The sequence below is a fragment of the Phyllobates terribilis genome, unplaced genomic scaffold (assembly GCF_046119375.1).
Source record: "Phyllobates terribilis strain yellow unplaced genomic scaffold, ASM4611937v1 Scaffold_2__4_contigs__length_985480577, whole genome shotgun sequence".
NCBI classification, from domain to species: Eukaryota; Metazoa; Chordata; class Amphibia; order Anura; family Dendrobatidae; genus Phyllobates; species Phyllobates terribilis.
This window is the reverse complement of record NW_027362762.1, coordinates 688,070,804-688,214,982: the sequence shown is the minus strand read 5'-3', so window position 1 is coordinate 688,214,982 and position 144,179 is coordinate 688,070,804. Positions and strand designations below refer to the sequence as shown.

At 44.6% G+C, this 144,179-nt stretch overlaps 1 protein-coding gene across 4 annotated transcripts; it reads right to left on the bottom strand.

Moving 5' to 3' along the window:
- Positions 1–22,753: 22,753 nt before the first annotated feature.
- On the bottom strand, positions 22,754–82,146 carry ELK4 (ETS transcription factor ELK4). Of its 4 annotated transcripts, XR_012292015.1 has the most exons (6): positions 80,979–81,133; positions 69,801–70,016; positions 60,069–60,893; positions 36,031–36,144; positions 28,003–34,438; positions 22,754–27,797 (listed from the first exon to the last, which is right to left on the bottom strand). XR_012292015.1 is itself a non-coding variant. In XM_073666962.1 (5 exons), the coding sequence occupies exons 2-5, from the start codon at positions 70,005–70,007 to the stop codon at positions 34,340–34,342; spliced, it is 1,245 nt and encodes a 414-aa protein (XP_073523063.1). In that variant the 5' UTR covers positions 70,008–70,016; positions 81,622–82,146; the 3' UTR covers positions 22,754–34,339. The 4 variants fall into 4 exon arrangements, 3 of the variants coding, with proteins under 3 accessions (XP_073523063.1, XP_073523062.1, XP_073523061.1); XM_073666962.1 differs by lacking the exon at positions 80,979–81,133 and adding an exon at positions 81,622–82,146 and having other exon boundaries at positions 22,754–34,438; XM_073666961.1 differs by lacking the exon at positions 80,979–81,133 and adding an exon at positions 81,714–82,146 and having other exon boundaries at positions 22,754–34,438.
- Between the last annotated feature and the right edge of the window lie 62,033 nt (positions 82,147–144,179).

Below are 144,179 nucleotides of genomic sequence, written 5' to 3'. Positions count from 1 at the left end.
AAGACTGTTCAAACTTACCTGTGGTGAAGATTCCCGCCATCCGGCGCCATCTTCCGCTTCCTTCCCGCCATCGGTGGAGTTTTCCCGCCATCCGGCGCCATCTTCGGCCTTCTTCCCGCCATACGTGGAGTTTTCCCGCCATTGGACGCCATCTTGAGGACACCGCGCGGGAAGAAGAGGGGCGTGGACTCCGAAAGCGCTCGAGAACTGAAGCCCCGCCTCACGTCCGGACGTTGCGTAAGGTCCTGGAAGGAGCCCAGCAGACGCCGACGTCACAGGAGCGCGATGGAAGGTCCTCAACCCTGACGATCCACTGCGGAGCCGCGGCCTACGGAAGAGGATCATCGCAAGGTAGGCCACGGTCCACTAGGGGGGAGAAGGATGTCGGATACGGAGGAGAGCTTCACCGCTTCAACCCCCGCCAGCCCCACCGCTGTTGCGGTCATGCCTTTCACCATGCCCTATATCCCGGGGGCAGCCTGGCTACCCCAGTACTCAGGGGAGTCACATACCCTGCATGACTTTAGAGAAAAGCTGGATAGCCTCTTCCAGGTGTACCCCCTCACAGAGGAGCAAAAAGTGAGCATCCTGGTGGCCCAATTAACCGGGGCAGCCCAAAGGGAGGTAAAGTCCTGGCCACCTGGGGGGAGGACTGTCGCAGGGATACTAACCCGGCTGAGGGACACCTTTGATACCCGCACCTCAGCCGAGATCAAGCTTAGATTCTACGGGTGCAAACAGCGGGCACATGAGAGTATAAGGGACTATGCCCTGAACCTACAAGAGGCCCTGAGAGCCATTAAGCAGACCGACCCTGACGGCGTGGGAGACGAGGACAGGCTGTTGACTGAACAGTTTATAGAGGGTTTATATTGCAATGCCCACCGAACCCAGTTGCGGGCAATGGCCTTACAGGACCCTCATCTGGGATTTGCACAGTTCAAGGACAGAGCCATCCGGGTGCTTCGAGAACCGGCACCAGGTGGCGTTGTGACCCCCAGACGCCCCACTACCACTTACCACCAGGAGGCGGCGCCCTTGTCGGCAGGGCCTGTGGGAGCTGGTGCGCAGGCTTTGAACAATGACCCGGCTCCAGACCTGCACCATCAGGTCCAAGAGCTAGCTAAAAGCGTTGCTGCGCTAACCCGAACTGTGCAGTCTTTACAGGTTTCCACTCCAGGAAAGATCCAGCTGGCATCCGGACCGGAGGACATCCCGTGGCGTCGACCAAGGAGGACCCCACCGGCCAGAGGAAGACCCAGCGACCGATACAACGAGGACGGACGACCCATCTGCCGCCGCTGCAATCAACCCGGACATATGGCAAGGTACTGTCCTTTAAACTGGCACAACCTGGGGTAGAGGGCCAACCCCCAGGAAAAAGATCACCAGGCCCATCGAACTGGCGCGACAAATATGTGGGAGGACGTCCAGTCTTACCCGTGGTACTGGATGGCATTCCTATGAGTGCCCTACTGGACACCGGGTCACAGGTCACCACCATCCCGTACGTGCTCTTCAAGCAGTACTGGAATGACTCGGATATCACCCGCTACCCTGACGACGACTTGAGTATCATCGCCAGCAATGGTCAGCCCGTGCCACAGATTGGATTTAAAGAGGTGACCATTAAAATCGGTAGAGTCGAACTGGCAGCACAGGGACTGATCATTGTAGACATTGACAAACACGAGAGTCACCCAAAGATAACTCTAGGAACTAATGTAATTGAAAATTGTCTTGCAGAGGTGATTTTCCTTTTACAGCAGGTTGCCAAGAACGCCAGCTCCGGCCAGCAGCGAGTGCTCCAGAAAGAGATCCGGGCACTGATGCGACGGCAACAGCTAGAACTCTCCGGTGGTGAGATTGGTAGCGTGCGAATGTGTGACCCTTTCCCTATTGCCATGCCCCCGAAAAGTGAAATGATGATTTGGTGCCGGGCAGCTATTGGTCTGAGAGGTAGAGATTACCAGGCAATGGTAGAACCAGTTTACTCAGACAGTAGGCCCACCATTTTGACAGCACGGGGGGTGGTCAATGTACGCCATGGGAGGGTGCCCGTTCGCATAATAAATATCGGGAAGAGGGAAGTGTACCTGCCCCGGTATGCCACGCTAGCCAAATTGTATACCATCAATCAAGATTCCATACAGTCCGTAGAACCCTTGCCTCCATCTTCCCCGGAGGAAGGTAACGGCTCTCAGAAAACAATGGAGGACTGGTGTCAGCAACTACATTTGGGTACTGACTCCACTCCCTCACACCAGAAACAGGGAGTCTATCGGGTGGTGCAAGAGTACGAGAGAGTGTTTAGTAAACACCCGTTAGACTTCGGGCGAGTCAAGGGGGTAGAACACCACATCCCCACGGGAGACCATCCTCCCATAAAAGAGAGGTATCGACCCGTACCCCCTGCACACTACCAACACGCCAAGGGGATGCTTAGAGACATGAAGGAGGCTGGGGTGATCAGGGATAGCTGTAGCCCCTGGGCAGCTCCACTAGTCTTAGTCAAAAAGAAAGACAACACCATGAGGATGTGTGTAGATTACCGGAAAATCAACCGTATCACACACAAGGATGCGTACCCCTTACCAAGGATAGAGGAGTCTTTGGCTGCTTTAAGATCTGCTAACTTCTTCTCTACCTTGGATCTCACTAGTGGGTACTGGCAGGTTCCTGTAGCAGAGGCGGACCGGGAGAAGACCGCATTCACCACCCCGATGGGACTTAGCGAGTTTACCTGCATGCCGTTCGGACTCTGCAACGCACCAGGAACCTTCCAACGATTAATGGAGTGCTGTCTGGGCCACAGAAACTTCGAGACGGTCCTGCTGTACCTGGACGATGTCATCGTATATTCCAAGACGTATGAGGACCACCTGAAACACCTGGCGGAAGTGTTCGAAGCTCTGGCAAGCTACGGCCTAAAGGTGAAACCCTCCAAGTGTCACCTCCTGAAACCAAAGGTGCAGTACCTGGGACACGTGGTGAGCGCTGATGGAGTGGCTCCCGACCCTGATAAGATCACCGCAATTAAGGAATGGCCAAGTCCCTCCAGTGTAAAGGAAGTGCGGCAGTTCCTCGGGTTGGTAGGCTATTACCGCAGATTCATCCCCGGTTTCGCCAAAAAGGCAGCTCCTATGCAGGACCTCCTGATAGGCCAGTCCCGGAAGGCCAAGAACCAGAAGCCACCCTTCAGATGGGAGAAGTTAGAAGAAGAGTCCTTCCGCCAGCTGAAGATGGCCCTCACGGGGGATGAAATCCTGGCGTACCCTGATTACAGCCAGCCCTTTATCCTCTACACCGACGCAAGTCACATCGGGCTAGGAGCCGTGCTGTCCCAGATCCAGCAGGGGAAAGAACGAGTAATCGCTTACGCCAGCCGAAAACTGCGACCCACCGAGAGAAACCCTGAGAATTACAGCTCATTTAAGCTAGAGTTCCTGGCAGTGGTGTGGGCAGTCACCGAACGCTTTAAGCACTACCTCGCTTCCTCCCGGTTCACCGTGTACACGGATAACAACCCGTTGACACACCTGGACACAGCAAGACTCGGTGCCCTAGAGCAGAGATGGATGGCCCGTCTGTCCAACTACGAGTTCACAATCAAATACCGGGCAGGACGCTCCAATACCAACGCGGACGCCCTGTCCAGGATGCCAAACCTACCGGACGTAGGAGAAGATCCAGAGGGACTGGAAGAAGTCGAACTCCCCGCGTTCCACCGTCATGGGACTATCCAGTATTCCCACCGGGTAAGGAGTAAGCAAGCTGCTACGTTTAATCCCTTGCCTCACTACAACTGGGCGGAAACGCAAGACAGTGACCCTGCCGTCCGACTGGTGAAGGAGATGCTGACTCGGCCAGAGGCTCGCCTTGACCCAGACGCTCCGGAGGAAGCCAAGCAACTGTGGGCTGAGAAGAGTCGACTGTTCCTTTATAAGGGGAAGCTGTGCCGCCGAATGGTTAACTCCCGGACGCATGAACTAATCTGGCAAGTAGTGGTGCCACGAAGAGACGCAGCCGTGGTGATGGAGGCATACCACGACGGGGCTGGACACTTCGGATGGAAGAAGCTGGAGTTCCTGCTGCGCGGGCGGTTCCACTGGGTAGGCATGAGGGGAACCATCGAGAGGTGGTGCAGAGACTGTGGCCCGTGCAACCTAAGAAGGAAGGACCGTGCCAGCCAGAAGACTCCCCTGCAGTCCATCGTCACCCGGCAGCCGTTGGAACTGGTAGCCTTGGATCATGTAAAACTGACCCCAAGCAGAAGTGGCTACGTCTACGCGTTAACCATTGTGGATCATTACTTCCGGTTCTTGGTTGTCGTCCCCGTTAAGGACTTAACAGCTCAAACAGCAGCTAGAGCCTTCCAGCAGCACTTCTGCCGTCCACACGGGTACCAGGACCAAGTGCTGACGGACCAGGGACCTGCCTTTGAAGCGGAGGTCTTCCAGGAATTCTGCAATCTGTATGGCTGCCGGAAGATAAGGACGACACCCTATCATCCGCAAACTAATGGACTTTGTGAGAAAATGAACCAGGTGGTAATGGATCTTCTGAAAACGTTGCCCCTGGAAGAACGCAGTCTGTGGCCTGAGAAGCTGCCCGACCTGGTGGACCTATACAACTACATCCCTGTAGGTTCCACCAACTGTACCCCGGCTTACCGAATGAGGGCAAGGCCTGGTAAGCTACCTGTTGACCTGGAGATGGGAGTCAGACTGGGACACAGAGAGGCAGCAGCAGTACCGGAAAGTACAGGAGAGCGTGGAGCGAAGTCTCTGTCAAGCTAGGGAAAGACAAGAGAAAACTTACAACCAGTGTGCTCCCGCTGTTCCCCTGGTACCCGGAGAGCAGGTCTTGAAGAGGAAAAGGCGGCTCCACAAGTTGGACGACCAGTGGGAGAAGGACCCGTACATCGTACTGCCCTCAAGCCACGACAACCCAAAGGTCTGTACCATCAGTAAAGACGGAGGGGAAACCACAACCATTGTATCCCGGGATCACCTGAAGAAGTGTCCCGAACAGCTACGGAACCCTGAAGAGGAACAAGAAGACCCTCGACCCGTAGAGGAAAGGGAAGATATGGTTAGTACTGTGCTCGGAGACTTCCCTCGGTCTTGGACTCAAGTCAATGGCGCAGTTGTGGTACCCGTACTCACCTTCCTCCAACCAGCATCCCAAGCACCTACAGAGCAACAGGTAGAGCTGGAAGAACAGCCGATCCAGGAGGCAGAAGACCCCACACCAGCAGACCAGGAGGATCAACCCTCTGCTTATAGTGAACCTGCCATGCCTCTAGTGAGCCAAAGGGCCCGTGGACAGCTGCCCAGTTTACCCTTGACAGTTCCTACACCCTGTAGTTCGGAGCTAGACAGTCAGCTCCGTAGGTTCACTAGGGCCACTAGAGGCCAGTTACCCGCACGATGGAGGATTTGAAGTGTAGAAGTTGTTTTATTTATGGTTACCTGTTTTTCTTGTTGCTTGTGTATAATTATGTGTTTCTAGTTATTTTTAGGAGTCCTTGGTGGATTTACCGGGAATCCTTGTACAATTGGTTGGAGCGTAACCTAGGAATGGACTAAAGACTGTTAAGGACTCGGGGCAGGACAGACCCCTACCTGGTTACGTCTCCCTGTTTTGGTGAAATGGACACCTTGCTTTTTTTCAAAAACTGCACCCGGTTGCGGACACGCCGTGACCATCCTTATGTGTTTTTCTTATTGTATTATTATTGTTATACCTTGTTATGTTTTTCTAAAAATATGTTTAGTCCCGGAGTACTAAATTTCACTAGGGGGGAATGTGGCACCCCAGGGGTCTGGTTTCCACAGTAACAGCAATGTTATGTCTGAGAGCAGGTGGGAGGTCTCTTGGTCAGGGATCCTATGCATGCCACACCTCCTGCCCAGTCCTGGGAGGGGAAGAACTTCCCCTATATAAACCTAGGGCTGAGGCAGGGTTAGGGTAGAGAAGAAGTAGAGACAGAGAAGCAGATATAGGAAAAGAACATCAGGAGCTCTGTGGGAGCAGTGCTACAAGGAGTCAGGGGCTGGCAGCTGCAGAGCTCGCCCTGACTGAGAAGTTATCACCGGACCCGGAGTCCGAGGCTGTGGGGACTAACTCCTATCCAGCAGCAGAAACCGACCGGCAGGGGATTGCAGGTCCTCTGGCCCAGAAACCCGAAGGCACGGTCACACGCGTGGGACCAGCACCGCCGTCGTGGAGCGGAAGCTACTAGAAGGCCCCGAGTCACCGGCCATACGGGTGAGCACCACACGGTACACTCAGGGACGTGGGCTACTTATACCCGCCTCTAGCAAGGTAGCCGGAAGAGTATCGTTAGTTTGGGAGGCCTACAACTCCGCCTGGCCAGGGGAGATCCCATCTGCTCAAGGACTGACCAGGCCCCAATCGCTAGCCAGTACTCCGGGAGGGTCTATCTTTGTCACCAGTAAAGACCCTGAACTACACCGTACCGTCTCCGAGTGGTTCCTGCTACCCCCATCATCCACGTCGGCTGCCCTGAGGCCATACCCCTCCCGTTGGGGGTTATACTATCACGCTGCACAATCCTACCACCGGCCTCAGCGGTCTGCCCTGCAGCAGCAGCTCCTCAGCTGTACTCAACGGGTGGCGTAGTCGCCCAACATCTACCGCTAATACAGCGCCACTTAGTCTGACTCCCTGGGCACGGACCGGATCACCGCCACGAGACTACAACCCTCAAGAGATCCGGCTCCGGGTAAGCTCCCGCGTGCGCAACGCAGCGCGACACAGGCCCAGGGGCGCGTCACATGTACAATGAATTGCAGCAAGAGTTTGAAGTTTTAGCTAAGTAGGAACTTTTATATTTCCATGTACTGGATTTCACAGTATTTATCCCATTCAGGTAAGTTTTGCAATGTAAAGTGAGCCCCTACTAGCTTCTCTCTCTTGCTCAGCCTTGAGAAAAGCACCATCATTCCATTTTCCCTATAAAGGGAACCCTATGTGACTGCAGACTTGTGAATCCTTACATTGAACGCTGTAAGGATTCCTCGGTGTCAGCGGTGCGATCTGTCATGTGATGGCTAGTATGCGTTATGCCGATTCTTGGCCACATTCCAACTAGACATGCGCGGCCTCGCTTAATACAAGTGAGTTGAGGGAGTCAGCATACGTCTAGTTTGAATGTGGTTGGGAGTATGCACAGCGCCGGACTGGAGTACCTGGGGCCCACCAGGAAAAAATCAATCTTGGGGCCCACCAGCACCATGCAGTTACTGTATATAGGAATAACATAAATCCACAAACTCTTTCAAAATGAATCAACTTTATTAACCAATAAATAACCAATATAATGAATAAATAACAAACTTTAGAAACACTCCTGGCGAAAGAGGAACACTGTTATCTTATTCACATCAGTGTGTGATAAAGTGCCATAACAGAACAATAACAATAAATACTTTCAAGGTACATTCTCTTAAAATATGAGTGCCACAAATTGAACCTGCATCTATCTAGCATCCCAGCAGCCAGCATCATTGTAGCAGCACCAAACTTGGCCAACTGGGAAAACTTAAAGAATTCTGTAAGCATTTTGGAAGTTTTTCTTGCCCGTTTTCCTCTCCTCTATAATACAATACCATTCAATTGTTAGTGAAAGGCCCAAAACAACAAATAAACACACACTAACAGTCATTCAGCAGCAAAATTACAAAAGTTTTTTTTTTTCCAGAACAGAAGATGACATTGCATACGTACTAATAATGTCATCATAGTCTAAGGTCCTTGAAATGTCATACTCAATGTTCAACAGAAGGAGTGACTCTAAAAGCTTCTGTCCATCGAAGACCTCAGATGATTTTTTACAATTTTCAGCTTTGAGAACACTCTTTCACATGAAACATGGGTGCAAGCAAGTGTAAGAAGTGTCTTGTAAACTGCAAAAATGTTTGTGTAAGCAGCAGAATGTAAATTGTAGTCATATAAAAGTCTGTAGCAGCAGGAAAGACAGTTTTTTTGCGGGACGAGTTTTACTTTCAGATGCAATCATTTATTTTACCATATAGTGTACAGGGAAATGACAACAAAAATTCCAACTGCAGTAAAATTGCAAAAAAAGTGCAATTTCACGTTTGTTTATTGGGTTTTTTAGTCACCATGTTCACTATATGGTAAAACCGACGTGACAGTGTGATGGGTCAGTACGAGTTCGTAGATACCAAACATGTATACCTTTACTGGTATCTAAGTGGTGAAAACAAATTCACAAGTTTGAAAAAAAAATCACTCTTTTCGCGCCATGTTCTGCGCACCGTAGTGTTCTCATTTTTTTGGGATCTGGGGCTGTGTGACGGCTTATTTTTAGCGTCTTGAGCTGACGTGCATCTCTGCTGCTGTGTAGTAGTCACAACACAGGGAGAGGTTAAACATCCAACTATTTAATATGTATTGCAAATAAAGAATGTTCCCATTCTTAATATCCGAAAAAACAAATGACTGACAACAATCCACTATACCTAGACTAATAATACCATATAGAAGAGAGAAATACCGCCACACCATGACCAGAACACATACCACCACATAGTGATCAAATACTACCAAGTACAAGGTATATACAGTGGTGGCCAAAAGTATTGGCATCCCTGCAATTCTGTCAGATAATACTCAGTTTCTTCCTGAAAATGATTGCAATCACTAATTCTTTGGTCTTATTATCTTCATTTAATTTGCTTGCAAGCAAAAACACAAAAGAGAATGAAGCAAAAATCAAATCATTGATCATTTCACACAAAACTCCAAAAATGGGCCGGACAAAAGTATTGGCACCCTCAGCCTAATACTTGGTTGCGCAACCTTTAGCCAAAATAACTGCGAACAACCGCTTCCGGTAACCATCAATGAGTTTCTTACAATGCTCTGCTGGAATTGTAGACCATTCTTCTTTGGCAAACTGTTCCAGGTCCCTGATATTTGAAGGGTGCCTTCTCCAAACTACCATTTTGAGATCTCTCCACAGGTGTTCTATGGGATTCAGGTCTGGACTCATTGCTGGCCACCTTAGAAGTCTCCAGTGCTTTCTCTCAAACCATTTTATAGTGCTTTTGGAAGTGTATTTTGGGTCATTGTCCTGCTGGAAGACCCATGACCTCTGAGGGAGACCCAGCTTTCTCACACTGGGCCCTACATTATGCTGCAAAATTTGTTGGTAGTCTTCAGACTTCATAATGCCATGCACACGGTCAAGCAGTCCAGTGCCAGAGGCAGCAAAGCAACCCCAAAACATCAGGGAACCTCCGCCATGTTTGACTGTAGGGACCGTGTTCTTTTCTTTGAATGCCTCTTTTTTTTTCCTGTACACTCTATGTTGATGCTTTTTCCCAAAAAGCTCTACTTTTGTCTCATCTGACCAGAGAACATTCTTCCAAAACGTTTTAGGCTTTCTCAGGTAAGTTTTGGCAAACTCCAGCCTGGCTTTTTTATGTCTCGGGGTAAGAAGTGGGGTCTTCCTTGGTATCCTACCATACAATCCCTTTTCATTCAGACGCCAACGGATAGTACGGGTTGACACTGCTGTACCCTCGGACTGCAGGGCAGCTTGAACTTGTTTGGATGTTAGTCGAGGTTCTTTATCCACCATCCGCACAATCTTGCTTTGAAATCTCTCAATTTTTCCTTTCCGTCCACATCTAGGGAGGTTAGCCACAGTGCCATGGGCTTTAAACTTCTTGATGACACTGCGCTCGGAAGACACAGGCACATTCAGGTCTTTGGAGATGGACTTGTAGCCTTGAGATTGCTCATGCTTCCTCACAATTTGGTTTCTCCAGTCCTCAGACAGTTCTTTGGTCTTCTTTCTTTTCTCCATGCTCAATGTGGTACACACAAGGACACAGGACAGAGGTTGAGTCAACTTTAATCCATGTTAACTGGCTGCAAGTGTGATTTAGTTATTGCCAACACCTGTTAGGTGCCACAGGTAAGTTACAGGTGCTGTTAATTACACGTATTAGAGAAGCATCACATGATTTTTCAAACAGTGCCAATACTTTTGTCCACCCCCTTTTTTAGGTTTGGTGTGGAATTATATCCAATTTGGCTTTAGGACAATTCTTTTTGTGTTTTTTCATTGAAGACAAATTAAATGAAGATAATAATAGCAAAGAATTTGTGATTGCAATCATTTTCAGGAAGAAACTGAGTATTATCTGACAGAATTGCAGGGATGCAATACTTTTGGCCACCACTGTATACTGCCACACCATGAGAAGACCACATATTACCACCAAATAGTGACTGTCCGAATAATATCACATATGAGGGACAAATACCGCCACGCCATGACCATGGCACATAATGGCACAAGATAGTGACTGATAATGAAAATGCAAAAAAGCTCTGTATATAGAGTCAGTGTACAGATAATGTAGAGATTATCAGTGACATTATGCACAGGAGCTCTGTGTATAGTGTCAGTGTAGAAGTAATACAGTGATCACCAGTGACATTATGCTCAGGAGCTCTGTATACACTCCCTGACAGAAGTTATGTCGCTTATCCATGTTATGTAAATAAAAGCTTATAACCTGACGTTAAATTCATCCATTGGTTTTATAAATTACTCTTTTGAAAGATGAAACCCTTCCAAATTTGGTTTAGGTAAAGAAAATAAATTGGCATCAATGCTGAAATATTGATCATTTAATGAACACAGAATGGTCAGATTTTGGCAAGACAGAAGCTTTGTCGCCTGGTTATATAATGCACCCAGTCCTAGTTTACATCCTCATCAGTGCTCAGTAAATGATCGGTTAATTAGTGGGTGTGTATAAAAAGAAACCCAGCACCCCAGACCTTCACTTGAATTGCAACTTGAGCTCTGACAACATGCCAAAAATCCACCCTGCGACCAAAGCCTTGATTATCAAGAGGCTGAAGACCAGATCCACTGCAGAGGTGGCTGGCACCTTTAATGTGTCTCAGCGTCAAGTACAAAGAATTAAAAAAAGATTTGAAGAGACTGGAGATGTGTTTGACAAGCCCAGGTCCAGCAGACCCTGCAAGACAACTGCTCAGGAGGAATGTTTGTTGGTTAGAAAATCTAAAGCAAGCCCCTCTTCCACTGCAGCAGAGCTCCAACAGGCTTGGTCACCTCAAGTCCCTGTGTCAACTAGAACAGTTTGTAGGATTTTGTCTCAAAATGGCCTCCATGGTCGAATCAGTGCCCAGAAGCCAGCACTAAACAAAAGGCAAATAAAAAACCGTATGGCATTTGCAAAGTCCCACAGCCTGCTGAACAGAAGGACGCTGGAAAAGTGGCAGAAGGTGGATTTCTCTGATGAATATTCAGTAGAATTACACCACAGCCGCCGCAAATGCTGCAGGAGACCTACTGAAGCCCGTATGGATCCAGAATACACCCAGAAAACAGTTAAATTTGGTGGTGGAAAGATCATGGTCTGGGGTTACATTCAGTATGGGGGTGTGCGAAACATTTGCAAGGTGGAAGGCAATATCAATAGCCTAAAATATCAAGAAGTATTAGCTACCTCTTACATTCCAAATCATGAAAGGAGTCAAATTCTGCAGCAGGATGGTGCTCCATCTCATACATCCATCTCTACGACAAAGTTCCTCCAGGCAAAAAAGATCAAGGTGCTCAAGGACTGGCCAGCCCAGTCACCAGAAGTGAACATCATTGAGCATGTTTGGGGCAGGATGAAAGAGGAAGCTTGGAAGACAAAACCAAAGAATCTAGATGAACTCTGGGAGGCATGTAAGACTGCATTCTTTGCTATTCCTGATGACTTCATTAATAAATTGTATGAATCATTGTTGAACCGCATGGATGCAGTCCTTCAAGCTCATGGAAGTCACACAAAATATTAAATATGACTCTAATAGCACCACAACTTCATTCACCAATGTTATGCAACATATAATTGTATTTTAAGATAATTATTTGTTTGAAGATCACATTACTTTCTGTGGGCGACAAAACTTTTGTCTTGCCAAAATATGACCTTTCTGTGTTCAGTAAATGATCAATATTTCAGCATTGATGCCAATTTATTTTCTTAACCGAAACCAAATTTGGGAGGGTTTCAGCTTTCAAAAGAGTAATTTATAAAACCAATGGATGAATTTAACGTCAGGTTATACTAAGTTTGTATTTACATACAGTAACATGGATAAGCGACATAACTTCTGCCAGGGAGTGTATAGTGTCAGTGTGTGTGTATAGGTAATACACTTACTGACCAGTGATGTCTCTAGGTGAAGTTCTTTATCTGCCGCAGACCGATATATCCCATCTTCTATGCAGGACTTATCTCTGCAGAAAATAACATAGTTAGCTATAACTGGTCACTTCCAGAGCACAATCCATACTTTTCCCAAGATTTCTACACTGCATGAAATGACAAAAAAAGAAACATAGTGCCGCACTACACAGTAACAGTGCTCCAGTGTCATTCTGTGCCGGCTCATCTCTGTCAGCAGACATATTTGTCTGATGGCAAAGATGTAGCAGAGCTGAAGACAGAAGACCTATGGATTACGTTGGAGTGAGGATTTTTCTTTATTAAAGATGGAGTCCCTAAATGTGTTTTATTTTTAATAAAAAAAAAAAATTGTCTTTTTTTTTTCTGTTTACTAGAAATTCATGGTGGCTATGACTAATTTGGCGTGACACCATGAATTTCAGGCTTAGTACCAGCTGATAATACAAAGCTGGCCTGGTACTAACCCTATTATTACCCAGGGTGCCTCTCACCACCAGGGCCGCTGGAAGAGCCGGGTAAAGCACCTGGAAATGGTGCTATGATGAATGCGCCATTTTCAGGGGTGGCTGCGGGCTGCGATTTTCAGCGTGGGGGGCCAAGAATGTTTGGACCTTACCATGCTGCAAATCCCAGCCCCCAGCTGCCTTGTTTTATCTGGCTGGCGATCAACATATGGTGGGAGCTGGGCAATGGGCATGATTATTAAATAATATATATCTGACAGGAGCCAATACATTCTGCTGCCTCCAATAATATATACCTGACAGGAGCCCATAGATTCTGCTGCCTCCAATAATATATACCTGACAGGAGCCCATGGATTCTGCTGCCTCCAATAATATATACCTGACAGGAGCCCATACATTCTCCAGCCTCCAATAATATATACCTGACAGGAGCCCATACATTCTGCTGCCTCCAATAATATATACCTGATAGGAGCCCATACATTCTGCTGCCTCCAATAATATATACCTGACAGGAGCCCATAGATTCTGCTGCCTCCAATAATATATACCTGACAGGAGCCCATACATTCTCCTGCCTGCAATAATATATACCTGACAGGAGCCCATAGATTCTGCTGCCTCCAATAATATATAAATGACAGGAGCCCATGGATTCTGCTGCCTCCAATAATATATACCTGACAGGAGCCCATATATTCTCCTGCCTCCAATAATATATACATGATAGGAGCCCATACATTCTCCTGCCTCCAATAATATATACCTGACAGGAGCCCATACATTCTCCTGCCTGCAATAATATATACCTGACAGGAGCCCATAAATTCTGCTGGCTCCAATAATATATACATGACAGGAGCCCATTGATTCTGCTGCCTCCAATAATATATACCTGACAGGAGCCCATAGATTCAGCTGCCTCCAATAATATATACCTGACAGGAGCCCATACATTCTCCTGACTCCGATAATATATACCTGACAGGAGCCCATAGATTCTGCTGCCTCCAATAATATATACCTGACAGGAGCCCATACATTCTGCTGCCTCCAATAATATATACCTGACAGGAGCCCATACATTCTGCTGCCTCCAATAATATATACCTGACAGGAGCCCATACATTCTGCTGCCTCCAATAATATATACCTGACAGGAGCCCATACATTCTCCTGCCTCCAATAATATATACCTGACAGGAGCCCATAGATTCTGCTGCCTCCAATAATATATACCTGACAGGAGCCCGTAGATTCTGCTGGCTCCAATAATATATACCTGACAGGAGCCCATGGATTCTGCTGCCTCCAATAATATATACCTGACAGGAGCCCATGCATTCTGCTGCCTCCAATAATATGTACCTGGTCGGAGCCCATACATTCTCCAGCCTCCAATAATATATACCTGACAGGAGCCCATAGATTCTGCTGCCTACAATAATATATACCTGACAGGAGCCCATAGATTCTGCTGCCTACAATAATATATACCTGACAGGAGCCCATAGATTCTGCTGCCTCCAATAATATATACCTGGTCGGATCCCATACATTCTCCAGCCTCCAATAATATATACCTGACAGGAGCGCATAAATTCTGCTGGCTCCAATAATATATACCTGACAGGAGCCCATAGATTCTGCTGCCTCGAATAATATATACCTGACAGGAGCCCGTAGATTCTGCTGCCTCCAATAATATATACCCGGTAGGAGCACATAAATTCTCCTGCCTCCAATAATATATACCTGAGAGGAGCCCATACATTCTCCTGCCTCCAATAATATATACCTGACAGGAGCCCATACATTCTGCTGCCTCCAAAAATATATACCTGACAGGAGCCCATACATTCTCCTGCCTCCAATAATATATACCTGACAGGAGCCCATACATTCTCCTGCCTCCAATAATATATACCTGACAGGAGCCCATACATTCTGCTGCCTCCAATAATATATACCTGACAGGAGCCCATAGATTCTGCTGCCTCCAATAATATATACCTGACAGGAGCCCATACATTCTGCTGCCTCCAATAATATATACCTGACAGGAGCCCATACATTCTCCTGCCTCCAATAATATATACCTGACTGGAGCCGATACATTTTCCTGCCTCCAATAATATATACCTGACAGGAGCCCATAGATTCTACTGCCTCCAATAATATATACCTGACAGGAGCCCATAGATTCTGCAGTGCTGCCGCTGCCTGGGGCGATGCCGGGTCCGTCCTCCACAGTGCGCACAGGAAGCAGTCCCAGGGCGATGACGTCATCGCCCTGAGACTGACCTCCTGCGAACGCACCGGCAGAGTCACGCTGCGCAGAGGGGCACTGCGGCAGCAGGGAGATCGCTCTCCCTGCTTTGCCGCTGCAGAGGGCCCATCACTAATCATATCGGCAGCGCTGCCGATATGATCAGCGAACCAGGGGGCCCTCTGTTCTCTGTACAGGGCCTGGGGGGGGGGTGAGTAGGGGGGGTGAGGCTTGGGGGCGTGGCCACCGGGACCCAGGGCCCACCGGGGGTTTCCCCGATCCTCCGGTGGGCCAGTCAGCCCCTGAGTATGCATATTGCATACTTGTGGTCACATGATGGCTTAGCCTCGCTGTCATTACCAGAGACTACTCACAGCATGCACTGCGAGGATTCACAAGTCTGCAGTCATATTGAGTGACTCCAGACTTTTGTGAAATGCCTGGACAACCCCTTTAACACGATCCCTTCCTATCCCGTAAATCCAGATTAGTGCATGCTTCTCAAACTAGAGACTGGCCTCACTAGTGAGGCGTTAGCTAGTTATTCTATAGCTGCAGAAAGTTCTAGTTTAGAAACATAATTAACTTATTTTGAACTTATTGCAATGTTTTATTGAGTTCAGGAAAAAAAAAAAGAAAAATTTAAATTTATACATATATATATACATACATACATACACAGTACAGACCAAAAGTTTGGACACACCTCATTTTAAGATTTTTCTGTATTTTCATGACTTTGAAAATTGTACATTCACACTGAAGGCATCAAAACTATGAATTAACACATGTGGAATTATATACTTAACAAAAAAGTGTGAAACAACTGAAAATATGTCTTATATTCTAGGTTCTTCAAAGTAGCCACCTTTTGCTTTGATGACTGCTTTGCACACTCTTGGCATTCTCTTGATGAGCTTCAAAAGGTAGTCACCGGAAATGGTTTTCACTTCACAGGCGTGCCCTGTCAAGTTTAATAAGTGGGATTTCTTGCCTTATAAATGGGGTTGGGACCATCAGTTGTGTTGTGCAGAAGTCAGGTGGATACACAGCTGATAGTCCTACTGAATAGACTGTTAGAATTTGTATTATGGCAAGAAAAAAGCAGCTAAGTAAAGAAAAACGAGTGGCCACCATTACTTTAAGAAATGAAGGTCAGTCAGTGCGAAAAATTGGGCAAACTTTGAAAGTGTCCCCAAGTGCAGTTGCAAAAACCATCAAGCGCTACAAAGAAACTGGCGCACATGAGGACCGCCCCAGGAAAGGAAGACCAAGAGTCACCTCTGCTTCAGAGGATAAATTTATCCGAGTCACCAGCCTCAGAAATTGCAGGTTAACAGCAGCTCAGATTAGAGACCAGGTCAATGCCACACAGAGTTCTAGCAGCAGACACATCTCTACAACAACTGTTAAGAGGAGACTTTGTGCAGCAGGCCTTCATGGTAAAATAGCTGCTAGGAAACCACTGTTAAGGACAGGCAACAAGCAGAAGAGACTTGTTTGGGCTAAAGAACACAAGGAATGGACATTAGACCAGTGGAAATCTGTGCTTTGGTCTGATGAGTCCAAATTTGAGATCTTTGGTTCCAACCACTGTGTCTTTGTGCGACGCAGAAAAGGAGAACGGATGGACTCTACATGCCTGGTTCCCACCGTGAAGCATGGCGGAGGAGGTGTGATGGTTTGGGGGTGCTTTGTTGGTGACACTGTTGGGGATTTATTCAAAATTGAAGGCATACTGAACCAGCATGGCTACCACAGCATCTTGAGCGGCATGCTATTCCATCCGGTTTGCGTTTAGTTGGACCATCATTTATTCTTCAACAGGACAATGACCCCAAACACACCCCCAGGCTGTGTAAGGGCTATTTGACCAAGACGGAGAGTGATGGGGTGCTACGCCAGATGACCTGGCCTCCACAGTCACCAGACCTGAACCCAATCGAGATGGTTTGGGGTGAGCTGGAAAGCAGAGTGAAGGCAAAAGGGCCAACAAGTGCTAAGCTTCTCTGGGAACTCCTTCAAGATTGTTGGAAGACCATTTCCGGTGACTACCTCTTGAAGCTCATCAAGAGAATGCCAAGAGTGTGCAAAGCAGTCATCAAAGCAAAAGGTGGCTACTTTGAAGAACCTAGAATATAAGACATATTTTCAGTTGTTTCACACTTTTTTGTAAAGTATATAATTCCACATGTGTTAAGTCATAGTTTTGATGCCTTCAGTGTGAATGTACAATTTTCATAGTCATGAAAATACAGAAAAATCTTTAAATGAGAAGACGTGTCCAAACTTTTGGTCTGTACTGATTATATATACACTACCGTTCAAAAGTTTGGGGTCATTTAGAAATTTCATTATTTTTGAAAGAAAAGCACCTTTTTTTTTCAATGAAGCTAACATTAAATGAATCAGAAATACACTCTATACATTGTTAATGTGGTAAATGACTATTCTAGCTGCAAACGTCTTGTTTTTATTGCAATATCTACATAGGTGTATAGAGGCCCATTTCCAACAACCACCACTCCAGTGTTTTAACCCCTTTACCCCCGAGGGTGGTTTGCACGTTAATGACCGGGCCAATTTTTACAATTCTGACCACTGTCACTTTATGAGGTAATTACTCTGGAACGCTTCAACGGATCCCCCTGATTCTGAGAATGTTTTTTTGTGACATATTGTACTTCATGATAGTGGTAAAATTTCTTCGATATCACTTGCGTTTATTTGTTTAAAAAATGGAAATTTGGCAAAAAGTTTGAAAATTTTGCAATTTTCAAAATTTGAATTTTTATGCCCTTAAATCAGAGAGATATGGCACACAAAAAAAGTTAATAAATAACATTTCCCACATGTTTACTTTACATCAGCACAATTTTGGAACCAAAATTTGTTTTTGCTAGGAAGCTATAAGGGTTAAAAGTTGATCAGCGATTTCTCATTTTGCCAACAAAATTTACAAAACCATTTTTTTAGTGACCACATCACATTTGAAGTAACTTTGAGGGGTCTTTATGACAGAAAATACCCAAAAGTGAAACCATTCTAAAAACTGCACCCCTCAAGGTGCTCAAAACCACATTCAAGAACTTTATTAACCCTTCAGGTGCTTCACAGGAATTTTTGGAATGTGGAAGAAAAAAATGAACATTTAACTTTTTTCACAAAAATGGTACTTTAGACCCAATTTTTTTTATTTTCTCAGGGGTAACAAGAAAAAAATAGACCCTAACATTTGTTGTGCAATTTCCCCTGGGCACGCAGATAACCCATATGTGGGGAAAAAACACTGTTTGGGCGCACAGCAGGGCTCGGAAGGGAAGGAGCACCATTTGACTTTTTGATTGTAAAATTGGCTTGAATAATTAGCGGACGCCATGTTGTGTTTGGAGAGCCCCTGATATGCCTAAACAGTGGAAACCCCCCACAAGTGACCCCATTTTGGAAACTAGACCCCCCTGGGAACTTATCTAGATGGGTGGTGAGCATTTTGAACCCCCAGGTGCTTCACAAATTAATCCGTAAAAATTAAAAGTATTTTTTTTTCACTTTTTCATTTTTACGAATCAATTTGTGACGCACCTGGGGGTTCCAAGTGCTCACTATGCATCTAGATAAGTGCCTTGGGGGGTCTAGTTTCCAAAATGGGGTCACTTGTGGGGGAGCTCCAATGTTTAGACACACAGGGGCTCTCCAAACGCAACATGGTGTCCGCTAACAAGTTGAAAGGAAAATCCGCTCAAATTGTTAGCGGACACCATGTTGCGTTTGGAGAGCCCCTGTGTGCCTAAACATTGGAGCTCCCCCACAAGTGACCCCATTTTGGAAACTAGACCCCTCAAGGATTTTATCAAGGGGTATAGTGAACATTTTAAACCCAGAGGTACGACACAGAATTTGATAACATTAGGTCATCATATTGAATAAGTTGTCATTAGTCTTGAGCGCAAGTACTCGCTACTTGAGTTTGCATCGGGTACTTGGGTATGCACCATGTACTGCGTGTGCTCGAGTGACATGCTCGAGTCCCTGCCCCGCATGTTTCACGGTTATTAGACACCCAAAAAAAACCATGCGGGGATCGCTCGTGCATGGCAGGCAATCCCCGCAAAGTTTTTTGGGCCGCAAAGCATATGGGGCGGAGACTCGAGCATGTCACTCAAATACCCACGATACTCAATGCATACCAGAGCACCCGATGCAAACTCAAGTAGCGAGCACTTGCGCTCAACACTAGTCGCCATATCGCCATCTTTTTTTCTTACTTTTGAAAAAAATCCCAACCCCATGACAACCCTAACCCCAACCCAACCCTAACCCCAGCCCAACCCTAACCCTAACCAGAGAGTTTATTTTTTACGCCGTTCCCTGTGCAGTATAAGTGATTAGATGACTTTATTCTTCGGGTCGGTGCAATTACAGCGATACCAGAATCATATGGGGTTTTTATGATTGACAGCTGTCACACACTAAAAGACGCATTTTTTTGTAAAATCTAGTTTTTGCATCGCCATATTTTGAGAGCTATAATTTTTCCAGATTTTGGCAGACAGTCATGTAATGGCTTGTTTTTTGCGCGATGAGTTGATGTTTTTATTGGTGCCATTTTCAGGCACGTGACATTTTTTGATCGCTTTTTATTCCGATTTTTGGGAGGCAGAATAAACAAAAACCAACAATTCAAGAACTGTTTTTTTTTAATTTTTTTATTCTGTTCCGCGTGTGGTAAAATTGATAAGGCTGCTTTATTCTTTGGGTCAGTACGTTTACAGCGGTACCACATTTATATAGTTTTTCTATGTTTTGGCGCTTTTACACAATAAAAGCTTTTTTATAAAAAAAATTATTTTTTAGCATCGCTTTATTCTGAGAGCTATAACTTTTATTTTTCGGCTGATGGAGCTGTATGGCGGCTTGTTTTTTGCGGGACGAGATGACGTTTTCAGCGGTAGTATTTTTATTTATATTCGTCTTTTTGATCGCGTGTTATTCCATTTTTTGCTTGGCAGTATGGTGATAAAGCATTGCTTTTTGCTTCGTTTTTTATTTATTTTTTTTACCGTGTTCACTGAAGGGGTTAACTAGTGGGACAGTTTTATAGGTCAGGTCGTTCCGGACCTGGCGATACCAAATATGTGTACTTTTTTTTTTTTCTTCATAATATTTATTGATGGGTACATTATATTATTTTGGTGGATTATTTTTTTATTTTTTTTTTTTAAATATTTTTACAATTTTTTTTTTCACTCTGACAGTTTTTTTACTTGTTTACTTTGTCCCACTCTGGGACTTTAACTTTTTTTTCTCTGATCGCCTGCATGGCACAGGAATGAAGCACCATCCCTGTGCCGTGCCGGCTGTCAGCGCTGGACAGGGATAAGATAATTTGGAAATGCACTGTGCATGTCCAAAAAATCTTCCTGCTGTCTGGTGACCCGGATGTTGTCATGACGACATCGGGTCGTCATGGCAACATCTTGGAAGCCGCGGCAGACAGCGCTGGAGGCCGGAAGAGGAGGTGAGTATAGGATCACCTCCCCTTAGCCACCGCAATGCTGCGATCGACTTCAATCGCAGCATTGCGGGAGTTAATGTGCTGGGAGCGGTGCGGGACCACTCCCTGCACATAGCACTGGGTGTCAGCTGTGACAATCAGCTGACACCCGGCGGCGATCGCGCCCGCACAGCCTGTGTGCGGGCGCGATCGCGATGACGTACTAATATGGCACAGGCTTTTAAAGCCCAGTGCACAACGCGTATTAGTACGTCATAGGTTGTAAAGGGGTTAATGGTACATTGTGTTTGCTAACTGTGTAAGAAGGCTAATGGATTTTTAGAAAACCGTAGAAAACCCTTGCACAAGTATGTTAGCCCAGCTGAAAACGGTTTGGCTGATTTGAGAAGCTATAAAATTGACCTTCCTTTGAGCTAGTTAAGATTCTGGAGCATTACATTTGTTTGTTCTATGAAACTCTCAAAATGGCCAGAAAAAGAGAACTTTAATGTGAAACTCGACAGTCTTGTCTTTTTCTTAGAAATGAAGGCTATTCCATGCGTGAAATTGCCAAGAAACTGAAGATTTCCTACAACGGTGTGTACTACTCCCTTCAGAGGAGAACACAAACAGGCTCTAACCAGAGTAGAAAGAGAAGTGGGAGGCCCCGATGCACAACTGAGCAACAAGACAAGTACATTAGAGTCTCTAGTTTGAGAAATCAATGCCTCACAGCTCCTCAACTGGCAGCTTCATTAAATAGTACACGCAAAACGCCAGTGTAAATGTCTACAGTGAAGAGGCGACTCCGGGATGCTGGCCATCAGGGCAAAGTGGCAAAGAAAAAGCCATATCTGAGACTGGCTAATAAAAGGAAAAGATTAATATGGGCAAAAGAACACAGACATTGGACAGAGGAAGATTGGAAAAAAGTTTTATGGACAGACGAATCAAAGTTTGAGGTGTTTGGATAACACAGAAGAACATTTGTGAGACGCAGAACAATTGAAAAGATGTTGGAAGAGTGCCTGACGCCATCTGTCAAGCATGGTGGAGGTAATGTGATGCTCTGGGGTTGCTTTGGTGCTGGTAAAGTGGGAGATTTGTACAAGGTAAATGGGATTTTGAATAAGGAAGGCTATCACTCCATTTTGCAACGCCATGCCATACCCTGTGGACAGCGCTTTATTGGAGCCAATTTCATCCTACAACAGGACAATGACCCAAAGTACACATTATGCATGAACTATTCAGGGAAGAAGCAGGCAGCTGGTATTCTATCTGTAATGGAGCGGCCAGTGCAGTCACCAGATCTCAACCCCATTGAGCTGTTGTGGCAGCAGCTTGACCGTATGGTACGAAAAAAGTGCCCATCAAGCCAATCCAACTTGTGGGAGGGGCTTCAGGAAGCATGGGGTGAAATTTCTCAAGATTACCTCAGCAAATTAACAGCTAGAATGCCAAAGGTCTGCAATTCTGCAATGCTGTAACTGCTGCAAAGGGAGCATTCTTTGACGAAAGCAAAGTTTGAAGGAGAAAATTATTCTTTCTAATAAAAATCATTATTTCTAACCTTGTCAATGTCTGGACTATATTTTCTAATCAACTTGCAACTCATTTGATAAATAAAAGTATGAGTTTTCATGGAAAACCAAAAGTTTGGGGTCACCCAGACAATTTTGTAACGGAATATTATAATATATATATATATATATACATACATACATACATACATACATCACATATAGTGTATGGACTTCTACTATAGATGGGGAGGCCCAGACATTATCTTGGTCGGTCTTTTGAGGCCCCAGCAGAAATAGTTTGAGAAGGTCTGATCTAAATCAATGCCTTTCTCCCTGACCCACAAACAGGTGACTTATCTAAGGATAGCTGATCTTATCCTACAGCTTTCCTGTGATCTTGTGTAATCCACAGCTTACCCACAAGCACTGACTCTACTTGGTAGACTACATTTCCAGATGGCGGATAGCAAGTATCTGACTGATACTAATAGCCATTCTCACCTATGTACAAACTGCTTGTTGTCATTTTCAAGCCCCAATTGTTTTCCTAGAGATAAGGTGATTTTAACTCCCAGGAGACTACTCCTGTAAATCATCAGTTATAAGTGAACAGTGCATGACAAAAAAAGATAATAAAAGTAACAACTGTGTTGAAAGATTGGTACAGAAAAAGCTACAAGCATTCCAGGCTCCTGGGAAAATAAACACACCAGATGTAATATTTGCGTAAAAATGTTTATTTAGAAAAAATGCAAAAACATTTGCAATTCTGGATGCACATTTACCAACAAAGCAGATAAACACAATGTGTTTGGGTTTTGAGCCGATTATCACAGATCCATATATAACACTCATGCCCCTTTATAATGAAAAAAAAATTAAAAACAGAACACCTACATGAATGGTATTACACGAAAGAGAAGGACAGAAGGAGCAAATTACTACGATATTATATAATTGTTCAACGCAAAAACAAGATCTAAGCTTTAATGTGACTGTCCAACCTGGTTAATCTGAATATAGATGAAAAAATCATTCTACTGAAAATTAAATAACTGTTGGACTGTGGGTTTTATCATACAGAGCTTCAACTCCCATAACCTCCACTAGAGGGAGCTCAGGAGCCAAGTGCATACTCCTATGAATTGAATGCATATAATATTACAGTTTGCAGTAAGCTCCTGTGCTCCATCCAATGGTGGCTGCAGGTAGCCGGCATGCTACATTTTAAAGAGGTTACCTAGCTACAAAACATCTATATTTAAATATACCTGAATTGACAAAGATGTAGTGATCTACAGATATCAGTGCAGGATCCAAGAGCACCTCATCCGACTTTGGTTCAGCACGTGAGAGTGTTTCCTGCGTCAGCACATGACCAGCACGGTATGTGAAGGAGGCTTAATTACTAGCTCATTTCAATAGCTAGGCCAGCCTCCTCCTCTGTCCTTGCCTTAGCTGTAATAGAAAAGGGGAGTGATTTAGCAACCAGCCTCCTTTATAGACATCAGTGGTCACATGCCAACACAAGGAAATTGCTCCCCAAGGATATTAGTAAGTTGTATACATGTTTGATAGCTTTTTTGTGTAGGGCACACATTAAATCTATGAATATCTAGGATGATTATAGTGTCAGAAAAACAACGCTCTTACAGCTAGAAAGACTGATTATGATGGAACTTAAAAATTCAATAAGAAAAAGGTAAAGAATCACCTTAAATGGGCGATGTACGAATTTGGACCTAGGTGGAAAATATGTGCATTAGCTTTATTACATAGTTATACGGTTGAAAAAAGACAAATCATCAAGTTGCTCTTCTGAATGTTCTTTGGTATCATTGTTGCTACAATTAGTACATTACCTTATAAAATATAATGTTGTAGGTCGAATGAAATATATAATAAGAATATTACACTAATAAGAACCTTCACCTTATTTCATAAGACTATAGCAAGATCGTAACATAAAAGTTAAAAAATCAAAGCTCTTTATATACCGTCCCTCAGTTATTCCTATTAGAAATGATTAACTAAACAGACAACCGGGTGTTACCATTTGGAGGTGTGCCTGACACTGTCCAATCACAGTGCCAGACTGCAGGGACAAGCCCCCTTAAAACAAGGAGAACAGTAACACCCACTTGTCAATTTCTTTCTAAGTTTGGAGAAATAACAGAGGAATGACACAAAGGAAAGTTAGGAGAATAGAGAATTTAAAGCTATTTAATGGAAAATACAAGTATTTACTAAAAACGGGCAAGTTTGGAGAGCTGAAAGGTTCCCTCTCTAAACTCATACTTAAGATAGAACTTTTAGTAACAAAAATTTCAGGAAATAACATGTTATTTTTTTTTATTAATCTTTTTATCCTGCAATTCCCAAGCTAAAATCAAGACCAGTTTTACAAAAAAAAAAAAAAAAAAAAAAAAGGACTTTGGAAAAAGTATAAAAATACATTTATAAAAAGGTACATAATAAGCGCCAATAAGTGCTGGATACTCTGTGCAGAATGCCATTAACTCTGTCTGCCAGAGGCTAATGAAATATATGACCCTATAGCCAAAAAGTTGAAACAAAAACAAGATTAATAGTTGAAACAAAGAAATTAAAGAAAGCATTGTAAGAATAGTTCCTTATTTATCTTAACACACAATGTATTATATACATAAGACAAGACACGGTCACTGGACGGGACGCTTGGCTCCAATGATATAAACAGCCACCCATGAGCTGGGTGCAGCTGCAGCCTGGGAAAAGTTTTACCTTTGAGATGTAATGAATGACAACGTGAGAACCAATATATGCAGGACAACCAGAGGCACAAACACAACTGACAGGGCTTTTAGTCATAAGAAGATGCTTCTGGTTTTGTACACCAGTCTTAATGAAGAGACCAGTGGAGTAGGATGCACACATCTCTTAATGAATGAGGCGCATCATACAATTGGTGTGAATCTCCACCATAAGAGTTACTCCAGGGACTGGAGTACATTTCTGAAGTAATACACAGCCACTAAGGTGCCATAAATCTTGATGAATTTGCCAGGGGGGCTTTGCCATGATTCATCCAGGCTCTGCCTACTTTGGCGCAGTTGGCCAGAACTGAGATAAAAACACCAAAAGTGTCTACATTTTTGCACAAATTTGAGATACGTAATTTCAAGGTGCTTTGTCAGAAAAGTAGTGAAAACACCTTGATGAATCGGACCCACAGCATTTATTATGTTGCTAATCTGATACATCAAAAACATCTAAGGTATATGTACGCTCAGTAGATGCATTGCCAAAATGTCTGCGACTACAAATCTCATCTGTAGATGGATTGGGATTGTTTCTACAGTATGTGGAAATTCCAATATTATTTTGGAAACAAATCTACGTTTTCTATTTGATCTGCCCCTGTATGCCAATAACTTGTGCTGCTGCGGTGGAGCTGGAGAACAACCCAACCAGCTGGTACTAAGGTGAAAACTTTTTTAACCAACCAGAAAATATCTGTATTGTTAATAAGGGTTTGTGCAGCAGCTCGCTCCAGTGCCTGATCTGACTTCAACTCCTTTAAATTGTCTTTAATAACATTCTTGCAATCTCTAAATAAGAGCTCAGTTGCCCCACATATCTAAGTAGATGCCTTTTATAATTATTTTACTTGTATTTTTGGTCATTTAAATAGCACCATTAATTTCCACAGTGCTTTATAGACAGTAACATCGCTGTCCCATAGGGAATTTAGATTGTGAGCCCCTATCAGTATGTCTTTGGAGTGTGGGAGGAACCGGAGAACCCGGAGGAAACCCACGCAACCAAGGTGAGAACCTACAAACTCCTTGCACATGATGTCCTTGGTGGGATTTGAACCCAGAACCCCAGCGCTGCAAGGCTGCAGTGCTAACCACTGAGCCACCCTGATTGTTACCCTACTGTTCCATTCCATATGCTAATTTGCGTGATGGGAGTCTCCTCTGTCTCCACAATCGGCGTCTCTCCAGCCTTGACGTGGCCGTCGTCTCCTAAATAATCCACAGGGTCTGCTCAACTCCCATGCCAGCACAGTAGGGAACAGGAGCAGCACAGGTACAACAGACTGTGTGGATGATGTCAGCCATGGCAATAAAGCCTGGAGAGACAGCGATTGTGGGGACAGAAAATGCCCATTGAACCAATTGGTACAGGAGAGAAACAATTAAAAAAGGCATTTTCTTAGGTATGCCAGGGAGCTGTGATCTCATCATGGGGTTGCCCGAGTGCCTTTAAAACACAGCACAAGGATGGCTGATATATTTTATAAAGGGAAAACCTGGTGGGAGGTTCCCTTTAACACTGTGTATGCAAGATAGGCAATATTGTGGGAGTAAAGGATCGGGTAGTTTGGTTTCAAAACAGGATGTTTTTGGAGAGAAAAGTCGCCTTCGAGTCTGACGGCTGCCTACTGTCCACTCTTTCTGCCGAGAAGACAAGCAAGCTCGCCTCAGCATGCATGTATATGAGGGAATTGCAGTTGGCCAAACGAGTGTTCATCTGACAGATATCTAATGTATATTGCCAGCCATAAACCTTACTGATGTATTTTTTCACATTTCATTCGAATATGACTCAGCCACGGCACAATCCCGCCAGAAACCCAAGTAACATATACAGAAAACATGTTGTGGACATAGCAGCCATAATCCCATATCTGATGAAGGTTAATAGATTTCTACACAATGCTGTAAAATGCTAGCAAACAAAACTAGGTTAAGAAGCGTCATTACACTAAAATATATTAAACATTTACACAGTTGAGGAGATCGGAATCATCTTACTATGGATCTAAACCAAAATTGGAAAGCCCTCCACTGATATGATGTTGGAAGTATGTACAAAGCTGAAGATATATCCATCGGAATCAAACTTACCTGACTAGACTAAGAAATCTACATTAAAAACTGTATAAAAGTGCTGCAGGGTTCCCATTTGTAAACTTTCTAGGGAGTAAAGAATAGACGGATGTTTCACTTTGTATAAAGTTCAACATTAAAAAGAAAATGACAAACATTTGTGCATAGCTCAATCATTTTAGGCCTCGTCTCCAGCAACTAATACATTACTATCCATGGATGCAAACTACAGTTATATTGCACAGCGTGCCAAACACACTCATTGTATGTTCCCACAAGGTCTTGTCGTATGGCATGGTTTATAGTACATGTGCTAAGTTCTGCAATGAGCCAGAGGTTGTAGTAATTTACAGAGAGAAGCAATCTGATAATAGGGAACATATTAAACCGGGCTATTCTCATGTCCTACTCTGATCTGTTCAAGTGAACTTTTTAATTCTTTCACATGAAAAAGGAATGTTACACGGATGACAAAAACGGACACAAAAAAGGAAAAAAGGACCATTGCCAGGATGCTCCTAGAGGAGCTAGAGTGATGAAAGATTGCTTCAGTGGAACTACCAGGTAATTGAGTGTTACTGCGATGTAAAACCAGCTTAAAATGTAATGTCATAGGTAGCAGCCAAAATCAGGTTGTAACTTCTACATGTACCCTAAAAGTATCTTGAGACACCTGAGCCACTTATATTTAGATATGCTGGCCAGGCACATATTACACATACAAGAATTAGATTAATAAAATCTAGGCTTGCATTAAGCCACCACTAGAGGGAGCTTGGGGGCGCTCTGAAGTTTTACTACTGAGTTTAAAGAGAATCTGTCCTCCCCCCTGGGATGCTTTGAAGCTATTACTGTGGGCATACAGGTGTTAAAATAGTCCTACCTGTATGCCTCCGAGCTGCTGTCTTGTTGCTGAGAAATAGCCTTTTAATCTTTCATGTTAATTAGCTCTTCCAGGCTCCGAGGTGTGGGGTACCTGGAAGAAAACTCTGCCTCCGGTAGAGTTAAAAAAAGATAAAGGCTATTTCTCAGCAACAAGACAGCAGCTAGGAGGCATACAGGTAGGACTATGTTAATAATTCTATCACCTGTATGCCCATAGTAATATCTTCGAAGTGTCCAAGGGGGTGACAGATTCCCTTTAACCCCCCTGGTCTGGTTGCCATGGAATACAAACGTGGACATGAGTAGAAGGTAGTGTGAATATTTTTGCTCAACTTTAATTCCAACATATAGTGCAAGTCCCCTATAGAGGCTAAAAACAAGGTGGGAAAAATAAAGCAAAAGTTCAAATCAACCTCCTTTTTCCCAGATCTGAAAATAAAAAAAATAAATATATTTGGCATTGTCAGTAAAAGTCTGATTTATTAAAATATAAAGTTATATTTGTATAACAATATATTATATATATTTATATATGGTAGACACTGTAAAAGGAAAAAAATAGAAATGCCAAAAGGCAGTTTTTGAGCCACCTCGCTTCTCCAAAAAAGATATATCTGATAGCATGTTGCTTCTGGTGATATCATATCTATGCCGACCTTGCAGTCCATTGGAGATACCAGAAGGAGAGAGAAGGGGTTATATAACCCAGATCAGATTGTAAAGAAAAAGGAAAGCAAGGTTTCAGAGAGGGGGTGGATGGAAAGAAGGATAATACACAAATGGCAGTGCTCATGAAGTTGGAAGGGTGTTGCACAGGCTGGGTATCTGTGAAAAAAGATGGGAGAGAACACAAGGTAGACATTGTAGGGAGGGGAAATCATCTTCCTCAGGATCAACGTCTGTTAGCACAAAGAAGAGACCCCATAAGGGTTACTTTAGGGAAAATTAAGTTGTATTGATGAGCTAGTAACGGCAACAACAACCTGGACGAAGTGCTCACATCCAGTATGTACTACTGGAAAAAAAATGCAGACTAAATGAAGGGACAGTACAGAGATCTTTCTCTGAGCCAGGGAACTAGTCCGATTGTTGTATGTGGAGTCGGCAAGGAATTTCCCCCCTAATATGGGGCAATTAGCATCTGCCTCATGGTGTTTTTGCTTCCCTCTGGATCAACTTGTTAGGTTATCGGTTGAATCCGATGGCCTTGTGTCTAACTTCAAATTTAATAGTTATATATTTTTTTTCATAGCTTCATAGTTTTAACATGTGTAAGGTTTTCGCCAAGCCAAAAGAGAATATGCCATTTCCATAGCCTTTAATTGAAACTGAGCCATCATTCAAGAAATATTTATCATTAGTAAAGATTTTTGCATCGGTTTAGATTAAAACAGATGGTGATCAAGGGTGCATATTGATTTCTAGTTTATAGAGAATGCGGGTTATCCGTGCCCCGTCAGATCAGACTACAACCTTACTGCTCTGAGTACAATTCATTCTGGTTAGAAGACTACAAGCCCCAAACACTAAAAAAACCCACAATTATGATTAGTAAACAATACAATTTCTCCCTCTGAAAGAGCTTAAAGCCATAGAGCAAAGACACAGATAACACTAATTGGCAGGAGATCCCAGTTAAACCACAGACACAGCGATCTTCAATTTAAAGAGGTTCTGCAGAGGAAAATGATTGAATATGAGCCCTAGTATGACCCACAAGATACAGATATACAGCAGAAATTTCAGAACAAAGCCAAACTCTGGATGGTTCATCTGAAATTACATATACACCACATAGCTTTATGGAAGCATTGACTCCTGACCATTATATCCTTTAAGCTGCACTGCCTCAAAGCATAAAAACTTTCCCCACTGAGTTAGTCTGCTTCCACACAGACTTCCCATGCTCCCCCTTAATTTCCAGGCCCAGCCCCCCTGAAATGCTCTACCTGATTATAAAGAGAACTGTGCAGCCATACATTAGCTGCACAGTACTCACCAGCAGTTCTGCTTCCTGCTACAGACTGTGAAGTCAATGAAAGTAAGTGGAGAGGGTACGTAGTAGGAGTATTAAAGGGATCCGGTCAGGTCCCCAGCAGCTCCTAAACGGCCCCCATAACTTTACATATGCCGGTCCTTTATGTGCCACAGGTGACATCATCATGACGGTTCTGCATCTCTCGTTCTGCCTTTCTGATCATGTGCAATGAAACAGGGTGTACAAGGAAGACAGAACGCTGCATTCTTGCATGGGCGTTGAGCAGTGTACCAATGAAGCCGCCGGTTTATCCCCCTCCCCCCAGCAACAAGGAAGTGAAGAGACTGGAAAGCGGTGTGCTGCTCTAGACTTAAGTTCAGAATAACCTGTTAAGAAGACGTCTGCATGAGATAGACCTGAAATCATTGGGAACTTTGTGTAAAAAAGTGGCATAAGGAACAGTTTGTATGGAGAAGGGAAAGCAGTCAGGGGAGTGGACTTTGAGAGCACTGAGAAAGGGACATGGGGAGCAGTCTGTAACTGAGAAAGGCATGGGGAGCAGTCTGTAACTGAGAAAGGCATGGGGAGCAGTCTGTAACTGAGAAAGGCATGGGGAGCAGTCTGCATTAGAACTCCTCTCCAGATGACTATTACATTTTTTTTTTTTTTACTGTAGAGCCTTTTTTAAAGGAAATAAAAACAAACAAACAATTATTAGTGGATAGTCAATGGTTCTCCGTTACAAATAACTCCTTTTATTGCACTTAAAGGGCAGTCACACAAAGTCTGCAGCCTTAACAAATAAACCTCATAAAAAGAGGTTTGAGTTTGCTTTCCTTTAAAACGCTGTCCTGCTTCAAAGATTATTGCTCAAAAGGCTCAAGGAGGCAAAAAAAAACCACAACCTTTTCCTAAGGTTCCTGGGACCCATCGTTGTCTCACGTCAATGCTTAGGTCTTTATTGATTGACTACAATGGTGACGTCACATCGATAGCACAGTCAATCATTGAGCTAAGAGGCTTGAGCTATCCACATCGACAAGGCTGCTGAGTTCAGTGATTGGCTGCAGTGTTGATGACGTGAAGTCACTGCTCTAGGCAATCAACAAAGGCTGGAGCACTAGTGAGAGGCAGTGCTGGGAAGGGGAGTAAAAGCTTGATTTGTTCTTTTTTTTCCCCTCCCTGAGCCTTTGGAGAAATAATCTTTGAAATGGGAAAACACCTTTGAAGCAAAGTTGAAGGGATGTTCTCAAGTTTGGAGATTGGTTTAATTAGTTAGACAGCATGAGAATAAGCTAGTTTGCAATTGACTTGTTTTTCTACCAGCTGTCAATCTCCTGCAATGAAAGACTTTGTCTTTTATAGTGTGCAGCTTGTTTCCATAGAGCCCAGCCTCAGGAGCCAGGACAAGTGTGCCAGTAGCTACATTCTATGAGAGTAGCTACATACAAGTCAGCTCTCTCCAGCTAATTGATTTCCTTACAACAGTTATCTACCCACCTCACTTCCCCTCCCTCTCTTGCAACATCACCAAAACCACAGCTTTCAGAGCAGGTCTAATCACTCTCCCCCCCTCTGGCTGTCAGGAGTTGTGTCTTTGTTCAAATGCCCTGTTATCTCAATGTGTAAACATAGTGATAGCAGTGTAGACTTAAAAGGAAATCTATCAGAAAGTTTTTGCTATGTGTTCTAAGGCTGTGTGCCCACAATGCGTTTTTTAAGCGTTTCCGCAACAGCAATTCCGCTGCAGAAACGCTTAAAAAATGCTTGGTAGAAGGCCTGCCATGTTCCCCAATGATAATCCTCATGTGCTGTGCACATGCTGCGGAAATTTCCGCTGCGGATTATCATTGCGGAAAAAAAAGCAGCACTACCAATTATTTTGCGGAAGCGCAGCGTTTTCGCCGCCATTGACTTGCATTGGAACGCTTGGATTCCACATCACTGCATCTGTACATGCGGAATACATGCGTTCAATGTGCGGATGGTACCCGGGTCTAGAGGAGAGGAGACTCTCTTCCGGACCCGTGTACCATAGAACCTGTTAAAAAAAAAAAAAAAGAATAAAATAGAAAATAAATATTTTACTTACCTTCTGATGGCCGGCGGTGTGCTTATCTTCGCTTGCCGGCAGATCGCTGTGCTGACATCATTTAGTCATGTGACGGCAGGTCCTTCAGTGTACCTACCGCGAGCTGCCGGCAAGCCGAGACACATCGAATCAAGACTCCGGGGGCCATCAGAAGGTAAGTATAGATTTATTTTTTACCATTCTTTTGGTCACACTATATAAATCCATGCCGTTTGCTTCACATCCGCTTGTCCCTGGCAGGAAAAGTGCATGTACAATCTGCATGTGTTTTTTCTGCCAGGGAGATGCAGAAACGCTCGGGAAAAAATCTGGAGCATTTCTGCATCATGGGCACATAGCCTAAGAGCAGCATGGTGTAGGAGCTGAGACCCTCATTCCACAGATGTGCTTTTCTGTTTTAATATATTCAGTGGAAAATCAGCAGGAGATTCACTATCTGACTAGCTGCCTCGTGCTTGCTGGTCCAGCCATGCCCACACCACTGCGTAGAAGCTCTCTGTCAATATATATATGTATACAGAGAGCTGACACTCACTGGGCAGGGCTCAACATTTCAAGCCCTGCTAAATTGGCAGCAGAGAAAACTCTGATTCTGTCACAATGGCTGCACCCAGTAGACTAATTGATACATCTTTGGAACCAGGGTCTCACCTCCTACATCATGCTGATGTCAGATTACATCGCAAAAACCAGCTGACAGGTTCCTTTTAAAACAAACCATTGGTAGCTGAATTTGTTACAGCAGAAATTGTGCTGTGCTTTATAGTTCTAATATACTATAGTTTTACTCTTCACCATATCTGTCACTCAAGGAGGAGAGCCAGTCCTGCTAGAAACCAGGAAGTAAGGAAACTGCACTGCTCAAGAGACAACTAGAGAATACCCCTTTAAAAGGAAAGTATCTTGATCTTTATCCTGTGATGCAGAGATGGCAATTTGTTAAATTGAGGCACTGCCAATAGCAGGCTTGCTCTGGAAACAGAAGTACAGATGGGTCAGACCCACTTCCTGCCATGCTAATACCAGTCGATAATACTATAATAAGGCTATGTGCCCACGTTGCATTTATGAAGCAGAAAATTTCTGCTTCATTTCTGCAAGTCCTCTCCCGGAAAAACGCATGCGGAATTCCGCACGCGTTTATCGCGCATTTTTCGCGCGTTTATCACGCGTTTTCCACATGCGGAATTGCCTTGCGTTTTTTATGCATTGGACAAAGGCAATTCTGCTTGCGGAAACGCAAAATTAAATGACATGCTGCGGATTTTTGAACGCAGCATAAACGCTGCGGAAAAATCCGCAGCATGTGCATAGAACTTGCGGAATCCCATTGGGGACCATGGGGTGCGGGTTACCAAGCGTTTTACAAGCATTTCCGCTGCGGAAATTCCGCATCAAAAACGCTTGAAAAACGCTACGTGGGCACACAGCCTAAGACATTCTGAAAAATGTTTCCCTTTAAAAAATATACTGTGACAATTTGCCTGTTAGTGGCTACAAAACATTTGCTAATCTTTAAGATCTACTTCACCATCTGTGCTTAAGCAATGTACAAGTTAATGTAATAAAATATACAATTTCTCTTAGACAAATATTGCATAGGTAGAGCAGTAAAAAAAAGCCCCAATTCTGGAGCAGGCGTTAAAGACGCTTGTAGCAGGCACACTTGTAGATCCTATAGTATGGTGTCACTCCCTTTGGTGCTAGTCATCGCATACACCAGCAGCACACTTATTATTAACATGTTAGATGCCAAACAAGGTGTTTTTCTTTCCGTTTTAATCCCTGGGAGCCTTCAGTATTCTACGTTAGTGCAGTTTGAAGAGCGCACGTTAGCTTGTGTGCGATCAGTTATAGCAAATGATCCTGGTTGCTTTGCATTGTTCGTGTTTTTCAGACGTCTGCTCCTTCCCTTTGGATTCGGCCCAATTTAAGTGCTTTGTGTTTCCTACCAGCAATTTAGAAGTACTTTCTGAAAGGAAACTAAAAATGGTGTCTTCCTTTCCACTTGATTTCTTTTTTTTCTTCTAATTTGGTAGGCAGGCCATATTATAAAATATTCCCATAAAAATATAGCTTTGCCTGGGGTTCTATAAAATAGGTCGTTCACTGCAAAAGAGTTTGGTAAAATGACTGGAACACAATTACGGCATATGCCTGAAAAGTCATTCCTGCATACAATACAAAAATATTCCTGGCTCTCCTCATTTAAATAAAACTCTGCTGAAAAAATAGATATGGTATATTAGGAGTCCTGGATTTTTGTTGCAGTTTTTGCTCACCAGTGATTCAAGTGCAAAGGACAATGGCCACTTTTCATCATTTCCTTAGAGGACATTCAATTCGCCAAAGTCATGGTGGTTTAGTCACAAGGTATTTGTAAGGGTAATTCAACAAGGAAAGGAAATCTGTATGTAGCCCCAGGGAACCTGACAATCTTCTCCTTGTGTCCTGGTTTTCAGTGTGGCTGCTATGACTTCTGCAAATCGGGAGAGAATGGTCCAGGAGTAGATGGGCTGTCAAAGCCAGATAACGCAAGCGGCATGTGACTGTTGTAGACTGACGGAAACTAAAGTAAAGTAAAACAACAATGCATTAAAATGTAGTCAAAAATCAGTGTAAAGATCTACAATCTAGTAGATAAGATGTCAGGAAAACAGCAATAAGACAACAGTCACTTCAACTCAATAGTGGTAAACCGGTATCCTGATATCTCTATATTTACACAGGGGATTTAGGCCTCTGAATCAGAAAAATGGAGTCGGAACAGCTATAAAGACATACTAAGTCCTTAGACCTTAAAGGGGTTGACCACTACTCGGACAACCGCTTCTCAATCCCTGTTTCCTCCTTGTAAAATAACACTTATACTCACCTCCAGTGCCGACACCGTATCAGCGGTGTTGGCACTGGCTCTCCCGAGGATTGCGTGACATTGTTATGTGAGGAAGTGAAGGAACAGATTCATTTTTAGTTTCTGACATTCCAGAAGCCATAACTCCTGCAGCGAGCCTGACCCACACCCGGCAGGTGATAGCTGTGTATTAAGCCCCAGTCACACTAAGCGAGATCGCTAGCGAGATCGCTGCTGAGTCACAAGTTTTGTGACGCAACAGCGACCTCAGCAGAGATCTCGCTACGTTTGACACTTAGCAGCGACCAGGCCCCTTCTGTGAGATCGCTGGTCGTGCCGGAATGGTCTGGACATTTCTTTGATCGTTGAGGCCCCGCTGGGTAGCATGCATCAGTGTGTTTGACACCTTACCAACGACCTTGTTGGCGACTCCGACACAGAAACACATAGGCGTGCATCGTTATACAGATCGTTACGGGTCGCCGTATCGTTGCTGCGTCGTTGGGAAGATCTGACTGTTTGACATCTCACCAGCGACCACATAGCGACGCAGCAACGATCCCTGACAGGTCGTATCGTTGTCGGGATCGCTGTAGCATCGCTTAGTGTGACGGGGCCTTTACAGCCAGGACTTGATGCTAACAACTGCGGATGGAGCAGTGCTCCACCTGTGATTGTTAACTTGTTTAATGCAGCTGTCAATCTCTGAATGCGGCATTTAACACACGCAGACATATGAATGAGTCATTTTCTCTGCCCATCAGCTCGCCCGTGATGTGATCGCGGGTCACCTATGGATTGTCATGTTAGCTGTCATCACGGAGCTCATTTCAAACCCTGCTTGTGGCCGGGCTTCAAAGGAGACTGATTTCTGCAATATGCAGGGATGCTGTCGCATTGCTGTATATCGCACAAGCGATATACAGGGGCTAACAATAAAAGTAAAAAAAATGTTTTAAAAAATTTGAAAAAAAAACCCCACAAAACTTAAAGTTCAAACCACCCCCTTTTCCCCACATTGAAAATAATCCGCAGCGGAAATTTCCGCAGCATGTGCACAGCACATGTGGATTATCATTGGGGACCATGGGGCACGTATTACCAAGCGTTTTCGCTGCGGAAATTGCGCGGCAGAAACGCTTGAAAAACACATAGTGGGCACGCAGCCTTATAAATGTTGATAAAAGAGCACTGGTCGACTAGCTATTGACAGACAAGTAATGCAAGAAGTAAAATGAAATACATCTGTGTCTTGCATAAAAGTCTCCAATAAACACGGTGACAAAACAATTGTGTAAGTAACTTACCTGGAAAAGGGAGCTACCATGTAGCCTGGCTGGACTGAGAGGAGCCACAGGACTCAGGGTACTCCAGAAGTGAATGCTAGAGAGCATGGCATTTGGAGTTAGCAATATAGGTGTCTGCAAAAGAAAAAAACTCAGGAAGTCATTATTTTATTGTAAAAGACAGAATATCACAGAATGAGCAATGTGATATGATTCACTTGTACAAACACCAGACCGGCCTCTTGCTGCCCTTTATAACTATCTTATTACATATACATATATATACATATATATATATATATATATATATATATATATATATATATATATATATATATATATATATATATATATATATATATATATATATATATATATATATATATATACACACACACACACACACACACACAGTGCTGGCCAAAAGTATTGGCACCCTGCAATTCTGTCAGATAATACTCAGTTTCTTCCTGAAAATGATTGCAATCACAAATTCTTTGGCATTATTCTCTTCATTTAATTTGTCTTCAATGAAAAAAAAAACACAAAGAATTGTCCTAAAGCCAAATTGGATATAATTCCACACCAAACCTAAAAAAGGAAGTGGACAAAAGTATTGGCACCCTTTGAAAAATCATGTGATGCTGCTCTAATTCGTGTAATTAACAGCACCTGTAACTTACCTGTGGCACCTAACAGGTGTTGGCAATAACTAAATCACACTTGCAGCCAGTTAACATGGATTAAAGTTGACTCAACCTCGGTCCTGTGTCCTTGTGTGTACCACATTAAGCATGGAGAAAAGAAAGAAGACCAAAGAACTGTCTGAGGACTTGAGAAACCAAATTGTGAGGAAGCATGTGCAATCTCAAGGCTACAAGTCCATCTCCAAAGACCTGAATGTTCCTGTGTCGTCCGTGCGCAGTGTCATCAAGAAGTTTAAAGCCCATGGCACTGTGACTAACCTCCCTAGATGTGGACGGAAAAGAAAAATTGACGAGAGATTTCAACGCAAGATTGTGCGGATGGTGGATAAAGAACCTCGACTAACTTCCAAACAAGTTCAAGCTGCCCTGCAGTCCGAGGGTACAACAGTGTCAACCCGTACTATCCGTCAGCGTCTGAATGAAAAGGGACTGTATGGTAGGATACCCAGGAAGACCCCACTTCTTACCCCGAGACATAAAAAAGCCAGGCTGGAGTTTGCCAAAACTTACCCGAGAATGCCTAAAATGTTTTGGAAGAATGTTGTCTGGCCAGATGAGACAAAAGTAGAGCTTTTTGGGAAAAAGCATCAACATAGAGTGTACAGGAAAAAAAAAGAGGCATTCAAAGAAAAGAACACGGTCCCTACAGTCAAACATGGCGGAGGTTCCCTGATGTTTTGGGGTTGCTTTGCTGCCTCTGGCACTGGACTGCTTGACCGTGTGCATGGCATTATGAAGTCTGAAGACTACCAACAAATTTTGCAGCATAATGTAGGGCCCAGTGTGAGAAAGCTGGGTCTCCCGCAGAGGTCATGGGTCTTCCAGCAGAACAATGACCCAAAACACACTTCCAAAAGCACTATAAAATGGTTTTAGAGAAAGCACTGGAGACTTCTAAGGTGGCCAGCAATGAGTCCAGACCTAAATCCCATAGAACACCTGTGGAAAGATCTCAAAATGGCAGTTTGGAGAAGGCACCCTTCAAATATCAGGGACCTGGAGCAGTTTGCCAAAGAAGAATGGTCTACAATTCCAGCAGAGCATTGTAAGAAACTCACTGATGGTTACCGGAAGCGGTTGTTCGCAGTTATTTTGGCTAAAGGTTGTGCAACCAAGTATTAGGCTGAGGGTGCCAATACTTTTGTCTGGCCCATTTTTGGAGTTGTGTGAAATGATCAATGATTTGATTTTTGCTTCATTCTCTTTTGTGATTTTTCCTTGCAAGCAAATTAAATGAAGATAATAATACCAAAGAATTTGTGATTGCAATCATTTTCAGGAAGAAACTGAGTATTATCTAACAGAATTGCAGGGGTGACAATACTTTTGGCCAGCACTGTATATTATATATATATATTATATATATATATATATATATATATATATATATATATATATATATATATATATATATATATATATATATACACACACACACACACACACACACACACACACATACACATACATATATTACTACCCACTGTGTGCAGAATTATTAGGCAAGTTGTATTTCAGAGGATTATTTTTATTATTGATCAACAACTATGTTCTCAATCAACCCAAAAGACTCATAAATATTCAAGCTTAATATTTTTGGAAGTTGGAGTGTTTTTTTTTTAGATTTGGCTATCTTAGGAGGATATCTGTTTGTGCAGGTAACTATTACTGTGCAGAATTATTAGGCAATTTAATAAAAACCAAATATAATCCCATCTCACTTGTTTATTTTCACCAGGTAAACCAATATCGGTGCACAAAATTTAGAAATAAACATTTCTGACATGCAAAAACAAAAACCCAAAAAATTAGTGATGAATATAGCCACCTTTCTTTATGATGACACTCAACAGCCTTCCATCCATAGATTCTGTCAGTTGCTTGATCTGTTTTCGATCAACATTGCGTGCAGCAGCCACCACAGCCTCCCAGACACTGTTCCGAGAGGTGTACTGTTTTCCCTCCCTGTAGATCTCACATTTTATGATGGACCACAGGTTCTCTATGGGGTTCAGATCAGGCGAACAAGGGGGCCATGTCATTATTTTTTCTTCTTTTAGACCTTTACTGGCCAGCCACGCTGTGGAGTAGTTGGATGCATGTGATGGAGCATTGTCCTGCATGAAAATCATGTTTTTCTTGAACGATACAGACTTCTTCCTGTACCACTGCTTGAAGAAGTTGTCTTCCAGAAACTGGCAGTAGGTCTGGGAGTTGAGCTTCACTCCATCCTCAACCCGAAAAGGTCCCACAAGTTCATCTTTGATGATACCAGCCCATACCAGTACCCCACCTCCACCTTGCTGGCGTCTGAGTCTGAGTGGAGCTCTCTGCCCTTTACTGATCCAGCCTCTGGCCCATCCATCTGGCCCATCAAGAGTCACCCTCATTTCATCAGTCCATAAAATCTTTGAAAAATCAGTCTTAAGATATTTCTTGGCCCATTCTTGACGTTTTATCTTATGTTTCTTGTTCAAAGGTGGTCGTTTTTCAGCCTTCCTTACCTTGGCCATGTCCCTGAGTATTGCACACCTTGTGCTTTTTGATACTCCAGTAACGTTGCAGCTCTGAAATATGGCAAAACTGGTGGCGAATGGCATCTTGGCAGCTTCACACTTGATTTTCCTCAATTCATGGGCAGTTATTTTGCGCCTTTTTTGGCCAACACGCTTCTTGCGACCCTGTTGGCTATTTGCCATGAAACGCTTGATTGTTCGGTAATCCCGCTTCAAAAGTTTGGAAATTTCAAGACTGCTGCATCCCTCTGCAAAACATCTCACAATTTTGGACTTTTCAGAGCCCGTCAAATCTCTCTTCTGACCCATTTTGCCAAAGGAAAGGAAGTTGCCGAATAATTAAGCACACCTTATATAGGGTGTTGATGTCATTAGTCAACACCCCTCCTCATTACACAGATGCACATCACCAGATTTACTTAATTGGTAGTTGGCTCTCAAGCCTATGCAGCTTGGAGTAGGACAACATGTAGAAAAAGTATCAAAGTGATCAAAATACGCATTTGCCTAATAATTCTGCATGCGGTGTATGAATTAACACATGTGGAACTATATACTTAACAAAAAAGTGTGAAACAACTGAAAATATGTCTTATATTCTAGGTTCTTCAAAGTAGCCACCTTTTGCTTTGATGACTGCTTTGCACACTCTTGGCATTCTCTTGATGAGCTTCAAGAGGTAGTAACCGGAAATGGTCTTCCAACAATCTTGAAGGAGTTCCCAGAGATGCTTAGCAGATGCTTAGCAGGCCGCCTGCTGCAGCCTACGCTGTGCCCGCTACTAAAGAAAATTAATATTCCCTGCTCCCCACGCCCATGGGCATAGAGAGCAATGAATATTCATTTTCCTTAATAGCCGGCACACTGTAGCAGCAGCACGGCTCCTGCTGCCACTCTGCAGTCTGTGTGCCCGCTATTAAAGCTCATGAATATTCGCTACAACCCACTCCCATGGGTTGTAGTGAATATTCATGGTCTTTAATAGCGGGCACACAGACGGCCGAGCTCAGCAGGAGCCGCGCTGCAGGTACAGTGTTCCGGCTATTGAACAGACTGAATGGTCACTGCTCCCCACGCACACAGTCCCGGCGCGGGGAGCAGTGACTATTTCGGCACAGCATCTCACACGGTTTGAAGGCGTATGGCAGGGACGCCATGCGCGCACTGCCATGCGCGGCTCACACAGTGAGAGTCTCAGCAGCAGAGCGGGACAGCGCTGGAGGAGAGAGGAGGGGAGTATGATTGTTGATTTTTTTTGTGGGCAGCGTGATGGGGGCTCAAGGGGTGCCATGCATACCAGGATGAGGGCTCAAGGAGTGCCATGCATACCAGGATGGGGGCTCAAGGGGAGCAATTCATACCAGGATGGGGGCTCAAGGGGAGCAATTCATACCAGGATGGGGGATCAAGGGGTGTCATGCATACCAGGAAGGGGGATCAAGGGGTGCCATGCATACCAGGATGGGGGATGAGGGCCACGTATACCAAGAAGGAGGGGCCATACATACCAGGATGGAGGATATTAACAGAATTGGGGGACATTACCCCAATACCAGTGTCAGCAGCAGACCCCCTCCCCCATCACAGGGCATCATGACCACATTTTTTGCTTAATTTTTTTTTCCCCTATTTTCCTCCTCTAAACCTAGGTGGGTCTTATGGTCGGGTGTGTCTTATAGTCCGAAAAATATGGTACATTTTTTTTTTTTAACTACAATTTTGCTTTAGCCCCAAGTTTCTAATTTTCACAAGAGTGACAAGTGAGAATGCAGGGTCCATTTTCTCCTGAATATGTTAATACCGCTACTTGTGGTTGAAAACTACTGTTTGGGTACATTTCAGTACTGAGAAGGGACTTTTGGAGCACAATCTTTTAAAGAATGTAGATTATGGTCACATTTAGAGACCCCCTGAAAAACAGAAACCCCCACAAGTGATCCTATTTTGGAAACTACACCTCTGAAGAACTTTATCTAGGGATGCAGTGAGCATTTTGAACCACAGGTGATTCACAGAATTTTACAACCTTGGGCTGTGAAACTGAAGTATGTTTGTTTTTATGTAAAGGTTTTAGACAAGATTTCTCATGTTTACAAGGGTAACAAGAGAAAATGGACCACACTATTTGTTAAGCAATCCCCCCCCCCCCCCAGTACATTGATATCCCATAAGTGGACAAAAACTACTTTTCGGCACAGTGCAAAGTGCAGTTTTTGCTGGAATGATTTGAAGCTGCCATATTACATTGGAAAAACCCCTGAGGTGCCAGAACAGCAGAACCCCCCACACTACACCCCTCAATGAATTAATTTAGTGTTGCAGTGAGCATGTTGACATCACAGGTGTTTCATATAATTTAATCCCACTCGACAGTGATGAAAAAAAATATACAATTTTTACCACTAAAATGTTGATTTACCACGGATTTTACATTTTCACCAGGTAAAATAGGCACAAATGGCCCAATAAATTGTTACATCATTTCTGCTGAAAGTGGCAAAACTCTATAAGTGGACACACGTGGGGCTCGGGAGGAACGGATCACTATTTCACTTGGAGCGCAGATCTTTCTAGAATTGTTTGCAGACTCCATTTTCAGAGTCCAAAAATGCCATAACAGGAGAAACCTCCCACAAGTGACCCCATTTTGGAAATTATACCCCTCTTGGAATTTATAGGTTTAGTGACGATTCTGCAGCAGTGGATGTTGCAAAGAGAAAACTGCAAATACTGTGGTGAGCAAAAGGGTAACAATGTTTTGAACTTTTGACTTTCAGGCTCCATATCTCACCATCCACTACTGCTTTGAACTTGAGACCACCATCATTTTATAGACAATCTTCTTGGCTATCTCATACATAAATTTGACTTGCAACTATTTAGCATATGATTAGTTATACAGATTCTCGTCATGTCACTGCATTGTTACTGTTTGGTGGAAAAATATTTTTCTTCCTGAATACTATAAAACACAACCTAATAGCTCAGTGGGTTATTACGCTGATTCCCAAGTGAAAGGTCACTTGTTCGAATCGGCCAAGAAAATTGCCAAACTGCATCATGTGCGTGCCATGACAGTTTGAAGAATGCTGGCACCAGCCCTGGCAGTTACAGCAGGAGCTCCCAGCAGTAACTGCACCAAGCACAGCTACTGTGCCAGAACAATAACCTGGCAAACTGTTACGTCCACTTGCGGGAACTTCCTGCAAAATAGGATGAACCAATATGTCAGGAAAGGGGTCAAAGTAGTCTTTTCACAATATTTTTTTTATTTTAAACTGTATACACCAGTAAGAAGGGGCAGATCTTTGTTTCCTGCATATTCAACTGTAATGTAATCTGTGGCCATAATCAGCTCAGAAAAAGACAGATAAAGGAGTTACAAACTTCCCTGTTAGACTGTCAAAAAAAGAGGTCGGCCACTTTCTCTTGTTGGTGCAGCTTTCCTCACAGACTGCACAGCTCTCTGAAGGATGACAAGCTGGATGGTAGCGCTCTGCTGCGATCCAGCCTGTCATCTCAATGCCATCCCAGCATGGGAGAATTCTCCTGCTCAAGCGGTCACGTCATTTGCCGGCACCGCATGCGCAGGAGAATTCTCCCACGCTGTCAGTGACGTGCATGAGGTGAGCTGAGTTCATTGGACATGAACTCGGCTCATCTGGATGCCGTCACAGCCAGACACTGAGGAGCTTCTCAGTGTCTGCGGCATGGCAAGCTGGATGGCAGAGTTCTACTGCGCTCCAGCCTGTCATGTCAATGTAGCAGAGCTGAAGCTGTCCAGGGAACCATGGAAAGGGAAGGATGAGGTTGGTTTATTATTTTACTTTTATTGCAGGAGATCGTTGGCTTCAGCTGGAATGAGCGATACGGTAAGTAGGGTTTAATTTAGAACAATAAAGAATTGTGTCTTTATTTCAATTAAAGGACTTTATTCTGGGTGTTTGTGTTTTTTTAACTTTGACTATGGGGTTAGTAATGGGGATGTCTTATAGACGCCTCTCCATTACTAACCTGGGCTTGATGTCAGCTGGCATTATAAGCTGACATCAACCCCAGCCCTATTACCCCACTGCCACCGCTACAGGGCAGTGGGAAGAGCGAGGCTAAGTGCCAGAATTGGCACATCCTATGGAAGCGCCATTTCTGGGGCGGCAGACGGCTGATGTTTCTAGCCTGGGAGGGAGCCAATATTCATGGCACCCTTCCTGGGCTATTAATATCAGACCCCAGCTGCCTGCCTAGCCTTAGCTAGCTATTAAAATATCTGGGACCCCACGTCATTTTTTTTGGGTCCCCCATTTTAATAGCTAGTAAAGGCCAGGTATTCAGCTGGGAGCTGATATTAGTAGCCTGGAAAGCTCAGTGGGTATTACCCCCTTCCCAGGCTTCAAACATCTACCCCAGCCGACTGCTTAACCTCCGTTAGAGACTAAAATTACGGGGAACCCGACGCCAATTTTTTTTTTTTAAATAAATGCTTTATTTTAACACTAAATGACAAGTACAGTAACCAACACTGTCACTGTACTTCTTATATATGTGACTGACATGTTTCTATCTATCTAATCTATGTGTGATGCTCTATTCTTTCTGTTCTAAATTGTCGGGTACCAGTGTATGCCGCTGCTGAATTGCCAGCTTTTCATGTTTCACTGTGAGCACTGTTCCCATCGATTTGGGCAACCACTGTAATGCCACAACCACCATGGCTGTGGCATTACAGTGAGTGGCAGACAATCCCTCCATGATTGGTGCTCTAAATAGCGCCAGACATGCAGGACGGGGACACGAGCTCCCGCCCGAGCATCTGGAAAGTACTCGGTGAACTCCGAGCATCTCGAGTACGGAGATGCTCGGGCGAGCTCCGAGCAGTGGCGAGCATGCTCGCTCATCACTAATTAACAGTATTACTGTGAAAAAAATCCAGTTACGCTTTTGGTGCACGAACAGTTATCGAACATAACCTCGAACAGCCGAATTTTTTGCAAATCGTTCGTGTTCGTCGAACGACTCAAACACCGCCCAAAACAGCTCGAATTTGAGATTGGCGAACAGTTCGAGTCGAACACCACTCATCTCTAGTAGTAAGTAACCGGAAAGCCCCCTCAATGTCTGTTTTGGCCGTTAGGGTGCCCCTTCCCAACTTCTTGACCCGCCTTGTCAAAGGAGGTACAGTATATACTACTGTACTTTGTTCCGCGTCATTTACTGACCTGCCCCTTGGATATGACAAATGGTGGATTAGTTCGAATGTATAGGGTTCCGTTTTTGGCACGACTCCCAAAGCGGATACCACTACGTCTTGTAAGGAAAGTGTTCTGAATGGAACCGCCATTCTACCTAAAGATATTTCTTTTTTTAATTTTCTTGTCACGACGTCTGGGTATTGGTAGGCCGATTTTAGATTTTTACTCCAGCCTTTCTTGATTTTAGAAGGGCATGACATGCCTATATCTGTGTCTCCTCCTCCTTTTACTCCTCCACCTCTTTTCTTTTCACATGACTATATGTACTTGTCACTTTTCCATGTGTTAGTTGTGTCTTCTGAGCAGTTTGTCCGCTTTTGGACACCTTTGAAGGTGTTTTCTATGTGTTTTTGTTTGCCTGCCATTGGTTTTAAAGGTGTTCGACGAACCGTTCGGCGAACATGCCGGTGTTCGATGAACCGAACCCGAACACTACGGGGGTGGCTCAACACTAGTCGCTGCTCCTCCGCCAGCCGCCATTGTATGGACAGAAGTGCTGCACTAAGGCTATGTGCCCACGATGCAGAAATGAAGCAGAAAATTTCTGCAGCATTTCTGCATCTCCCTGGCAGAAAAAACGCATGCAGATTGTGCATGCGTTTTTCCTGCCAAATACATGCGGATTTGAAGCGTTATTCACATGTGTTCCCGCATGCGGATTGACAAGCGCTTTCCAGGCGATTTTAGCATCACTTGGAAAGTGCTTGACAACTAGGTCACACTATATAAATCCATGCAAACAGCATGGATTTATATAGTGTGACCGAGAGAATGTCAAAAAAAAAAAAAAATTAATAATATATATAAATATATATATATATATATCTTCCGATGGCCCGTTGTGTGTAGCTGCGCTCGTTCCTGCCTGCCGGGATATAGCGGGACACTGCACTGAAGGGCCTGCGGTCACATGACTGTGACATCACCGAAGGTCCTTCAGTCCTGCCCGCAAGCAAAGGGAAGGAGACCGGGGGCCGTCGGAAGGCGAATATAATTTTTTTTTTTTTTTTTAATTCTTTTTTTTTTTTTTTACAGGTACAATGGTACACAGGTCTGGATGAGAGTCTCCTCTCCTCCAGAACTGGGTACCATGCGCACATTGAAACACATATAATCCGTGAGTACAAATGTACTGACACGGATTATATGCGTCTCAATGCAAGTCAATGGCGGCGATTACGCCGCGCTTCCGCACAATTAATGGATATGCTGCGGATTTTTGAGCGCAGCATAAACGCTGCGGAAAAATCCGCAGCATGGGCATTGACAGTGCGGCTTGTCATTGGGGACCATGGGGGGCGGATTACCAAGCGTTTTTGAAGCGTTTACGCTGCGGAAATTCCGCAGCGTAAACGCTTGAAAAACGCATCGTGGGCACACAGCCTAACAGGAGAACGTGGCCGACATCTTTACCTAAGAATCCGTCAGTGAGCTCGTTCTGACAGTCTATCAGGAAACCTTCCCTTGAAAAAGCCTGAGACGCTCCACGCGAAACGGGAAGCGGCACTGGCCCTTTTAACTACCTACGGGGCGCTAGTTCAGTTCACAGGTAAACCACTGGGCATTTTTTGGTATTTACCTTTGGGTTACATAGTGTTCCAGTTTGTTGCAGTGAAAGTGCGTGTTCTGTTGCCCTGAGCACTTGCCTCACCACTAGGTTATGGGGCATTACACCGCTTCTTAGCACTCTCTGGACCCTCATGTTTCCCCATAACCGTTTAATAATCTCTAATAACCGCCAACAGGTTTAAATAGCCTAATTTTGGTATACCTGCCCCCTATTTGCTATTTATATCCTCGTCTTCCTACACGTCATGTCGTCATTTTTGTATAATTTTAATGAATTTTATACTAATAAAGTTGATATATCTTTGCATATTGCCTCTTCAGATAAAAAGAGGACTTGAATTCTATAGTGCCACCTATTGGCACTATAGAGTTAAAGGGTTGATTGTGACTTGTAGGATTGCTGCTTCCAATAGGTGGAACTATAGAGTTAAAGTCCTCTTTTTCTCTGAAGAGGCAATTTGCATATAAAATTTCCCAGAGGAGCATTGCACGGCGAATAAGCCTCCTTACCTCGACATGCCAGAGCCGGTATGTCACTCTCCACAAGGAGAAACGCTACTCCTTAGACCTACACTACAGACCAAAGGTTGGACACACCTTCTCATTTAAAGATTTTTCTGTATTTTCATGACTATGAAAATTGTACATTCACACTGAAGGCATCAAAACTATGAATTAACACATGTGGAATTATATACTTAACAAAAAAGTGTGAAACAACTGAAAATATGTCTTATATTCTAGGTTCTTCAAAGTAGCCACCTTTTGCTTTGATGACTGCTTTGCACACTCTTGGCATTCTCTTGATGAGCTTCAAGAGGTAGTCACCGGAAATGGTCTTCCAACAATCTTGAAGGAGTTCCCAGAGATGCTTAGCACTTGTTGGCCCTTTTGCCTTCACTCTGCGGTCCAGCTCACCCAAAACCATCTCGATTGGGTTCAGGTCTGGTGACTGTGGAGGCCAGGTCATCTGGCGTAGCACCCCATCACTCTCCTTCTTGGTCAAATAGCCCTTACACCGCCTGGAGGTGTGTTTGGGGTGATTGTCCTGTTGAAAAATAAATGATGGTCCAACTAAATGCAAACCGGATGGAACAGCATGCCGCTGCAAGATGCTGTGGTAGCCATGCTGGTTCAGTATGCCTTCAATTTTGAATAAATCCCCAACAATGTCACCAGCAAAGCACCCCCAAACCATCACACCTCCTCCGCCATGCTTCACGGTGGGAACCAGGCATGTAGAGTCCATCCGTTCACCTTTTCTGCGTCGCACAAAGACACAGTGGTTGGAACCAAAGATCTCACATTTGGACTCATCAGACCAAAGCACAGATTTCCACTGGTCTAATGTCCATTCCTTGTGTTCTTTAGCCCAAACAAGTCTCTTCTGCTTGTTGCCTGTCCTTAGCAGTGGTTTCCTAGCAGCTATTTTACCATGAAGGCCTGCTTCAGAAAGTCTCCTCTTAACAGTTGTTGTAGAGATGTGTCTGCTGCTAGAACTCTGTGTGGCATTGACCTGGTCTCTAAACTGAGCTACTGTTAACCTGCGATTTCTGAGGCAGGTGACTCGGATAAACTTATCCTCAGAAGCAGAGGTGACTCTTGGTCTTCTTTTCCTGGGGCGGTCCTCATGTGCGCCAGTTTCTTTGTAGCGCTTGATGGTTTTTGCAACTGCACTTGGGGACACATTCAAAGTTTCCCCAATTTTTCAGACTCAATGACCTTCATTTCTTAAAGTAATGATGGCCACTCGTTTTTCTTTACTTAGCTGCTTTTTTCTTGCCATAATGCAAATTCTAACAGTCTATTCAGTAGGACTATCAGCTGTGTATCCACCAGACTTCTGCACAACACAAATGATGGTCCCAAACCCATTTATAAGGCAAGAAATCCCACTTATTAAACCTGACAGGGCACACCTGTGAAGTAAAAACCATTTCCGGTGACTACCTCTTGAAGCTCATCAAGAGAATGCCAAGAGTGTGCAAAGCAGTCAGTCATCAAAGCAAAAGGTGGCTACTTTGAAGAACCTAGAATATAAAAGACATATTTCCAGTTGTTTCACACTTTTTTGTCAAGTATATAATTCCACATGTGTTAATTCATAGTTTTGATGCCTTCAGTGTGAATGTACAATTTTCATAGTCATGAAAATACAGAAATATCTTTAAATGAGAAGGTGTGTCAAACATTTGGTCTGTACTGTATATTGCTTATATTTAAGAGAAAAATTTATTGCAGTACAATGTGAACATCAGACATTTAATCATTTTTATGATACAATAATCAAGATATTTAGATAGAATATAATGGGTCATTCCACATCAAGTGGACCAGTTTTAAAAATCGTCCCCACTCGACCTTCTCCGATTTTGTTGAAAATTTAATAAGTGGGATTTCTTGCCTTATAAACAGGGCTGTGGAGTCGGAGTAGGTGCTCATTTTGGTGGAGTCTGTATAAAATGGACCGACTCCGACTCCTAAAATATATAATAAATTGGGTGCAGTAGATCAATGCAGTTTGTGGGGAATATTTTTTCATAGGAATTTGGGAAAGTTATGAAATGTCCTATAAATGGCTGTTCTATTCCTGATCTAAGGCTACATTCACACACAGCGTTTTTGCTGCGTTTTTTGAGGATACGTTTTTCAGCTGCAAAAGCAGATCAGCTTTTTAAAAAACCGCATCACCTGAAAGGTTTTTGAGCTCATAGATAATGTTTTCAATAGCAAAAGCAGATTAAAAAAACGCCGAACAAACTGACATGCTCATTCTTTGTGAGGATCCGTTTTTGAGCCCAAAAAACAGATCCTCACAAAACGATGTGTCTGAATGTCATATCTTGAAACCCATTGACTTTGCTGGGATGCCCAGAGACACTGCATTTTGCTGCAAAAAACGAATCCGCAAAAACGCTGTGTGTGAATTATGGCCGTAGCCAGCAAGGGGCAGGGAGGGGGGGGGGAAGCTGCCCCACCCCCCACAAGCAGGGGCACGCACCTATCAAAACTCACTTGTATGCTGCAGTGCTCCCGTCCTTCACTGGCTCCAGACTGCAGGGGGCAATCTCCCCTCTCTGTCCTGTCTTCTGCCGTCTTCACCAGAGAGGAGGGGGAGGGGTGCCTGCCCTGCTCAGGATCCGATTCCTGGGCCCCGAGCTGGAGAAAGTGAAAGTACTACTGCTCATCTCTGTCACAGGAAGGTAACTAATGCTAATATTGTAGGTGATTATTATGTGCTCTCTGTACAATGTGTGTGAACTATATGTGCGATATGTGCAATGTACTATTTGCTGTCTGTAGCTGTCATCTGTCTATCCCTCCATCTATTCATCATTAGAGTCATTCCATGTCAAGTGGACCAGTGGTCCCCACTCGACCTTCTCCGATTTTGCTGAAAATTTATAAGGATGTACATGTATGTTTGAAAAGAGGTTCTGTAAATTTTTAGGGCCAGTTCTCAAATACATTGTGCACTGTAGACCTTTCACTGGAGGTTCCACCAAGCCTGCGGCTTCAGCTAAGAGGATTTTGCAAACTTTGTCACATAGCCATTAGCGTTCTATACTGGCTATGATGCTGAAATTTGGCATACTAGCTCAACTTTTGCTGCTGAACACGATAAAATTATTACCGGCTATGACAAAACAATATTTCGGCCACAATTTTGTGTCAAAGTAGCTTGTAAAACGCGTTGCATAAAATTTATGCCAAACTTTGCCATATATAACTCAAGACCAAAAACCAATAGTAACTGGTGCTTTGCCCTATACACCAAACATCTACATGACTTTGCATTGCTGCAATATCACAGTGAAACCATATGTATTTGTGGAAATATTCACACCCACATTTGATGAAAAACTTAAAAAAAAAAAATGAATTTTACCTATTTTTAGATCAAATTTCTCAAAAAGGGTACCCCTAAAATATATTAATTCTGATATCATTAGAAAGAGCACATTTTTCTCTACAAGGATCATTGGTTTTTTTTTTTGGAGTCTCTCAGTTTAAGAAAAGAAAAATGCCACTGAACATGGTGTTATTTATGCGCGTAATGCATTGATTTTGTGTTTGATTTTCAGATTCTTATCACGTTACAGAGTTGTATTGTTGCTAGCAATGTCTATTATAATCAAAAATCTATAAACCTTTTTGTTTATGAAAAGTTATCGACTATTGTTACATTTTATTGCATATATTATTTATTTTTTAGCGATGGAGAATGAAATTGATGAAGAATCGGCCCAGTGCTCTATCGGCCTTGCGAACAATTCGAAGTGCCACCTTAAGACATTCACCCATAGCAAGGATGAGTTGAAATTGTTTACAAGCTTTGGATTGGATGAACAGAAATTGATGCGTCGACGAGTGGGACTAAATTTTGATGAACATTCACAAATCTGTTTACACCATGAAGCTTCATTCTTGACCAAATATGAGCATTTGCAAAAATCATGTTGCAATCCTTTTGGGAAGAAAGGTCATAACACCAAAAAGAATTTGAGAGCTATCAATTTGTTAGCAGCTGACCAGTTGAACGAATTTACAAAGAATGATGTGCAGCCTGGCCAGAAGATGTGTGCATCATGTCAAAAAGAATTTGCTAACAGGAAAAAATCAGCTGATCCAGTTTCCTCTGAATCAGATCCAGATGGAATGGAATGTTCTCCTGAAAGTCTAAATTCAAGCTTAACATCCATTGGCATCTCTCCTCTGAAATATCCACGGGTAAGCCAGCTGGATTCACTTGGATATGCAAGGAGAAAGATAAGCCAGGTACAAAATGCATTTTCTAGCAAGATTGCTTCAATTGGAGGGCTTGAGCCGAAAGACATTGAGCAAACAAAAACAGCACAGTGCAAAATGTGTCTGGATTACAATCACCTTTTGACAGATTTGAAGCAAAAGCTGCAGGTGTCCAGTCGGGCAGAAAAGGTCCAAATCTTGACATTGGCACCTAAAAGTTGGTCCATTAAGGCTATATCAGATGAATTCGGTGTCTCTGAACGAATGGTCAAACAAGCTCGAAAGCTTAAATGTGAACATGGGATCTTAACCTTACCTAGAATCAAGTGTGGCAAGAAAGTTTCTGAGGAAGTGAAGTAAAAGGTGCAGGCATTTTTTGAGGATGATGAATTCAGTCGAATGTGCCCTGGTAAAAAAGACTATGTATCAGTGCGAATAGCAGGAGAAAAAAAGCAGATGCAAAAGCGACTATTACTGAGCAATATGAGGGAAATGTTTGTTGCCTATCGGGATCGGAATGGCCCTGAAATTGGATTTTCCAAGTTTTGTGAGCTTCGGCCAAAGTGGTGCGTAACCGTTGGATCTGCTGGAACACATTCCGTTTGTGTGTGTACCATTCACCAAAATGTCAAACTAATGCTTGCAGCATGCCCAATCAATGATGACTACAAAGAGCTCATATGCAAAATGGTCTGTGGAATTGAATCCAAGGACTGTATGCTTGCCCATTGTGATAAATGCCCGGGTACTGAAGTTTTAAAAGAATTTCTAGTCAATGTGTTTGTCAACAGTGACCCTGAAGATATTATTGAGTTCAAACAATGGATTCACACTGATCGAGACACGCTTGATACCAAACAACTGACTATAGAAGATTTCATTGAAGAATTGGTTTTGAAAATTTCTAAACTTTGTAGCCATCACTACATCGCCAAGCATCAAAGTAGCTATTTGAAATCGTTGAAGGAAAATCTGAGGCCTGGAGAGCTTGTGATCCTTATGGACTTTGCTGAAAATTACTCATTTATTGTTCAAGATGCCATTCAAGGTTTCCACTGGGAAAATAGTCAAGCTACAGTACACCCATTTGTAATTTACTTCAAGGAGTTAAATGGTGAAGCTGCGCAGAACATCAGCTTGTGCATAATCAGTGATTGCTCACGACATGACACAGTTGCAGTCCACACTTTCTTAACAGTAATTGTGGAGTATCTCAAGACTCATCTATGGGATTCGTCATATCCACTACTTCAGCGATGGATCTGCAGCCCAGTACAAAAATTTCAAAAATTTTCTCAACTTCTGCCACCACAATGCTGATTTCAATATCAGCGCTGAATGGAATTTTTTTGGTACCAGTCATGGAAAGTCACCCTGTGATGGGATTGAAGGGACAGCAAAGAGGTTGGCAGCTCGTGCCAGTCTTCAACACCCAACTGAAAACCAAATACAGACCCCGGTGGATCTATTCAACTTTTGCAACGAGCAACTGCATGGAATCAAATTTTTTTTTGTTCCAAAAGAAAAAAATGCCGAAATACGGGTAGTTCAAGAGGAAAGGTTCAAAGATGGACATACAATTGCTGGAACAAGAGAAAATCACCAGTTTGTGCCAATTGATGACAAAAAGATTTGCATTTCAAGGGTGTCAAATGACCCATCATCTTTCATTGCCCATGTAGATAGATCTGTCAGATCAGAAATGCCTTTTGTGCCAATTGCAAACCTCCAGCCAGGGCAATACATTGCCTGCATTTACGAAAGGAACTGGTGGATTGGAAATATTTCTGAAATTTCAGTCGACGACCATGATGCATTAATAAATTTTATGCATCCTCATGGACCAGCTAGCTTCTTTCACTGGCCTGTGAGAAATGATACATGCTGGATTCCCGAGCAGTCAATCATTGCAATAATTCCAGCACCAGCTGCAACAGCAATGGGCCGACAATACAGCTTCTCTGAACCGATTATGTTGCAAATTCAGCAACAATTCCAGACCACTTAGACTGAACATTATGGCTTGGGAACCAACAAAAGATACCCAATATTAGGCTTGGGATCCTAGGCAAAGACACCCACCCTCAGGCTTCGGAACCTGCGAATAAGAGACCGCCTGCGGCTGGCCTTGCACTGCTATCGGCCATGGCTCCTAGGCAATGGGGCTGCCAATTCTCGAAAGACAGCATTATTACAATTCTTAATAGGATTATAATACCAATTCTTAGGGAATTGGTTGTGGTATAACCACCATGGACCAACACAAGGGTTTGAATAGTGCAGTTACCATTCATTGCTTATTAATAAATAACACCATGTTCAGTGGCATTTTTCTTTTCTTAAACTGAGAGACTCCAAAAAAACAAAACATTGATCCTTGTAGAGAAAAATGTGCTCTTTCTAATGATATCAGAATTAATATATTTTAGGGGTACCCTTTTTGAGAAATTTGACCTAAAAATAGGTAAAATTCGTTTGTTTTTTTTTTTAAGTTTTTCATCAAATGTGAGTGTGAATATTTCCACAAATACATATGGTTTGACCGTGATATTGCAGCAATGCAAAGTCATGTAGATGTTTGGTGTACAGGGCAAAGCACCAGTTACTATTGGTTTTTGGTCTTGAGTTATATATGGCAAAGTTTGGCATAAATTTTATGCAACGCGTTTTACAAGCTACTTTGACACAAAATTGTGGCCGAAATATTGTTTTGTCATAGCCGGTAATAATTTTATCGTGTTTAGCAGCAAAAGTTGAGCTAGTATGCCAAATTTCAGCATCATAGCCAGTATAGAACGCTAATGGCTATGTGACAAAGTTTGCAAAATCCTCTTAGCTGAAGCCGCAGGCTTGGTGGAACCTCCAGTGAAAGGTCAACAGTGCACAATGTATTTGAGAACTGGCCCTAAAAATTTACAGAACCTCTTTTCAAACATACATGTACATCCTTATAAATTTTCAGCAAAATCGGAGAAGGTAGAGTGGGGACCACTGGTCCACTTGACATGGAATGACTCTAATGATGAATAGATGGAGGGATAGACAGATGACAGCTACAGACAGCAAATAGTACATTGCACATATCGCACATATAGTTCACACACATTGTACAGAGAGCACATAATAATCACCTACAATATTAGCATTAGTTACCTTCCTGTGACAGAGATGAGCAGTAGTACTTTCACTTTCTCCAGCTCGGGGCCCAGGAATCGGATCCTGAGCAGGGCAGGCACCCCTCCCCCTCCTCTCTGGTGAAGACGGCAGAAGACAGGACAGAGAGGGGAGATTGCCCCCTGCAGTCTGGAGCCAGTGAAGGACGGGAGCACTGCAGCATACAAGTGAGTTTTGATAGGTGCGTGCCCCTGCTTCTAGGGGGTGGGGGGTGTGGCAGCTCCCCCCCCCCCTGCCCCTTGCTGGCTACGGCCATAATTCACACACAGCGTTTTTGCGGATCCGTTTTTTGCAGCAAAATGCAGTGTCTCTGGGCATCCCAGCAAAGTCAATGGGTTTCAAGATATGACATTCAGACACATCGTTTTGTGAGGATCTGTTTTTTGGGCTCAAAAACGGATCCTCACAAAGAATGAGCATGTCAGTTTGTTCGGCGTTTTTTTAATCTGCTTTTGCTATTGAAAACATTATCTATGAGCTCAAAAACCTTTCAGGTGATGCGGTTTTTTAAAAAGCTGATCTGCTTTTGCAGCTGAAAAACGTATCCTCAAAAAACGCAGCAAAAACGCTGTGTGTGAATGTAGCCTTAGATCAGGAATAGAACAGCCATTTATAGGACATTTCATAACTTTCCCAAATTCCTATGAAAAAATATTCCCCACAAACTGCATTGATCTACTGCACCCAATTTATTATATATTTTAGGAGTCGGAGTCGGTCCATTTTATACAGACTCCACCAAAATGAGCACCTACTCCGACTCCACAGCCCTGTTTATAAGGCAAGAAATCTCACTTATTAAACCTGACAGGGCACACCTGTGAAGTGAAAACCATTTCCGGTGACTACCTCTTGAAGCTCATCAAGAGAATGCTAAGAGTGTGCAAAGCAGTCATCAAAGCAAAAGGTGGCTACTTTGAAGAACCTAGAATATAAGACATATTTTCAGTTGTTTCACACTTTTTTGTCAAGTATATAATTCCACATGTGTTAATTCATAGTTTTGATGCCTTCAGTGTGAATGTACAATTTTCATAGTCCTGAAAATACAGAAAAATCTTTAAATGAGAAGGTGTGTCCAAACTTTTGGTCTGTACTGTATATCTTTGCATAAACCCTAAAACTCCATTTTCTCTGTGTTTTCATGTCCTTTGGAGTGGTTGTTTCAGTGATACACATCTGCAGTTCCTTGCAGATGGGTTAGCGCTAATCATGTTTGGTTTTGTTTTTTTTGAATTATCAGTAAAGTTTGTAGCTCTTCTATTTGTCTTTTTACGCCCTGCTCTCAGCTGTTTATGACAGACAACATTACAGTTGAACGTGCAGGGTAACAAAGAGCCTGTAAAAGCCAAACATAGCAAAATTTGCAAGAAACCCCTATTGCTAAAAATTATTTTTTAGCCCAAAATACATACATTTAAGTAAAAAATAAAACAAATTGTCTCCAACTCCTTTAATTCTGCTCATTCATTTTTAGCACACATTGAGCAGTATTAAGTCTGTTCACTAGCTGCTGCTGCTAGTACATGTTAAGAGAGGATTTATTGTGACTAGCAGCTAAATCAAACCATATAATTCACTGCTTTTTATAAGATTATAAAATTATACTCCTCCCACACAGTATGATGTGCATGTGCTTTTTAATTTGTTGCATATCCTCCTTCACCTCCAGTGTTTACGACTCTTGTCTCCACCTTCATAGTTACCAGAACAGATCCTTCACCTACATAGGTTGTCCCTTCTAAGACATTTGTAACAAATCAAGGATATGCCATAACTGTCAAATGAATATGCGACCACCTATCTCAAAAACAAGGGTCTTGTCAATGCTGGAAGAAAGGGAGATATGTTCTCACCTGAAGACAATAACAATGAGTGGATATTCTGCAAATATTAGAAACTATATTCATGTAATGTACAATTTATGGGGTTATTACACTAATAGTTATGCCTAAAATGAACCAAATAATACATACATGTTCTTATTGTAATGGCACCCGGGCATATACTGCTCCGGCCCATAGACCAAGCTGACTCATGTTGTGAATAATCCTCATCTATTACACTACCCATTGTATGACAGTGTTCAGTGACATCAAACCTACAATTATACACATACACACAGCGAGTGATAACAGCCTGGGAAGATTTGCTTCTAGAAAACGAGCTAACTAGCAGAAGTAGGACTGGACTATAAAGGGTTAACAAGGGGAGACATTCATCAAGCACAACCAGCTCTGCTTATCTATTACAAGGCAAGACTAAACATGCCAGAAGAGAGGTAATATCAGGGAATGTGGATTTGCAGAGGAGGATGGCTCAGGTCTTCATACCCAGCTGCCTTTTCTATCTGGCACATAGACGCTATTAGCAGGTGGAAACCATCCAATATATGCAACCCAAGAAACAGATTTACACTGCAACACAGAACAACATATACTGACCATAGTAATGCAATTGTAGTCTGCAACTAAGTAGTATATACTACGTCTGGTTCCAGATTTGTAAAGCAGGTCAGGGGCTTACCATCCTCATAGGGTCAGACCAGTCATCTGTTAGTATTTACCCCCCTACCAATACAAGCAGAATATCCCATAATGTCCCATATATTAACCCATTCCAGACATCCACCAATTTTAATCAGGTTGTGCTACATGTATTTAAAAATAATTAGTTCCATGTCACAATTTGTATTTAAAAAATCTTAGTAATCTTACAATTTTCACAATGGCCACTATGGCTTTGACTCTATAGGCCCCTATACACATTGGATTAATGTTGGCTGTACATGCAGATATCAATGGGTTTGGCTGATAATCTTATGTGTATTGGGGTGCCAGCCAACTGATGACAAGGGGAAATACTGATCGAACAAGTCAGTTTTTGGACAGCAGACTGCACTGTTCTCCCTGAGATAAGCTGCCGGCCGATGCATCAGGTGGTGGCTCTCATGGAGAAAAGAGAACGCTCGGCTGAATGAGTGCTCCTGTGTATGGGAGAGTGGCCTGAGATGGTTGTTAGCTGAACGATTGGCAGAAGCATCACTCAGCCATCTAATGTGTATGGGGGGCTTTATTTCTGTCTATCAGGAACAGGGCTGTGGAGTCGGAGCCCATTTTGGTGGAGTCGGTATAAAATGGACCAACTCCGACTCCTAAAATATATAATAAGTTGGGTACAATAGTTCAATGCAGTTTGTGGGGAATATTTTTTCGTAAGAATTTGGGAAAGTTATGAAATGTCCTATAAATGTCTGTCCTATTCCTGATCTCGGGGTCTAGACTTTTAGCTGAGATGAATCTGTGTCGGAGTCGGTGTCATGGAAATTGAGGAATCGGAGGTTTGGCTTACCGACTCCACAGCCCTGATCAGGAAGAGTTTACAGCAAAGCTCCATATTATCAGAGGCACGATTGCAATGACTGATAACTCCTCTATACACAGCAGGTAACAATAAAAACCAACAATCACAATAGGCAATGTCAGTGCTGACCCTGCTTCCCTTCCCAATGACCTTTGAAAAGGCTCATTACACTTTAATGCAAACTGTACGACTGGGCGGGCCCTATTTTTTCTTTTGTGTAGTACATATTGGGGTGAGTGGGGTTCCAAGTGCTCACTATGCATCTAGATAGGTGCCTTGGGGGGTCTAGTTTCCAAAATGGGGTCACTTGTGGGGGAGCTCCAAAGTTTAGGCACGCAGCGGCTCTCCAAACGCAACATGGCGTCCGCTAACAATTCGAGCCGATTTTCCATTCAATTTGTTAGCGGACACCATGTCGCGTTTGGAGAGCCCCTGATGTGCCTAAACAGTGGAGCTCCCCCACAAGTGACCCCATTTTGGAAACTATACCCCTCAAGGATTTTATTAAGGTGTATAGTGAACATTTTGAACCCAGAGGTACAACACAGAATTTGATAACATTAGGTCATCATATTGAATAAGTTGTCATTAGTCTTGAGCGCAAGTGCTCGCTACTTGAGTTTGCATCGGGTACTCAGGTATGCACCATGTACTGCGTGTGCTCGAGTGACATGCTCGAGTCCCTGCCCCGCATGTTTCACGGTTATTAGACACCCAAAAAAAAACATGCGGGGATCGCTCGTGCATGGCAGGCAATCCCCGCAAAGTTTTTTGGGCCGTGAAGCATATGAGGCGGAGACTCGAGCATGTCACTCAAATACCCACGATACTCAATGCATACCAGAACACCCGATGCAAACTCAAGTAGCGAGCACTTGCGCTCAACACTAGTCGCCATATCGTCATCTTTTTTTCTTACTTTTGAAAAAAATCCCAACCCCATCACAACCCTAACCCCAACCCCAGCCCTAACCCCAACACAGCCCTAACCCTAGCACAACCCTAACCCTAGCACAACCCTAACCCTAGCACAACCCTAACCCTAGCACAACCCTAACCTGAGAGTTTATTTTTTACGCCGTTCCTCATGCGGCTTAAGTGATTAGACGACCTTATTCTTCGGGTCAGTGAGACTACAGCGATACCAGAATCATATGGGGTTTTTATGACTGACAGCTGTCACACACTAAAAGACGCATTTTTTGTAAAATCTAGTTTTTGCATCGCCATATTTTGAGAGCTATAATTTTTCCAGATTTTGGCAGACAGTCATTTGACGGCTTGTTTTTTGCGGGATGAGCTGACGTTGTTATTTTCAGGCAAATGACATTTTTTGATCGCTTTCTATTCCGATTTTTGGAAGGCAGAATAAACAAAAACCAACAATTCAGGAATAGTTTTTTTTTTTTTTTTTCTGTTCCGCGTGTGGTAAAATTGATAAGGCAGCTTTATTCTTCGGGTCAGTACGTTTACAGCGGTACCACATTTATATCGTATTTCTAGGTTTTGCACTTTTACATAATAAAAGCAATTTTATAGAAAAAAATTATTTTTTAGCATAGCCTTATTCTGAGAGCTATAACTTTTTTATTTTTCGGCTGATTGAGCTGTATGGCGGCTTGTTTTTTGCGGGACGAGATGACGTTTTCAGCGGTACCATTTTTATTTATATTTGTCCTTTTGATTCCATTTTTTGTTTGGCGGTATGGTGATAAAGCATTGTTTTTTGCTTCGTTTTTTTTTTTTTTTTTTACCGTGTTCACTGAAGGGGTTAACTAGTGGGACAGTTTTATAGGTCAGGTTGTTCCGGATGCGGCGATACCAAATATGTGTACTTTTATTGTTTTTTTTTTCATAATAATATTTATTGATGGGTACATTATATTTTTATTTTTGGTGGATTATTTTTTTTATTTATTTTTTTATATTTTTACAATTTTTTTTTTTATTTTTTTTTGACTTCCTGATCGTTTTTATACTTTATTACTTTGTCCCACTATGGGACTTTCACTTTTTTTTCTCTGATCGCCTGCATGGCACAGGAATGCAGCACCATCCCTGTGCCATGCAGGCTGTCAGCGCTGGACAGGGAGAAGATTGTTTGGAGATGCACTGCGCATGTCCAAAAAATCTTCATGCTGTTTGGTGACCCGGATGTTGTCATTACGACATCGGGTCGTCATGGCAACATCCTGGAAGCCACGGCAGACAGCGCTGGAAGCCGGAAGAGGAGGTGAGTATCTGCGATCACCTCCCCTTGCCACCGCAATGCTGCGATCGACTTCGATCGCAGCATCGCGTGGGTTAATATGCTGGGAGCAGTGCGTGACCTCTCCCTGCACATAGTACCGGGTGTCAGCTGTGACAATCAGCTGACACCCGGCGGCGATCGCGCCCGCACAGCCTGTGTGCGCGCGCGATCGCCATGACGTACTAATACGGGTCTGGCTCTTAAGTCCCAGGGCACAGACGCTTATTAGTACGTTTAATGTTGTTAAGGGGTTAATGATAATGAAATCGCCCAGTATACATGCAAAAGATCACCATGACCCAGATATGATGTCAGGACTTTCATCTCTATGTATATTACTCAGTAATTCCAAGAGAAAGATCACATCTCAGTCTCTCCAGAAGTGCTGGAAATCAAAGTACTATGGATCAAGCAAAAGATCAGCAATAGCAGAAAGAACAAACTCTAAGGGCATGTAAATGAAAATACGCAGTGGTGTTACCTGTGAGAAAAACGCTGGCGTGAGAGATGCTGTGGGAAACGAAGGGCTGAGAATACCAAGAGTGCTGGAATCGCTACTTGTGATAACCACCGTGGGTGTCAACTCCAGCTCTTTGGGCTTTTTAGACTTGATGCTCTTATTATCCAGTACATAGGGTTCAGGCTCAAGATCTGCTTCAGCATCTGGTTCAGGCCTGGATTCTGATTCCTCTATCTCCATGTCACTAAGAATATCAAGTTGTGGGGATCCCAAATCGGTTTCGTCAGCAATATCCTGACTGGATAAAGCAGGAGACAAAACTGGAGAATGTTTTGGAATGGGTGAGATGGAAATGTTTGGGGGAGAGAGAGAGGTGCTAATTGTCACACCTGGAGGAGGCTCTGCAGGCTTCTCATGGGGTTCTGGAGGCAGACGAAGAGCTGTAGATATAATGGGTGCAGGCTCAGGGTTTTTACCTGGTGTGGTCACAAACCTAATGACTGATGGTGCAGCCTCAGACATTATTTTCTTATAGCTTGTATATTCCACATTTGCAGTTTTGAAGAGCTTTACACCGGATGAATTCAAGGAATTGAGGGTGAATGACGTGTACAAACCAGAGTGAATGTAATCATTGCGCCCGGAGGATTTGGCAGGAGGACACAATAACCGCTCCTTGCTACAGTTCTCCTGGTCACGCACGATGCAGGTGCTGACAGGATTGGCAGGGCTTCCATCTATTTCTCCTTCAGCTTTACACAATGTAGCAGGATCCATGGTGAGGATATCGGGGTACGAGACAAACTTGTAAACAAACTTCTGCCCATTTACTTTTTTGATTATATTCTGGAAAGAATAAGAGTAGTTAGTTCCATAAAATATTACGCAGAGTCAGAACTATATAACCAACAGATCCACTGCTTTTTTAGACTAAATTCACAATGCATTTTTTGAGGATTTTATTCACAGATTTGCATAGGTAACAATGGCAGTGGATTACAGTAACAGACTAGTGGAGAAGACTTTAGAGATGTCATTCACATGCGTAATGAGTAGTGTTGAGCGAGCACTAAAATGCTCGGGTGCTCGAAGGTCGGGCCGAGCTCACCGTGATACTCGCGTGCTCGACCCGAGCAACGAGCCCAATGTTAGTCTATGGGAGACCCGAGAATTTTTGCGGCTGCACCCCCGACAGTCTTTTAAAAGCCTAACAAGTGCCCAAAACGATAGTGACAGTGCTCAAATGACATATGAACAGCATGGGGATCGCCCCAGGAAGCATTTCTGACCCCCAGGTCACTGCTATCAACAACGTGGTCAGAGGTATTAAGCCACTTTTAAGGGCTCACAATAAAACGTTCAAAAACGAAACAAATGGTTTTCCAGTGAAATATGTTAAGGAAGTTTCTTTCCAGGGTAAAGACTTGTGTATAAGGTAAAATAAATAACCCCCCCAAAAAAATACTCCTCCACACCTTGGGCTATGTTCACAAGTAGCATTTTTTATGCGTTTTTGCACTTTTGTATTGCTTTCAACCGTGACAAATGCATTCACCGGGAAATGTCATTTTAACATTTTACAACCTTATCTGGCCATGTGCTGTGTGACACATGTATACAGTGCTGAAAAGACATGGGAACAGCATGGGGGAAGACCCCTGGAAGCATCTCTGACACCCAGGTCACTGCCTAAAAGTGTGCCCATCAGAAGTCATCCTTGCCGCATCAGAAGATGCAGACTTGCAACTATCCCCGTGCAAGTACTTGTCCCAGGGCAGTGTTCAATTGTACCTCCCCCATTCCTTGCAATGAGAGCGCAAATATGCAGCCAACCACCCACCCACCCCCAGACTGCAATACCATACTGCTAGCTTTCACTTTAAATTGGGCCTTTTAGGCATGTGGAGGCGGAATCTGGCCACCACGTCATGGCTGGGTTGGCGGCCTGGTATCCATACTCAGTCCCCAGCCGCCCGGCGGCCGGGTGTCCACACTCGGTCCCCAGCCGCCAGGGGGCGGCCGTGTGTCCACACTCGGTCCCCAGCCGCCCCGCGGCCTGATATCCACACATGGTCCCCAGCCGCCTGGGGGCAGCCAGGTGTCCATAAACGGTTCCCAGCCGCCCCTATTTCTCCTGTCACCTTCACACACACTTTTGTAAGCCTGGCCTGCTTTAGGGCAGCATTGGACGAGCCCACCAGAGAGGCAGACTCCTCCGGTGGGCCCTGGCTTCTCCATCAGGGGAGTTGAGAGTGCCAAGGAGAGGAGCATGATGATGATGATAGAAGTTAGCATCTGCTTTGTTTTCTTGGAATGCAAGCGCATGTATGCAGCAGCGGCTAGGCCTGAGGTGGTCAGCGTTTTGGCGCATATCCTACCTCCTCCGAGGATTGCTGGATGTTTTCCTGCTACTATCCCAGTTCTATGACTCCTGTTAAAACAAAGCTTCAGGTGATAAATGATGGATGAGGCAGTGGCAAAGGAGAAAGAGCAGGAGGAACAGGGACCATTCACATCAATATCAGGCCAGTCAACCACATATGTCTGGTAGGATATGTTTCTGTACCAAAAGGAGCGGTTCGGCTAAACAGTTATAGGGCATACAGTGAGTGCAATGCCTACCAAAAATTTTGAGGCACTCCAATGCCCCTTGGAAATGACATGGAGGTCAGAGGGCCTTAACTAAACCGTTTTTTTCCATTTATAGCAACTGGGTCTCCTGTACACTGTTGGCCTAAGCAGTGAATGGAAGGCTTTCCAAAAATTATGAGGAACTGCAATGCCCCTTGAAACAGACGTGGATTACAGCGTACTAAAAACCTTCTACCCATTATTGGGGAGTGGGTCTCCCTTAGTGTTCGCCTATGCATTGAAAAGCAAAAGCTGACTAAAATTAGGAGGAAATGCAATGCCCGTTGGAAGAGTCGTGGAGGTTAGAGGTAATTAAAAACAACATTTCAATGCCCCTTGGAAGAGCTGTGGAGTTCAGAGTGGTTTAACAAGACGCTTTTAATGCCCCTGAGAAAAGACGTGGAGGTCCCAGTAGATTAACAAGATGGTTTTAATGCCCCTTGGAAAAGTGGTGGAGGTCCCAGTAGCTTAACAAGACGGTTTGAATGCCCATTGGAAGAGACGTGGAGGTCCCAGTAGCGTAACAAGACGGTTTTAATGCCCCTTACAAGAGCCATACAGTACAGCATCTTAAAAATATTATTCCCATTATTGGGGAGTGGGTCTCCCACAGTCTTTGCTTATGCCTTCCAAGCAAAAGCTGACAAAAATTAGGACGGAGGAACTTTCAATAATGGCAACACGAACCACGGTCACCCTGGTGGTATAGTGGTGATGGAGGCTGAGGATAAGGAGAACATCATAAAACAGCCGAAATGAGGACGCGTATACCCATGTGTGTGTGTGAAGCGGTGCATGTGAATACACCTCCCGAAATAACACAGTGGATTTGACTTTATGTTACTCTGCTGTCATTTGGTGGTGATGAGAAGTCTGGCCCAATCCAGCCCTTGTTCATTTTGATAAGGGTCAGCTTGTCAGCATTGTCAGTTGACAGGCGAGTGCGCTTATCAGTTATAATTCCCCCAGCGGCACTAAAAATATGCTCAGATAACACGCTAGCGGCAGGGCAGGCCAGGACCTCCAAGGCGTACAGAGCGAGTTCATTCCAAGTGTCCAGCTTGGATATCCAATAATTAAAAGGCACAGAGGAATCACGGAGGACGCTGGTACGGTCGGCAAGGTACTCCCTCACCATCTTTTGAAACTTTCCACTCCTTGTGAGAGTACCCTGCGCCTCAGGGTCTGTCCGAAGGGAGGGTCTGAGAAAACTGTCCCAGAACGTTGACAGTGTTCCCCTGCCTCTGCTGGATTGGAGTTGCGTCTCTCTCGCATGTACGCCTTGGTTGGGCAACGAACTGTGACCTCTGCCGCTAGCGTGTTCAGATGGGAATTTTTTTTAACAGTTCTGCAGCAAGGGCCTTCTGGTACTGCCCCATTTTTGTAGACCTCTCCACCTCAGGAATAAGAAAGTGAAAGTTCTCCTTGTAGCGGGGGTCTACAAGTGTCACCAACCAGTAATGACTGTCACCCAACATTTTGACAACGCGAGAGTCACGGTTAAGGCAGCGTAACATAAAGTCAGCCATGCGTGCCAGACTGGTAACGGGCAAGACTTCCGTGTCCTCACCAAGATGACGACTGACCATGCTCTTCTCCTCCTCCTCCTCCTCCCCCCTGTCCTCAGGCCACCCACGCTGAACTGACAGTATGACAGTTGTACAGGTACTACCGTCTACAGCGCATGATACAAGCTCCTGTTCTTCCTCCTCCTCCTCCTCCTCTCCCTCATTGTCCCCCAATGCACGTTGGGATGAGATGAGGCTGGGCTGTGTGTAAACGACCGCTACGGCTTCTTGATCCATCTCATCATACTCTGGCTGCAATGCCTCCTCTTTAATTCTCTGCAGAGAGCGTTGCAAAAGACAGACAAGTAGAATGCTGACGGCAATGATGGCGTCATTGCCACTCACCATCTTGGTGGGCTCCTCAAAGTTTGTCAAGATGGTACATATGTAAGACATCCAGGTCCACTCCTGAGGTCTTATGTGTGGAGTCTGACCTGAATATTGACGGCCTTGTTGCAGCTGGTACTCCACAATTACTTTCTTCTGCTCACAAATCCTTTGCAACACGTGGAGGGTAGAGTTCCAATGTGTGGGGACATCACACACCAGTCAGTGTGCCGGAAGCTGCAAACGCTGCTGCAACACAGCAAGGGCGGCGGAAGCAGTAGCCAACTTGCGAAAATGAGCTGACAGGCGGCGTACTTTGACGAGCAGATCTGGCAACTCGGGGTACGATTTAAGAAACCGCTGAACCACGAGGTTAAGCACATGAGCCAGGCATGGTACGTGTGTGATCTCGCCTCAGAGCCGCCACCAGGTTACGGCCATTGTCACACACGACCATGCCTGGATGTAGGTTCAGCGGTGTCAGCCACAGATCTGCCTGCTCTTTCACAGCTGTCCACAACTCACAAGCAGTGTGAGGTTTATCACCTAAGCTTATGAGTTTCAGCACAGCCTGTTGCCGCTTGGCGGAGGCAGTACTGCAGTGCTTCCAGCTTGTAACTGACGTGGTGATATCTGAGATGGAGGCTGAGGCGGAGGAGGAGGAGGATGCGCAGGGGCAACTCTGACTGACATAGGGCCCGCAATCCTCGGTGTGGGGAGGATGTGCTCCGTCCCAAGGTCCGACTGGGTCCGGGCTTTCACTAGGTTTACCCAGTGTGCCGTCAGGGAGATGTACCGTCCCTGGCCACAAGCACTTGGCCACGTGTCCGTTGTCAGGTGGACTCTCCCAGTAACTGCGTTGTTGAGGGCACGGCAGATGTTTTGGGACACGTGCTTGTGTAGTGCAGGGATGGCACACCGGGCAAAATAGTGTCGGCTGGGGACCGAGTACCGAGGGACGGCCACCGCCATAAGGTTGCGGAAGGATTCCGTCTCCACCAGCCTAAAAGGCAGCATTTCCAACGCAAGCAGTTGTGAAATGTGCGAATTTAGGACTGTGGCCTGTGGCGCGTTAGCTGCGAATTTCCGCTTTCGTTCAAAGGTCTGGGATATGGACAATTGAACACTGCGGTGGGACGTGGACCTTGATGCTGTTTCTTGAGAAACTGCCATAACAAGTGAAGACTGAGAGGAGGGGGCATCTTTGCATGCAGTATGGACAGGGGATTGCCTTGCACACACAACAGGGGGTTCTATTGCACGCACAACAGCGGAAGAAGCAGTGGTGACACCCGCTGACACTGGTCGTGGACCCTGGGGTTCGCCCCACAAAGTCGGGTGCTTTGCTGCCATGTGCCTGATCATGCTGGTGGTGGTCAGGCTGGTAGTTTTGTCACCCCTGCTGATGCTGGCCTGGCAGGTGGTACAAATGGCCTTTTTGGGGTTATCAACAGAGTCTTTAAAAAAATTCCAGACTCTGGAAGACCTACCGGTTGTACTGGCAACGTCCCTCGTGTTGGTGTTACGGGGAACTGTTGCCCGCCTTCTGTGTGAGGCCACCACACTGCTTCTTGGGGTACTCTGCCACTCTCACCCTGTGTGCTGCTGGCCTCGCTCTGCATGTCCTCCTGCCACGTTGGGTCAGTTACTAGATCATCCACCACCTCCTCCTCTTCCACTTGCGCACCACGATCCTCCTCCTCACTTCCTGGCAATTGTGTCTCGTCATCGTCCACCTCTTGTGACAAATTGCCAGCGTCGACTTCCTTTGGCCGTGGCTGTTCAAATATTTGGGCATCGCTACATGGGATCTCCTCTTCCACCACTTCAAGCCGAGCAGGCGAGGGGCCCAAATATGGAAATCGACCAGTGAACAGCTCTTCAGAGTGTCCAAGTGTGGGATCAGTTGCAGTCTGACGACACTCGGCATGGTGGGAGGAAGGAGCATCAGGGTGAGGAGGAGTATGCGGTCGAGACTCACGGCTACTAAGAGTTGACCGTGTGGAAGACAGACCGGAGGTGGTGGTGCCCAGATAACTGGAAGTATTATCTGCTATCCAATTAATAACCTGTTCACACTGATCAGTTCGCAATACTGGTGTTGTTCTGTGCTTCCTTAGTAATTCGGTCAAGAATTGGGAGCGAGAAGATGTGGCTGTTGGTTGTGGCACATTTTCACCTTGGCCACGGCCCCGTCCTCTGCACGCACCATCACCAGAACGTCCAGTTCCACATCCCTTGCCACGCGCCTTGCCCATTGTAAAGGAAGCAAAATAGCTTACACTCGCACTATCAATGGAAAAAGGGTAATAAAAAGTAGATTAGTACCGTGGAAGAGGAAAACCACAGTTCTATTTCTCTGGCCTACACCCGGCTCTTTTAAACAATCTGAACAATCAGGGAGAAACTATTACTGTTTTTCTTTACGGAAAAAATAACAAAAGCTGGATAATAGAGATTTTTTACCGTGGAACGGCAAAACCACAGTTATAATTTACTGGTGTATACCAGACTTTTTTAAATATATATATTTTCGGCTGAACAGTGAGCGACACACTCAAACTGTTTGTTTTTTTTAGATACAAACGGCCCAAAAGTGGATAATACAGAGGTTTGACCCGTGGAACTGCAAAACCACACTTGTATTTCTCGGGCCTACACCAGACTATTTTCAACAGATATATTTGTGTCTGAACAATCAGGAGACACTACTGTTTTTCTTTAAGGCAAAAAATGCCAAAAGAAGGATAATACAGAGGTTTGACCCGTGGAACTGAAAACCACACTTGTATTTCTCGGGCCTACACCAGACTATTTTCAACAGATATATTTGTGTCTGAACAATCAGAGACACACTTTTTTTTTTTTTTTTTTTGAAGGAGGGGGGGGGGGGACCACACACACCAAAAGCTTAATAGGATGGGTATTTGTACAGTGTGAAGGAAGAAAAAAAAAAAAAAGGATTTAGATGAAAAAGAAAAGGATTTTTCCTGGGCCCCGAGACCTGGAGCTAAGTCCAGCAATTTCAGCAACAGGAGTACACAGGACTGTAATGCAGCGTTTGCTGGTATAACCACTGCGTCCCTTATACAGCCTGCCTGCCTGATATCTGGGATGGATATTAGTCCTGAGAGGGACTGTTTGTTTGATCTGGCAACCTTTACAGACCCTACACTAACTATTTGACAGGACATATCTCTCCCTAAATCAGCAGCGCTGTCCCTACACTGTCTGATCTGGAGCGACTGTGTCCAAGATGGCGGCGCCCGGTTTTAAATACTCGAGGTGACGCTGTGCGGCCAGCCAATCACTGTAATGCCCACAAACAACATGGCTGCGGCATTACAGTGACTGGCTGGCAATCCCTGCATGTTCATTGGCTCTGTAAAGAGCGCCAAACATGCAGGGCGGAGACCCGAGCTCCCGCCCGAGTAACCCGGAAATGCTCGGTGCTTGCCGAACATCCCGAGTAGCGTGATGCTCGGGCGAGTACCGAGCAGTGTCGTGCAAGTTCGCTCAACACTAGTAATGAGAACATGTGCCAAATTTGTCACAGTGGCTCCTGCTCTATCTTACTACATACACTCCTGTGAAAAATTAAAGCATCAATATTTGCAAATTCATTTTAAAATGGAAACAATGGTCGGATTGAAACAAAATTTTGCATGGCTGTAGGACAGACCCTGAATTTCATGATGCGTAAATTGTTTTGATGTTTTCAAATCAATTCTAGGGGCTGCAACCTTCTAAACACCCAAAATTGGAAAGTGGCTAGAACAATTCCAAATTAGTCGACTTTTCTCTGAAACTGTTGAATGGATTCGTTTGAAAATCTCATCAGTGATGGTCGATTGCCTATCATTTGTGATCCTGTCAATTTCAACCGCATACGGTAAAAACTACCCCTCTGGTGCACCCCTAAACTCAAACCCTCCCCAAAGAGTGGAAAATGGGGCAATAATGATAACCTTGGTTGAATCAGTATGCTTTCAAAATGTGCCCAAAAATGTCTGGAAGCTCGTCAAGAAATCGGAATGTTTATCCCCATTTTCAGGGGTTTTGCATGTGTTCCCATTAGAATTTACCCCCTAAAGCGTCATGTTATACAAAGAGGCAAACCTTATGTTTATCTCCTCATCTACTGAGCATTCTAACCAATGTACATCATCAGATTATCTGTTAAAAGCCATCAAGGGGTAAAAACACCCTTAACACCCCCTAGTAAAAGTGTGTGTGTGTGTGGGGGGGGGTTTGGGGCATTTTGGACACAGTCAGCATGGATTGTGGTGTGTAATGCTGTAGTAAGGCATGTCCCACATTTTTTGTGGCACCTCTGGCACCTCATCCCTCATTTTGGGGGGAAACACAAAAAGGACCCCAAATTTCAACCCCATAAAATGAGTTTTCATAATGGAGGGAAAATTTCAAAACTTGGGTCAAAAGGTGGTGTAAGCCTCCTCTCCACCCTCCCAAAACCCAATTACTGTAAGAAAGAACAAACCACCCCTTTCAACTTGTTTTCACATCTGCACTTGTGTTTATGTTGAACTTGTGATTTTAAACGTTGTTTTAGGTGTCATGCTGTCTTAACTTAGTAAATAAAAAAAGGATTTTTGAACAAGTGCAGACAGAATGCTGGCACATTTAGCGTAAATCTTCTCCACTGTGTCCACTTCTGGAATCCATTGTTCCATTCATTTCATGACATGATGCAGCATTGAAACTCTATAATGACTTTGGTGCTTAGAGAACCAAAGTGTCGAAATAGAATGAAATTAAATTATTCACATTTTTTGTGTATCAAAGGTATATGGTAAGGAAAGCTTCTATTTTAAGATGAATGGTAATTGAAATCAACCAGAGTGGAATATCTGAAAAAAATACAGTCCACATCATTCAGCACACTAATGCTTCTGGTGGGTCTTGCTTGGCAAAGCAAGCATTGGTAATGTGAGCCCAGTCCAAGTAAGGCCACGTTCACATGGCAGTATTTTGGTCAGTATTTCACATCCGCATTTGTAAGCCAAAACCAGGAGTGGAACAATCAGAGGAAAAGTATAATAGAAACACGTCACTTCCGTATTTATCACCCATTCCTGGTTTTGGCTTATAAATACTGATATGAAATACTGACAAAACTGAACATAGCCTGTAGAACATGTTCATATAAAGGTGTGGTCATATTATATAGGCTTAGGGCACAATGTTTAACTAATCGATTCTTTACCTTCACATAGTAATAGCGGAGCGCCCTGCTGAGCTTGTCATAGTTCATGCTCGGCTTGTTCTTGCGCTCGCCCCATAACCGGGCCACCTCTCCAGCCTTCAGAAGTTTAAACTCCCCATCATTGGATGTCCAGCAAATCAGATCATTGTTTCCAGGCTCCTGTAGAAGCTGGAGCAGGAACTGCCACAGAGTAATGGCACTGTCCATAGCAAATCACTGGAAAGAAAAGACAACCAAGTTCATTTCAATCACAAAAGCAGGACTGCTGCACCACATTCTTCACAAAGCTTCTAGCTGATCTATTACACAACACTTACAGGACTAGACAAAGATCCGCATAGTTCATCAGCTGGAGATGACGTCTGCTGGTGATGTCTAACGTCTTGTGTGGATATGTATGTATATATTACACAGACACACATTTATAAAATGTATTATTTTTCTATGCTGTTTTTTGTTATCTGCAGTTTTAGTTATATTTCAAGCTGAATAAGAGCTTATCTTCACACTGACAGAAAGTAGAGCGCTTCCTGATACTCAAACTTTCCACAGTATTGCTGTCTGACATTGATAATCTAGAAAGCAGAAACAAGACAGGAAGTAGACATCAAAGACAAAAACAAAAAGGGAAAATATTTACCCATCAATTAAAACATAACCAGAGGTATAGTGAAGACCATAGCTGAAAACGTCTGATGATAATATGATGGGGCTGATCTATCAATGTGTCGATAAAGCTGGCCCCCTACACGGCGATTTTGGTCTCAAAACTTGTTGCACGACCAAAGTTTGCTTGTTCTCCTTGTAACGAGGCAATACAAGTGAATGGGGTGGCAACGCAACCCAACGGGCAGTGCAACAAGAAAGTCGCAAAAAATCTGGTGTGGTTAGACTTGGGGTAACAATGCGACCCCATTCAGTTGTATTGTGTTGCGATGGAGCAGCAACACCAAGCAACATTTGGTTGCGTGTCAGATGTCGTGGCCAAACTTTTCCTGCGGGCCCGGCCTAACCAGACATCTGAAACAGCAGAGGCCATTGCACACACAGAACACACTTGTTGTTATGTGCAGCATATCTGTCAGTGTCTTATAAAACAAAGGTACTTCATCTGAAAAACTTTCCATCGCCCCAAATATTTAGAAAAGTCATAACATTTTAAATTTTTTTTCTCAAAAGGAGCTGTGTGAGGGCTTGGATTTGTGGGACGAGCTGTAGTCTTCATTGGTACCATTGTACATTAGCATGGATCACTATGCATTTATGTAAATTTTCTACATGCTAAATGGGAAAAGGGATTGTTTTGAATTTTTAATGTTTCTTTTAAAATTTTTATCTTTTTTTAAAAAAAATGACAGCCAGCACCTGCTGCATATGGAGCAGGCTCAGCCCCTCTATCTATACATTCTCTAAAACGTACATGTACCTTACATGTCAGGAAGGGGTACAGTAACAGCTGACGGTTGATATATAGTGACATGTGAGAACTTCCGGTTTGTTGGAATCCAGATGCTGAGACCCCCACCGATTGCTAAACCGAAAGGATTCATCACTAATCGGCATTTGTCACAGAGTTCATTTTAGCTGTGGATGGACCCAAAGATTTCTATGAGCAGGGACTCTACTTGAAAAGAGTGGACTCTAGCTGAAAGAGCACAGTCTTTTACTGAGCACTTCTACCACTTGCTTTAGCAATCATTGGGGGGGGGGGGGGTCTCAGCACTCAGACCCCAATGATCAAAACTTATGAAATGTAAATATACACTCTAGATTTATTCAGCATCAAGTATAAGCACCATGCGCATAGATATCAGCACTTTTATGTCTTTGCATGTTATCTATGAATCATAGAATCATAGATAGAATCATAGAATGGAAGAGTTGGAAGGGACCTCCTGGGTCATCTGGCCCAACCCCCTGCTCAAAGCAGGATTCACTAGATCATCTCGGACAGATGTCTGTCCAGCCTCTGTTTGAAGACGTCCATTGAAGGGGAACTCACCACCTCTCGTGGCAGCCTGTTCCACTCATTAATCACCCTAACTGTCAAAAAGTTTTTTCTAATATCTAATCTGTGTCTCCTCCCATTTAGTTTCATCCCATTGCTTCTAGTCTTTCCCTGTGCAAATGAGAATAAAGATGATCCTTCTACAATGTGACAGCCCTTGACATATTTGTAGACAGCTATTAAGTCTCCTCTCAGTCTTCTTTTTTGCAAGCTAAACATTCCCAAATCCTGCAACCGTTCCTCATAGGACATGGTTTGCAGACCAGTCACCATTCTGGTCGCTCTTCTCTGAACTTGTTCCAGTTTGTCTATGTCTTTTTTAAAATGTGGTGCCCAAAACTGTACACAGTATTCCAGATGAGGTCTGACCAAAGAGGAGTAAAGACCGATAATGACTTCACGTGATCTAGACTGTATGCTTCTGTTAATACATCCCAGAATTGTATTTGCCTTTTTTTGCTGCTGCATCACACTGTTGACTCATGTTCAGTCTATGATCTATTAGTATACCTAAGTCTTTTTCACATGTACTGTTGCTTAGCTCTATTCCTCCCATTCTGTATATGCTTTTTTCATTTTTATTGCCCAGATGTAGTACTTTGCATTTTTCCCTGTTAAAAACCATTCTGTTGGTTGCTGCCCACTGCTCCAGTTTATTTAGGTCTTTTTGAATCCTCTCTCTCTCTTCTCTAGTATTAGCTATCCCTCCTAGCTTTGTGTCATCAGCAAATTTAATCAGTTTACCCTCAATTCCTTCATCTAAATCATTGATGAAGATGTTGAACAATACAGGTCCCAGGACAGAGCCCTGTGGTATCCCACTTGAGACATTCATCCAGCTGGATGTGAAGCCATTTACAACCACCCTTTGAGTCCGATCACTAAGCCAGTTATGAATCCACCTAACAGTTGCCTGGTCCATTGCATACTTGGTCATTTTTTCAATAAGGATGTTGTGAGATACTTTGTCAAATGCTTTGCTGAAGTCAAGATATACTATATCTACAGCATTTCCCTGATCCACCCAGTCAGTGATTCTGTCATAGAAGGAAATTAAGTTAGTCTGACATGACTTGTTAGTTACAAACCCATGCTGACTCTGGTTAATCACTTCATTCTTATCCAGGTACTTACATACATGATGTTTAATAATTTGTTCAAAGATCTTTCCTGGTATAGAAGTCAGGCTCACCGGCCTATAGTTCCCTGGGTCCACCTTCTTCCCCTTTTTGAAGATAGGAACAACATTTGCTCTTCTCCAGTCTTCTGGGACTTCTCCTGTTCTCCAAGAATTTTCAAAGATTATGGAGAGTGGTTCTAAAATTTCTTCTACGATCTCCTTCAGTACTCTGGGGTGTAATTCATCTGGACCTGGAGACTTGAACTCATTTATGTTAGCTAAACATTCCCTCACAATCTTTCTGTTTACAGATAACTTGGATTCTTCTATTCCTTTAAAAGGACAGTGAAAATCAGTTGATGTTACATTTTCTTTCTGAGAGAAAACAGATGCAAAATAGGAATTAAAAAGTTCGGCCTTCTCAACATCCTCTCTTACCATTTCTCCATTTTCATCCTGTAAAAATCCTATAGCATCTTTGACTTTTCTTTTACTTTTGACATACCCCCAAAATCCTTTTTTATTGCTTTTGACATCTCTTGCAAGCCTTAATTCATTGTCAGCTTTAGCTAACCTGATACGTGCCCTGCAGGATCTGCAGACTGCATTATAATCTTCTTTAGATATGCCTCCCTCTTTCCATTTAATAAACATTTCTTTCTTTCTTTTTAGCATGTGTTTAAGTTCTGTGTTCATCCATCCTGGTTTCCTTAAATGCTTCCCATTCTTCCTACTTTTCGGGATTGTTAACGATTGTGCTTTGAGAATCTCATTTTTAAAAATTTCCCATCCTTCCTGGACATTTTTGTCCTTAAGGACATCCAGCCATTGGATCCCTCCTATTCTCTTTCTGAGTCTCTTAAAATCTGCCTTTCTAAAATCTAACCTTGAAGTTTGAGTCTTCACATGTCTTCCTCCTCTAGTTATCCAAAATTCTATAATAGCATGATCGCTGCCTCCTAGGGTCCCAGCCACCTTTACCTCCTCAACCATTTCCTCCCTGTTTATAAGGATTAGATCCAAAGTAGCAGATCCCCTTGTTTTCTCCCCTACCTTTTGGAAGATAAAGTTGTCAGCAAGAGAGGATAAGAATTTGCTTGACCTGTTAGTTTTACTTGAGAGAGATTCCCAACAAATGTCTGGATAGTTGAAATCTCCCATGACCACTACGTCATATTTTTTGGAGAACTTGGTCATTTGATACATAAAGAGTTCATCCATATCTTCAGCTTGCCCAGGTGGCCTGTAGTAAATGCCTACAATGGTGTCCTTTCCGTTGTTCTCTCCTTGTATTCTTACCCAAACAGTTTCCACAGAACTCCCAGTCTCTGAAGCATCAATCTCTGTGCAGATATACGCTTTTCTAACATACAATGCGACACCTCCTCCTCGTTTATCAATTCTGTTTCTTGCAAATAAGTTGTATCCTTTTAGCCTTTTATTCCAATCATGTGTATCGTCCCACCAAGTTTCAGTGATTCCAATGACATCATATTTCTTTTCCTGCATTAGTAGTTCCAATTCTCCTTGTTTGTTGCCCATGCTTTGTGCATTTGTATAAAAACATTTTAGTTTGTGATTGGTTTCTCTTCCTCCCATATTTTTATTTAGATTTTTTTGTCTTTGTTCTTTCTTTCCACTTCCAGTAGCAGAGATCTCAATAGTATTTGTCAGCTGTATGGCTTTTTCTGGCCTTTTGCTTCCCTTCCCACATTGTTCTAGTTTAAAGCTCTCCTGATGAGTGTAGCAAGGCGACTTCCAAATACATGTTTTCCAGTCTTCGTAAGGTGCACCCCATCTCTAGCAAGTAGTCCATCGTATAGGTAATTCATCCCGTGATCCAGAAATCCAAATCCTTGTTGACGGCACCATCGACGTAGCCAGTTGTTCACCTGTAGAATCTTATTCCACCTCATTGTTCCATGGCCATCCACAGGGAGGATGGATGAGAAGACCACCTGCGCTCCCAATTCTTTCACTTTCTTGCCTAAGTCTTCAAAGTCACTGCAGATGGTTTCCAGGTCCTTTCTTGCGGTGTCATTTGTCCCCACATGTATTAGCAGGAATGGGTAGTGATCTGTAGGTCTGAAGAGTCTTGATATCCTGTCAGACACATCTTTAATTTTTGCTCCTGGAAGACAGCACATTTCTCTTGAGGTTATGTCTGGTCTGCAGACACATCTTTAATTTTTGCTCCTGGAAGACAGCACATTTCTCTTGAGGTTATGTCTGGTCTGCAGATAGCGGCCTCTGTTCCTCTTAACAGGGAATCCCCCATGACCACCACTCTCCGTTTTTTCTTCACAACATTCTTCTTTCTCCATCCAGGAGGATTCTGAGGGCTTACAAGGTTATTCATTGCTGGCAAAGTCTTATTTTGCTGTATTTCTTCATGGTTCTCCTGCGTGAGAGCCTGGTACTGGTTCCTGAGCAGTATGGGTGCTGACTGCCTCTCGATCCTCCTGCTTCTGTGGGTCACATGCTTCCATTCCTCTGTTTCGTCAGGTGCAGTTCGAATTTCTTCTCTTTCTGAATCATGAAGAGATAATTCTGCTCTGTCTAAGAACTCTTCACCTTCCTTAATGATTTTCAAGGTAGTTAACCTCTCTTCTAGATTTCGCAACTTTTCCTCCAACAGGGACACAAGCTTGCATTTCTGGCATGTGAAGTTTGGCTTTTCCACTGGAAAGTCTGTGAACAAGTAGCAGGATATGCAGCTCACCAAATGGCTCCTGGACTCTTCCATGTTCTTACTGTTAATGTTCTGAAAACAGCGAAAAATGCTTCAAAATGCGCGCGCCGTTAGGCGCGCGGTTTACCGATGTCCTCTTTTCAGCTCCAACAGCCAAAATCCAGTGTTCTTTGAGCTCGCGGAGACTCTTCACTTACCCCAAAATGCAGTGGAAATATGCAAATTATCTCCTCAGGACTCCTCCCCTGGTTTACCGATGTCCTCTTTTCAGCTCCAACAGCCAAAATCCAGTGTTCTTTGAGCTCGCGGAGACTCTTCACTTACCCCAAAATGCAGTGGAAATATGCAAATTATCTCCTCAGGACTCCTCCCCTGGTTTACCGATGTCCTCTTTTCAGCTCCAACAGCCAAAATCCAGTGTTCTTTGAGCTCGCGGAGACTCTTCACTTACCCCAAAATGCAGTGGAAATATGCAAATTATCTCCTCAGGACTCCTCCCCTGGTTTACCGATGTCCTCTTTTCAGCTCCAACAGCCAAAATCCAGTGTTCTTTGAGCTCGCGGAGACTCTTCACTTACCCCAAAATGCAGTGGAAATATGCAAATTATCTCCTCAGGACTCCTCCCCTGGTTTACCGATGTCCTCTTTTCAGCTCCAACAGCCAAAATCCAGTGTTCTTTGAGCTCGCGGAGACTCTTCACTTACCCCAAAATGCAGTGGAAATATGCAAATTATCTCCTCAGGACTCCTCCCCTGGTTTACCGATGTCCTCTTTTCAGCTCCAACAGCCAAAATCCAGTGTTCTTTGAGCTCGCGGAGACTCTTCACTTACCCCAAAATGCAGTGGAAATATGCAAATTATCTCCTCAGGACTCCTCCCCTGGTTTACCGATGTCCTCTTTTCAGCTCCAACAGCCAAAATCCAGTGTTCTTTGAGCTCGCGGAGACTCTTCACTTACCCCAAAATGCAGTGGAAATATGCAAATTATCTCCTCAGGACTCCTCCCCTGGTTTACCGATGTCCTCTTTTCAGCTCCAACAGCCAAAATCCAGTGTTCTTTGAGCTCGCGGAGACTCTTCACTTACCCCAAAATGCAGTGGAAATATGCAAATTATCTCCTCAGGACTCCTCCCCTGGTTTACCGATGTCCTCTTTTCAGCTCCAACAGCCAAAATCCAGTGTTCTTTGAGCTCGCGGAGACTCTTCACTTACCCCAAAATGCAGTGGAAATATGCAAATTATCTCCTCAGGACTCCTCCCCTGGTTTACCGATGTCCTCTTTTCAGCTCCAACAGCCAAAATCCAGTGTTCTTTGAGCTCGCGGAGACTCTTCACTTACCCCAAAATGCGGTGGAAATATGCAAATTATCTCCTCAGGACTCCTCCCCTGGTTTACCGATGTCCTCTTTTCAGCTCCAACAGCCAAAATCCAGTGTTCTTTGAGCTCGCGGAGACTCTTCACTTACCCCAAAATGCAGTGGAAATATGCAAATTATCTCCTCAGGACTCCTCCCCTGGTTTACCGATGTCCTCTTTTCAGCTCCAACAGCCAAAATCCAGTGTTCTTTGAGCTCGCGGAGACTCTTCACTTACCCCAAAATGCAGTGGAAATATGCAAATTTTCTCCTCAGGACTCCTCCCCTGGTTTACCGATGTCCTCTTTTCAGCTCCAACAGCCAAAATCCAGTGTTCTTTGAGCTCGCGGAGACTCTTCACTTACCCCAAAATGCAGTGGAAATATGCAAATTATCTCCTCAGGACTCCTCCCCTGGTTTACCGATGTCCTCTTTTCAGCTCCAACAGCCAAAATCCAGTGCTCTTTGAGCTCGCGGAGACTCTTCACTTACCCCAAAATGCAGTGGAAATATGCAAATTATCTCCTCAGGACTCCTCCCCTGGTTTACCGATGTCCTCTTTTCAGCTCCAACAGCCAAAATCCAGTGCTCTTTGAGCTCGCGGAGACTCTTCACTTACCCCAAAATGCAGTGGAAATATGCAAATTATCTCCTCAGGACTCCTCCCCTGGTTTACCGATGTCCTCTTTTCAGCTCCAACAGCCAAAATCCAGTGTTCTTTGAGCTCGCGGAGACTCTTCACTTACCCCAAAATGCAGTGGAAATATGCAAATTATCTCCTCAGGACTCCTCCCCTGGTTTACCGATGTCCTCTTTTCAGCTCCAACAGCCAAAATCCAGTGCTCTTTGAGCTCGCGGAGACTCTTCACTTACCCCAAAATGCAGTGGAAATATGCAAATTATCTCCTCAGGACTCCTCCCCTGGTTTACCGATGTCCTCTTTTCAGCTCCAACAGCCAAAATCCAGTGCTCTTTGAGCTCGCGGAGACTCTTCACTTACCCCAAAATGCAGTGGAAATATGCAAATTATCTCCTCAGGACTCCTCCCCTGGTTTACCGATGTCCTCTTTTCAGCTCCAACAGCCAAAATCCAGTGTTCTTTGAGCTCGCGGAGACTCTTCACTTACCCCAAAATGCAGTGGAAATATGCAAATTATCTCCTCAGGACTCCTCCCCTGGTTTAGGTTAATTGTTATGAGGTTAATTGTTGTCTGAGGAATGCTCTACCATGCCAAATGCACTCAGACATGGAAATCATCAATATCCGTTGCCGGCAGCTCCCTTTGCAAATGCCAACTAATGATGTCCCACATGTGCATGATGGGTGACAAGTTGAGAGATGCTGCAGGCCATGGTAGCACGTTTAGGCCACACAGTCTTCTCATAGTAGCACGTGTTGTGTTGAAAAACAACTCCTGGGACACATTCACAGACCCTTGCCCACATGGTCTCCAGACCAAGTTCCAGCTATTACTGCATCCAAAACAAAAGTGGGACTCCACATCATCAAAGATAGACCTCCATTCCAGCCTCCACTCCATTCCAGCAGCGGTGTGAGGTCCATGGAACACCTGCAGCTGGACGCCCAGATCGCAGTCCAATGTGCAAAAATCTACTGATGCCTAAGGCTATGTGCCCACGTTGGGGAAACGAAGCGGAAAATTTGCGCTTCATTTCCGCATGTCCTCTCCCGGAAAAACGCATGCGGAATTACGCAACGTTTTTCACGCGTTTTCGACATGCGGAATTGCCTTGCGTTTTTTCATGCATTGAAAAGGCAATTCCGCTTGCGGAAAAGCAAAATTAATGGACATGCTGCGGATTTTTCTGCGCATCAAAAACGCTGCGGAAAAATCCGCAGCATGGGCATAGAACTTGCGGACTCTCATTGGAGACCATGGGGTGTGGATTGACAAGCGTTTTACAAGCGTTTCCGCTGCGGAAATTCCGCAGCAAATATGCTTGCAAAACGCTACGTGGGCACACACCCTTAGGCTTGGTATGTGGCGTTTAATTCCACATGTAGGATAGAATGGATCACTATATGCAATTCATCAAATCTGATGAGACTACATGTGCAACGGCAGGAAAAGGACTTCACAAGGAAACGTCACACCGGTCATACTCCTGGAATTATGTTAGATGCAATGATGTACGGTAGTCGGACCCCTCTCGTTTTCATTCCCGGTAGAATAACAGCTCGGAGTTGCATTGATTTGGTGGTGGAACCAGTGGTGCGGCCTTTCCTACAAAGTGTCCCAGGAGATGTTTTTCAACACAACACGAGGCTGCATGCTGCTAGTGCTACTGAAAGTAGCCTGTGTGGCCTAATTGTGCCTGCACCATGTCCCATCAAGCACATCTGGGACGTAATTGGTCGGCAATTGCAAAGGGAGCTGCCAGAAGCGGATCTTGATGATTTGTGAGCTCAAGTGCATTTATCGTGACAGGACATTACTCAGACAACCATTAATAATCTCATTGATAGCATGACAAGGTGTGTATACTCAATGCTGAATAAATTGAGATGTTTTGAAAATTTTGTTTTCATTTTTTCATGATTTGCATATTATTAGCAATTCTATCAATCCAGTGATTTCCGTAACTTCATAGGTTTTCCTTTTTGGTGTTGCAATTTCACTACTGAGGAGTGTATGTCAATCATTTTATACAATAACAACTCGTCTTCTTATGTTTGTATAAATGCTAAGTTCTACAATTCCCTAACATACAGCGGGGACAATTATTGGTATAAAATTAGCGCAGACATGCAGAGCCTTTTCTGTACTACACCAACTCCATAGAAAAGTAGCAGTACATTTTTGAAAAACTCATTTATTCCGATAAAAAATATTCCAAAATGTTTACGTTTTTGCAGAGAATGGGAATATTTATTTCCATTCGCTTAAAGCGGTTGTCCATGGTGGGAACAAAAGTCCGCATTTACTCTATGTGACTGCACAACTGCCAAACTGTGACAGTGAGCAACGTGCACACAGTCACGATTTGCCTGTAAGTGGGCGGAGACGTGACCACAAGTACATGATCTGCATGCTTGAGGTCACCTGGCCATGTGTATGTGATTTGCTCACCTGCGGTCACGGGCCGACTAGATGTGTTCGGCTTCTCTTAATAGAAGTGAACTGAGTGAAGCTGGGTGAGACTAGTCAGCATGTGACCGCAGGCCGGCAAATCGCATGGTCGGGTGACCGCAGGCCGGCAAATTGCATACATGTGCTTGTGGGCACCAGGAAATTAGCAGTTGTGTATATATACACAGCACCATGAACACACATGTACAATACTCTGCCATACAGATACGGATAACAAGTGAGAAAACATCCTCCTAGTTTTCTGGATGAAGCGGATTCTTTTCCGTACCGTGAACCCGGCCTTGTGCTGGCAGCTGTAACACTGCGATACAAGACCACATGAGTGGCTCAGGAGAAGAAAAAAGATCCCTAAAGGTGTTTCAGATGATTATGTATTGACATAAAGAAAAACATACTGAACAATAAAGTTAACCTTTTGAGACTATGGTACAAAAAACACAAAACAATGGCAACAAAAAAAAGTGTATGGGATAAAAATTCACATCACAGTGACATATATGTAGCACCAAAATGATGGTAGCATAAAAAAAAGTTTCAATACAGCAACTGTGGGCAGAACAGTAAGAAAAGCGCAGCTCTGGGAGGCAGGTGTGAACAAAGGCTGACATACAGGGGTGAGCGCCCCTACAGGCTGACGTAGGAGCAAACGTCACACTTGGGGTTTGTTTACAGCGCTCCATACAGAAGCAGCCATGTGTGGGCAGCAGGGTGCCAGGCTCCGCACTGCCAGCTCTGCAGGTGGCACCCGTGCCCGTACTGACAGCGCCGCCAGCCGCGCACCCTGAGCGCACACAGTACACGTTACGTAACACGCAGAGCCGGGCACGGACGCCCCAGGGCGGTGCTGCCCCCCGCCCGCACTCCTCACCCTCCCCCATACCAGTCATACCCGCCGCTCGGTCACCACAGTCCGGCGCGCCCCATGTCGCCTCCTCCTGTCACTTTCGGGCACAGTTCGGCCACCAGTACGGAGCGGGCCACCATCCGCGGCACGTCACTTCCGGGGCGGGAGACAAACATCACGTGGGGGAGAGGAGCGGGGCTGGGCATAGGAAGGGCTGATGGCGGGCTGGGGACGCAGAGGAGGCAGTGACGGAAGCGGGCTGTCGGAGCCCCGGAGGATGGCCGCTGTGTGAGAGGCGGTGCAGGAAAATGTCTGGACAAGTAGCGCAGCTGTAGGGCGCAAGTGTGTGTCAGAGAGGGAGAAATAGGGGGCCAGGCGGACGAGGGGTTTTTATTCGTAGGGTTCAAGTGTGTGTGACCCCTCCTCTTTCACCCATCAGTGCTGGTATTTGGGACAGGTCACTGGGTACAAGTGTGTGATGAGGAGGGACTTTAGGGGTGAGGGCGGGTGATGAGGGGATCGTCCGTGTGATCAGGAGGGACTTTAGGGGTGAGGGCGTGTGTGAGGGGTGCAGGGTGGTAGTAGTGGCGAGTGCCTGCGGTTGTGGTATATGTTCACCCTGACCGCCCACAAATACAAGATGATGTCCGTGTTGTGTTGTGCTTTGCATATTGTGTTAAACACTTACAGTTTTCGGTTGCTCCTCCATCTTCTTTAGGAATCCCGCCGTTGGAGGCCAGCAATCGTTGTCACACACAGGCTCTCTTTGATATAACATACCTTTACTAAACTCCTTTTCTTGCTCAGTTCTGGTCACAGATACCGCACCTTTGCACATCACAATTACACTTGTCATCCTCTCTTCTGTCACTTTCGGTCCTATCTTCAGAGTTAGCAGCTTTCCAGAGCACGGTCCTACTCTCATCAGGTATGTCCCCGTCCGCTCTCCCCTCTTTGGGAGTTGTGAAGGCTGGCTCCATCAGTCCCTGTACAGGCCTCGGACGTTTAGGGAATTTTCCTCAGAGTTTACCGCTTCAACATTCCCCAAGCTGCCTAACTCTTTCGATCATCGACCGTTGGTATCCTTATTGACCTTCAGCCCCCAGGGCCCCGAGCTTCTCCTCAGTATTCCTCCAGCACATACCCTAACAGCAACAACAGCTCTGACTGAACTGATTCCTGACAGGAATAACCTTTGCTCTCTCTGGCCCAAACTCCTCCCACTTTTTCAGCTGGACCAATCATCAGCAGTCTCCGTCGGTTGCTGGGCAAACTACTCTGTTACTACCCCGGCTCCTTCTACACTGGAGCTATTACTAAATACATTAACTATTTCTATCCTAAACTATTGTGCCCCCCACTGCACTGTACCCAATTCCTAATCTAATTTACCATCCACTACTAACCTATACTGTCCCTGTAACTAACAGACAATAGACATTTACATATTCATATATAAACCCAGAGTAGAACAATACATTCACAAAATGGAAAGAGGCGCATGACCGTCCCTGTCACCCTCTTACAAGTGTGATGAGGTGGACCTTGGGGGTTGAGAGCGTGTGGTGAGAGCATGTGATGAGAAGGGACCTAGGGGGTGAGGGCGTATGATGAGGAGGGACCTCAGGGGTCAGGGTCTGTGATGAGGAGGGACCTCGGGGGTGAGGGCGTATGATGAGGAGGGACCTCAGGGGTCAGGGTCTGTGATGAGGAGGGACCTCGGGGGTGAGGGCGTATGATGAGGAGGGACCTCAGGGGTCAGGGTCTGTGATGAGAAGGGACCTAGGGGGTGAGGGCGTATGATGAGGAGGGACCTCAGGGGTCAGGGTCTGTGATGAGGAGGGACCTCGGGGGTGAGGGCGTATGATGAGGAGGGACCTCAGGGGTCAGGGTCTGTGATGAGGAAGGACCTCGGGGGGTGAGGGCGTATGATGAGGAGGGACCTCGGGGGTGAGGGCGTATGATGAGGAGGGACCTCGGGGATGAGGGCGTATGATGAGGAGGGACCTCAGGGGTCAGGGTCTGTGATGAGGAGGGACCTCGGGGGTGAGGGCGTATGATGAGGAGGGACCTCAGGGGTCAGGGTCTGTGATGAGAAGGGACCTAGGGGGTGAGGGCGTATGATGAGGAGGGACCTCAGGGGTCAGGGTCTGTGATGAGGAGGGACCTCGGGGGTGAGGGCGTATGATGAGGAGGGACCTCAGGGGTCAGGGTCTGTGATGAGGAAGGACCTCGGGGGGTGAGGGCGTATGATGAGGAGGGACCTCGGGGGTGAGGGCGTATGATGAGGAGGGACCTCGGGGGTGAGGGCGTATGATGAGGAGGGACCTCAGGGGTCAGGGTCTGTGATGAGGAGGGACCTCGGGGGTGAGGGCGTATGATGAGGAGGGACCTCAGGGGTCAGGGTCTGTGATGAGGAAGGACCTCGGGGGGGTGAAGGCGTGTGATGAGGAGGGACCTCGGGGGGTGAAGGCGTGTGATGAGGAAGGACCTCAGGGGTCAGGGTGTGTGATGAGGAAGGACCTCGGGGGTGAAGGTGTATGATGAGGAGGGACCTCGGGGGTGAGGGCGTATGATGAGGAGGGACCTCGGGGGTGAGGGCGTATGATGAGGAGGGACTTCGGGGGTGAGGGCGTATGATGAGGAGGGACCTCGGGGGTGAAGGCGTGTGATGAGGAGGGACCTCGGGGGTGAAGGTGTATGATGAGGAGGGACCTCGGGGGTGAGAGCGTATGATGAGGAGGGACCTCGGGGGGTGAAGGCGTGTGATGAGGAGGGACCTCGGGGTTGAAGGCGTGTGATGAGGAAGGACCTCAGGGGTCAGGGTGTGTGATGAGGAAGGACCTCGGGGGTGAAGGTGTATGATGAGGAGGGACCTCGGGGGTGAGAGCGTATGATGAGGAGGGACCTCGGGGGTGAAGGCGTGTGATGAGGGACCTCGGGGGTGAAGGCGTGTGATGAGGAAAGACCTCAGGGGTCAGGGTGTGTGATGAGGAAGGACCTCGGGGGTGAAGGTGTATGATGAGGAGGGACCTCGGGGGTGAGGGCGTATGATGAGGAGGGACTTCGGGGGTGAGGGCGTATGATGAGGAGGGACCTCGGGGGTGAGGGCGTATGATGAGGAGGGACCTCGGGGGTGAGGGCGTGTGATGAGGAGGGACCTCGGGGGTGAGGGCGTGTGATGAGGAGGGACCTCGAGGGTGAGGGCGTGTGATGAGGAGGGACCTCGGGGGTGAAGGCGTGTGATGAAGAGGGACCTCGGGGGTGAGGGCGTATCATGAGGAGGGACCTCGGGGGTGAGGGCGTATGATGAGGAGGGACCTCGGGGGTGAAGGCGTGTGATGAGGAGGGACCTCAGGGGTGAAGGCGTGTGATGAGGAGGGACCTCAGGGGTGAAGGCGTGTGATGAGGAAGGACCTCAGGGGTCAGGGTGTGTGATGAGGAAGGACCTCGGGGGTGAGAGCGTATGATGAGGAGGGACCTCGGGGGTGAGAGCGTATGATGAGGAGGGACCTCGGGGGTGAGAGCGTATGATGAGGAGGGACCTCGGGGGTGAAGGCGTGTGATGAGGAGGGACCTCGGGGTTGAAGGCGTGTGATGAGGAAGGACCTCAGGGGTCAGGGTGTGTGATGAGGAAGGACCTCGGGGGTGAAGGTGTATGATGAGGAGGGACCTCGGGGGTGAGAGCGTATGATGAGGAGGGACCTCGGGGGTGAAGGCGTGTGATGAGGGACCTCGGGGGTGAAGGCGTGTGATGAGGAAAGACCTCAGGGGTCAGGGTGTGTGATGAGGAAGGACCTCGGGGGTGAAGGTGTATGATGAGGAGGGACCTCGGGGGTGAGGGCGTATGATGAGGAGGGACTTCGGGGGTGAGGGCGTATGATGAGGAGGTACCTCGGGGGTGAGGGCGTATGATGAGGAGGGACCTCGGGGGTGAGGGCGTGTGATGAGGAGGGACCTCGGGGGTGAGGGCGTGTGATGAGGAGAGACCTCGAGGGTGAGGGCGTGTGATGAGGAGGGACCTCGGGGGTGAAGGCGTGTGATGAGGAGGGACCTCGGGGGTGAGGGCGTATCATGAGGAGGGACCTCGGGGGTGAGGGCGTATGATGAGGAGGGACCTCGGGGGTGAAGGCGTGTGATGAGGAGGGACCTCAGGGGTGAAGGCGTGTGATGAGGAGGGACCTCAGGGGTGAAGGCGTGTGATGAGGAAGGACCTCAGGGGTCAGGGTGTGTGATGAGGAAGGACCTCGGGGGTGAGAGCGTATGATGAGGAGGGACCTCGGGGGTGAGAGCGTATGATGAGGAGGGACCTCGGGGGTGAGAGCGTATGATGAGGAGGGACCTCGGGGGTGAAGGCGTGTGATGAGGAGGGACCTCGGGGGTGAGGGCGTGTGATGAGGAGGAACCTCGGGGGTGAAGGCGTGTGATGAGGAGGGACCTCGGGGGTGAGGGCGTATGATGAGGAGGGACCTCGGGGGTGAGGGCGTATGATGAGGAGGGACCTCGGGGGTCAGGGTGTGTAATGAGGAGGGACCTCAGGGGTCAGGGTGTGTGATGAGGAGGGACCTCGGGGGTGAGGACATGTGATGAGGAGGGACCTCGGGGGTGAGGGCGTGTGATGTGGGTGAGGGCGTGTGATGAGGGAGTCCTCAGGGGTGCTATTATTTCTTCATGTTTGGGCCCTGTGGTGCAAGTGTGTGTAGCCTCCCCACCGTAGTGCTAGCATTTGGGACAGGTGCCATGGGGTGCAAGTGTGTGATTAGAGGGGGGTCCCCGGGGGTGTAAGTGAGATGTGATTGCATGCAGAACAGTTGGGTGGTGGTGGTAGTAGTAGTGTATGCATTCCAGACAATTAGTGTATGTGCACACGTTAAGTATTTGCTGCCTTGTTGCATTTTTTCTGCAGTTTTGTCTCAAAAACTGAAGTGTTTCCTAAGGGTACATTCCCACGATCAGTGATCGTTCCGGCCGTCCACATGAATCCGCTCACTTGGGTTTTTACTTGTGTTTTTGTCTCTCTTTGGTATGTTAGATTAGATGTGCAAAGATATAGATAGATATAAGCAAATACTTATTGTGTTCACATTAGAAGGGATCCTCATGGGATTATAAGCACCCTAGGGATGATAAAAGTGAAGCTATTGTATTGTGATGGTTTTTGGTGGGATTTTTCTCTACAAAATTGCCAGGCTTACCTCCTAATTTAAAGGGAACCTGTCACGTCCTAGTTGCTATGTACACTGCCCCCATTGGCTTGTTAGTGATGCAATGTGCATCACTACCAAGCTGTTTTTATGAAAATCGGTGGTGTGGTAGTATAATGATGTTATATCGTTTTATATACTTACCTGCTCGTATTCAGTCATAGGGGTGTGATTCTCACATTCAGTCATGGGCGGTCGCCGCTTTCAGTTAGTGCTAGCGTCGCTCATGACATTTGAATACTGCTCCCTGCAAGTACGATGTCTGAGGGGCGCATGCACATTTGCACACGTCGGGCCGCTGGTCCAGCGTTCACACTGAGTCTGTGTGATTACCAGCTTCAGTGCGCATGCACTGTGACCTGTGGGTCCCAACGCATGCGCAGTGACACTGCAGCGGTGACCGCAATATACATGACTGCGCACGCGCCGGCCGCAGGTCACAGTGCATGCACACTGAGGCTGGTAATCACACAGCCTCAGTGTGCACGCGCCCGACCAGCTGCCCGACGTGTGCAAATACGCCCCTCAAACATCGCACTTGCAGGGAGCAGTATTCAAATGTCATGGGCGACGCTAGCACTAACTGAACGTGGCGACCACCCATGACTGAATGTGAGAATCACTCCCCTATGACTGAATACGAACAGGAAAGATAAAGTATATAAAACTATATAACATCATTATACTACCACCAATATTCATAAAAACAGCTTGGTAGTGATGCACATTGCATCACTAACAAGCCAATGGGGGCAGTGTACTGTACATAGCAGCTAGGATGTAACAGGTTCCCTTTAAGGGTAGAATGGTCTTGACCAATATTGTTGCAAGAGCTGGACTTCATAGGAGGACATGATGTTTACTATGTCACATAATAAAACTGTATTGCAGCATATAGTATAGGCCAGGGGTGCACAACAATTTTTGGTTAAAGGGCTGCAATGCATACTGAACCAATTCCAAGGGCCCCAAAAAATTTAAAGCGGTACTTACATCAATACATCACCAGAACAAAGTTTTGAGTATTTGAAGAGGATTTGGAGAGATTATGCTCAGTTACAAAAAATAAGCGTGAACATACGCTAACATACATTAGTTTTTTTAAGAGCAGAAACTGAGCACAATCTCTCCAAATCCTCCTCATAATCTCAAAACTGTAAGTTTTGATGATTTTTAAGTTTTAACATAGTCATGTTGCAAGTTTTGAATTGCTACACGTGAACAAAATCAGAACCACCGTTAGTACATAAATGTAGCTCCAGAACCACTGTCAGTAAATGAAAGCAGTGCCAGAACCACCATTAGTACATGAATAAATCACCAAGCTTAGTACAGCGATCAATTGCAAGGTCAGGTCAGCCCCATATACACTTGCATCACATCAACTTAAAACTCCCAATATGCCTTTAACAATCGTTAGGAGATACTGGGAGTTGTTGTTAACAGTCATCATCAGACTGCAGACCACACAGGAACTACAGTACTTATGAGACATCGTATCACAAATAAACAATTACATCCAGGTATCTTATATTTGACATCTTCTCTGATTAAAGTCGTTCCCATCACTTTTTGTATCCATGTAGCACAGACACCATGAAGAGATTTCATGCCCAGAGCTGGTGTCTGCAGACTTCCCTCTTCTCCATCTTCAGCAGCGGTTCCCGACACCGTGCCCTTAAAAATTTAAGTATCAATATACTGCCCCATAAATAAAGGTATCTCCCACACTGCACTGAATAAATAATTACTGGTGCTTCCTGCATAAAATATCCCCCCCACACTTCTCTTCTCCAAAATATCCCCCACACACTGCCCCTCTCCAAAATATGTCCCGCACACTGCCCCTCGGTAAAATATCTCCCGCACACTGCCCATCTGCAAATTATCCCCCCTCCACATTGCCCCTCTGCAAAATATCCCCTCACACTTCCCCTCTGCAAAATATCACCCCCTAAATACACGCACTTCGCCTCTGTAAAATATCCCCAGCACACTGCTCCTCTGAATAAAGTACCCCCCCTACCACCACCCCTCGCCAAACTATTCACCCTTTCAAAATTGTCACCCCCATTATATGCCCTCACAGTAACATTAACTCCTTCCCCACCTCATCCACAATAATAAGGCCACGTTCAGTATTTGATCAGTATTACACATCGGTATTTGTAAGCCAAAATCAGGAGAGGAACAATCAGAGGAAAAGTATAACAGAAACACGTCACCACTTCTGTATTTATCACCCACTCCTGGTTTCGGCTTACAAATACTGATGTAAAAAACTAAGGCTAAGGCATTCAATCTTCGCCTCCTTGATGGAGCACTTTCCATTGGCCGCGTTGTCTCTTCTCCCAGCTCTTCTCATGCTGCTGTACGTTGGGGTCTGGGCTGACGAGTGCTGCGCTGCTCCTGTCCCTGCTCCATAATGTTCAAATGTATTTGGTTCTAAAAGATGCAAAAGGGAACACTAAAATACCACACCCTAGATATCCCTGAATGAAGTATTCCAGCCACAAATATTTATTCATTACATTGTGAAATGCGTTGAGAACAATAAAACATAAAAATAATCAATGTAAATCAAAATTAATATCCCATGGAGGTCTGTATTTGGAATGATACTCAAAATCAAAGTGGAAAATCAAATTACAGGCTGATCCAAATTCAGTGGAAATGCCTGAATACAAGGAAATTATGATCAGTAGTGTGTGTGGCCTCCACGTGCCTGTATGACCTCCCTATAACGCCTAGGCATGCTCCTGAGGAGGCGGCAGATGTTCTCCTGAGGCATCTCCTCCCAGACTTAGATTAAATCATCAGTCAACTTCTGGACAGTCTGTGGTGTAACGTGGCATTGGTGTCCCAGATGTGCTCGATTGGATTCAGGTCTGGGGAACAGGCAGCCCAGTCCAAAGCATGAATGCCTTCATCATCCAGGAACTGCTGACACACTTCTGCCACATGAAGCCTAGCATTGTCATGCATCAAAAGGAACCCAGGAACCACTGCACATGCATATGGTCTCACAATGGGTCTGAGGATCTCATCTTGGTACCTAATGGCAGTCAGGGTAACTGTGGCTTGCACATGGAGGGCTTTGCGACCCGCCAAAGAAATGTCTCCCCATACCATTACTGACTCACTGCCATACCGGTCATGCTGGAGGATTTTGCAGACATCAGAACACTGTCCACGGCGTCTCCAGACTCTGTCACGTCTGTCACATGTGCTCAGTGTGAACCTGCTCTCTTCTTTGAAGAGCACATGGCGCCAATGTCTAATCTGCTAATCTTGATGTTCTCTGGCAAATGCCCTGCACAGTGTTGGTCTGTAAGCACAACACCCATTTGTGGGTGTCGGGCCCACATACCACCCTGATGGAGTCTGTTTTTGACAGTTTGAGCAGACACATGGATGTTAGTGGCCTTCTGGAGGTCATTTTGCCGGGATCTGACACTGCTTCTCCTGTTCCTCCTTGCACAAAGAAGAAGGTAGTGGTCCTGCCGCTGGGTTGTTGCTCCTACGTCCCCCTCCACTTCTCCTGGTGTACTGGCCTGTCTCCTGGTATCTGCTCCATGCTCTGGACACTGTGCTGACAGACACAGCTACCCTTCTTGCCACAGCTCGCATTGATGTGCCATCGTGGATGAGCTGCACTACCTGAGCAACTTCTGTTGGTTGTCCTGTAGACACCGCGTCATGCTACTGTAACTCTAGGGGTGAGAGCAATGACAAAATGCAAAAGTGACCAAATCAACAGCCAAAAAGGATGAGAACAGAAAAATGGTCTGTGGTCCCCACCTGCAGAACCACTCCTTTATATGGGGTGTCTTGCTAATTGCCTATCATTTCTAGGCCGGAGAAATTAATTCAAAATCAGTGTTGCTTCATAACTGGACAGGTTGATTTCACAGAAGTGTGATTGACTTGGAGTTCCATTGTGTTGTTTAAGTGTTCCCTTTATTTTTTTGAGAAGTGTACATTTGAACGTAAGAAGGGGCGGACAGCTGTGCGGGGCCGTACAACATGCTTCGGCGGGCTGCATGTTGAGCAGGCCTGGTATAGGTGATTAGACAATCACAGGTTCAGGTGCCGTTGTCCCGTTAGGGGACTAAAAAAAAAAAGTCTTAAAAAATATTAAATTTAAAAGGAACCTGTCGCCAGAAAAAAAACGCTACTAACCTGCAGATATGGGGTTAATCTGCTGGTTAATATTGTTACTAACCTGCCCGCACTTAGCCAAGCTTCAGCATTCAGGTTTCATTCACGTGGGCAGAACTGGTACGGTTTCAGTCACCACTCTGAGGCTGCTGTAACCGTGTCCCCGGCCCTAACTGACAGTCGGGTTTAATGCAGAGCCAGTGTCAGTCAGGGCAGGGGGCACTGGGCAGGTTAATAACGTGATTAAACAATATCTGCAGGTTAATAGCTTTTTTTTCTGGAGACAGGTTACCTTTAAAAAACATAAAATTTTTATCCTATTAAGTGCAAAACTTAGGTATCTCCACGTCCATAAAAGTCCAATCTATCAAAATATAAAGTTAAACGATCGGTTAAAACAAATCAAACCAGAAGGATTGCAGTTTTTCAGTTGCTGCAGCTCTGCAAAAATGTGCAATAAAAAGTGATCAAAACTTCACACCTACCCCTAAATGGTATCAATAGTAATGTCAGCTCATCAGTCTTCCTCATTCTCTCTTCCTTTGGTGTCAAAGACCTTGCCCTATCCTGGATCTCCTCCTACCTTTCCAACCGCACTTTTAGCGTCTCCTCCCTACCTCCTTATCCCGCCCTCTCTCTCTGTTGGAGTCCCTCAAGGCTCCATCCTAGGACCCCTACTCTTCTCCATCTATACCCTTGGCCTGGGACAGCTCAAAATGTCCCATGGTTTCCGATACCACCTGTACGCCGAAGACACCCAGATCCATCTCTCTGGCCCAGACGTCACCTCTCTGCTGTCCAGAATCCCAGTGTGTCTTATCAGCCATATCCTCCTTCTTCTCTCGCTTACTCAAACTCAATGTGGACAAATCTGAACTCATCTTTCCTCCATCTTGGGTATTTTCCCCATCTGATCTACCTATCTCAATAAATCACTCTTTCCCCTGTACCAGAAATCCACTGCCTCGGCGTAACCGTCGACTCTGCTTTGTCCTTCAAACCACACATCCAAGCCCTCGCCACCTCCTGTCGCCTCCAGCTCAAAAATATTTCCAGAATCCGTCCTTTCCTCAACCCTCAATCTACTAAACTGGTTGTGCATGCCCTCATCATCTCCCGCCTCGACTGCTGCAACATCCTCCTCTGCGGCCTACCTGCTAACACTCTTGCACCTCTCCAGTCTGTCCTTAACTCTGCTGCCCGACTAGTTCCATCTCTCTCCTCGCTACTCCTCTGCTACCCCCCTTTGCAAATCTCTTCACTGGCTCCCAATTGCCCAGCATATCCAGTTCAAACTACTAACACTGACCTACAAAACCATCCATAACCTTTCTTCTCCGTAAATCTCTGAACTAATCTCCCAATATATTCCCTCACGTACTATCCGGTCCTCCCAAGACCACCTCCTCTCCTCCACACTTATTCGTTCCTCACCCAATCATCTTCAAGACTTCTCCCGAATATCCCCCATCCTATGGAATTCTGTGCCTCAACACGTTCGATTAGCTGCCACATTCGGATCCTTCAGATGGAACCTGAAAACCCACCTCTTCAAGAAAGCTTACAACCTGTAATGACCACGGTGCCTCCTCAACACCACTGGAACTGCTGCCTTACCAACACCAGACCTGCGCTTCACCACCACCAGAGCTCTGCAACCCCCCTACGCACTGTCTCCTTCCCCACCATCCTGTAGAATGTAAGCCCGCAAGGGCAGGGTCCTCTTCCCACTGTAACAGGCTATCATTGTTTATTTGTTACTGTAAGTGATATTTGTATTTTGTAACCCCTTCTCATGTACAGCACCATGGAATCAATGGTGCTATATAAATAAATAATAATAATCACACAAAAAAAAACAAAAAAAGCCCTCATGCACCTCCATTGACTTCAAAGTGAAAATGTTACGGAGCTCGAAAAATGGCAACAGAAGCATCCTTTTTCTACATTTTTAAATGAATTTCTGAAATTTCTTTCTTCTTAACCAGTTTAAAACCAGGCCATTTATTCCTGTTCCTGACCAGGCACATTTTCGAGTTGTTTTTTTTTACGTGCAATCTAAAGAGCTATATAAAAAAAAAAATTCTCTTTCGGGTATTTAATTAATTTCTGCATTTTATTTTTTGTGATACACAAGACTTTTTTTTTGTATGTCACTCATATTCTTTTTTTCTGATATAGGATATCAGTGGAAAAGTATGGGAAACAAGTATTTTCCCATTTTTTATTACCCTACTGGACCACCAAAGTACATTTTGAAAATTTGTTCCCCATTTTGTAAGAAATATTGTTGTATACCAAACATGTTTTTTCCTTTACGGGGACGAGGCTAGTAGCGATTTGATTTGACAGTAGCATTAGCATTTTTTTCATCTATTTTTTTGCCTGTTATTTTTTATTTACTTTACACATTGCGCCCCAGTTATGGGGAAAATGCACTGACTGCACAGCAAAGCTGTCTGGATCTCCTATGACCCAGCAGCTCACGCTCCCTTACTATGCTCTGCAATCACATGACCACTGTATATGTGTCACGCAAGGTGTGGGAATGACTAAGTGCAACACAAAGGGAAGAGGGGAAGGGAGCCCAGACATTAGGGAAAGGGGGAGTGGAGACCTCCTAAGCTGATCTGACATCACCCTCTCTCCCCTATCGTCCCTATATTGGTTCCTCATCAATCGCTGCACAGGAACCTAAACCTTGTCTTTCCCGAGAGCTTGGCCCTGGATAGGGAAGGGTGGGATGAGCACTAGTCAGTTCCCATTAACAACTAAAGACAACACGGGGGAAAGTAACTTAACTTGAGCCAACTTCAGAGAGATTACACTAAATGTCCTCCTAACACCAGAGAGGAAATAAGCAGACTGCAATAGCTCCAAGCCTTCACAAGGGAACATGTGAATATCACCGGTACCTCCCTGTAACAAACAGAAAGTATTTAAACACCCAGGCCTGGGTGTCAATTAGTAGGAGGGAGGTACAATATGGAGGAGGAAGAACCATCAGCGCTTCTTTGGGTTTTTTATGAGGACTCCGGCTGTCAGAGACCTCACTCTAGCAGCTACATTATCACATATAGCTGTGCTCCTATGCAGTGATGTTTTGGAACATCACTACGGAGTAGGAGCGGTACCAACCAGATGTTTAAAGTCTATAGTCGATCCAAAAACTGTTAAATTAAGAAAACAAAATGCAAGTTTTGATATTGTACGAACTTTGAGGATTATATTTCTAAAACATTTTTACTGCACAATGTGCGCTGTAAAGACAAAACCGAAAAACTATTGCACAATTGTTTTTTTTTTTTGCAACTTTACCACGTTTGGAATTTTTTTCCCGTTATTCAGTACATTATATGGTAAAATGAATGGTGACATTCAACTTGTCCCACAAAAAAACAAGCCCTGATATCACTATGTCAGTGGAAAATTAAAGTTATGGCACCTGGAAGAAAGCGAGGAGAAAACAAAAACTAAAAAATTGCTCCTTCCTTAAGTGGTTAATAAAGATGGCCTTGGCTAAATTCATCCATCATTATTTTAGTTATTAAATAATCAAAAAAGTTTTTTTTAGATTATCAAGTCATAGTATAGAATATACTTTTTAACCCATCCATGTGTGACCGGATGGTCCCCAGGGGTGTGTGTTAGAAGAAAAGGTGGGTCTACTGGGGTGTTTGTGTATAAAGGATAGTCCCTGTGGAGGTCCGTTACAAGGTCAGACACAATAAAAGGCCCTATACTGAGCAAATACAGACACTAGGGAAGACCTAATCAAGTATTCTGTGGCCACTAATAGGAATGCTGTGAACTGCCTCAGACCTGCTGACATTCCCAGCGCCTCTTCTGATTTTTAGAACCAGCGCAATGTCATTGTTGCAGCAAGGCACACATTTTCATCACTGGGCTTTCTAATCAGAAGAGGCACCGGGAATTCCAGCTGATCGGTGGCAGCTCGCAGCATTTTTGTTGGTGGCAACAGAATGCTAAAGTGGCCGCTGGGCTAGGGTCCTACAAATTGATTCACTCTTCTCTAACAGCTACCGAAAAGGGGTTCTGTACTGAGAAATTACAGACACCCTAGGGGGCTTTATATTGAGCAACCACATAAACCATAAGGGACTTCATCCTGAGCAAATTTAGACATCATAAGGGGCCTTATACTGAGCACTGCAGATGTCATAAGGGGCTTCATACAGAGCACTTCTTACATCATAAGGCCTCGTATACTGTGCAACTACAGTAACCATAAAGGAGACTTCACATTCACAAAATTTTCTTGTAGAATGATTTGATGGCGGTTTGATTTGCAGTGTGAAAGTTATATTTATGGCACCCTTAACCTCTTATGGCCAACTAGAGTCAATGACTGTGAAATGTGCCCAGAGGTTCTGAACCAGCTGATAAGGACACATCACAGGTCTGTGTATTGTACATGAAAAACAAATTGCCCTCCTCCCCAGATTAATGCAGAACATTGGGATTGATTGTACTAGATCCTTTTCTTAAGTGGGCTAGGGGCCAAGAAGTTCTAGGAAAAGGACCGGGAGGGTCATGCTTAACCCCTTCAACCCCGAAGGCTGTTTGCACTTTAATGACCAGGCCAATTTTTACAATTCTGACCACTGTCACTTTATGAAGTAATAACTCTGGAATGCTTCAAGGAACCCACTGATTCTCAGTTTTTTTCATGACATATTGTACTTCATGATAGTAGTAAAATTTAGTTGATATAACTTGCGTCTATTTCTGAAAAAATCTGAAATTTGGTGAACATTTTGAAAATGTAGCAATTTTCAAACTTTGAATTTTCATGCCCTTAAATCAGAGAGATGTGTCACACAAAATAGTTAATAAATAACATTTCCCACATGTCTACTTTATATCTTCACAATTTTGGAACCAATTTTTTTTTTTGTTAGGAAGATATAAGGGTTAAAAGTTGACCAGCGATTTCTCATTTTTCTAACAAAATTTACAAAACCATTTTTTAGGGACCACATCACATTTGAAGTGACTTTGAGGGGCCTTTATAACTGAAAATACCCAAAAGTGACACCATTCTAAAACCTGCACCCCTGGAGGTGCTGAAAACCACATTAAAAAAAGTGTATTAACCCTTCAGGTGCTTCACAGGAATTTTTGGAATGTGGAAGAAAACAATGAACATTTTACTTTTTTTCACAAAAATTTTACGTTAGACCGAAATTTTTTTATTTTTGCAAGGGTAACAGGGAAAAATGGACCCCACAATTTGTTGTGCAATTTCTCCTGAGCACGCCAATACTCCATATGTGGGGGAAAACCGCTGTTTGGGCGCACACCAGGGCTCTGAAGGGAAAGCGCCATTTGACTTTTCGAATGTAAAATTTTTTGCATAATTAGCGGACGCCATGTCGCGTTTGGGAAACCCCCCACAAGTGACACCATTTTGGAAACTTGACCCCTTAAGGAACTTGTCTAGATGTGTGGTGAGAATTTTGAACCCCCAAGTGTTTCACAAAAGTTTATAACGTGGAGCCGTGAAAATAAAAAATCACTTTTTTTCCACAAAAATGATCTTTTAGCCCCAAAAAATTATTTTCACAAGGGTAACAGGAGAAAGAGGACCCCAAAATATGTTGTGCAATTTCTCCTGAGCATTCAGATACCCCATGTGTGGGGGAAAACTATTGTTTGGGCACACGACATGGCTCAGAAAGGAAGGAGTGACATTTTGAACTTCGATGAAATGGTCTGCGGGTGTCAAATCACGTTTGGAGAGCCCCTGATGTGCCTAAACAGTGGAAACCTCCCACAAGTGACCCCATTTTGAAAACTATACCCCTCAAAGAATTTATTTACATTTGTGGTGAGCATCTTGAACCCACAGGTGCTTCACAGAATTTTACAATGTGGATCTGTAAAAATGAAAAAAATATATTTTTCCCACAAAAATGTTGTTTTAGCCCCCAATATTTTCATTTTCCCAATGATAGCAGGAGAAAATGGACCCCAAAATTTGTTGTGCAATTTCCCCTGAGTATGCCGATACCCCATATGGGATTGAAAACTACTTTTGAGGCACAGTGCAAGGCTCAGAAGGGAAGACGCACCATATTGGAGTTCATATTTTGCTGGGCTTGTTTGACTGTGCCATGTCACATTAGCAGAGCCCCTAAGGTGCCAGAACAGCAGAACCCACCATAAGAGACCCCATTTTACAAACTACACCTCTAAATGAATTCATCTAGGGGTGCAGTGAGCATGTTGACACCCCATGTGCCTCACAGAATTTTACACCATTGAGCAGTGAAGAAAGAATAATTACATTTTTACCACCAAAGTTTTGTTTTAGCCCCAGATTTTACATTTTCACACAGGGAAATGGGTAGAAATAGCACCAAAATTTGTCACACAATTTTTGCTGAATGTAGAAGTACCCCATATGTGGCTTTACAGTACTGCTTAGCCACATGGTGAGACTCGGGAGGGACGGAGCGCTATCTGCCTCCTGGAACACAGATTTTCCTAGAAAAGTATGCAGACTCCATATACACTGCTCCTAAGTGCTAGAAGTGCAGAATCCCCCCTCAAGTGACCCCATTTTGTAAATTATACCCCTTTGGGAATTTATCTACCGTTGTGATGAGGATTTTAACTACATGGGTGTTTTCCAGAAACAAGCGGATGTTGCTGGGTGAAAATTGCAAACTGCCGTTGTAGTGACCAGTACGTTATGCCCAGCTCGTGCTTCTGGAGACATGCTCCCTTAAATTAGGCGGGCTCTCGTTGCTACAGAAATACCAAACATGTGGACGCTAACTGCAGTTTAGGCACACTGTGGGGCTCAAAAGGGAGGTGGGCATTTGTATTTGGGAGCACATAATTTGCTGAATTTCTTTTGGGGCAAGCGCCATTTTGCTTTTCCAGAGCCTTTGTGCTACTAGTAACGTGGAAACCCCCTATATTTCAGTTAACAGATGATGGACCTGAGTGGGGACTCGTTTTTATTGTGATCCAAAATGTTATGTAAAATGTTCCCATTCATTCTGTGCTCTATGCTGAGCACTGATATCAGGGTTTCCATTTAAATCTCCGAGTGATGTAATTCAGATAAAACCCCCGAGGGATCCATTCACTGTAATGAGGCAGCAGAGTTACTCTGGACTTCGTCTGGCCTCTGTGTCCTTTCTTTTAGAGGCTCACAAAACTGTGGCTGATGGCAGTTTTATGCACGCCTAATAAAAAGACGGACACCGTGGGATCACAGGCCAGACGGTGTCCACGGTGCCTCCATCTGCCTCATTACAGGAAATTTTACGCCGGGTTTCCATCTGAATCACATATTTTCAGAGAAACCCCGGTGTAAGCGTTCAGCGCAGAGTGCAGGATAAATGTGAGCCGAGCAATACTGTGATCTTGGGAGGCAGAATGAACAAATCAGCAGCAGGTGAAGAACTGGTTTTATTTATCTTTTACGCCATTCCTCGTGCGGTATAAGTGATTAGACAACTTTATTCTTCGGGTCCGTGCGATTACAGTGATACCAGATTTATATCAGGTTTTTATGATTGGCAGCTGTCACACACTAAAAAACCTTTTTTTTGCAAAGACTAGTTTTTGTATCGCCATATTTTGAGAGCTATCATTTTTCCATATTTCGGCCGACAGAGTCATATGATGGCTAATTTTTTGCGGGACAAGTTGACATTTTTATTAGTACCATTTTCGGGCATGTGACATTTTTTGATCGCTTTCTATTCTGATTTTTGGGAGGAAAAATAAACAAAAAACAACAATTCAGGAATTGTTTTTTTTCATGCCGTTCTGCGTGTGGTAAAATTGATAAGGCTGCTTTATTCTTCGGGTCAGTACGTTTACAGCTATACTACATTTAAACAGTTTTCTTATGCTTTGGCGCTTTTACACAATAAAAACTTTTATAGAAAAAATAATTTTTTTGGCATCACTTTATTCTGAGATCTACAACTTTTTTTTTTCCTGCTGATAGAGATGTTTTTTGCGGAACAAGGTGACGTTTTCAGCGCTACCATTTTTATTTACATTCATCTTTTTGATTGCATTTTATTCCACTTTTCGGCGGTTTGATGATAAAGAATATCACAAATGTATTTGTGTGCATTATGAGAAGTAGTGATAAAATTAAACTATTGGTTGTTCCATTTTCATTGTTTTGAATATTCCTTTTTTGGTTGTCAGTCATAATACAAAGAGTTTGAGTTGAAGATCTAGTTCTCCCATAAGCCTGATTTAGGGTGTGTGCACACGTAGCATTTTTGCTGCATTTCCGTGGTGGTTTTCCTGCCATAGAAAAGCAGCGAAAACGCTTTTTAATCGGTCTGCCAACTAATGCAATGGTAATCCTGATGTGCATTGCGGAAAAAAATGCAGCATGTCCATTGTGCACGCGTTTCCGCCGCCAATTCGGGCCCATTGAGGTCTATTGAACCGCAGCAAATCCGCAGGTATTGATATTATACCTTCGGATGTGCTGCGTTTCAATTAAAGCCAATGGGTGCGAATTCGCGGTGAAAATGCGCCACGGGTGGTACCCAGTTCGGCAGAGGAGGACTACTACTCCTCTCATCCGACCGCTTATAACAGCAAGAGCAGCGTGGCTGAGGGGAGCTGTAGTCTCCTCAGCCGAGCCGGGTACCACGCAGTGTAAAAAAAAGTAAAAAAACCCCACTATACTCACCTGTTTGGCGGCCCCCGGTGTCCTCCCGATGCATTCAGCTCAGCGGCCGGCGGCACACTGCCATGAGCGCGCTTGCTCCCGGCAGTGTACTGCACTGCCAGGACCTGCGGTTACGTGATGGTCACTTGATCAACTGAGAGCTCACGTGACCTCACCGTGGGAACATTCTGAAGTACTGGTGGTGAGCTCACCGGGGCTGATAGCTGATCTTCAGCTGATGAACCCCAGCAGCAATGTATACTGACAGGAGTGATTTTACACTCCTGTCAGTGTACATTGCTGTCTTCTACAGTGATTGCTGATGTCACTGCTGTAGAAGTGACATTAATCGCCAAGGGACAATCGTTGGCGATAATCGTGGACTACGTCGTGACGGTGGACAGGTGAGGGATATGGTTGTTTTTTATTTTACTTTTTTTCAGAAGATGAGGGATTCGGGGACTGAGAGCGTAAAACATTTTTTTAAAAAAAAACTTGTGTTTTTTATTTCATTAAAATACTTTATTCTGACTGTGTATTTATTGAAAACTTTAATACGCGGTTAGTAATGGGGGCGTCTTATAGACGCCCTCCATTACTAACCTGGGCTTCTCGTCATCCGCCAATACAAGTCTGACATGAACCCCAACCCCATTGCCCCACTTGCCACCGCTACAGGGCAGTGGGAAGAGCGGAGGCTAAGCGCCAGATTTGGCGCATCTTGTGAATGCGCCATTTCTGGGACTGCTGAAGGGTGATATTAATAGCCATGGAGGAGGCTAGGATTCATGACCCTTTCCCTGGCTAATAATATCAGCCCGCCGCTGTCTGTTTAACCTTTTCTGGTTAGATTTTCTAGGGGGGGCCACACGTCAATTTTTTTCTAGGGTCCCCCTGTAATCTAGCCATTAAAGGCTAAACAAACAGCTGTGGGCTGATATTAATAGCCAGGGAACATTGTTGAATAATGGCTCCTTCACCGGCTACTAATATCAGCAGTTGGCTTTCCCTCTGCTGGTTATAAAAATGACACTGATGCTCTAACATCTGGACACTGCGGGTTTGATGCTGTATAAACATGCAGCGTCAAACCTGCAGCGGCTCCTGATCGTGGCCACATACCCAAACTCACCCGCAGCATGTCAATTTCTGTAGCGGACACTAGCTGCAGATTTTGACCCATTGAAGTGTCATTATATGCGGTGGATTCACATGTACTGACAACAAAAGTGCGCCATTAGAACACCATCCAAAACGCTGCTGCGTGCTGATCGGGGGGACACGTGCAGCTAACGAAACAGCTGTGAGCTGCTAATAATAGCCAGGGACTATATTTGCCTAATGGCACCTTCCTAGGCTAAAAATAGCAGCTCATAGCTGCCCCAGAAATTACATGAATGAAAATGCTAATGAGATTGGGTGAATGGGATTAGCTGACAACTAGCTCTTTTGTTTGGTGATGACAAGATGTCAATCAGACCCTTTCATCACCAAACCTAATTAAAGTAAAGTAAAGAGTTAAATAAACATACAGACACAGAGTAAACACTTTATTTGAAATACAGATTTTTTAATCATTTAAATTAACCAATATTCTCACCCCAGTTCTGACGGTAATCCAAAAAGCAATGTCCCACCAAATAACTTTATTTAGCTCCAAAAAGCATTCATTGATGTACGAAAATGCGTAAAAAAAAACCACATCAAAACCGCAAGTTTTTTCCGCAGCGTTTTTCCTGCCAAGGAGACGCAGAAACGCTGTGGAAATTTCTGCTTCAAATCCTGAATGTGCGCACATAGCCTTAGTAGCATTTTAGGGTATCCCTTCTGAAGGAAACATTTGCTCAGGAAAATACACTGTGCTGTTACATCCTCGTCAAGTGGGCATATTCTTCTACATACGCCAGTACTGGCCAAAGAGGATATTCCTTAATCATGTAGGATAATGACCGCTAGCAAAAGAAAGGTAACTATTTATGTCAATACCCTTAAAATGAGTTCTTGTAATATAGTTTTTTTAAGGTTGAAGGAAGACTAAGTCCATCTAGTTCAACCCATAGCCTAACATGTTGATCCAGAGGAAGGCAAAAAAAATCCATGTGGCAAACACTAAGCTCCACATTGGGGAAAAAAATTCCTTCCTGACTCCATACGACAATCAGACTAGTTCTCTGGATCAACGCCCTATCAAGGAATATAGTATTTATAACCTGTAATATTATACTTTTCAGGAAAGGTAATTAGATTATTAGGATCCTTAAAAATCTCAAGATTCAGAAAATCAAAATCAGATTCAGGAAAAATACACATAAAATGCAGCCCACAAAAGGTTTTTATTAATAGAGTCCACAAATAAATTTGCCTTTTACTTACAAGACGAAATGAAAAGTAAATCATCAATAAAATGTTTATAAAGTAAAAGATGACAAGACTAAGTGGTATTTGTCACCCAAAGTGAGAAAAATGGAGACTGTGATGTTGGGTTATTTATTCTTAGAACTAGATACCATTGTAAGAAATAATATAGATTATCACAACACGGCGGCTCAGTGGTTAGCACTGTTGCTTTGCAGCGCTGGAGTCACGGGGTCCGAATACCATCAAGGAAAATATCTGCAAGGAGTTTGTATGTTCTCCCTGTGTTTGTGTGGGTTTCCTCCAGGTTCTCTGTTTTTCTCCCACAATCCAAAGACATATTGATAGGGAATCTAGATTGTGAGCCCCAATGGGGACAGTGATGATGATGTCTGTAAAGCTCTGTGGAATATATAGTCTATTACATTTCTCCATTTTTTTCATATGGTATACAAACACATACCTGCAAGGTTGAAGCCAAAGGGACTCTCTTTTCGCCTAAGCCGGACTATTTGAGCCCTATCCTCAAGTAGAGGTAGTCCACCACACCATTAAAAGCTTTCTTCTTTGTTAATATAAAGCCTCAGCTGGATTCTTATTTTAACAAGCAATATGTGCTGGTCAATGTACAACAAGCAATAACATGTGGTCCGCGGCCGCTATGCAGAGAAAGATTGAATCTAATTCCTTGGTGTACTAGTGAGATACATTGGAGTATTAGCAAACAGCATTTAGAGTAGAGGGTGGAATTAAAATAGACTCAGAAAGCATACCTTGATAGGTGTTAGTGAGATCTAATCTCCAACCTGGAACTATATTTCTGGTTAAATAACCTCTAAGTTCTATGAAATTGTATACACCACTAATAAAGGGTAGCTACTGTTGCCTATGAAGTCATGTGAAAATGATACCCTGGTTTTGTATTTTTGAGAGCCCAATGAGGCCACATAGATTATACTCCAATTACATTAGCTACCAACTCCTCTGTGAGATCTGCTGAATGACCATATTATCAACTGAGACGTATCTACTTGATTAAGGAAAAAGTGATCATCACATTATATGTGATATTACTTGAGCACTTTTTCCATATACAGTGGAGAAAATAAGTATTTGATACACTGTCGATTTTGCAAGTTTTCCCACCTACAAAGAATGGAGAGGTCTGTAATTTTTATCATAGGTACACTTCACCTGTGAGAGACAGAATCTAAAAATAAAAAACAGAAAATCACATTGTATGATTTTTACATGATTAAATTGCATGTTATTTCATGAAATAAGCATTTGATTACCTACCAACCAGCAAGAATTCTGTCTCTCACTGACCTGTTAGCTTTTTCTTTAATAAGTAGTGTTGAGCCACCCCCGTAGTGTTCGAGTTCGGTTCGGTTCGTCGAACACCCGTGTGTTCGTCGAACTGTTCGTCGAACACCTTCGAACACCGTTAAAACCAATGGCAGGCAAACAAAAACACATAGAAACACATAGAAAACACCTTCAAAGGTGTCCAAAAGCTGACAAACTGCTCAGAAGACACAACTAACACATGGAAAAGTGACAAGTACATATAGTCATGCGAAAAGAAAAGAGGTGGAGGAGTAAAAGGAGGGGGAGACACAGATATAGGCATGTCATGCCCTTCTAAAATCCAAAAAGTGAGAAGCCGACACGTTCAGTCCGCTCCTGCCCGTGCCACCTCCGTGTCGCCGGGTTTGTGCCAGAGCCGCGGTGAACCCTGACAGCCAGCCCCCCTCTCCCAATACTGGTGCCTGTCCGCTGGTGGGTCGAGCGAGCCCCCCTGTGGTGGAGGCAGCTCTAAGCTTTTTAATTTAAATTGTCTCTCTAATTTGAATGAATACACTTTAAATCCATTTACAAGGATCTATTGGAGGGCAAGTCTCATGCCAGCAGCCGCGTAATTCCAGCTCCAGTAGCGTCCACTAAAGCTGCTGCAGTTAAAAAGCTTTTATAAGGATCGAGCTCGGCTGTCCACCGCAAGGCATCCTACTGCCAGTCCCAGCCCCTATGCCTTGGGGTGCCTCCTGATGCTCTTCACTGAGTATCCCGTGGTCCCGAAGCATTTCCTTTGAAAAAATTAAGTGTCCAAACTACAGGTGGTGTAGCTTGCTTAACAGCCGGGATAATCCGCTGACTAGCAGACACTGCTACTAGGCACAAAGTATTTCCTGGGCTAGATGCAGTTAAAAATTTGTAATTAGATACTCTCGTTGGATGCTGAGAAAGCATTCCATAGAGTCTCCTGGCACGCCATATATGATTCTCTTAAAAAGCTTGGGGTAGGGGTCTAGGGGACCCTTTTATAGCCAAAATCACGGCCCTGTATCACAATACGTCACCTAGGCTGAAGATAAATGGAACTGTAGCACCCTGAGGGCTCGGTTGCTACAGAGGTATTGCACCTCACCCAGAGGTGTGATATCTCACTCTCAGGTAAGGATGGAGTGTGGATCAGGACCCGACACCTGCATGCATTACACCACATTGCCGTGGGGCAGGGCGACCAATATGCCTCTGAGATGGGCACGACAGTCCCTGTCCCTGGCTGGAGTGGGGGGAGGGAACACTGAGGAAGGGGAACCCTGTAGTGCAGGAGCAGGGAGGAAGCAGTTCCTGGGTGCATTGAGAAGGGAGTATAAAAGGTGGGCAGCATCTTAGTTCAGTGCAGAGAAGTCTGAGCAGAAGTGGCAGGGAGCAGGGGCTCTGCATGAGCTCTGCTCTGGAGGCGGGCCTAGTAACAGAGGCCCAGGCCTGGAAGAGGGAGAAGGAAGGAAGAGGAGCGGAGAAGGCTCCAGGAACGAGGAATGAAGGGATCCCAGGGGTGCGGACGGGCAAGTCGCCACCGTACGCCCGAATCCACCTGCGTGGAGGGGTCAGGCCAAAGGGGGAGACCGGTCCCCGAAACTAGTGGAGGCAGGAAACGACCCTCAGCTAGAAACCGGAGGCTGTGACATTTTATGTGGCGCAGCCCCTCGCTACACCCGCTAGGAAGGCACCACATAGGGTCAGGGAAACTGGCGCCAAGTTTACCAAGAGGAGGCCCGAGGCAGCCAGACAGAAGGGTTGGTAAGAAAGGCCAGACAAAGGACACACAAAGGGGGTCCTGTGAAGCGCTCCAAAGTTATCTGGGAGTTGTCTGAGCCCCTCACCTGGTGAGCACAGTACGACGTGGGCAGCCGTTACCTGCAGACGTGGTCTGGATAATAAGAACTGTGAGTAAAGGCCCTGGACTGCATCACTGACTCCGTGTCGTTACTGCTGCTGCCCTGCACCATCACCCCCATCCTCCGCATACACTGCCCTGAGGCTATACTCCTCCCGTGGGGAGTTATGCTACGCTCTGCTGCACCCACAACACCAGCCTCAGCGGTCTGCCCTGCAGCGGCGGTTCACTCTGACCGCAATCCACGGGGTGGCGTAGTCGGACATTTAAACATCAAAACCACATAAATAGTTCCGCCACTGGTTTGACCACCCTGAGCCACGGAACCGGGTCGCCGCCACGAAGACTACAACCACCAGCATCCACCAAAAAGGGTCCGGCTCCGGGTGTCCCAAGGCCCAGGGGGTGCATCAGAACATTTTCATCACCTTTCACAATCACCAATGGGACAAGGCAGGGATGTCCTCTGTCCCCTCTCTTATACATCCTAGTGACGAGCACCTGCTCTCATCAATTCGCCATAACCCCAATATTAGGTGGATTGAGGTGGGAGGCACCGAGTACAAGTGCTCTCTATTTGCTGATGATGTCCTAGTATATATCACTCAATCACATATATCCATCCATGCTGTTATGGCTGAAATAGATCACTTTGTTACATGGTCAAATTTTAAAATCAATGCAGCGAAGTCTGAGGCCCTCGATGTCTCCCTCCCCAAATCCATATAGGATTCCATCCAGTCCAACTTTCCCTTTGCCTGGCCCTCACAGGGTATCAAATACTTAGGAATTCCTATTCATAGAGACCTCTCCCATCTATGTTATCTTAATTTTGGGCCCTTTATTGAACAACTCCATACAGACCACGGTTGGCAAGTTAGAACTGTAAGATTCACTACGTGAACCACTGGTGTTTTGTGGAAAAGCACATGTACACTGTGTTCCAAATTATTATGCAAAAAGTGTTTAGGAGTGATAAGGGAAGAATTTGTTTGTTTGTCAGTTAAACTCATTGATGGTGATGTGTGTCAGGGCTCTTTATATCACTGTAAGCAATTGCAGACACCTGTGCTAATTAGTTTGGCAGGTGTGTCCAATGAAAGGCAAGACTACTTAAGAAGGCTGTCTCACATTATTAAGCAGCCTACATTTTCTGCCAAAATGGGAAAGAAAAAGGATGTGTCGGCTGCTGAGAAGCAACAAATTGTGGAGTGTTTAGGTCAAGGCATTACTACAATCAACATTGTGCGATGATCAGGATGAAGTGTCTTGGAAATCAAGAAGTATGTAGCTGATTCACAGAACACACGTGTGCGTGCTGATAAGGGAAAATTGAGGACTCTTTCCTACAGGCAATTACGTCAGGTTAAAAGAGCAGCGGCAAGAAAGCCTTGTCATAGCAGCAGACAAGTTTTTGAAGCTGCTGGTGCCTCCAACGTCCCCCGAACAATAAGATGCAGGGTCCTTCAGAGGTTTGCAGCTGTGCATACGCCATCCTGTCGACCTCCTCTATCCACTTCACACAAGCAGAAACGGCTCCAGTGGGCCAAACATTACATGAAGACTGATTTCAAAACTGTTTTGTTCACGGATGAGTGCCGTGCAGCGCTCGATGGTCCAGATGGATGGAGTGGAGGATGGCTGGTTGATGGACACCCCACGCAATCACGGCTACAGCGCCAACAAGGAGGAGGTGGAGTAATGTTTTGGGCTGGAATCATGGGGAGAGAGATTGTCGGCCCCTTTAGGATCCCTGAAGGCGCTAAAGATGAACTCCATAATGTATGTGGATTTTCTCAAACAGCACTTCCTGCCATGGTTCAAGAAGAAGAACCGTGTATTTCACAGCAAGATCATTTTTTTGCATGATAATGCACCATCTCATGCTGCACATAAAACATCTGCATCTCTGGCTTATATGGGCATAAAAGGGGACAAACTTATGGTGTGACCCCCATGCTCCCCTGACCTCTACCCCATTCAGAACCTCTGGAGCATCATCAAAAGGAGTGTCTATGATGGCGGGAGGCAGTTCACATCTATGCAACAGCTCTGGGAGGGTATTCTGTCCTCATGCAAAACAATTGAAGCAGAAACCATCCAAAACCTGACAAATTCAATGGACGAGAGAGTTCAGAAGCTCCTTTCGAACAAGGGGTCCTATGTGAAAATGTAACATCACCTAGAATAAAGTTTTGAGTTGAAAACTGTTTGATTTCAGTTTCTAATAACCTGCTAATGCTTATAATTTCAAAAATGACCATTTTTTTGGTCTTTATTAAAATGAAAAGGTTGATCGAAAAGTTTGGGGGATCTAAGAGTGTGGCAACCCAGTAGTCATGATTACTTTGAATTCTGACAATATGAGGGTCATGTTGCAGGTAGTGCAGCAAGAAGGCACTTATGTGTCTTGCGCATCTCGGAGCCCCAAAATTATTTTCCGGGCTGGATGCAGTTAAAAATTATTATTAATTTTAAATCTGGTGGAGCTTAGTATAGATGGCCTAATAGGATCAGTGCTGCACACTGCTACAAAGCCCAAATTATTTTCCAGTCAAGATACAGATAAACATGATTAGTAATTTTAAATCTGGTGGAGCTTATTATAGATGGCCTAATAGAATCAGTGCTACACACTGCTACAAAGCCCAAATTATTTTCCAGCCAAGATACAGATAAACATGATTAGTAATTTGAAAGCTTAAAACGGTTGGTAGGGTGATTTTAACCAATCATCAAGCTTTTTCTCTCCCCAGGATGACACAGGGGTAGAAAAGTCGTTTCGGATCCATGATTTGTTCATCTTTATGAACGTGAGTCTGTCTACATTATCAGTGGAGAGCCGCGTGCGCTTATCTGTCAGCACACCACCAGCAGCGCTGAACACACGTTCAGACAGAACACTGGCTGCGGGGCATAACAAGATCTCCAAGGCGTAAGTGGCTAGCTCCGGCCATTTATCCAGATTGGAAGCCCAAAAAGAGCAAGGGTCCAGTGACACAGTCATGGCTTCAATGTTTACTTGGAGATACTCCTGTACCATCGTCTCTAGGCGTTGACTATGTGTCAGACTTCTTGTCTCCTGTGGCCTTGCAAAGGATGGGCTAAAAAAGTGGTGAAATGATTCCGCAAAATTGATGTTACCAGCAGATACTGTGGTTCTGTTACGGTTTGAGTGCTGAACACTTGACGGTCCCACGGTTGGCAAGTTGGAACTGTGAGATTCACTACGTGCACCACTGGTGTTTTGTGGAAAAGCACATGTAAGATTCTGCAACAGTCTCTGCTGATACTCCTGCATGCGTGCATCACTTTCTATGGCAGGAATAATTTCTGCAAATTTACTTTTGTACCGGGGATCTAACAGTGTGGCAACCCAGTAGTCAGGATTATTTCTAATTCTCACAAATCGAGGGTCATGTTGCAGGTAGTGCAGCAAGAAGGCACTCATGTGTGTTGCGCATCCAGGAGCACCAAGTCCCTGTTGTGTTGGTGGCGAGGTAACAATCATGCTTCCTTCCTCTGTCCTCTCCCCCCAACCTCGCACAACAGAAATGTGATCAAGTTCTCCCTCATCTGATGAGTCTTCCATCAGTTCGTCCTCCACTTCTTCCTGGGCTCCTGCACCTTCCTCACTAGTTTGGCTGCTACCATGCGCCCTGGTAAAACCATCTCCCCCACCCTCACATGCCTGCCGCCTTGGTGCTGCCGACCGTCTGGACCTTGCAGATGTTAGCCCTTCCGCATACAACTCCTCCTCCTCTACTTCCTCCACCTCCTCTTGTGCCACCACCTGACTCCGAATTCTGTTTAACATGTGCTCCAGCATGTAAATCACCGGAATAGTCATGCTGATAATGGCATCGTCAGCACTAAACATCTTCGTCGCCATTTCAAAACTGTGCAGAAGGGTGCATAGGTCCCTGATCTGAGACCACTCCTCCAGCGTGATTTGCCCCACCTCTGGATCTCGTTGGCCCAGGCTATACGTCAGAACGTATTGCACCAGGGCTTGTCGGTGCTGCCACAGTCGCTGCAACATGTGCAGAGTTGAATTCCACCGGGTAGGCACATCGCATTTTAGCCGGTGAAGTGGCAGGCCCAACGACTTCTGTAGAGCTGTAAGTCGCTGAGCTGCGGGATGCGAACGGCGGAAGTGAGCACACAGCGACCGTGCCCTCTGCAGAAGGCCATCTAGTCTGGGATAGTGGGCTAAAAATTGCTGGACAACCAGGTTCAACACGTGAGCCATACAAGGCACGTGTGTGACATTGCCCCGGCGAAGGGCCGCACCCAGGTTTGCAGCATTGTCGCACACGGCCTTCCCTGGTTTCAGGTCCAGTGGAGACAACCATTCATGAAATTGGTTCTCCAGAGGTGACCACAACTCCTCAGCTGTGTGACTCACATTTCCCAGACATTTCAAAGTAAAAACTGCCTGATGACGTTGAGCCCTACTGCCAGCATAGTAAGGAGGTGTGCAGGATCCCTTCTGCGCAGTTAGAAAGCTTGTGGCATGACCAGACAGGCTTTGGGTGCAGGTGGAAGACCGAGAGGAGGTTGAGGAGGCAGAAGCAGTGGAGGAACTTTGACATAAAGAGGATTGACGCACAACTCGTGGGGACGGCAAGACTTGGACAGCAGCCCCTTGTCCTGCTGTCACCATAGTTACCCAGTGCCCAGTCAGCGACATGTAACGCCCCTGTCCATGCCTACTCGTCCAAGTGTCTGTGGTGAAATGCACCCTGTCACACACAGAGTTTCTCAAAGAAGCGGTGATGTTGTGTGCGACATGCTGGTGGAGCGCAGGCACACCTTTCTTTGAGAAGTAGTGCCGACTGGGCATCTGGTACTGGGGCACTGCGACGGACATAAGGTCTCGAAAATCCTCTGTGTCCACCAGGCGGAAAGGCAGCATTTCTGTAGCCAAGAGCTTGCAGATGGTGAAATTCAACCTCTTAGCTTTCTCATGGCTAGGAGGAAATGGTCTTTTACTTATCCACATCTGAGGGACCGAGGGCTGGCTATTGTGCTTAGACGGGGTTGAAAAAGGGTGTCCCTGGCAAACTGCCGGTCTGTGAGGAGGATGCAGGCGGACATGTTAGGTTGCCTTGATCCAAAGGTGGTGCTATCGATGTCGGACAGCGCTCAACACCAGCTGGTGTTACCACCTCCAAAGAAAATGATGACCTGCCAATCACGCTGGCTGTTGCGGGTAAAGAGGTGGCAGGTCTGCGCCCCAAAACAGGTGTGACTGCTGTCCCCCCAGTCACAGAGGATGAAGAGGCCGCGGATGCACAAGATATGGCAGACGGTGGTTGGCCCGGCCGGCTAGGCCGCATTGTAGCACACTAAGCTTCCCACTGCAACTTATGCTTCATGTCCATGTGCCTGTTCATGCATGAAGTACTCAAACTATGTATTTTTTGGCCTCTACTTAGCTTTTGCTGACAGATGTTACAGATAACACGAGTTGGGTCATCTTTATCGATCTGAAAAAATGCCCAGGCTATGCAAGGCTTAGCACCCATGCGACCTGAAGAGCCACCACGACTTGTGGTGAGAGGCAGAGTTGTGTTTGAGGATGCAGTTGTTGACGTGCTTCCAGTACTACGTCTCTGTCCAGGAAGGCGCAACCTGACCTCGTCGTCACTAGCATCTTCCTCCACCTCCTCTGCTGACCTCATCTCTTGGCTGACTGTGGGTTGACAGTAAGTGGGATCTCCAACCTCATCATCATCACCCTGTGCGTTATCACACCCGTCGTCCTCAGAGCCAACCTGTTCCTGCCCTGACAAAAAACTAAAGTTGTCGCTCCAATCAGGTATTTGAGTCTCATCATCGTCTTCCTCATTGTCTCCACCAACAGGAGTTACAGTTTGGGAATGAGGGTCTACATTATGGTCAGAACCTTCTGCGTCTGGTCCTGGATCCGACTCATAAAGATTCTGGGCATCAGTGCAGATCATTTCCTCGTCTGGATTCACAGAAGCGCTGGAGTCGACCTCTGATTCCCAGGCTATAGTATGAGTAAACAGCTCTGCAGACTCAACCATCTGTTCTACCTCATACTCAGACGGGCAGCTGGAGATTTGGGAGCTGTGAGGAAGCAAGTGCGATTGGGGTGACACCTTTGAGGACTGGAGTATTTGTGATGTTGAAGTTGATGTGGAGGAGAGCCCACTTAAAGGAGCACTTGATATCCGTTGAAGCACCTGCTGTTTTTGTGCCTCATCTGGAATTTGTAGCGATTGGCGTGGCCGTAAGAAAGGGATCTTATCACATTGTCCGCTAAAAGAAGTAGACATTTTAGTTTGGCTGAAAGATGGTCTTTCTTCTGCAGATGTTACTGTTGCTTTAACACCTACCCCACGGACACAACCTTTTTTCCCCTTCCCAACACGCCTATTCCCCTTTCCACCAGCAGCAGGCCTTTTTCCACTCATTTTGGTGGTTAACTAATTCACAACTCTGGAGTTGTTTGCACAAAAAAACAATGGATGGGAACCGAGCAGAGCTGAGTGGCCAAACTGTGGTATTAGGCCAAAACTATTGGCTGGGTTAGATGCAGAAAAAAATTATATTCAATTTGCAACCCGATGGAGGTCAGTATAGATGGACTAATAGAACAAGTCCCACACACTGCTAGAAGCCCAAATATTTTTTCAGAGGTAGATGCAGAAAAAAATTGTATTCAGTTTGCAACCTGATGGAGGTCAGTATAGATGGACTAATAGAACAAGTCCTACACACTGCTAGAAGGCCAAATATTTTTTCAGAGCTAGATGCAGACAAAAAATTATTTTTAATTTGCAACCTGATGGAGGTCAGTATAGATGGACTAATAGAGAAAGTCCCACACACTGCTAGAAGGCCAAATATTTTTTCAGAGCTAGATGCAGAAAAAAATTATATTCAGTTTGCAACCTGATGGAGGTCAGTATAGATGGACTAATAGAACAAGTCCCACACACAGCTAGAAGGCCAAATATTTTTTCAGAGGTAGATGCAGAGAAAAATTATTTTTAATTTGCAGCCTGATGGAGGTCAGTATAGATGGACTAATAGAGAAAGTCCCACACACTGCTAGAAGGCCAAATATTTTTTCAGAGCTAGATGCAGACAAAAAATTATTTTGAATTTGCAACCTGATGGAGGTCAGTATAGATGGACTAATAGAGAAAGTCCCACACACTGCTAGAAGGCCAAATATTTTTTCAGAGCTAGATGCAGACAAAAAATTATTTTTAATTTGCAACCTGATGGAGGTCAGTATAGATGGACTAATAGAGAAAGTCCCACACACTGCTAGAAGGCCAAATATTTTTTCAGAGCTAGATGCAGATAAAAATTATTTTTAATTTGCAACCTGATGGAGGTCAGTATAGATGGACTAATAGAGAAAGTCCCACACACTGCTAGAAGGCCAAATATTTTTTCAGAGGTAGATGCAGAAAAAATTATATTCAGTTTGCAACCTGATGGAGGTCAGTATAGATGGACTAATAGAACAAGTCCCACACAGCTAGAAGCCCAAATATTTTTTCAGAGGTAGATGCAGAAAAAAATTATATTCAGTTTGCAACCTGATGGAGGTCTGTATAGATGGATTAATAGAACAAGTCCCACACACAGCTAGAAGCCCAAATATTTTTTCAGAGGTAGATGCAGAAAAAAATTATATTCAGTTTGCAACCTGATGGAGGTCTGTATAGATGGATTAATAGAACAAGTCCCACACACAGCTAGAAGCCCAATATTTTTTCAGAGGTAGATGCAGAAAAAAAATATATTCAGTTTGCAACCTGATGGAGGTCAGTATAGATGGACTAATAGAGAAAGTCCCACACACTGCTAGAAGGCCAAATATTTTTTCAGAGCTAGATGGAGACAAAAAATTATTTTTAATTTGCAACCTGATGGAGGTCAGTATAGATGGACTAATAGAGAAAGTCCCACACACTGCTAGAAGGCCAAATATTTTTTCAGAGCTAGATGCAGATATAAATTATTTTTAATTTGCAACCTGATGGAGGTCAGTATAGATGGACTAATAGAGAAAGTCCCACACACTGCTAGAAGGCCAAATATTTTTCAGAGCTAGATGCAGAAAAAAATTATATTCAGTTTGCAACCTGATGGAGGTCAGTATAGATGGACTAATAGAACAAGTCCCACACACAGCTAGAAGGCCAAATATTTTTTCAGAGGTAGATGCAGATAAAAATTATTTTTAATTTGCAGCCTGATGGAGGTCAGTATAGATGGACTAATAGAGAATGTCCCACACACTGCTAGAAGGCCAAATATTTTTTCAGAGCTAGATGCAGACAAAAAATTATTTTGAATTTGCAACCTGATGGAGGTCAGTATAGATGGACTAATAGAGAAAGTCCCACACACTGCTAGAAGGCCAAATATTTTTTCAGAGCTAGATGCAGACAAAAAATTATTTTTAATTTGCAACCTGATGGAGGTCAGTATAGATGGACTAATAGAGAAAGTCCCACACACTGCTAGAAGGCCAAATATTTTTTCAGAGCTAGATGCAGATAAAAATTATTTTTAATTTGCAACCTGATGGAGGTCAGTATAGATGGACTAATAGAGAAAGTCCCACACACTGCTAGAAGGCCAAATATTTTTTCAGAGCTAGATGCAGAAAAAAATTATATTCAGTTTGCAACCTGATGGAGGTCAGTATAGATGGACTAATAGAACAAGTCCCACACACAGCTAGAAGCCCAAATATTTTTTCAGAGGTAGATGCAGATAAAAATTATTTTTAATTTGCAACCTGATGGAGGTCAGTATAGATGGACTAATAGAGAAAGTCCCACACACTGCTAGAAGGCCAAATATTTTTTCAGAGCTAGATGCAGACAAAAAATTATTTTGAATTTGCAGCGTGATGGAGGCCAGTATAGATGGACTAATAGAACAAGTCCCACACACTGCTAGAAGGCCAAATATTTTTTCAGAGCTAGATGCAGAAAAAAATTATATTCAGTTTGCAACCTGATGGAGGTCAGTATAGATGGACTAATAGAACAAGTCCCACACACTGCTAGAAGCCCAAATATTTTTTCAGAGCTAGATGCAGAAAAAAATTATATTCAATTTTGCAACCTGATGGAGGTCAGTATAGATGGACTAATAGAATGATGCTATGCCCAAAAGATTTTACTTCACTAGGTGCAGTAAAAAAATTGGTATTCTATACACAGGTGGTATATCTTGCAACACAGATAGGCTACTCCACTGACTAACACACTCTGCAATAGGCCAAAAAGGATTAGCTTTGCTAGATTCAGCCAAATGCTGTGAAAAAAACTTGCACAGCACTGGCACAGACCTGCCTGGCAAAAACTGATAGGAACTGATGTAACCTAGTCCTGAAAAGGACTGCAATTACAATTAGTCTTTACTCCCACAATCTATCTATTTAAGAGCACAGACCTGCCTGATAAAAGTCGTAGGAAATGCTGTAACCTAGTCCTTAAAAGGACTGCAATCACAACTATTCCCTACTCCCAAGCTGTCTGTAGATTTGTGCGAAAATTGGCTTGAAATTAACAAGGTATAGCGCACACAGCAACAGCGGTGCCGTCTAACACGCAGCTGCAGCAGTGAGAAAATGGTGGCGACGGGGAAAATGGCTTGGTCTTATAGGGCAAGGACATGTGACATACACTGCCAATGACACATGCCCTTTCTTGTGTGAAAAAAAGCACTTCGCTCCGTGTGTGCGCTGCTGATAGGCTGACAGATTGCACCTCCCCACTGTAAATGCGGGAAAGAGAAAAAAAAATGGAGATCTTCATTATTCCTGCAGAGATCCATCCCCTGCCCCTCCCCCCACCCCGCTGTACACTCAAACTGCGTATTAACATTAATTTTCATCATTACTGAGAAAAAATCCAGTTATGATTTTGGTGCACGAACAGTTATCGAACATAACCTCGAACAGCCGAATTTTTCTCAAATAGTTCGTGTTCGCCAAACGGCTCGAACACCGCCCAAAACAGCTCGAATTTGAGATTGGCGAACAGTTCGAGTCGAACAACGCTCATCTCTATTAATAAGTCCTCCGACTCTGCACTCATTACCTGCATTAATTGCACCTGTTTGAATTCGTTACCTGTATAAAAGACACCGGTCCATACACTCAATCAATCACACTCCAACCTCTCCTCCATGGCCAAGACCAAAGAGCTGTCTAAGGACACCAGGGACAAAATTGTAAATCCTGGCTTGGATGGGCACCAGGACAATAGAAAAGCAGCTTGATGAGAAGGCAACAACTATTGGCACAATGATTAGAAAATAGAAGAAACCCAAGATGACTGTCAGTCTTCCTCCTTCTGTGGTTGCATGCAAGATCTCGCCTTGTGGAATAAGGATGATTCTGAGAAAGGTCAGGAATCAGCCTGGAACTACATGGGAGAACCTGTTCAATAACCCGAAGAGAGCTGGGACCACAGTCTCAAACATTACCATTAGTAACACACTACACCATCAGGGATTAAAATCCTGCAGGGCACGCAAGGTCCCCCTGTTTACACCAGCACATGTCCAGGCCCATTTGAAGTTCACCAATGACTATTTGGATGATCCAGAGGAAGCATGGGAGAAGGTCATGTCATCAGATGAGACCAAAATAGAACTTTTTGGTATGAACTCCACTTGCTATGTTTAGAGGAAGAAGAAGGATGAGTACAACCCCAAGAACACCGTCCCAACCGTGAAACATGGTGGGGGAAACATCATACTTTGGGGGTGCTTTTCCGTAAAGGGGACAGAACGACTGCAGCTTATTGAAGGGAGGATGGATGGGGTCATATATCGTCAGATTATGGCCAACAACCCCCTTCCCTCAGTAAGATCATTATAGATTGGTCGTGGCTGGGTCTTCCAGCATGAAAATGACCCGAAACACACAGTCAGGGCAACTAAGGAGTGGCTCTGTAAGGCTCTGTAAGGCTCTGTAAGAAGCATTTCAAGGTCCTGGAGTGGCCTAGCCAATCTCCAGACCGGACCCAATAGAAAATCTTTTCAGGGAGATGAAACTCAATGTTGCCCAGCGACAGCTCCGAAAACTGAAAGATCTCGAGAAGATCTGTATGGAGAAGTGGGCCAAAATCCCTGCTACAGTGTGTGCAAACTTGGCCAAGAACTACAGGAAACTGATCTCTGTAATCGCAAGCAAAGGTTTCTGTACCAAATATTAAGTTCTGTTTTTCTATTGTATCAAATACTTTTTTCATGCAATAAAATGCAAATTAATTATGTAAGAATCATACAATATGATTTTGTGGATTTTTTTTAAGATTATGTCTCTCACAGTTGAAGTGTACCTACGATAAAAATGACAGACCTCTCCATTCTTTGTAGGTGGGAAAACTTGCAAAATCGTCAGTGTATCAAATACTTATTTTCCCCACTTTATATATTAAGAAGAATCATTAAAAGTTAAATTTTACACTTAGGAATCTTTAGTTATGAATTATTTGCCTTTGGCAATTTGTAAATAATGTGTTGATATTCTATGCTGGTTCCTGGTTAGACGCCCCCGGAAGAAGCTAGCAGGCGAAACACGCGTCGGGGCGAAGAGAGAACTGGGTCCTGGTCATCTCTATTTTGGCTCCCCTTTATTTGGCACCAATCTTATGAGGTATATACCTTTTCCTTACTCCCCTTCTACCTTGAGCTTATTACCATTACCAACACTATGGCTTTCTTTAATGTTTGGGCAATATTCACTTGGATCTGAACATAGGGTTACTTTGTGTCCCATTATAAGATCCTATATTATACCTGTTATACTATAGATGGCCATTATTTAATTACATTATACTTACTATGCTGGTATATTTGTTTTCTAGGGACTTTTCTATAATATTCTGATATATTGTATTCTGATAGTTTATGAGCCTTTATTACAATTGGATTCCTGGTCAGGAGCTAGTCCCTCATACTGAGCACTCTGTTTTTTAGCCATATATTTTTAATATCATGTTTCGGATTTTTATTGACTGATGAAATAAAATTGTTTTATAATTATGGATGTCTTCGTTTCTCTGCCCTAGTAATGTAGCGCAGGATCGGTGGATTTTGAATTTGTTTGAAGTGCCATACTTGTATATATTGATATCCAGCTTTGAAGCTTTGCTCTAAAACATGTAGAAAAGTACACATTAGGCCTATGCGTTTTAAGCATTTCCACGCTCTTAATGATAGCACTATTCCATACCAAATGATTTCCTTAAAGGGAATCTGTCACCAATTTTGTTACCTGACAGCTTAAACTATCTACTTATTCAGCGTTTGCGCTGCTTTCTACAAATCCTTATATAACCCCCTGACTCGCCTTTATACCTCCAAAAATCCTTCTTAATTTATCCCATGCTGTATTCTAATCGTGTCCATCTGGTCCGATGGGCGTGGCTTCAGACTCTCTACCCTTCCCCACCGGCTGCTGCTCATTGTCCTTGACGTGGATGACGCCTCCTGCGTCATCCTCATCGCCGTAATAAATCTTGCGCCTGCTCGGTATGCTTTGTCCAACTGCAGGCACAGTCGAAAAACAGAAATGCGCATGCGCACTTCTGTTTTTCGACTTTGCCTGCGCAGTATGCTTTGCAGAAACTGCAAACTGGGCAAAGCATACTGCGCAGGCGCGAGACGTGATCTGTCTGCCCAGGCGCGAGATTTCTCACGGCGATGAGGATGACCCAGGAGGTGTCATCCACTTCAAGGACGGCAAACAGCAGCCGGGGGGAGGGGTGGAGAGTCCAAAGCCACGCCCATCGGACCGGACAGACCTGATTAGAATACAGCGCTGGAAAAATTAAATTGGTTTTTCGGGGCTATATAGGGTGAGTCAGGGGGTTATATATGGATTTGGGGAAAGCAGTGCAGACGCTAAATAAGGAAATAGTTTAAACTGCTGTGTGACAAAATTGGTGACAGGTTCCCTTTAAATACTAAAGAGCATGTTAATCACTCCCTTAGTATCCACCCATGATTCCATTTAGGACTAATACCATATAACCACATATTAATCCAATTAATAGTTCACTCCCAAAAAAAATATACTAACATAAGTGGACAATATTGTAAATACTGATATATAGTTATACAATACAATGCATATACTTATTAATAATAATACAATAGGTCAGTTTTAAAATTCAAACCTGACAGTGCCCGAGTATCCATGCAAAGAATACAGAAAGCTTCACGGGTTCGCAAGAGACTTTCGTAAGAAATCATTTGCTATGGAATAGTGTACTGGCGGACACAGACAGAAGAGGACCCCTGTGCAGGAGCAATATATAGGCCCTTTACAGTCCAGTAGCTCATCATAATGCATAATTCCACATATTTTGGAGGTGGAAATGGGCCCCCTTACACCTTGGGCCCCTGTGCGACCGCACAGGTTACACCAATGGTATGTCCGCCCCTGGAATAGTGCTATGATTAAGAGCGTGAAAACACTTGAAATGCATAGGCATAGTGTTATGTACTTTTCTACATGTTTTTAAAGTGTATCAATAAATAATGATTTTAGCGTTATTTACATAATTTTCTATTTTGGCTGTAACTGGATGCTTGTTTCTATTTTGATTGCTTACCTGGAACTGGAGCCAGGATCTTTCCTTGCACCACTCCCTTTTGGACGAATGCCTGCCCTGGTGAGCTGATGTGAACTTCCTTTTTGTTACAGTACTGTTAAACCCCTTCCCGACATTTGACGTACATATATGTCATAATGGGGAAGGGGCTCCCGCTTTATAAATTGCACTTATTGTGAATCTAAAAAAAAAAGTTTTAGTTTTGTGAAGATAAAAAGTCTACACACCCCTGTTAAAGTGCCAGTTTTTTGTCTTGTAAAAAAAATCATACTGAGAAGAATCATTTCAGAAATTTTAATATCACGTATCTGTAAAATTCAAATGAAAAACAAACTGAAATCTTTTTGGATGGAGAAAGAAAAATAAAGCAGTAAAATAATGTACTTGAATAAATATGCACACCCTTAAACTAATACTTTGTTGAAGTACCCTTTCAATTTATGACAGCATTTGGTCTTTTTGGTTAGGAGTCTATCAGCATAGCACATCTAGAATTGGCAATCTTTGCCCACTCTTCCTTGCAGTAGCTCCAAATCTGTCAGATTGTGAGGGCATGTTGTGTGTACAGTGCCTCTTAAGGTCATCCCACAGATTTTCCAATGGATTCGAGTCTGGGCTCTGTCTGGGCCACTCCAAAACTCTCATCTTCTTCTGGTAACACCATTCTTTTGTTGATTTGGAGGTATGCTTAGGTTCGTCATTTCGCTAAATGGTGAAATTCATCTTCAGTTTTTTTAGCAAAGGCCTGAAGATCTGATATTGGATTTGTTCATGATTCCCTCCACATTGAGTAAAGCTCAAGTTCCAGCTGCCAAAAACAGCCCCAAAGAATAATGCTGCCTCCACCATGCTTCACTATGGGCAAGCTGTTCTTTTGATATTGCACAGTGTTGGCTTTGTGCCAAACATACATTTTTGGATTATGGCCAAAAAGTTCAACCTTGGTCTCATCAGACCATGACACGTTTTTCCACATGCTTTTGGCAGTCTTGATGTTTTTCTTTGTAAGAAAATGCTTCTGTCTTGCTACCCCACTTTAACATTGCTGTAGGCCTCTTGTAAGTCTCTCGGACCATTTTTCTTCCAGTATTTTCAGCAATTGTTAGTGTCGTCCAGTTCTAGCTAATATCACTGTTGTGCCAAATGTAAACCACTTCTTGATGACCGTCTTCACTGTGTTACATGGTATATATGATGCCTTGCAAACAATTTTGTGCCCTCCTCTTTAAAATGTCCCTCAATACATAATTCAAGAAGTCCAGCACTTGTTGGTTGAGTACTCATAGATGAATTCTCCTTGTTTGCAGGAAAGGATGTACTGCATGGCAGACCTTATCATGGGTTAGACATCTATATAGTGCCTCTATGTCCAAACTTGCCAGCCACTTCTCTGAGGTGACGATAGTATCCTCTAAGCTCCTCTGTACACCCATGGTGTCTTAGATGTACGAGGTGAGGGATAATGTGTCAGACTTCCTATCCCTGATATGATAGGTCTTCCTTTTAAGGCAGAATACCACTTGTGGCCTTTCGGCAAAGAGAAAAATTTAGCCACATGTGGGTGTTTTGAAAACATGTAGGTACTCTCTTTCTTACTAATCATATGCCTTGGTCAGAATCAACCATAAATCATTCTAAAATTCTTAAATTTGTAGGGTCCATATTTAGAACCTCATAACGCTCTCTGTTTAGACACATCTGTTCATAGTGCGCCCTGGCCAGCATGATGACATTTCTACCTGATCAGAAGGCTTTATGATAACATCATTATCCCACTCAAGTGCCACCAATGATCTGATCTCTTCTGCATTTAAATTCCAAATAATTGAGGATCTGTGTTCAGTTGAAATCTGTGATAGAGCTTCAACCAACATTTTCTCAAATATATCAATACCAGTGTGTTTCTGATCAGTATTGTATTCCTTTGTGTAGTCTTCAGTGCCATAATTGTCTGATTGGATCTAGTGCTACCTGATCACTATATGGTCACTCAATGGCAGTATTATTGGTTTTATTGCTGATTGAATTGTGGTAATATACATTTGTCCTTGACCATGTGATCGGGCATTTATTTCTTTGAGCAGACATTTCTGAAAGCTTCGGTATGCTCTTTCCTCTGTCCTTGACCATGTTCGTTGAGTTGAGATGTATACACTTGTCTCACCAAGCTTACTATGTATGAGTAGGAGTGGCGTGCTCTGGACTAGCGCAGGTTGGATCTTGCTTTTGCGCAGTAAGCTTGTTGAGGTTGAGGGTTATACACCTTGACTCACTGCACATGACAGAGGCAGCCTGAGTCCGGGCCCTAAAAAAGCATACATGGAATTTAATAGTTGGATGCTAGAAGAGCCACTTAGAGCTGAGGTATGGAAAAATGCAAGAGTGCAATAGGGTCTAATCCAATTAATGTTACAAAAGTATTAAAAACTGCTCTCCTAGTAGGGTTGTGTGGGACTCAACACCTATAAAGCCTGGACTCCAAATGCTGCAGCATCCTAGGAATATGTCAGAGATAGGTGCTGGGAAAGGAAGTTGTTTCTGCGCTCTCTGGAGTCACGACAAACCATTAGTATGGATAAAAATGTAGGTTTATTGTCTACGCGTTTCAGAGTCCACTGACTCCTTCCTCAGGACAACCATACATAACAACGGGGTAATCAACATACATGGTATTTATACCATGTATGTTGATTACCCCGTTGTTATGTATGGTTGTCCTGAGGAAGGATTCGGTGGATTCTGAAACTCGTAGACAATAAACCTACATTTTTATCCATACTAATGGTTTGTCGTGACTCCAGAGAGCGCAGAAACAACTTCCTTTCTCACCATCTAACTTAGAGCTGAGGGTCAGGCAGAAGCAATCCACGCAGAGACCCCAGAATAAAACTTGAGGGGATTGCCCCTCAGACACAGTCAAATTGCGAGCGGTAGAAAACCTATCTTTATTAGGCTAGGTTTACATAGCGTTTCCCACTACGTTCAGTAGCTTATATCCGAACTCCCACTAAATAGTTTGTATGCACTGAAAGGGCCATTGACTGTAATGATGCAGACAGAGTCACATTGTACTCCATCGTGCATCATTTTCAGCTGTACATGCCTAGTTGAGGTGGGTAGCAAAACGTAGTTGACTACATCTTGCTGCCTGCCTCCAATAAGTGTTTACAGCTGAAAATGAGGCATGACAGAACACATTGTGGCATCGTCTGCATCATTATATTCAATGGCTCCTGTTTTGTGGGGGTTTTGAACTTAATCCCCGAACCACTGAACGTAGTGGCTAACATGATTTCAATCCAGCCATAAAGCGCATTTAAACTGGCCTATAATCCTTCAGATTCTAACATTAATGACCCATCATTTAAGATAATTGTGTAATGTGAATGGGTTGAGTGACTGAATATTGCATCCAAAAACACTTGCTCATTGTGTATGAAATCATTTATGCGAGCAAAAATATTCTCGGTCAGCTTTTGAAAACTGTATAATGTAAAATGGTGATTTTTCACTCATTCAACTATCAGACTGGCAAAAAGGAAAAAGGAAGAGAGGAAGTTCAAATCTTAAATAGATTTGGCTTTCAGTGATAGGTTGTTCGTTTCCCGAGGCAATTATTCAGAATCAACGGAAATGTTTGTACAATACTTTATAAATTCATGTATTAGGAAAAAATATTATCAATTATGGAATTTGAATGTTGAAAATACCTACAGTCGTAGTCAAAAGTTTTGAGCCTGACACAAATTTTGGTTTTCACAAAGTTTGCTGCTTCAATGTCTTTAGATCTTTTAGTCAGATTTTTTGCTGGTTACTGAAGCACAATTATCATAATTTTTTAAGTTGTTACATTTTTATTGAAAAATACTTCAAGTTTATGCAAAGACTCAATATTTACATTGCTATCCTTTATTTTAGTAGACATCTGTAATTAGCCCTCACATGCTGGACTTCAGTTTCTGGGCCAAATCCTGACTGATGACCACCCATATTTGCCTAATCAGTGCTTGCAGTTTATAAGAATTTCTTTGAATTTGTTTGTCTACATGATTTTTGAGGAGTGACCACAAGTTCTCAGTGGGATTGCGATCTGGGGAGTTTTCTGAACAAAGACCTAAAATGTCAAAGTCTTGGTCACTGAGCTACTTAGTTATCACTTTTACCTTGTGACTTGGTGCTTCATCATACTGGAAAAAGCATTGTTCGTCACCAAATTGCTCCTGGTTCATTGGGAAAAGTTGCTCTTGGAGAATGTTTAGATCCCATTCTTTATTCATGACAATGTTCTTAGGCAAAATTGTGAGTGAACCCACTCCCATGGATGAAAAACCATCCCACACATGAATGATCTCAGGGGGCTTTACTGTTGGCATGACACAAGACTCATGGTAGCGCTCACGTTTTTTTCTCTTCTGGCGGTAGAAAAGCTTGTCTGTTGTTAAAGCACCACTGGGCTGAGAAGAAAAATCTCCAGTCATTTGTGTGACTAATCTTGGTAACACATAAGGCATTATTTACCTCATGCGACTTCGATCGCAGCATTGCGGGGCAAGTGGAGGTAAGTGCCAGTACTCACCTCCTCTTTGGGGTCCCGCGGTGTCTATGGCCGGGTGCCGGATGTTGTCATGGCGACTTGATGTCGTCATGACAACATCCGGCTCACCAGGAGGCAGGAAGTTACTTTGGTCATGCGCAGTGCACTATCAAAGTAACTTCTCCCTCTGCAGCTCTGACAGTCTGCAGAGCACAGGGATGGTGCTGCATTCCTGTGCTATACAGGCGATCTGACAATGTGTAAAAGTCCAAAAAGTGTAAGAAAGTGAAAAAAAAAATTAAAAAAAAAGATTGTAAAAATATATAAAAAAAAATATTAAAAAATAATCCCCAAAAAATAAAAATATAATGTACCCATCGATAAATATTATTATGAACCCCCCCCCAAAAAAACAATAAATGTACACATATTTGGTATCGTCGCATCCGGAATGACCTGACCTATAAAACTGTCCCACTAGTTAACCTCTTTAGTGAACACGGTAAAAAATATAAATAAAAAACTAAGTAAAAAACGGTGCTTTATCATCATACCGCCAAACAAAAAATGGAATAAAACGCGATAAAAATCAAATGTAAATAAAAATGGTACCGCTGAAAATGTAATCTTGTCCCGCAAAAAACAAGCCACCATACAGCTCCATCAGGCGAAAAATAAAAAAGTTATAGCTCTCAGAATAAAGCAATGCAAAAAAAATTATTTTTTCTATAAAATAGTTTTTATTGTGTAAAAGCACCAAAACATAAAAAAATTATATAAATGGGATATCGCTGTAAATGTACTGACCAGAAGAATAAAGCTGCCTTATCAATTTTACCACACGCGGAATGGCATAAAAAAAACCAAAAAAAACAATTCCTGAATTGTTGGTTTTTGTTTATTCTGCCTCCCAAAAATTGGAATAGAAAGTGATCAAAAAATGCCTGAAAATGGTACCAATAAAAGCATCAACTTGTCCCGCAAACAATAAGCCATCACATGACTCTGTCAGCCGAAATATGTAAAAATTATAGCTCTCAAAATATGGCGATGCAAAAACTAGTCTTTGCAAAAAAAAGGTTTTTTTAGTGTGTGACAGTTGTCAATTATAAAAACCCGATATGAATCTGGTATTTCTGTAATCGCACCGACCGAAGAATAAAGTTGTCTAATCAATTATACTGCACGTGGAACGGCGTAAAAAATAAACTATAGGGTTAGGGTTATGCTAGGGTTAGAGTTAGGGTTGTGCTATGGTTAGGGTTAGGGTTGGGCTAGGGTTAGGGTTAGGGTTGTGCTAGGGTTAGAGTTAGGGTTGTGCTATGGTTAGAGTTAGGGTTGTGCTATGGTTAGGGTTAGTGTTGGGCTATGGTTAGGGTTAGGGTTGTATTAGGGTTGGGGTTGTATTAGGGTTGGGGTTGTGATTGTATCAGGGTAGGGGTTGTATTAGAGTTGGGGTTAGGGTTGTGTTGGGGTTGGGATTTTTTCAGTAGTAAAGAAAAAAGATGATGACGATATGGCGACTAGTGTTCAGCGCAAGTGCTCGCTACTAGAGTTGGGTGCTGGAGTGACATGCTCGAGTCTCTGCCCCATATGTTTTGCAGATATTATACAGCCAAAAAAACCTCGCGGGGATTGCCTGCCATGTACGAGCGATCCCCGCATGTTTTTTTTTGGGTGTCTAATAACCATGAAACATGCGGGCGGGGACTCCAGCATGTCACTCGAGCACCCGCGATACTTGGTGCATACCTGAGTACCTGATGCAAACTCAAGTAGCAAGCACTTGCACTTAATACTAATGACAACTTATTTAATATGATGACCTAATGTTATCAAATTCTGTGCCGTACCTCTGGGTTCAAAATGTTCACTATACCCCTTGATAAAATCCTTGATGGGTGTAGTTGCCAAAATGGGGTCACTTGTGGGGGGTTTCCACTGTTTGGGCACATCAGGGGCTCTCCAAATGCAACATGGCGTCCGCTAATTATTCAAGCAAATTTTATATTCAAAAAGTCAATGGCACTCCTTACCTTCCGAACCCTGCCGTGTGCCCAAACAGTGGTTTTCACCCACATATGGGGTATCTGCTTATGACGCACCCCCTGGGCCATGTTCAAGGGATACCCGGAGCCGGATCTCGATGGGGGTAGTAGTCCTTGTGGCGGTGACCCGGTCCGTGCCCAGGGTGTCAAACTAAGTGGCAGTCTATGGCAGTAGATGTTAATTTGATCGACTACGCCACCCGTTGAGTGCGGCTTTGAAGCCGCCGCTGCAGAGCAGTCCGCTGAGGCCGGTGGTATATGTGCAGCAGTGATGGTATAACCCCCAACGGGAGGGGTATGGCCTCAGGGCAGCAGGTGTGGATGATGGGTGTAGTTATGTTGTAGAAAGGAGAGTCAGAGACTTGAGGTGCAGTTTCAGGGTTTTTACTCACGGTTGTTCTCTCAGTCACTCTGGCCTTGAGTGACCACCCGAGCCGTGCTGCGTCCACCAGGTCCTGGACTCGGCTAACCCCCAGGCAGTTCTGGAGCGTGGTCCTGAGCTCCCTTCTCCCTCTCTTTCTCCTGGCCGTTCCCACCAGGGATCCACCTTTGGCCGGCTCCCTCGGGTCTCTTAGTGGTCAAACCTCCTCTGGGTTCCCTGACCCTATGCTTGGTGTGCCTTTCTGGTGGATTTGGTGAGGGTCGTGGCAAATCTTGACCACGACCTCCGGTTCCTGGCTGAGGATAAGTGGCCTCCACCAGTTCGGGTTCCGGTACCCGTGTCCGCCAACCCTTCACCCTTTCTGGTCTGTTTCTGGGTTCTTAGGGTTCCCTCTGATCTTCCACTCTGGGCCTTTCTTTCTCCTCTCTCCTCTGCAGGCTTGGCTCTGGAGCTGGGCCCAGCCGGAGCCACAGCTCCCTGTCAGCCCTCCTGGCTGAGCTCTCCTGCTAAAAAGACCTTGTCCTAAGATGGTGCCCACCTTATATACTCCCTCTATGTGTGAGCCCAGGTGACTAGCACCCAATGAGCTCCTAGCTTTACCCAGAGTACTCCCCCTATCTGCCCCTACACTACTGGGATGTTCCACCCCCCTCCCACTCCAGCCAGGGACAGACGCTGTCGTACCTGCACATATACTTGGTGGGAGTACCGTAGTTCTGTCCCCCGGAAATGGGATGTATGTAGTGCATGCAGCCTACTAAGCTCAGTTCCACACTCCATCCTTACCCGGGAGTGGAATACCACACCTCTGGCTTGAGGTGTAATACCCCTGTAGCAGCCGAATCCTCAGGGTGCTACACTTACTCAGGAGGAATTGCACAACAAATTTTGGGGTTCATTTTTTAATGATACCCTTGCAAAAGTAAAAAAAATGGGGTCTAAAGTAACAGTTTTGTGAAAATAGATAATTTTTTTTCTTTTACAGTCTAAAAATTCCTGTGAAGCACCTGAAGGGTTAATAAACTTCTTGAATGTGGTTTTGAGCACCTTGAGGGGTACAGTTTTTAGAATGGTGTCACCTTTGGGTATTTTCAGTCATAAAGGCTCCTCAAAGTCACTTCAAATGTGATGTGGTCCCTAAAAAAATGGTTTTGTAAATTTTGTTGTAAAAATGAGAAATCGCTAGTCAACTTTTAACCCTTATGACTCCCTAACAAAAAAAAATTTGGTTCCAAAATTGTTCTGATGTAAAGTAGACATGTGGGAAATGTTATTTATTAACTATTTTGTGTCATATATCTCTCTGATTTAAGGGCATAGAAATTCAAATTGCGAAATTTTCAAAATTTTTGCCAAATTTCCATTTTTTTCACAAATAAACGCAAGTTATATCGAAGAAATTTTACCACAATCATGAAGCACAATATGTCACGAAAATACAATCTCAGAATCAGGGGGATCCGTTGAAGCGTTCCAGAGTAATTACCTCATAAAGTGACAGTGGTCAGAATTGTAAAAATTGGCCTGGTCATTAATGTGCAAACCACCCTGGGGTGGTAAAGGGGTTAAACAGTTATTTACCCCCTGTAAAGATCATACTAGCGGTAAATATTTTAGTGGCTGAGAAATCAAATTTTAATATCAGGATTCCAGTTGTCATTCTATAGTTTGACCACTAGTGGCTGCTATTGTTCATCTTAATAATTGTGCTGCAATCCTACTCCTTACCCTGGAGGCTGCTGTTGTGTTCTGCAAGTGCCCTTTACTAAGATGGCAGATTCTGAACTTGTGGTATCCATCTTGTTTCCTGTTTGGGCCTACTTAAAGCCGCATTGGATCTCTCACTCATTGCTTGAATATTGTGTCTAGCTGTTAGCTTAATTTCCAGTCTCCAAGCTCCTGAACAAAGAAGGGAAGAAGAGTGGTGGTGGTGGGAGACTCACTACTGAGAGGAACAGAAGCAGCTATCTGCAGACCGGACATAACCGCAAGAGAAGTATGCTGCCTCCCAGGGGCGAAGATCAAGGATGTTACCGATAGGATACCGAAGCTCATCAGTTCCAAGGATGTCCACCCATTTCTTCTGATACATGTTGGCACCAATGACACGGCAAAGAAGGACCTACCGACAATCTGCAAGGACTTTGAAGCATTGGGGAAGAAAGTAAAAGAACTGGATGCGCGGGTAGTTTTTTCTTCTATCCTTCCAGTAGACGGGCATGGCGTCAGGAGATGGAACAGGATGCTTGAGGTGAACAACTGGCTGAGACGATGGTGCAGACAACAAGGATTTGGATTCCTGGACCACGGTGTGAATTACCTCTATGACGGATTCCTTGCCAGAGACGGACTACACCTCAACAAACCCGGGAAACACACATTCGCCAGGAGACTCGCAACACTCATCAGGAGGGCATTAAACTAGAAGAAGAGGGGATGGGAAGAAAAACGCCGGACACGATCATGCAACCAGAGAGCATACTAATGAAAGATATGAAGTGCGACAAAGAAGGTCCAAGACAAGATACTTGGAAGGGAGGTAAGAAAATGTCTAATACAATCCACAGGGAGAAGATTGGAACAAAACAAAATCGTGTAAACTGCGTGCTAGCAAATGGCAGAAGCCTGACAAACAAGATGGATGAACTGGAAGCAGAAATATCTACAGGTAACTATGACATAGTGGGAATAACCGAGACATGGTTAGATGAAAGCTATGACTGGGCCGTTAACTTACAGGGTTACAGTCTGTTTAGAAGGGATCGAAGAAGTCGGAAAGGGGGTGGAGTCTGTCTATATGTAAAGACATGTCTAAAGCCTACAATACGGGAGGATGTATGGGAGGGAAATGAGGAGGTCGAGTCCTTATGGGTGGAGATACATGGGGCAAAAAACAATAATAAAATTATCATAGGAGTCTGTTATAAACCACCAAATATAGCAGAAGCCACGGAAAGTCTATTAATGAGACAAATAGACGAAGTAGCAAAAAATAATGAGGTGCTTATTATGGGGGACTTCAACTACCCCGATATAGACTGGGAAACCGAAAGCTGTAGATCTCAGAAAGGAAACAGGTTTCTGTCAATTATCAAAGACAATTATTTGTCACAACTTGTGCAGGAACCAACTAGAGGGACGGCCCTTTTAGACTTAATATTAACTAACAGGCCAGACAGAATAACTGAGGTGCAGGTCGGGGGGCACCTGGGAAATAGTGACCACAACATTATACAATTCCACATGTGCTTCAGTAGGGTGCCCAGCAAGGGAGTCACAAAAACACTGAACTTTAGGAGGGCAAAGTTTGATCAGCTAAGAGATGCCCTTCACCTTATAGACTGGGATAGTATCTTCAGTAATAGGAGTACGGATAGAAAATGGGAAATTTTCAAAACAGTCCTACATAGTCACTGTAGAAGGTACATACCTTATGGGAATAAAAGGGCTAGGAATAGGAGGAAGCCAATGTGGCTAAATAAGGAAGTCAAGAGGGCAATGAAAAACAAAAAAAAGGGCTTTCGGTAAACTGAAACAAGAAGGCAGCGAGGAAGCGCTAATATCTTATAGGGAAAAAAACAAAATCTGTAAGAAACAAATAAGAATAGCAAAAGAGGAGACAGAGAGACTAATTGCCAAGGAAAGTAAAACGAATCCCAAACTGTTCTTTAACTATATAAACAGTAAAAGGATTAAAACTGATGGCGTTGGCCCATTGAAAAATAACCTGGGTAAAATCATAGAGGGCGATGAGGGTAAAGCAAACCTACTCAATAGCTTCTTCTCCACTGTTTTCACAAAAGAAAACAATTTATCAGAGGAAATGCAGAGTGATAAAGTAAATCCTCCGCTAAATATCACCCACCTAACCCAGGGGGAAGTTCAGAAACGCCTAAATAATATCAAAATAGACAAGTCACCAGGCCCAGATGACATACACCCCCGGGTACTAAAAGAATTAAGTAATGTGATAGACAGGCTGTATCTTATATTCAAGCACTCTTTATGGACAGGGACTGTCCCACTAGACTGGCGCCAAGCAAATGTGGTACCAATATTCAAAAAGGGGTCTAAAAGTGACCCTGGGAACTATAGACCAGTCAGCTTAACGTCTGTTGTGGGTAAATTGTTTGAAGGACTTCTTAGAGATGCTATTGTAGAATATCTTAATGATAATAACTGTCTAACTCCATATCAACATGGATTCATGAGGGATCGCTCCTGCCAAACAAACCTGATCGCCTTCTACGAGGAGGTGAGCTCACAGCTGGACCGGGGAGAGTCAGTGGATGTTGTATACCTTGACTTCTCCAAAGCGTTTGATACCGTGCCACACAAAAGGTTGGTATATAAAATGAGAATGCTTGGTCTGGGGGATAATGTGTGCAAGTGGGTAAATAGCTGGCTGAGTGATAGAAAGCAGAGGGTGGTTATCAATGGAGTAAGCTCAGGGTGTGTCAGGGTTACTAGCGGGGTGCCTCAAGGGTCTATCTTGGGCCCTATATTATTTAATATATTTATTAATGATCTAGTGGAAGGGTTGCATAGTAAAATAGCAATATTTGCAGATGATACTAAACTTTGTAAAGTAGTTAATACAGATGAGGACAGGGCACAGCTACAGGAGGATTTAGATAAATTGGGGAGTTGGGCCAAAAAATGGCAAATGGGGTTCAATGCCGATAAATGTAAGGTCATGCACATGGGAAAGAAAAACAGCAGTCACCCATACATATTAAATGGGAAACCGTTGGGGAAATCTGACATGGAGAAGGACCTGGGCGTCTTGGTTAACAGCAAATTAAATTGGAGTGCCCAGTGTCAGGCAGCAGCTGCGAAGGCAAATAGAGTCATGGCATGCATCAGAAGAGGAATAGGGGCATATGATGAGAACATTGTTCTTCCTCTGTATAAAGCGCTGGTAAGGCCGCACTTAGAATATTGTGCACAGTTCTGGGCTCCGGTGCTCAGGAAAGACATATTGGAGCTAGAGAGGGTACAAAGGAGGGCGACTAAGGTAATAAAGGGAATGGAGGGACTAGAATACCCAGAGAGGTTGTCAAAATTAGGCCTATTTACATTGGAAAAGAGAAGGCTTAGGGGAGACCTCATAAACATGTATAAATACATCAGGGGGCAGTACAGAGATCTCTCCCATGACCTGTTTATACCAAGGATGGTGACAAAGACGAGGGGGCACACTATGCGTCTGGAGGAAAGGAGGTTCCTGCACCAGCATAGAAGGGGATTCTTTACGGTCAGAGCCGTGAGACTCTGGAACTCTCTGGGAGAGGAAGTGGTGATGTCCAACTCACTTAAAGAGTTCAAGAGAGGCCTGGACGCCTTTCTTGAGAACAATAAAATTACATCTTATGCTTAGTTAATTAATCCAGGGATTTAATCTTACTGCCAGATTGGTGTCGGGAAGTGAATTTTTCCTCAGTGATGTAAATTGGCCTATACCTCATGGTTTTTTGTTGCCTTCCCCTGGATCAACGCTGCGGAATAGCTGCAGTGCACAAGAAATAGGCTGAACTGGATGGACGCTTGTCTTTTTTCGGCCTTATAAACTATGTAACTATGTAACATTCTTACCAAGATTGTTCTCCCCTATCTACGGATTGTTTCCTACAACTCCTTTTGTTAACTACAAGAACTTCTACTACCGCTTGCTCTTCCTGTGTGTGCTCCTTCGGCCACTGGTTTCCAGCAGTACTACGCCAGTATCGTAACATCCATATTCAAATGAGGAGGCTTTGGTATACCCTTGGCATGGCAGACACGCGCTGATCCCTGGCAGCTATTTTTGGCCACTGCTTGCTACACTGATACACCAGGAGATGTTGCGAGTGAGCGGCTTCAGAGATGAGGAGAGGATGGAGAACATCTGTTAAGTTCGGCTCCTGACATCATTCCATCAATGTGCATCAATGCAGAGTGATATCAGCCAGCATTTACTCTGTGCAACAGCACTGTCAATCAGGATTGAGGGGAATGCTAAAAATGCAAATTAGGGAGCGTAACAGTACAGAACCCCCTCATTTGCATATGGATTAAAAGTCAATTTCTCACTAATGCACTACAATGTGTATTATTGGTATGATATTTATAGGGGCTAAGCCCCTTATGTAATGCACACGCCCGGACTGACTGGCGTGTGCGTGTTTAGTGGTTCCACTGTGCCATGAACCGGAGAGTGCCTGGAGGGGCGTAACTAAGTATCTGCCCGATCTGACCAAGGTCGCACGACGGCATACGACACCAGTGCACCAGGGAGGAACCGAGCAGAAGGACCAGGGTCTACTCCAGGTCAGACTCCGGACACGGCTGTTGACCCACACCGGGGAATACAGGAACAGACAGACTAGAGTGCAGGCTGGGTAGGGTCCAGTACAGACTGGGAGACAAATTCAGAGCCACAGATGCGGTAAACAAACAGAGTAAAGCGAAACCGCAGGTGCGGTAGACAAGGCTGAGCAGAGCAGAACCACAGACGCGGTAGACAAGGCTGAGCAGAGCAGAACCGCAGACGCGGTAGACAAGGCTGAGCAGAGCAGAACCGCAGACGCGGTAGACAAGGCTGAGCAGAGCAGAACCGCAGACGCGGTAGACAAGGCTGAGCAGAGCGAAACCGCAGACGCGGTAGAGAAAGCTGAGCAAAGCGAAACCGCAGACGCGGTGGACAGGGCTGAGAAAAGCGAAACCGCAGACGCGGTGGACAGGGCTGAGCAAAGCGAAACCGCAGACGCGGTGGACAGGGCTGAGCAAAGCGAAACCGCAGACGCGGTGGACAGGGCTGAGCAAAGCGAAACCGCAGACACGGTAGACAGGGCTGAGGAAAGCGAAACCGCAGACGCGGTGGACAGGGCTGAGCAAAGCGAAACCACAGACGCGGTGGACAGGGCTGAGCAAAGCGAAACCGCAGACGCGGTGGACAGGGCTGAGCAAAGCGAAACCGCAGACGCGGTGGACAGGGCTGAGCAAAGCGAAACCGCAGACGCGGTGGACAGGGCTGAGCAAAGCGAAACCGCAGACACGGTAGACAGGGCTGAGGAAAGCGAAACCGCAGACGCGGTGGACAGGGCTGAGCAAAGCGAAACCACAGACGCGGTGGACAGGGCTGAGCAAAGCGAAACCGCAGACGTGGTGGACAGGGCTGAGGAAAGCGAAACCACAGACGCGGTGGACAGGGCTGAGCAAAGCGAAACCGCAGACGCGGTGGACAAGGCTGAGCAAAGCGAAACCGCAGATGCGGTGGACAGGGCTGAGCAAAGCGAAACCGCAGACGCGGTGGACAGGGCTGAGCAAAGCGACACCGCAGACGCGGTGGACGGCAGAGCAAAGCGAAATCGCAGACGCGGTGGACAGGGCTGAGCAAAGCGAAACCGCAGACGCGGTAGACAGGGCTGAGCAAAGCGAAACCACAGACGTGGTGGACAGGGCTGAGCAAAGCGAAACCGCAGACGCGGTGGACAGGGCTGAGCAAAACGAAACCGCAGACGCGGTGGACAGGACTGAGCAAAGCGAAACCGCAGACGCGGTGGACAGGGCAGAGCGGGCAAGAACCGCCGGAGCGGTAAGCAAGGCAGAGAAGAGGGGACAGGGCTCTGTTCACACGGAACAGACTGGAAGGGAAAGGCAGAAGCAGGTACACACAGGATATTTGCAATGAAGTAGCGAGTGGACTCTAAACTCACAAACGGGAGTACAGAGACAACGAGTAGGAGATAGGTACGGGATCAGATTCTGCAGGAAAAGGGAAGGTACGGACATAGAGAAAAACAGGAAACAGCTAGGAGAGTATTCAGACAAGAACAGACACAGCAGCAAGTTACAGGAGCGGGTCTAGGTATGCGGCCCCTAGAAGGCGGAACGAACAGGCTAGGAGCGTGTACACACAGGCCTGGAAATACAGCCTCCAGGATAGGCAGAAGACAACAGGCTAGAAGATAATACAGACAGGACACAGTTCAGACACGGGAACTGATACCGAAGGCAGGAAACATAAACGGGACCTGGCATATCAGTGACCAGAAGCCAACTGATAGAACACAATGCTCAGGCAGGGTTTCTTGGGAGGAGCTGGGTTAAATACCAGGTGACAGACAGCAATAGGCTGAGGACGCACAAGGGGTGTGCCCGCAGCAGGTACAAGAAACAGGAAGTGATCGGGCGCCGCCTTTAAGCAGCAGAAACAGAGGCAAGCAGACAACATGGAGGGAAGTCAGGCTAGCAGACTGGACTGGAGATCAAGTGCGCGCTCTTGCACAGTGGGAGATGGACCACTATGCAAGGATGCCGCCAGGTATGTTACACCTTATATAGCCATTAGAGAAGATTACGTTGCATTGTAGGGGTGATAAACTCCTTTTAAAGTTTAAGATAGTGACTTACTGGACAGTCATCAATAGGTGGCACTAGAGAAATAGATTACTTCCATCTCAAAGAGAGATTGTGAACATTTAATAGGCTATGGGGAAATGGAGTGAATTTGCAGCATTCAGATTCCATATGATAATGACCCACAGCTGTTTTGTCTATCCACAACATGAGCTAGTTACCAAAAATTTAATACTTGTTATTACAAAGGGTGAAATCCACCTCATTTAAATAGAATTTTTGGCTATATGTTCACACACAATCCTTGTTTGCCAGCAGATCCGTATGTAAATAAGCCCTCTTACAATTCAGTTGAGATGACCCACAGCTTTTCTGCGTGGAATTCCCCTTAGTAATAAATAAGCCGTGGATTTTTAAAATCTTCACATCGTAGTTTATTACACATTTTTCAGGACATATGAATAGGGTAGACAGCATTTTTAATATTTCTCGATATTTATGATCTGCAGCTTCCTCCTTCCCGCATTCGAAAAGCATTGACAGCTTTCTGTAGACTTTATTTTTTTAAATGTTAACTCATCCACTCATTTTTTATGCCATTTACCGTGCCGCATAAATAACACATTAGAGTTTTATTGTACAGGTTGTTGTGTGAGTACCAACTATATGTGTTGTAAAATGATATTTTTAAAAAAACTCCAATGCCATCTAAATGACCCCCACATAATTATTTTTTTAATTTTACCTTTTATTCTTTTTCATTTTTTTTACTTTCCCTACTTATAGGATGGTTTGCTTCCTGTCACTTTCCCTACCCAACCCAGCATGGGATACTTGACCTCTCAGCCAGCACTTGTTCTAACCCACCTGTGTAATTGAGAGATTATGGGCCCTATGCTTTATTGCGTTTGCACATTTTTTTTGTCTAGTTTTTGGTGTATTTAGCCTGTTTTTTGATTTGCACCTTATTCTTATTTAATTTGAGCTAAGTTTTTTTTTTTTAAACGTTCATCATTGTGTGTGAGGTTTGGTGTTTCCAGTTGTTTTCGACTTATTCATCAATTGCACATTTTTAAAAATTGCAACATTTTTGCACAAATACACCCTAGTTCCCCCATGAAGTGATTTTACTTACACCTGGAATAATTTTGTTTTAGCGGAAATATGCAACTTTTTGCTTTAACTTGATGCAAAAAGGTCAAAATGCAAAAATGAAAAACATTTTTAGTTTTGCACAGAATTCATGAACCATGTGTGCCATTTTGGAGATTTGGGCGCAAAAAAAATTGTTGAGTACTTTAAAGACCATCATTTCATCATCATCATCATCATCTCTGTCCAGGCCTATTTCAAGAGTTTAATTTTTTAAAAATTCTGTGGAAGCAGGGTTGAAAAGCAATGTCTGACTTACATTTGTTCATTTTCATAGATTTTTAATTTATTATTACTTTTGTCAGATTAAAGTTATTTCTGTGACCAGTGTGGGTTTTTCTTTCATTAAACGAGGGGCTTAATCCCTTTGATCCCTTGTTCTTTTTGTAAATTTGCCCACTGACAAAGATATGAACAGTCTAGAATTTTAAGGGTAGGTTAATTTTAACATTGAGAGATAGAATATCCCAAAAAAATCAAGAAAATCACATTGTATAAGTTAGATAAATTTATTTGCATTTTGCAGTGAGAAATAAGTATTTGATCCCCTACAGACCATTAAGAGTTCTGGCTCCTACAGACCAGTTAGATGCTCCTAATCAACTCGTTACCTGTATTAAAGACAGGTGTCTTACATAGTCACCTGTATAAAAGACTCCTGTCCACAGACTTAATTAATCAGTAAGACTCTAACCTCTACAACATGGGCAAGACCAAAGAACTTTCTAAGGATATCAGGGACAAGATCATAGATCTGCACAAAGCTGGAATGGGCTACAAAACCATAAGTAAGACGATGGATGAGAAGGAGACAACTGTTGGTGCAATAGTAAGAAAATGGAAGAAATACAAAATGACTGTCAATCGACATCGATCTAAGGCACCATGTAAAATATCACCTCGTGGGGTATCCTTGATCATGAGTGTTACGGATCCGGGTGGTGGAACCTCTGTGCTGCGGTGCAAGGAGGGACCAGAGGGACGTAACTAGGTATCAACTCGGACTGACCAAGGTCGCACTGCGGCTCAATCGACTCCGTGAACCAGGGAAGGACCGAGCAGAGGGACCAGGTGCTACTCTGGACCAGTCCTTGTATGAGAGCAGGTGACTCCCATGGGTCAGAAGGCAGGGACTGACCGGTACAGCAGATGAGCACAGCAGGCAGGCTGATGGGTGATCCGGGTAGACGGACTGGCAGACACCACGGGTAACTGGCAGGAGCCTCCAGGTAGGCTGGCTGGTAGGCACGGCAGGTAACTGGTACGTTCTCCGGGTAGGCAGGCAAGCCTGGCCCATAGACAGACTGGCGGGTTTGGACCGTAGGCAGACCGTCGGGCAAGAAAGTGTACTTGGCTGGCGGAGGCAGGTAGTCAGGCTGGCGGACTGGACTGGTAGTCAGGCTGGCGGACTGGACTGATAGTCAGGCTGGCGGACTGGACTGATAGTCAGGCTGGCGGACTGGACTGATAGTCAGGCTGGCGGACTGGACTGATAGTCAGACTAGCAGCGGGACCTGAGGGCTGAAGCAGAGTTAGAACACAGAGCTACAACCTTGCACGGGCACCTCCATTTTGGAGGAGGTGCCTTTTATATGAGAGGTCCTCCGGCCATTGGCAGGGGACTCCTTAGGACGGCGCACGGGGCCCCTTTAAGAGGGAGGGAGCGCGCGCCCTAAGCACAGTGCTCTGGAAGCTGAGCGCGCTGGCAGCAGCTGTAGCAGGAGGTCCGGAAGACGCCGGGCCAGGAGCGCGCCGGTAAGGGGGACGGCATCTCTGCCTGTCAGGGGGCAGAGACGCCGATGCTACAATGAGGAAGGTGAGAGATCAGCCTAAATCTACACGAGGGGATCTTGTTAATGATCTCAAGGCAGCTGGGACCATAGTCACCAAGAAAACCATTGGTAACACATTATGCCTTAAAGGTTTAAAATCCTGCAGTGACCACAAGGTCCCCCTGCTCAAAAAGGGACATGTACAGGCCCATCTGAAGTTTGCCAATGAACACCTGGATGATTCTGTGAGTTATTGGGAGAAGGTGCTGTGGTCAGATGAGACAAAAGTTGAGCTCTTCGGCATTAACTCAACTCGTCATGTTTGGAGGAAAAGAAAAGCTGCCTATGACCCAAAGAACACCATCCCCACTGTCAAGCATAGAGGTAGAAACATTATGTTTTTGGGTTGTTTCTCTGCTAAGGGCACAGGACTACTTCACTGCATCAATGGGAGAATGGATGGAGCCATGTACCGTAAAATCCTGAGTGATAACCTCCTTCCCTCCACCACGACTTAAAAAATGGGTCGTGGCCGTGTCTTCCAGCAAGACAATGGCCCAAAACATACAGCCAAGGCAACAAAGGAGGGGCTTAAAAAGAAGCACATTAAGGTCATGGAGTGGTCTAGCCAGTCTCCAGACCTTATTCCAATAGAAAACTTATGGAGGGAGTTGAAGCTCTGAGTTGCCAAGCGACAGCCTCAAAATCTTAATGATTTAGAGATAATCTGCAAAGAGGAGTGGACCAAAATTCCTCCTGACATGTGCGCAAACCTCATCATCAACTACAAAAACGTCTGACTGCTGTGCTTGCCAACAAGGCTTTTGCCACCAAGTATTAAGTGTTGTTTGCCAGAATGCAGAATGCAAAATGAAAAAAAAAATATCTAATTTATACAATGTGATTTTCTTGATTTTTTGGGGTATATTCTATCTCTCAATGTTAAAATTAACCTACCCTTAAAATTATAGACTGTTCATGTCTTTGTCAGTGGGCAAACTTACTAAAACAGCAAGGGATCAAATACTTATTTCCCCACTGTATATGCATATATATACAAATATATAGATATATATCTATATCTATATCTATATCTATATATATATATATATATATATATATATGTATATATATATATACTGTAGTGCTGCGGTGTTCACACTGTGCGGTAATGAGGCAGTGACCCAAGTAAAGTCCAACTTAAACATCTTTATTTTTCCAAAACTCACAAATTAAAGGCAAACAGTAACCTCTGGTTCGCAGCCGGGTCGTCAAAGAGCAGTCCGTTTCCAAACCTCCGCCGTATCTCTCCAAGGTGCATCAGAAGCTTTGCCTTCTTAGGCTCTGTGTTCAGGTCACACAGGCCTATATTGCAGAGCCTCCTGCTCTGCAGCTTGCAAAACAAAACTGACACACCCAAACCTTTGCTGCAGGTTTTTAAATGAAAACTGTGGACATAAGCCACATGCAAGACCCAGGCTGAAGGGAGTGAACCGCCCCACTGCCTTCCTGTAGTTCACTCCAAAAATAAAAGCCCATGCCAGGTTTTCTTAATCCGACTTGGTCAAATAGCTTGACCAAGTCCAAACGCACTTTTATTTTGCACTGCAACCACATGTGTGTCTGTGATTGCAATGTACTCCAACATTTTCAATATGCCTCTATGCGCATCCTTGGGGATAGCTACCGTCCATCGCATATAATTCCCCTCACTGCCTCACAACACATACACTAACACAGACAAATACATATACATAAACTAACACATACATACACTAAAACAAACATTGATATAAATGCACACACTCTGACTACCACCAGAGTGTGTTGAGCTTCTGAGCCTGCGCCACACCCTCCGACACCCCCCATGATGTTACCAAAGCTTTCATTCTAGGTGAGAATTTCAGGGAGCAGAAGGGGTGGGATTCAAATTTTTAAAAATAGGTTCCCTGTTTGCGTGAGGAAAACCATGCCCCCTTTCAAACAATGCCTTTTTCAGCAGACTACTCCCAGTTACTCGCCTCTTTGGCTCCCTTTGGCACCCTCATCAATACAGGAATACAGCACCAGAACAACTTTCAGTACATGAATACATCACCAGAACCACCACTAGTCTATAAATGCAGCAACAGAACCACAATATTTACATGAATATAGCGCCAGAATCATCATAAGTACAGGAAAACAAAACCAGAATCAACATCAGTACAATAATACATCAGAACTGTAGAAAAAGACATGGACCGCACATCCAAATATTCATACTTTGATGTAACGCTTTTTGGCTAAAATTTACAAACTGAACAAGAGGTACTTAATTTAACATTTTGTAATGAGGCGGGTGGTGAAATCACTGTGCCGTGGTGCGAGGAGAGCCCGGAGGGACATGATTAGGGACCTCACCTAATCCGATTCAGATGTACGGCGCCTTGACGACTCTGTGGTCCGAGGAGGGACAAGGGAGATGACCTAGGACTTCTCCAGGACTGACCTTGAGTTAATAGCAGCTGACCCCCCCAAGGGGCAGGAGACAGGCGCAAGCGGGCATGACTAATGGACAGGCAAGCTGGCATGGCTGGTATATAGGTGTAGCATTGGCGTCTCTGCCTCCTGCTAGGCAGAGACGCCGTCCCCCTTACCGCCGCGGTCCTGCTCCGGCGTCTTCCGGCCTCTCTGCAGCTGCTGCTGGTGTACGCAGCTTCCCTGGCCCTGTGCTTAGGGCACGCTCCCGCTCTCTTAAAGGGGCCGTGCGCGCCGTCCTAAAAAATCCCCGGCCAATGGCCGGAGGACTTCCCCTATAAAAGGCACCTCCTCCAATATAGAGGTGCCCGTGCAAGGTTGTAGCTTTGTGTTTGATACTCTGCTTCAGCCCTCAGGTCCCGCTGCTAGCCTGACTACCAGTCCAGCCCGCCAGCCAGACTACAAGTCTAGCCCGCCTGTCAGACTACAAGTCCAGCCCACCAGCCAGACTACAAGTCCAGCCCGCCAGCCAGACTACAAGTCCAGCCCGCCAGCCGGACTACAAGTCCAGTCCGCCATCCGGACTACTAGTCCAGTCCGTCTGCTTGTCTACTCTCCAGCCCGACAGTCTGCCTACTGCCAGTCCGCCAGTCTGTCTATGGGCTCTGCCCGCCTGCTTACTTGGAAGCACCTACCTGTTACCTGCCGTGCCTGCCAGCCAGCCTACCTGGAGGCTCCTGCCTGTTACCTGCCGTGCCTGCCAGCCAGCCTACCTGGAGGCTCCTGCCTGTTACCTGCCTCGCCTGCCAGTCCGTCTGCCCGGATCACCCGTCAGCCTGCCTGCCGTGCTCATCTGCTATACCGGTCAGTCCCTGCCTTCTGACCCGTGGGAGTCACCTGCTCTCATACAAGGTCAGTCCCCAGAATAGCACCTGGTCCCTCTGCTCGGTCCCTCCCTGGTTACGGAGTCAATTGAGCCGCCGTACGACCTTGGTCAGTCCGAGTTGATACCTAGTTACGCCCCTCTGGTCCCTCCTTGCATCGCAGCACAGAGGTTCCACCACCCCGATCCATAACAATAGGCAGGCTGGCATGGCTGGTAGACAGGCAGGCTGGCAGGGCTGGTAGACAGGCAGGCTGGTACGGCTGGTAGACAGGCAGGCGGACATGGCTAGTAGACAGGCAGGCGTACACAGCTGATAAATAGGCAGTCAGGCATGGCTCGTAGGCAGGCAGGTAAATGGTGATACTTGCACTGGGACCTGACAAGAGTGTTTAAGCAACATACTTACATACTTTCAACATTGCAGAGGCACCTCCATGTTGGAGGAGGTGCTTTAAGTAGTTAGAGACCTCCGGCCAGTGGCCGGGGACACTTTAGTTCGGCGCACACGGCCCCTTTAAGAGGCAGGGAATGAGCGCTCCCTAAGTGCAGTACCTGGGGATCTGTGCGTTGTGCGCGTGCCCCGGGCAGAGTCAGTATGGAGGGAGGACGGAGGAGCAGGACACCCTGGCCAGAGGCCGTGGAGGTAAGGGGGTTGGCGTCTCTGCCGGGGGAGAGGGGCAGGAGGCAGAGACGCCACACATTCTGATCAGACTGTATGAAGCCCACTACCACATCACGGTAAACCTCTTAGTGGGCCCCAAGCCTGAAAGATATGGCGCCGTGCGCAAACTGCCATCACTGCAACAATGCACCGGCAGGGTAGGCGGCCTGGTGCCTCACAGCACCCATGCTGCAAGACTGAGTCCCCACGACTCCAGTCCGTGCCGCACAACCTGACACAACACCGCATAGCTAAAATTTACAAACTGAACATGAGGTTCTTAGTTTAACATTTTGATCAGACTGTATGAAGCGCACTACCAAGTCACAGTGAACCTCTTAGTGGGTCCCTAGCAGGAGGCAGAGACGCCACACATTCTGATCAGACTGTATGAAGCCCACTACCACATCACGGTAAACCTCTTAGTGGGCCCCAAGCCTGAAAGATGCGGCGCCGTGCGCAAACCGTCATTGCAGCAGCAATGCACGGGCAGGGCGGGCGGCCTGGTACCTCACAGCTCCCATTCTGCAAGACTGAGTCCCCACCGACACAACACCGCAGTAACAATGGCTGACACATAGCTCCAACACCAGGTGAATAGATGTAAAAAACTCACCTTCCACAAGCTCTCAGAATATGAACTGAGAACAAAAATAGGGGGAATCCCTCTTGCAGTCTCCTGCTAATTTAAAAACACCTGGGTCAAATGGGTGGAGTGTTGGTTCAAGTAAAACAAAAAAAAGAGGGTACAATAATGCATATGCCAGAACGAAAAAGACATGGACTGCACATCCAAATATTCATACTTTGATCTAACACCTCACTTGAATGACCATCAATATATCAATACATCTCCAGAACCACCATAAGTACTTAAATACATCACCAGAACCAACATCAGTTCATGAATACATCACCAAGCTAAGTGTAGTGATCAATTGCAATGTCAGGTCAGCCCCATATACATTTATATAGCATGAACATACAACTCCCAGAATGTCATTATCAGTGTTGATTGAGTATGTATCCCTTATTTTGGCGTGCTCGAAGTTTCTTTTATTGTCGCCGTGGCTGCAAGTGTCACAGCTGTTAGACAGCTGTGACACATGCAGAGATTGAGTGTGGAACAGGCAGTCTCTGCATGTGTCACAGATGTCTAACAGCCGTGATACTAGCAGGCGTGGAGACATTAAAAGAAATGCTGAGCATGCCAAAATACTCTGCGTGCTCGCCGAAAGGGTTAATGAAACCTACTCGATCATCACTAGTCCTTATCTATGGTAAGGAGATACTGGGAATTGTTGTTACCAGCCATCATCAGACTGCAGACCATAGAGGAAGCAAAATACTACAACCCCTGGCAAAAATTATGGAATCACCGGGCTCGGAGGATGTTCATTCAGTTGTTTAATGTTGTTGAAAAAAAGCAGATCAGAGACATGACACAAAACTAAAGTCATTTCAAATGGCAACTTTAGGGCTTTAATAAACACTAAAAGAAATCAAGATTAAAAATATGGTACTCAGTAAAGGCCCTGTCACACATAACGAGATCGCTAGCGAGATCGTTAATACGTCACGGTTTTGAGATCGCTGGAGAGATTGTTGGGGAGCCGTCAAACATGTAGAACTTGCCAACGATCTCGACCGCCCCAGCGATCTTACCAACGATCTCGTTGGTCGTTGGGGCGCTTTCACACAGCAGCTATTTCAACGATACACACCTTGATAGGGACTGTACTGTGTCACATAAGCGTGCATAAAATTACCTTTCCGCGCCCCCTCATCTCCGATTGGTGGACGCTACTGCGTTCTGATTGGCGGCAGGTTTAAAATAAGGCAACGTTGCAGCAATTCTGTTCATTTGTTCCTATCTGCTTTCTGCTTTCGGATCGTAGCAGTGTTCTCCGGGCAAGATTCGTCCATCTGGGATTTGTTGAAGCCTTGTCAGCGTCCTGATTTTTGGATCCTAGTAGCGTTCTACAGCTGTGATTCCATTCATTTGTGGATTTTCTTCAGCTGTGACTCAAAATCAATTTTTGGGTTCTTTAGGCAGCTATATTGCTTTGTTTACACGGTAAGTTATTTTAGTGGATTTTTGCCACACCCAACAAGTATACATTTGCTTATGCATTGGAGGCCATTTTTAAGGGGGTCAACAAATGGTGTGCAGTATTTTTTACTATGTTTTAAAATGTTTCATGTATGCTCACTGTATGCTATCCTTTTTCAGATGGCTTTCAAAAGTGAAGAGTTTGTGAGGGAAATGATTGACCTCTACCGCTCCCTGCCGTGCCTTTGGCAAATAAAATCAACAGACTACTGCAATAGAGAGAAAAAGAGGGAGGCATACCAGCAATTGATTGCCCTCTTTAAAAGGCATGGCCCCAACGAGAAGGTGGATGAAGAGCTGGTGAAGAGAAAGATCCAGGGTCTAAGCACCGTATATAAGAAAGAACTCAACCGGGTGGAGAAGTCAAAGAAGTCGGGTACCGACACAGATGAGGTTTATGTGCCGACATTATGGTATTATGACTTGCTTGCCTTCACCCGTGACCAGGAGCTACCTCAGAGAATGGCGTGTACGATGCCGCCGACCCCGGAAGAGGACCCCGACATCCGGACTGACTCCCCTGTTGAAGATGTAAGTACCTTCTTTGCTTCCCTGTAAATAGCATTTATACTTTCAATGTACATGCCATAGTTTAGCCGCCCCTCATATATGTTTTTTAGTGCACGTGTACCCATGCTGGTCATAACATACCTTCTGGATGTTGTAACCAAATCTTAACTTTAATTTTGTGTTCCCACAGCACCATCGGCAAGATGACGACATCCCGGCTACGGAACGTGGTATGGAGGAGGCGAGTGTGCTGTCAAGGAATGAGGAACCTATGGCATCGGCGAATGAAGACCCTATGGCCTCTCCAAGTGAAGACCTTGTGCCTCGGCGACAAAGAAAATCAAGGAAAAGAAAGGCCAGCTTGCCACCATCGCCAGATCTAATATCTCTGGCGAACAAGATTCTACTGCTGCAGACCCAGGCCAAGCGGGACAGCTTTGCAACATTTGCTGGCGAGAGACTACAGAGGCTGGATGACCGACAGAGGGCGCACGCAGAAAGGGCCATGTTTGAGACTTTAAATAAAGCGGCAGCCGGTGAACTTAATGAAACTTCTACTGTACATACTCTGATCGACCCTGGCCCTTTTCAACAACATTCTTGGACCCATATACCGGACCCACTTCGCAGCACACCAGTGCAGAGGATCCGGCATCCACAAAGCCTTGCCCCCCCCCCCCCACACAGTATCCCATGTGTTCGGATTCTTTTGTTTCCCCCAGGCATGGATACATAAATACAGGCAATCGATATGAAGAACTGTAGTGATGTTTCATTTCAATTTTTGTTATCATTTTGTAAATATTGTTAATTTAATACTTATTTAAATTGTTAAAATTGTTCACATTTTTGTTTGTTTATAAAAAAAATGTTTTATTGTCCTCTTTTTTAACTTTACCCCTGCCCTCTGATCTCACCCTGATTGAAATAAAAATGTTTTTTTGTTGTCTTATTTTCTGCTTTACCTCTTCCCGAGGGTGGGACCCCTCACCCCTGCCCTCCGATCCCTTCCCAATCTCCGTTCCCTCCCCTCCATTCCCTACCCTCTATTCTCATCCCTGCTCTCCGCTGGTGATCACCTCCTCCCCTTCTCCTCTTCCCGCTCCAGGCTTTATCACCTGTCTTCTGTCTTCTCCCTGTGTCCTCTGGTCTTCTTCACAGCTGGTC

Excerpts from the sequence above, each read along its gene's own strand:
- ELK4 (XM_073666962.1), bottom strand. The coding sequence starts at position 70,007 with ATGGACAGTGCCATTACTCTGTGGCAGTTCCTGCTCCAGCTTCTACAG. Across the intron at positions 36,145-60,068 it reads CGCCAGCGTTTTTCTCACAG|ACACCTATATTGCTAACTCC; the intron begins GTAACACCACTG and ends TTTCTTTTGCAG. Across the intron at positions 34,439-36,030 it reads ATGGTAGCTCCCTTTTCCAG|TTTCCGTCAGTCTACAACAG; the intron begins GTAAGTTACTTA and ends ACTTTACTTTAG.